Here is a 144,179-nt window from a genome sequence, read left to right as displayed (position 1 = left end):
AAAAACAAATTCCCTGTCTGAACCAGTCCATTGAGCAATGAACACAGGCTGTAAAAGACAAATTTATCTGGTGCCCCAATTCTGCCTTTCATTTGTCCCATTTCTGTAATGCTTTGTGCAGACTGATATCTAGCATACACAGTATTAGCAGATATTTCTTTGTTATATGGGTAGGGTGGGCACATAATGTCAAAACCTCTATTCACTGCTAAAAACCGAAGGATTTTGCCTTTAAAGAGGTTGTTCACACCTTTAAATTAACTCCTAGGATTATGTAGAGAGTGAGAGTGGTTTTAATTTTTTAATTATTTGTGGATTTTGTTATTTAATTTTTTATTCAGCAGCTCTCCAGTTTGCAATTTCAGCAATCTGGTTGCTAGGGACCAAATTCCCCGAGCAACCATGCACTGATTTGAATAAGAGACTGGAATATGAATAGGAGAGGCCTGAATGGAAAGATGAGTAATAAAAAGTAGCAATAACAATAAATGAGTAGCCTTACAGAGCATTTGTTTTTTAGATAGGGTCAGTGACCCCCATTTGAAAGCTGGATAGTCAGAAGAAAAAGACAAATAACTCAAAAACTATAAAAAATAAATAAATAATAATGAAAACCAATTGAAAAGTTGCTGAGAACTGGCCATTTTAGAACATACTAAAAGTTAACTTAAAGGAAAACTATACCCCCCAAACAATTTAGGTCTCTATAAAAAGATATCACATAAAACAGCTCATATGTAAAACCCTGCTTCATATAAATAAACCATTTTCATAATACTATACTTTTCTAGTAGTATGTGCCATTGGGTAATCATAAATAGAAAATTGCCATTTTAAAAAAGGTATTGTAAAGGTATTAACCTTTTATATCGGGCACCTTGTCCTTTAAGGTGGCCATAGACACACAGATAATATCGTACAAAATTAATTTTCATACAATATTTGGTACGTGTATGGTGGGAAAAGAACCGACCAATATCGGCAGAAGACTTGGATATCGGTCAGCTCGTTGATCTGGCTTGACGGAAAATTTTAATCTGGTATCATTGAAGGCACCTGGTGATCAGATACAGGTAGAATTTTATTGTTTCTCCCTGTATATCTGACCATTCAGCTCTACACGTGTGTATTGAAACGAACAATTGTTTTTGGAAGGATCTTGTCCAAGAAAAATTGTAATTGTTAGATCTATGGCCACCTTAACTAATGGTTTAGTGCAGGGATCCCCAACCTTTTTTACTCATGAGCAACATTAGGATGTAAAAAGAGTTGGGGAGCAACACAAGAGCAAATAAGTCTCTGGAGTACCAAATGAGGGCTGTGATTGGCTATTTGGTAGCCCCTATGTGCACTGGCAGCCTATAGGAGACTCTGTTTGGCCAGTACACCTGGTTTTTATGCAACTAAAACTTGCCTCCAAACCAGTAATTCAAAAATAAGCTACTGGTTGGGGACCACTGCTCTATATGTACTGGTAGCCTACAGAAGGCTCTGCTTGGATGTACACCTGGTTTTTATGCAACTAAAACTTGCCTACAAGCCTGGAATTCAAAAATAAGCCCCTGCTTTGAGGCCACTGGGAGCAACATCCAAGGGGTTGGGGAGCAACATGTTGCTCGCGAGCTACTGGTTGGAGATCACTGGTTTAGTGCGATAGGGAAAATGACAGCAACCCTGGTCAGAAGGAAAAGAAGGGGCAAGGAGCAGTTTTGGGGCAGAGAGCACTTCTACCCAAGAACTGGCTTCAATCATAGCCGAGCAAAGTCCACCACCATTCCCTAACTTGCACTTCTTAGTGCCACGCACAGGCAGCCTTTTATATATGGGGGCAGCTGCACATAGATTTGGATGAAATCTGTCATGATTTGCAAATGAATAGGATAAAGATATATAATATTGTAGAGGCCTCTAAATCTTAAAGCCTTTGCTGCTGCTCTAATCCTCTTTATTATGTTCATCTCCAGGGGATTTATACCAAGGCTTTTAGGGGACATTTTTTCACTATGGATCTGCAACATGGCAGCATATCTCATAAACAAGTATGCTCTGGAAAATGGGGTAAGAAATGTTCTAGTTCTAAAGCAAACCCCTCATCTGTGTAATGGAGTTCCTATAATATATCCTCTGTGGCTGTGTCGACTGCCAGTCTTCTGCTAAACCATAAAGTGAATCTCTTCTTTCTCTTTAGGCCGTCTGTGAGATGAAGAGTTATTCTCGGGCATTTACAGGGGTGAGTTCCTATACACTTATATGAGGCGATGTGTGACGAGACCTAGTCAAGCTATGATATGTATAGTAGTTGGGTTACAATTCTACCTGCCTATAAAACTGTAGGTGGAATATCCCTACAAGCCAGGTCTTTGGAGGAAAAGGATATACGTCTCATTTTAATTTCTGCCATGAATAGACCAAAGCAGGACAGTGCAAAGATAAAGCAGCCATGTTATTTTCACTTAAAATAGAAGAATGTTCTTCTAACGTGTGTTTAGGAAGATTCCCATAGGGGAAAGCAAGCAGCAAATCGGCTTCTATCATCACTCCTTAGTGAGTTGGGCCTTGAAGCTGGATCATCCCCAGGAAGCCATTTGATATTTTCACATATTTCTTATGTGTCTCCTGTCTTATTCATTAGTTCCTGGCCAGTATATTGACATACCCATTTGTCCTGGTTTCCAATATCATGGCTGTGAATAACTGTGGGTAAGTATCTTTGTTTGGGTCTGGGACACACATGAGCTTGTGCGTAGGAACCAGACTGTGCTTAAAAAATCTCTTTATGTTACAGGTTGGCCGGGGGGCTGCCTCCTTATGCTGCTGCATATACTTCTTGGACAGACTGCTGGACACAACTCAGCAAAGAGGTACCCCACCACACAGAGCATTGTTATTATATATCTCTCCCATTTATCTTGAGAGGTTTTGTATGTCTCTGAAGCACAAAGCCTGTTAAGGCCAACAGAGCCACTCTTTCCATTTGGATCGGTATCACACATCCCATAGAATGTTTTAAAGGAGTGGTTCACCTTTACTTTACCTTTGACTGTGATGTAGAGAGTGTTCTTCTGAGACCATGTGCAGTTGCTTTTAATTTTTTATTATTTGTGGTTTTTGAGTTATTTAGCTTTTTATTCAGCAGCTCTCCAGTTTGCAATTTCAGCAATGTGATCGCTATGGTCGAAATTACCTTCCAACCATGCACTCATTTGAATGAGAGACCGGAATATGAATAGTAAAAAAAAGGTGCAGCCTTGCAGAAAATGTGTTATATAGACAGGGTCGGTGACCGCCATGTAAAAGCTGGAAAGAGACAGAAGAAGACGGTGAATCGTTGGAAAACTATAAGAAATAAATAATGAAGACCAATTGAAAAATTTTCTTAGAATTGATTATTCTATAACATAAAAGTTAACTTAAAGGTGAACCACCTTTTTAATTGATGCTGCAATCCATTGTTTAGACTAGGAAAAGAAAAAAGGCCAGCGTTAGTCTAGAGATAACACAACATGAGTGAGTTGTTTGCGGGTAGTGTGTGCATGCTTGTAGGCAACACATTGCATGATCATGGCCACAAGCTGGCACTAAAAGGGTTAAATAAGCACCGTGGGTGGTCTCTAAAGACTTAGTGCCTACAAACATACTGCATTTAACCCTTCCTTTTCTTTTATTCTAATTTCAGGGGAACATCAATCGGGGGAACAGTCTGTTTTTCCGCAAGGTGCCTGCAGGGAAGAGTTATGTGGTAGCACACAAGAGATTTTACTGAAGGTAGAAGCTGCTCCAATCAGACCTGCTTGTTCCGCCTGGGAGGGGCTGATGGTGGAAGGTCGTTTAATATGTTCACAGATTGTTTACAATATATATATATATATATTTTTAATGATCATTCATTCTAGAGAACACCAAGGCCTTGTATAATCTGTATTGACATGTTCAAGAGTCACGCCATTCCTCCTTTGCACCTGTCTCTGCCAGAGAGGAGAGTACCTTTACCAAGGAATGTATTATGCAGCTAAAGGGTTAAGAATACAGTGTATATTATCTATTAATTGTAAATGCATCTTAATCTCCAGTTTATACCTTTATACCTAAAGTCTATTTGTTGAGTAAATGCCGCAGACTCCGCTAGATCCGACTTCCAAGCTTCATTCTCTGCACAGCGTCACAGGCCGCTTTTGGGGCATAATCGCACTCGTTTTTAAAAATGCATAGAAAATTGAAAATTACAGAGAATAAACTTTGGAGATGAAAAAAATAAAAGATGAATGTGGTTGTTGGGAGTTTGTGTCAGACTGGGCTCCTAGGGCTACCAGAGAACCTGACCTCTAGGGTCTACTTTTAAATTAAAGGTGATGTTCACCTTTAAATGAACTTTTAGTATGATATATAGAGTGGTATTCTGAGACAATTTGCTATTGGTTTTCATTTTTTATTATTTGTGGTTTTTGAGTTATTTAGCTTTTTATTCAGCAGCTCTCCAGTTTGCAGTTTCAGCCATCTGGATGCTGGGGTCCGAATTACCCTAGCAACCATGCACTGATATGAATAAGAGACTGGAATATGAATAGGAGAGGCCCCGATTAATAAAAAGTAGCAATAATAATACATTTTGTAGCCTTACAGAGCATTTGTTTTTGGATGCCGTCAGTGACCCCCGTTTGAAAACTGGAAAGAGTCAGAAAAACAAAAGCCAAAAAACTATGAAAAATAAATGATGACCAATTGAAAAGTTGTTTAGAATTGGCCATTCTATAACATGCTAATAGTTAACTTAAAGGTGAACCACCCCTTTAAGACAATAGCAGATAGTATAGAAGTTTTTGTTTTGAAAATAAAGGGCTGATGGGAATTGTCCCACACTAGGGCCTGGGAGATCCTCTGGTAGAGTCCTGCGCGGGTCCATTTTTTAGGAACCCGTATCCGGAACCTGCAATCCGCAACCTGGACCTGTAACACGTACCTTATCCACAACCCAGATCCACTGACCATCAAGATTCAGGAAGTGTTGTCATTGTAAACCTGAAGTGACATCATCGGAAGTAGGCGTGATCAGAAAAAAGGAGTAAAAATCGCTATTGAGAAGACCTGCGGCCCAACCCGCAAACCCGGAACTTCTACCCACAACCTGCAGGGTATCGCAGGTTTTTGCAGGTAACCCGCGGGTACCCGACCCGCTGCAGGACTCTATCCTCTGGCATGTAAATTATAACAGTAATTCTAATCTCACTTCTCTAGCAGTTAGTTGTGACTGTGCATAACATGTATTTAGTATACTGTAGGTACATTCAGTCCAACCCAAAATGACACAAAAGTTCTGGTGGCAATACTTTATCGATGTATGGCCTTCAGCCATCAACTGGCTTTAAAGGAGTTGTTCAACTTCCAACACTTTTTTCCGTTCAGTTGGTTTCGGAAAGTTCACCAGAAATCGACTTTTTCCAATTTTTCTATTTGTGACAGTTTTTTTGATTTTCAAGTGTAAAGTGTCATTTTTCACCTTCTAAAGCAGCTCTGGGAAGGGGGTCGCTGACCCTGTAAACTGTTCTAAATAGATACATTAGTTGATACATTTGTTATCTTTGTCCCTGCTGAGCAGAATCCCTGAGTTTAATTAAAGGGGAACTCCGGCTTCCAAACCAAAATTAGATAAAGAGCCCAACATAACACAGAAACCCCTAATATACCCATCACAGTTATCTGTTTCTTCAAAAAGTAGGAATACATGACATTTTCTATGCTCAAATCCTGGCAGGGAAGGAGGGGCTAAACACTGATGCTACAAATTGTAACAACTACTCAACAGTAGTGATGTGCCCGACCCTAACCCGCCCGAGCCAGACTTGCATTCTAAGGGGCAGGAGGTGCGCATCTATAAAAAATGAAGTATGAAGCCAGCAGTTCCAGTGTGGGGTCGGTCTGGACCTGCCTGACCCGCGGGACCTGCGCATCACTACTCTACAGCTTACAGACAGCATGCAGGAACTACATAACCCACAATGCATTGCACTGTGATGTTCATTTCCTTATTGAAATCACGTGTGCAGGGAATTGTAGAGTTTGGAGGATGCGGGCTGAGGACAGATGGCTGTTGATACAAAGTAACAGTAGTCAGACGGATCAGCAAAGTAGTCAGACAGATCAGCAGGAGGCTGGGCTTAGGAACTGTCAGAAACCATTAAAAATCATGAAAAGTCTGCATATTTTTTAAATGATTTATATTGAAAAGATGCTTGAAATTATGTTTACTTTTCAAAAAGCTTAAGTTATGTTTTTGTGGAGTTCCCCTTTAAAGGCAGTTGAATTGATACAATAGTAGCTAATACTCCAGAGATGCTGCTGAGAAATGTATCAACTAAATGTTGCAAAATTGTAACGGTTCAGAATCTGCTCCTGGATCACTGAGCTGCCAGACTCAAACACCAGAGACACGAACCTTAAACTTCAAAACTTAGATTTTGGAAAACCGGTAACAAATTAAAAATGGAAAGTAATTGGGGAAAAGACTTTATTTCTGGTAAACTATCTGAAACCAACTGGACTGGAAAAAAAGTGTTGGAAGGTGAACAACCCTTTAACAAGAAATACAAAGACGTATGAAGGCGCAAGGGCATTGTTTTTAACATTTCTGCTTGTGCGGAACGAAAGCTTCCAAACCAGGTGTAGTTTTTCAACAGCCAAAGTGGAGCAGTTTCCCAATCTCTGCCGCAAAAATGGGGTGTTTTTTTAGGAATGCACCGAATCCACTATTTTGGATTCGGCCGAACCCCCGAATGCTTCAAGGAAGATTTGACCGAATACGGAACAGAATCCTAATTTGCTTATGCAATTTAGGGGTGGGAAGGGGAAAACATTTTTTACTTCCTTGTTTTGTAACAAAAAGTCATGCAATTTCCCTCCCAGCCCCTAACTTGCATATGCAAATTACGATTCGGGTTTCGTTCGGCCTGCCAGAAGGATTCCCTAGGAGAGCGATAGGTTGAAGGACAAACTGTGCCCTTTTCCTAGGGAAAATACCTACAGTAGATCCCTAGAGTGTCCACTAGGTGGCGTGTATACTTTATTGCGGAAATCCAGGTTTCATTGCAGTTTGATCCAATGGCAAGATTCTCTTTTGCTGAATCTGAATCTGTGATTTGCATCAGCCGCCTGGGCCCAAATTGTTAATCAGAGGAACAGAGACATTACATACATTAACATTCATTTATGGACATTAAAGGAGAAGGAAAGTCTTCTTCCATTTGGGGGTGCCAAATGTTAGTCACCCCCAAATGGTTGTATTTGCTTACCTGAAACGCCGGGCTGGTGCTCCTATCAGCAGAAAACTGCACCGGCCCAGGGTTCTTCCAGCGAGCACCACGGAGCGATCCTCTTCCGGCTTCTTTCTTCAAATTTCCCAGGGCATGCGCTAGAGTCCTGCGCGGAACCAATTTGTTAAACCCGAACCGGACCCGTGACCTGCAACCCACTTGGACCCGCTACCTGACCCGCAAGTGCCTTATCTGCAACCCGATCCATGACCCACTGACCATGAAGAAACAGGAAGTGTTGTCGTAAACCGGAAGTGACATCGTTAGAAGTTGACGTGATCAGGAAAAAAGGTGTAAAACAGGAAGTGCTGTCATTGTAAACCGGAAGTGACATCATTAGAAGTTGGCGTGATCAGAAAAAAAGGAGTAAAACTCTCGATTGAGAAGACCCGCAAACCCGGAGAACCGCCGACCCGATTCTATACCCCTCAGGTTTTAGCAGGTACCTGACCCGCTGCAGGACTCTAGCATGCGCAGTAGAATGAAATAGCTGACCGCTCTACTACTCATGCACAGTCGCAAGACGAAAGAAGCCGCCGGAAGAGGATCGCTCCGTGGTACTCGCTGGAATAACCCCTGATAGGAGCACCGGCCCGGGGTTTCAGGTAAGTCAATACATTCACTTGGGGTTGCCTAACATTTGGCACCCCCAAGTGGAAGAAGACTTTCCTTCTCTTTTAATAGACCCAGCACAAATAAATAGAAATATTAGTTGAAAAAAGTAAGATCACACTTGGATAGCCTCGGGCAGCCTGTGTATTAATCGATCCCTGCCAGTATCCAGCCCATTGGATAGGAATGAGCAGAACCGAGCAGACATGTTGATATGTAGATATGCAACACCTGCAATAGCAGCCAGCGCCAAAGGCCCAGGAAACAAACAAAGAGACTATATAGTGTGGTATTGTTAAATGCACCGCGTGTGTAGACCCCGCCGACCTATAACGCCACCGTAGTGAATAAAGATTTTACTTCCCTTATATAAACTTTATCTTTCACAACTTGCACATAGGAATTTTATCCTGCAACACAGCTCACCTTCTGGTGTAGGCTGTAGGGTAATATGCAGCAGCACTACTGTAAAATACCTTTTATTATTTAAAGGGGAAGTAAAGTCTAAAATAGAATAAGGCTAGAAATGCTGTATTTTGTATACTAAACATAAACATGAACTTACTGCACCACAAGCCTAATCAAACAAATGATTTATGCTTTCAAAGTTGACCACAGGGGGTCACCATCTTGTAACTTTGTTAAACATCTTTGCAAGACCAAGACTGTGCACATGCTCAGTGTGGTCTGGGCAGCTTAGGGATCGTCCTATATTATCAAAACATATAATAATATATGCCAGAAGCCGATACAGCAAGACTGATTAATAATCAGAATATACAGACTGCACTGGGTCCTGTGTTGTCATGTAATCTAATGTGGATTTTATAGTTTTTGTATTGTTTGATACAAACTTTCTCCAACTCTGCAGAACCAGTGGCTGCAGCAAAATAATCCTGCAAATAGAATCCCAATGTATCTGTTTAGACACCTTTGACAGTCAAGAGCTGGAGGTCATTGTTTGGGCAGTTCTCTCCTCTGAAGGTCATTGGGATTGTGGAACTGTTGGGCCAAGTCCTGTGGCCAAATGGGCAGAACCAGGACTGGCCTCGGGGTTGGTTGCTTTAGACTAGGGATGTGCGGGCCAATAAAAAGTCAACACGCTCCCTTCATGATCCTCACACTACCCTAAGCCAAGCCCATCTTGCTCTGATGTCATGGAAGGGGCGGGGCATGCAGGTGCAAGCTGATGTAAAGCTCTTAATGTAGGCAGAAGTGGGGCATTTTAAGGTCGTCGGTGGGGCGGCATAGGCCCGGACTGGCAATCTGTGGATTCTGGCAAATGCCAGAAAGGCTGCTGTAAGGTCCCATAGACAGTCAATATATAGTGGGCTGGTGGGGGACTAACAGGCACAAGGTAAAGTTCAGCCCAAGCCTGAGTGCAGTCCTCAAAGATGAGCCCAACCCACCAGCGGGTCCCACGGGTTTTGGGCTCACACATCACTACTACACCCAGCCTTGGACACCTGTGTCTCTTGGCCCAGCTCAGGACAGGACAACTCTCTATAAGAGGAGGCTTTCATCCCCAGCATGTGGCCTCAGCTGAATTATTGAGGTACTGACACATTTGAGATCAATAATCACCTATCAGGTGATGGGATACGTCCAGGACAGATATGGGGCAGAACTATAAACACCAGGGGCATTTTTGTTTCCTGCTACTTGTCGGCAGGGCCCAAGTGAGAGGGGGAAATATTTGGAGAGCTCTGCTAAACCTTTTAGTACCGGATCCCATGATTAGAGATAGTGGCCCTGACCAAATAAATGCACTGTGTATCTCTCCATCAAGGATTCAGCCAAACGACCCCTGAACCCTAATTTGCTAAATGCTGGGAATAAGATATTTCTGCTAAACAGGTGTTTGTCCTGCTTGTCAGGCCCCTCAGCAGTCACATGATCTGCTTTCTCTCTAGTTACACCCCTGCCTAGCAATGGACTTGTCTCCTTTTCTGGCTTTTTTCTCCCTCTACCTGTACATTATGTTGCCTGAGCTGTTGGTGACTGTTTCCAGAGCTGCTGTAATGAATGAGCTGGGGCTTTGGGATTCAGGGAAGTGCCCTTTGTTCTCTCTATTACTGTGAGTGAGTGTCGGGTCACAGACCCCCCTGTAAGTGTCTGGCCCCTGGGGGAGGGAACATTTACAGAATATTAGTTACACACAGCCGCCATATGCTCAGCATGATAGACAGCTACTTTATGTCTATATACTGTGTATATATATATATATATATATATATATATATATATATATATATATATATATATATATATATATATATATATATATATATATATATATATGTGCTGTGCACTGAACATGATTCTCTTGAGCATGAAAAAGTATTGGCTGAACTGTTTCTCTCACAATGTGATTTGTATTGAGGGAATTGGTTCTGCTGGGTGTTAGTTCCCTGTCCTGCTGCTTATCTGCCCTGAGTACTTACACTCTATCATCTATGTTTCTATTATCTACATGCAGCCCACCTGCTACTTTATTCATTCTTCCAGCTGCTGGGGACTAGGGTTGTCTGCTCATCCAGGGCTCAGTGACACGCCGCCCAAAATTTGATGCCACCCTAATCCCAGGTCTTTGTGGGCGTCCCATAAATCTATGGGAAGCCCATACCTGTATCTGATTCCACTGCTAATTCTGCACAAGGACTGCGCTGTTTAATTTGCTTACCAGCGTGGCAGTGAAAGGGTTAAACCCCCTCCTTCAGCTGCAGAACAGATAAACGTCTCCTGTTATCACTATGTGCCTGTGGCTCGGAATGCTTACTCACTGGTCCATGGGGCCTCCTGCTCCATAGCAACTGGTTGCCATGTGTGTTGCACGTTTCTATTTTACCCAGTAACGTAACTAAGAAGGGACAGGCCCGGGTGCAGCTGGCCCCCACCCACTTCAGACGCAGTTTTCTGTGTGCCTTCTCATCGGCTTCCTGAGGGCCCCAAGGGGGTGCAGGCTGATTTTACCCCTTAGGCTCCAAGTCATTGGTGTGTCCCTTTTATGGACTGGGGATCAAATTAGATCCCGGGATTTTAAGTAGACAGAGGCCCATACAGCCCCCTGGAGCCCACTAAATAGTGACTGTGGCATTTTACAGCAGCCCCTCTAGCATTTGCCAGAACCCACATTTGCCAGTCCGGCCCTCCTCCTCCCTTCACCATCGAGCAGCTGTAGGTGCAGTCAGATATTGTGACGTCATACAGTAGGTGTTTGGGTGCCCGCGCAGCATGTGAGTGGGCGACAGGAAGACACTGACAGCGCAGCTTGAAAACTGTTAAAATCAAGTCATTAGCAGTAATTCCTGAAATTGAAACATGAGCCGCTAACGAGGCAACCTCGTTATATCCCACCGTGTGGCGCAGCGGGTGAGGACGCTCGTTCCAGGGGAGGCGAGTCTCTCGCTTTTTTTGTGCGGATCTCTCAGGCAGACGGCACATAGAGGGGTTTCTCAACTTCGCTGGCACTGAGGCTCCCGGGGTCGCCACTCAGACGTAATTGGCCAACCGGCAAGTGCCCCAGCAGCTGGGTTGAACAATACCATGGGAGTCTATGAAGAGGCAAATTTGAGTGTTTTAAAATTTGAGTATTAGAAATCACACAGGTGCCAATTTGCCCCATGTGCCGTAGCCATAAGGGCTCTTACTGATGAGCGTTTTTACCTGCGCATTTTTTCCAATGGGGCTGTACTCACACAGGCACGTGTAGGCGCTGGAAAAATGCAGCATGTTGCGTCTCAACCTGCGTTCGGCGCCTACACGCGCCTGTGTGAGTACAGCCCCATTGGAAAAAATGTAATGCGTCTATTCCTGCGCTCCCCTGCGGCTGAACGCAGAAAAACGGAACGCAGGGGAGCGCAGGTAAAAACACTCGTCAGTAAGAGCCCTAAGACAGCGACAGGAGATTGTTGGCCTGAAAGAGGCACCTGTGGTGCAAATCAAGGAGACAGCACCCAAGCCTGAATATTCACTTTTGAATTAACTTTTAGTATGATGTAGAGAGTGATATTCTGAGACAATTTGCAATTGGTTTTTATTTGTGGTTTTTGAGTTATTTGGATTTTTATTCAGCAGCTCTTCAGTTTGCAATTTCAGCCACCTGGTTGCTAGGGTCCATATTACCCTAGCAACCATAAGATTTTTTTTTTTGGAAAAGTCTTAAAACCTTTGAGTTAACTTTCAGTATTATATAGAGAGTGATATTCCGAGACAAATTGCAATGGGTTTTCATTTTTTATTATTAGTGGGGTTTGAGTTATTTAGCTTTTTATTCAGCAGCTCTCCAGTTTGCTATTTCAGCCATCTGGTTGCTAGGATCCAAATGACCCTAGCAACCATGCCTTGATTTGAATTGGGGACTAGAATATGAATAGGAGAGGCCTGAATAGAAAGAGGAGTAATAAAAAGTAGCAATAACAATACATTTGTAAACTAAGGGCCCTTACACATGGGCAGTTTTTCCTGCGCTCCCCTGTGTTGCGCTTTCTTCCGTTCAGCTGCAGGAGAACGCAGGAGTTGGCGCAGTCAATTACTGTGACGGTGGCTGTACTCACACAGTCGCATGTATGCGCGAACGCAGGGGAAATGCAACATACTGTGTCCCACCTGCGTTTGCCGCTTACATGCATCTGTGTGAGTACAGCCCCCTTCACAGTGATTGACTGCGTCTACTCCTGCGCTCCCCTGCGGCTGAACGCAAGAAAGCGAAACGCAGGGGAGCGCAGGTAAAACCGCCCGTGTGTAAGGGCCCTTACAGAGCATTTGTTTTAGTTGGGGTCAGTGACCCCTCATTTGAAAGCTGGAAAGAGTCATAAGAAGAATCAAATCATTTAGAAATTATATTAAAAAAAAATAAGACCAATTGAAAAGTTGCTTAGGAGTGGTCATTCTATAACATAATAAAAGTTAACTTAAAGCTCTTTAACCCTGAAACCCAGAAATCGGTGCCACGGGGCAATGCCACAGTGCTCCACTGAAACAATCTTTACTGTTTGCCTGAGTTGCCTCTTTAATAATGAGCTAATTACCTTAACGAATCCAGCTCAATCCCTGCTGATGTCACTCTGCCCATGTGACCAAAGGAAATGTCAGTCGCTGGGTCTCCCACTGCACAAAATCAAAGGGATTCAGTGTTGAGCAGAGGGTATCGTGGGGCGAGCAGCTTGTGTTCTGATCTGTGCCCGGGTATCTGCTTCTGCTTAACATAGTGGGACATATACATATATATAGAGCCAATTATACTTATCCCTAAATAAAGGGGTGGTTCGCCTTTAAATAAACTTTTAACATGGGGCAGAGATGAATATTCTAAGACAGTTTGCAATTGGTTCTCATTTTTTATTATTTGTGTTTTTTGAGTTATTTAGCTTTTTATTCAACAGCTCTCCAGTTTGCAATTCCAGCCATCTGGTTGCTAAGATCCAAATTACCCTAGCAACCATGCACTGATTTAAATAAGAGACAGGAATATGATTAGGAGAGGGACTGAGTAGCAAGATAAGTAATAAAAAGTATCAATAAATTTGTAGCCTTACAGAACATTAGATGGGGTCAGTGACCCCCTCCATGTAATATATGGAAAGTCAGAAGAAAAAAAAAAACAAAATAGTTAAAAAACTATAAGTAAGAAAATGAAGGCTGTAATCGAAAAGTTCCTTAGAAATAGCCATTCCATAACATACTCACAGTATGTTGGCAGAAAATTAAGTTAGTGAACAGAGGAAAGTCTTAGAATTCAGCAGGAAAAAAGGCCAGTATCTCTTGGTTAAAGGGGTTGTAAACCATCCCAATGTACTAGCTCTCTAGAATATGTCAGGCATAATTATAGATGCAGAATAATTATCCAGTCAGTAACATCCCTAATTATTTTGCACCATAATTAAACCCCGGAAGGGTATAGGAGTCCTGTGCGGGAACAATTTGTATTATTATTATTATGCCTCCAGCTACTGGAACACAGAGCACGTTCAAGTTAACTTTCAGCATGTTATAGAATGGCCAATTCTAATAAACTTTTCAATTGGTCTTCATTTTTTTAATATAGTTTTTTTCTAATTTTCTTCTGACTCTTTCCAGCTTTCAAACGGGGGTCACTGACCCCAACTAAAAAAACAAAATGCTCTGTAAGGCTACACATTTACTATTATTCTTGCTACTTTCTAGTACTCCTCTTTCTATTCAGGCCTCGCTCCTATTCATATTCCAGTCTATTCAAATCGATGCATGGTTGCTAGGGGAATTTGGACCCTGGCAACCAGATGTCTGACATGGCAAACTGGAGAACTGCTGAATAAAAAGCTAAACAACTCATACATAGTACAACATGGAAACCAATTGCAAATTGTCACAGAATATAAATCTCGACGTCCTACTTTATTTAAAGGTGAACAACCCTTTTAAGTGAGCTGCTCATCCTGCGGGTGGTAATAGTTGTGTGTGGCTGTGTTGCCTTGATGGGGCTGGACTGTAGCTTAAAGCATAGTTTAACCTCTGATAATAGGCTGGAGTCCAGGCAGCAACATCTGGGCTAGGAAAGGGTTATTTCCCCTTTAAACATCTATATAACTGTAAATACTATGCAAATAATACTGTATGCATGGCCTGCTTGTTGCCATGGATACAACCCTCCCTCTGTGCTCTTTCTATTTCTCCCCCTCCCACCCCAGCCCTGGGATTTAAGTGACAAATGATGCCTTTGATCGCTTAATGTGGAGTAGATGCCTTGACGCTGTAAATGATTTAATTTTAGGAGAGAGCTCGTCTCATGCGGCTGCTGCTCTGCGGTGCTGCCTGTCAGTCACATTAAATACAGAGAAGGAGGAGAATAAAGAGGACGAGGCTGTCGGCGGAACAGGTATTGCAGAAGGTAAGGGAGAATGAAAATGTAGGGATAAATGTGGGAATGGGAAAGGTTGTGGTTTGATCCTGGTGCCATCATTGTGCTGCCTGTATTTACTCCCAAGATATATAGGTGGAGTATAATGCAAGTGCCACCTGGATGGCAGTTGGATGAGCCATGCCCTTGCATTATACTCCTTCCTTTCTATCCTATTTCTCTAGGAGAAGCTTACATTCCAGTTCATTACGTGTGACAACATGCACATTATAGACAATTCCACCCTACGACGAGGTGTAACACTAACATCCGACGGGTGTCCGCCCAATTCAATTCTGGACAAGTGAACACGTTTGTCATGGGGTTCATTAGCCATTCGGCTGCCCGATTGTTGCCGTGTCTTGCGGCCACTTAAAATGATTGATTTGGCTTATCAGCTACTGATGGAATCTTAAAAAAAATGTTGATTGGCCTAAACGGGATAAAATGACAGTTTCATTAGGTGGGTGCATCTGGTTACTGCAAATGCATAGCTGACTGATATAAATGCAATTTGGCCACCTGTGTGTATTTCTCAGCGTCAGACTGTGGTGTCTGGGGCCCAACAGGGAACTGCCACCTTAAAGGGATCCTGTCATCGGAAAACATGTTTTTTTCAAAACGCATCAGTTAATAGTGCTACTCCAACAGAATTCTGCACTGAAATCCATTTCTCAAAAGAGCAAACAGATTTATTTATATTCAATTTTGAAATCTGACATGGGGCTAAACATATTGTCAATTTCCCAGTTGCCCCCAGTCATGTGACTTGTGCCTGCACTTTAGGAGAGAAATGCTTTCTGGCAGGCTGCTGTTTTTCCTTCTCAATGTAACTGAATGTGTCTCAGTGGGACATGGGTTTTTACTATTGAGTGTTGTTCTTAGATCTACCAGGCAGCTGTTATCTTGTGTTAGGGAGCTGCTATCTGGTTATCTTCCCTTTGTTCTGTTGTTTGGCTGCTGGGGGGGGGGAGGGAGGGGGTGATATCACTCCAACTTGCAGTACAGCAGTAAAGAGTGATTGAAGTTCATCAGAGCACAAGTCACATGACTTGGGGCAGCTGGGAAATTGACAATATGTCTAGCCCCATGTCAGATTTCAAAATTGAATATAAAAAAATCTGTTTGCTCTTTTGAGAAATGGATTTCAGTGCAGAATTCTGCTGGAGCAGCACTATTAACGGATTTATTTTGAAAAAATTTTTTTTCCCATGACAGTATCCCTTTAAGGGTAGGACTACATGGATGTTTTCGGTGCGATCTGACACGCTGCGACAGAAATAAGGTAAGAGATAGAAATGTCGGATGAAGTGGCAGCGTTGATCCGATGCGACACGACTGTCGTATGCAGACCCTGCATCGCAGGCGTTTTTTCGCAGTGCGTCGGTTCACGCCGAAAACGTCCATCCTATCCTACCCTTAAGGGCACCTGTTGGGTAAAAATGTTATCCCCAACCAAAGGTGAGGGCTAATAGAGCCCCCATTCTGGTTGAGGATAACCGTAGTTTAAATTTATTTAATTTATGGAATTTAATTTATGTACCTCCAAATTCCTTCATTCCTTCCTTATTTTATATTGTAATGAAAAATTTAAATAAAAACATTCTTTAAAAAAAAAAAAGCCCCCTGCCAGCGCTAGGCTACCCGCACCAGGAGGGAGATCCCAGTGCGAGCAGCCATGTCTGGTCACTCTCATGCGCATAAAGAAAAGCCGCCCGAATTGCTCATTATGCGTCTGTGCATGACGTCACATACGCATTATGCGCATGCGAGTAACACAACATGGCTGCTTACACCGGGATCTCCCTCACGGTGCGGGTAGCGTAGCGTTGGCATTTTTAAAAAAAAAAAAATTACTGTTATGCTCAAATGGAATGAGGGCTCTATTGGCCCGCACCTTTGGTTGGGGGATAACATTTTTACCCAACAGATGCCCTTTAAGAACTCACCAGCCACCAGCAGACCCTGCGGCTGCAGGGGGCGCAGGAGATATAGGGGCCCCATGGGGCCCAAATAATAAGCAATTTCAACAAACTGGATCTGTTTGGGGCCCTAAAATTCATTTGCTGCGGGGCCCAATTACATCCGGTTACGCCACTACCCAAGTCACAGCGTGCTCCTCCTCCTCAACAAAGACCGGAGCCCACCAGGTTTTCTCGCAGTGCCCCACTGGCCCAGTCAAACACTGTTATTGCTTGTTGGACATGTCAGAGAACTGCTAATACTCAATCCAGCCCTCAGATCCCTCCACATGACGGTCACCTAACCATAAGAGAGCCTTTGCAAATCTGCCACTGACAGTTTCCTTTAACTGCCTGGTTAATCGGACCCTAGCAAGTGCAATAAAAATGGAAGACCAGTTGCAAATTGTCTCAAAATGTTATGGTCTACATCACACTAAAAATGAATTTAAGGGTAAAGTATCCCCTTTAAAAATGTCTTTCCCAGAATGCTTGCTGTTTTGCATTCAGAAGGAGGATCATGGACACTGTACTCTCCTAATTGTAGAAGTGATGGTGTTGTTGGGTTTTATCATTTAGTGTTGTGTCGTCATGGTGCTTTCTTGTCTCTTCTCTCTTATAGCCAGAATGTTTTCTCCAAACCTTGCGACTTTCCTCGGGTTATTGACCCAATTGGTCTTGAATTGCCCTACTGCTCTTGGAACAGACTTCCGATCTGCTTTCTCGGTTGCCCGCACCAGCAGCATGGAAGGGGGCCCAGAAATGGTCATCACTTTTGACAAGGTCTACGTGAACATCGGTGGAGATTTCGACCCCAAGACTGGTACGTTCAGGTGCAGGATTCCAGGGGCATATTACTTCTCCTTCACCGTTGGGAAGTTCCCCAAGAAGAACCTTTCGGTCATGCTGATGAAGAATAAGAACGAGGTCCAGGTTATTGTTTATGATGAGGATCATCACAAAGAGAGGAAAGTAGCAAGTCAGAGCGCCATGCTGCAACTGGACTATGGGGATACTGTTTGGCTTCGTCTTCATGGAGACCCCAAATATGCTATCTACAGCAACATTGGGCCCTACACAACTTTTAATGGATATTTGATTTATCCAGACGTGTCCTCCACCTACCAAAGTACCAACGACCTTTACACGATGCAGAACAATGGCGGAGTCCAGTTTTTGCGAGGGCCGGTTTTAGAGGCCAACAAAGGCAGTCACACGTCTGCTGACCACCCCTCTATAAACCCAGATCCTAGGTCTGCATTCTCCGTTGCCCGCACTGAAAGCATTGTAGGAACCGAAGACGGAAAAACCCAACATCAAGCCATCACCTTTGACACTGAATTTGTAAATATCGGGAAAGATTTCAAATTGTCCTCAGGGGAATTTCATTGCAGGGTGGCGGGAGCCTATTACTTTGCTTTCACCATAGGAAAAATGCCCTACAAGACTATGTCCGTCAAGCTGATGAAGAACCAGAATGAAGTGCAGGCCATGATTTACGATGACAGCGATTCCAAGAAGCGAGAGATGCAGAGCCAGAGCATGATGCTCTCGCTCCATTATGGAGACACCATCTGGCTCTACAGCCACAGTCATGAAGGGTATGGGGCCTACAGCAATCATGGGAAATATATCACTTTCACTGGGTTTCTTGTGTACCCGGAAATGACTCCCAAACAACATGCGCCCGCCACCAATCAGAAATTAGAAGAGATCTGAGCAGGACAAAAACTGGTTTCTAGTCTCCAGTGTAGGAGATGTAGGCTAGTCCTTGTCTGTTGAGCATGTTGTACATAATCTTTGTCTCTGTCTTGAACTCTGCATGCCGGTTGTACTGGGTGGGAGAGAACCAGTCGCCCAGTGATGAGACAATTAAGTGTGGAATGATTTTTTCAGAGTTACATTAATGTGGGTTAGACAGTTGGGGTGGGATTACTAACACCATGTAAAGGCTAAGCAATACTGGATGGTGGGTGGGTGGTTGATGGGAATATGGCAGATTTTATATGAAAAATGTGGCATCTCCTTTTAATCAGCAATAAACAGGAGGTCAATGCAAGAACTAAACAAAGATCTTACCCCTTCTCGTTTTTAGAACGATAGTTATTTAGATATTTGGTGCTTTGGCATAGAATGAAACCATTTATACCCCTCCTCTGTAGGGAACCAAAGTGGAAGTCAAGCGTCTAGCAATGGTAGTCTTCAACAGTGCTTTGCCTTTGTTTATGAGGAATGGAGGAATAGAACCCATGATGATACAGATGATGGAAGGTGACCTCTGACATACTCATATTTTTGCAATGTGGATAAAGTATAAAATAGAATAAGGCTAGAAATGCTGTATTTTGTATACTAAACATAAACATGAACGTACTGCACCGCAAGCCTAATAAAACAAATAATTTATGCTTTCAAAGTTGGCCACAGGGGGTCACCATCTTGTAACTTTGTTATACATCTTTGCAAGACCAAGACTGTGCACATGCTCAGTGTGGTCTGGGCTGCTTAGGGATCGTCATAAATGATCAAAACAGCACAAGTCAAATAATATCTGCCAGAAGCCGATACATTAAGACTAATAATAATCAGAATATACAGACTGCACTGGGCCCTGTCTTGTCACGTAATGTGGATTTTATAGTTTTTGTATCGTTTAATACAAACTTTCTCCAACTCTACAGAACCAGTGGCTGCAGCAAAACAATCCTCCAAATAGAATCCCAGTTTATCTGTTTAAATCTGGCTCCATGATCTTTGTCCCTGCAGCTGGAGTTGGAAACAGTAAAGGGGATGTAAAGGCAAAAATAAAATCAAATACAAATCTCTACACAGTCACCGACTGCTCTACAGGGAAACAAACAAAGCTGCTTGAGTTCTGCATGGCTGGGAAGTAAGGCGGGGGCTCCCCCTGCTGTTCATAAGTATGATTGTTTCCCTGCAGAGCAGTTAGGGACCGTCTGACAATTCCTATCCACAGCAGTAAATGAAGGGAGAATTTCACTGCATACAGTCAGGTTGCTAAAAAAATGGTACACATTTTTTAATGAAAGTATATTGGAGATTAAGGAAAGTAAAAATGGGATTTTATTTTTTGCCTTAAAGTGCCCTTTAAGCCAGTGATTCATGTGACATCACAAATCGCCCATTACAACTGATGACATCACTGAGCATCAAATGCATTAGCAAAAACTGCATCAACCCACCTGAAACGCTCACCCATTTTTTCTGTTGGAATGAATGATTGGGGTGTATGTGCCGTGTGTTCCAGATGCATCAATCCATTCTGTATACAGAACTGAAAGTGTTAGCTGCAGCTGTGCTCCAGGCTAATGGGCCCATCTTCAAAAATTAGAAGAAAGTGCAAAAAAAGCCGATCTTGGGAAATAGCAGGATATAATGAATGCAGTAGTAAAAGAATTAAAGGAGAACTAAAGTTTAACTAGGCTAGAAATGTTGTACATTATATTTTGTGCTTCTGTACCAGCCCAAGGCAACCACAGCCCTTTACCGTAGCATCTGTCTCCAAAGATGCCCCAGTAGCTCCCCATCTTCTTTTCTGCTGATTCACTGCACATGCTCTGTGCTGCTGTCACTTACTGAGCTTAGGGACCCACTCACAATATACAGTACACATAGAATAGAAATGTCACAATATAAGGCTGATTAGTAATTAATACAGATAATTACTACATGGCAGCACAGAAACCAGTGCAATTAGCATCAGAATTTAATAATCAGCAAACCTGTAGCATCAGCTTATATTACAGACCAACCTCATTTTCTGCTGGATAATTAGTGACGAGCCCTAAGCTCAGCTTCTCAACAGCCAATCAGAGCCCACTGAGCATGTGAGTGTCACAGACACTTTCCAAGATGGTGACCCCCTGTGACAAGTTTGAAGTCCTGGATCATTGCTGCTATTGACAAGCTGAAACTTTAGGCTGGTGCATATAAAATATGGCATTTCTAGCCATAATCATTTTTAGGGTTTAGTTCTCCTTTAAGAAAATACAGTTCTGGGCCTGTGGTGCATGTATACAAACCAATAGCAAAGGATGTATCTTCAAAAAGAATAAACCAAATTGAATTACAAGTTCATATACATTTATTAGGTAAGGCCTCACCTGTATTGTCCTAATAAATGTATTTGGACTTTTAACCATATGTCCCATATGCAAAGACGCAGGTTATTTAGCACTTTCCATAAACAGGCAGTAAGTGCAGAACTAGACAGGGCCTCCCCCAGTTCTCCTGGCTTGTCCAGTTTGAATGAATCCTGGTGCCGTCTCTGATCTGTATACACCAGGCCCGGACTGGCAATTGCCAGAGGGGCTGCTGTATGGTTCCATAGAAAGTTGCCATTTAGTGGGCTGGTAGGCAGCTCTTTGGGTCTCTGTGTACTTGGAATGGCAGGGCCTATTTTGACTCCCAGTCCAGGCCTGGTATACACCAGTGATTCCCAACCAGTGGCTCGCGAGCAACATGTTACTTACCAATCCCCTGGATGTTGCTCCCAGTGATCTCAAAGCAGGTGCTTATTTTTGAATTCCAGGCTTAGAGGCACGTTTTAGTTGCACAAAATCGAGAATCCAAAATCCAGAGTCTCCTGTAGGCTGCCAGTCCACATAGGGGCTACCAAATGGGCAATCACATTTTGCACCCCAGGAAAAAATTTTCATGCTGTTGTTGCTCCCCCACTCGTTTTACATTTGAATGTGGCTCATGGGTAAAAAAGGTTGGGGACCGCTGGTATACTCGCTGGCAGCTCTGCATGCAGAAAGAGATGCAAATCTTTATATCTATTCTCAGAGCACAAATTGAGCATTAGGGGCAAATTCTAGCACCTCGAATAAGCACGAGTGTCCAAAATCCACAGCTTCAGAGCATAATATCATCATTTAGGGTAACGGCAAGGCTCTATTGTACAGCAATAACTCAGGACAGAAACCCACAAAGCTGGAAATGATGGGTGTAAGTGAAATGTGCGTAAGAACAGACCTGGAGACACAGGCAAGGTTCCTTTAAGAGGGCATTTTTCAAGGTGGCCATAGACATTACAATTACGATCTTTCATGTAAAAGATATTTCCAAGAAAGATCATTTTTTTCAATACACACGTGTAGAGCTGAATGGTCAGATATACGGGTAGAAACAATAGAATTCTACCTGTCTCTGGTGATTCAGCACTAACAATGGCCGATGTTTGGGTGCGATCAAAATTTTCCAGCCCGATCGACGAGCCAACCGATATCCAAGTCTTCTGCCGATATCGGTCGGCTCGTTTCCCACCATACACACACCGAATAACGTCCGAAAATTTGTTTCTTCAATATTATCTGTTCGTCTATGGCCAGCTTCACCCCCGTCATCTACAGATCTTCCGCTGAGGAGTAAAGCCACGGCTTTGGCTAATGATTTTCTGTGAATGGCTTGGGAAATGATATGTAACTGTCACATATCTGACCTCACAGCTGTGTGCAGCAAGTGTCACATCTCTGGATGTATCCACGGGTCACACTGCAGCAGACAACACTAAGTGCTGTCTTGTTTCTTTTGTTTTCCTTTATGTATAAAGCAATGTGCTTACAAAGAGATTACTATTGCCCTAATCCAATGGCAAGGACAGGCTTTGGCCAGGGCAATAAAAGAAAGCTATTCGTATGATGTAATGTTACCTAGAAGAGTGGTCTAATGGAGCTGTGGTATATCTCGAACCACCTTATGGACAGCTAAGTATATATCCTAAGCACCTGGTTTCTTCTTCTTCCTGGATGATTCCTTTGAATTTTATTTAGACCAATGGCCCTGGAAAGCAATACTGCTTTAAAGGGATACGGTCATGGGAAAACATGTTTTTTTCTCCAAATGCATCAGTTAATAGTGCTACTCCAGCAGAATTCTGCACTGAAATCCATTTTTCAAAAAAGCAAACAGATTTTGTTGTATTCAATTTTGAAATGAGGCTAGACATATTGTCAGTTTCCCAGCTGCCCCAAGTCATGTGACTTGTGCTCTGATAAACTTCAGTCACTCTTTGCTGTACTGCAAGTTGGAGTGATATCACCCCCTCTCCCCCAGCAGCCAAACAACAGAACAATGGGAAGGTAACCAGATAGCAGCTCCCTAACACAAGATAACAGCTCCCTGGAGAACAACACTCAATAGTAAAAGCCAAGTCCCACTGAGACTGATTCAGTTACATTAAGTAGTTGAAATAACAGCCTGCCAGAGAGTAGTTCCATCCTAAAGTGCAGGCACGAGTCACATGACTGGGGCAGCTGGGAAACTGACAATATGTCTAGCCCCATGTCAGATTTCAAAATTGAATAATTTAAATAAAAAAAATGTGTTTGCTCTTTTGAGAAATGGATTTCAGTGCAGAATTCTGCTGGAGCAGCACTATTAACTGATGTGTTTTCCCATGACAGTATGCCTTTAAGCACACAACCCTACAGCTCCCAGCCTGTCTAAACCATAGAAAAACTGTCAGTTTAGGTTGTGATTTGCAGTCCAGCAAATTTTGGTTAAGCAAACAATGGTTCCATCCCACATAAAAAGCCTTTTTTTTAGGGAAATGGAGACACAGCCATGTTTGCCTACAAGAGTTCTTTTCAAGGGGTGCTTCACCTTTATGTCAACTTTTAGTATCTTATAGAATGGCCACATCTAAGCAATTGGTCTTCATCATTATTTTTTTTTTATTGTTTTTTTTATTTTTGCATTATTGTCCTTCTTCTGACTCTTTCCAGCTTTCAAATGGTGGGTCATTGACCCCATCTAAAAAGCAAATGCTCTGTAAGGCTACACATTCATTGTTATTGCTACTTTTTATTAATCACCTTTCTATTCATCCCCTGTCCTATTCATATTCCAGTCTCTTATTCAAATCAATGCATGGTTGCTAGGGTAATTTGGACCCTAGCAACCAGATGGCTGAAATTGCAAACTGGAGAGCTGCTGAATTAAAAGCTAAATAGCTCAAAAAACACAAGTAATAAAAAATGAAAACCAATTGCAATTTGTCTCAGAATATCACTCTTAATAAGAGGGGAATATGCCCTTATATATGCTGAGCTTTACCAAGCTGTGTGACGCACATCAGAACACATATACATGGCCCAAAGAAACCACAAAATTTAGGCTTTTATTATACATACATAAATAACTAGCGGGAGACTTATTTGGTTTCTCCGGACTCCAGTTTTGGGCTTTCAGGCTGCTGACGATGTGCTGGAAAGGCTTCCCATGGGCTGCTCAGGTCAAACTTACGGAATTCCTGGGACAACTGCACCGGCTCTGCCACCACTCGCTTCACCTCATCATCATATCGCACCTAGATCAGAGGATACCATATACAATCAGAAAACATTCACTTTCAGCTGGTATCTGCTAGCTTGGCATGCAGTGTAAAGCCTTCTTAAAAGACCCAAAGTCACAGAAACAGCAGAAATTGAAGTCCTAAATTGCAGAAAAGACCCAACGTTATGAAAACAGCTGAAATTGAAGTCCTGAAGCACAGAAACGACCCGAAGTCACGAAAACAGCAGAAATTGAAGTCTTGAAGCGGCGAGAATACCCAAAGTCACGAAAACAGCTGAAATTGAAGTCCTGAAGCACAGAAACGACCCGAAGTCACGAAAACAGCAGAAATTGAAGTCTTGAAGCGGCGAGAATACCCAAAGTCACGAAAACAGCTGAAATTGAAGTCCTGATGCGGCGAAAAGACCTGAAGTCCCAAAAATTGTCGAAATTGAAGTCCTGAAGCACCGTAAAGACCCAAAGTCATGAAAACAGCCGAAATTGAAGTCCTGAAGCGAAGAAACGACCCGAAGTCATAAAAACAGCAGAAATTGAAGTCCTGAAGCGGCGAAAAGACCCAAAGTCACAAAAACAGCAGAAATTTCAGTCCTGAAACTGTGAAAAGACGAGTAGTCGCGAAAACAGATGAAAGTGAAGTCCTGAAGCGGCGAAAAGACCCAAACTCACGAAAACAGCCAAAATTGAAGTCCAGGAGTGGCGAAAAGACCCAAAGTCACAAAAACAGCCGAAATTGAAGTCCTGAAGCGCAGAAACGACCTGAAGTCACAAAAACTGCTAAAATTGAAGTCCTGATGCGGCAAAAAGACCCGAAGTCCCGAAAACAGCCAAAATTGAAGTCCTGAAGCGCCGTAAAGACGCAAAGTCATGAATACAGCAGAAAGTGAAGTCCTGAAGCGGCAAAAAGACCCGAAGTCACAAAAACAGCCGAAATTGAAATCCTGAAGTGGCGAAAAGACCCAAACTCACGAAAACAGCCACAATTGAAGTCCCCTGGCTACCAATGTATTATTTACATAATACAGGTTCCCCCGAAAATTTTGTTTTGTTGCACAGGGCCCTGGGATTTCTAATAGCGGCCCTGTGTACATCCAAACTTGCAGACGGCCTGTTTCAAACTTTTTAGAATTCATCAGAGCATGGTTCCCGGTGCCGCCCCAACTACCAGGCAACGGTGTGAACAAATGAATTAATTTGTTTTCCAGTAATGTTCCAAAAAGCTTATTTGTTTTCGGTCATATCAAAGGCAAATGCTTTTATAGTGAAACAAGTGCCCTCTAGTGGCCACCATTTCATTAAAATCATTACAAACTTTTTAAGCCAGGAGAATGAGCTGAACCAGTTACACGTGTTGTGCCCACTAGTGCAGTATAAAGTATTCAAAAATACATACAGGTATAAGATCTGGAAACCTGTTATCCAGAAAGATCCGAATTACAAAATGGCCATCTTCCAAAGACTCCATTTTATCCAAATGATCCAAATTATTTAAAATGATTTCCTTTGTCTCTGTAATAATAAAACAGTATATTGTACCTGATCCCAACTGAGATATAATTAATCCTTATTGGAAGCAAAACCAGCCTATTGGGTTTATTTTAGATTTACATGATTTTATAGTACACTAAAGGTATGAAGATCCAAATTACAAAAAGATCCGTTATCCGGAAAGCCCCAGGTCCCGAGCATTCTGGATAACAGGTACCATTAAATAAAGCACACACAAAACTGGCAATGCTTCTGCCAAGATGAGAGACAGTTCATTTCTTTAAATGTATTTGTACCAACATCCAGGGAAACTCCGTCCTACCCAAGTCTTTCAAGCAGAGCTGGAAATTTTCGTGACTTTCGGCACATGCGCAGTGCTTCAGGACCGGAAATTTACTCCAACTGCGCATGCGCCGAAACTTCTGAAAAAAGAAGATGCCACCTGTGAACCCCGAGACCAGAATCTGCACGGAGGGTGCGTAAAAAATTAGGGCATTTGCCCAGGATGGGCAGGTAGGCTGGGGGGAGAAGGAAGGGTTTTTTTTTTTAATTATGGGTTGAATTCTCCTTTAATAAGGCAACTCACCTCCACGTATCCTGACAGTGGGAAATCTTTCCGGAAGGGATGACCTTCAAACCCATAGTCTGTTAGGATCCGTCTCAGATCAGGGTGGTTTGCAAAAAACACACCGTACATATCCCAAACCTACGAAACACCCATAGAGAGCAAATTTAAAAGGGCAAGTTAACCAAATAAAACTGCACTATATGTATTTACATGGCACATTCAACTGTGTAGAACCCTAGCCTGAATTACCTCTCTCTCGTACCAGTTTGCAGCCTGGAAGACCGGCACTGAGGACTCAACAGGAGTCAACTCATCAGTGTAGGTCTTTACTCGCATGCGGCTGTTGAACCGCAATGACAAAAGGTTGTATACGATCTGAAAAGGAAGGTGTGAAAATATTATAACGTATCAAAATACTGCATGAGGATTCTTAAGCACAAGAAAAAAAAAAACAACTACCTCTGTAACTAGGGTTGCCTTCCGGGCTTCCTATATTTTTGCCAATTTTTTTCCTATTGATAACATTGTCATCAAGCATCATTTTTACCGGCCAGGCAGGTAAAATACCAGGTGGCAACCCTATCTGTAACAGGTTTCATGGGTAAGAAAACCTTTAAAAGAAGTGAATGTAAAATTCAATTTACTTAATTTATTTTCATTATTTATTTTCTTTTATTTCCAAGATATGAAGGGATACATGTACTGTTAATATGAATGAATTTTGTTACAGTGCCCACCAGTCTGACCACCAAGTAGTCATGTAGTCAAGAAAGAGGCTGCTGATGTTCTTCTGCTTAGGAAAGATTTGAGAAAGGTTTCCACTTTTTTCCCCTAAGCAGAAGAACATCAGAGCAGCCTCTTTCTTGACTACTTGGTGGTCAGACTGGTGGGCACTGTAACAAAATTCATTCATATTAACAGCCTCTTTCTTTCTCCTGACAACTTCCTTGACTACTTGGTGGTCAGACTGGTTGGAAAATGACCAGCAGGTGGCGCTGTTGTAACAAAATTCATTCTTATTAACAGTACATGTATCCTTTAATATCTTGGAATAATAAAAAAATAAATAATGAATGTACATACTCAAAAGTGCTTAGAATAGCACCCTCATCAATTTCACATTCACTTATTTTAAAAATCTACTTACCGTATCCTTTCAGGAAAGAATAAGGGGAACAAGGGCAAGGGCATAGAAACGCTTACTTCGAAACGGTTTGTTCTCGCCGGGATGTCAACAGCGGTCAGATCAGCCAGTGATTTGAACTGGGCGTTTGTGTGGTCACGAAGAAATATAAGGACTGGTATAACTCCATCTGGGTGAACCATGACTTCCAGCTCTCCGTTACAGGTCACCTTGGAGGACAGCCAGGGATTCAACAGTTGAACAAAAGTATCACAGAAACAAATCAATAGAAAAGCTTCCAGCCTGCTTCATTTTTAACTGTGCATTGATTTCTTATGCGGAGCTGCCTGAACATCAGAGGAGCGTAAGCAGCTCGGCACAACAAATCAGTTTGCAGTTATAAAAGTAAGCTTGTGTACAGTGAAGATTTATATCATCACAGGAGCAATACTGCACTAACAAACTCATTTAATATGAAGAAACAGAAACAAGCTTGTGCACCCTCAAAATCTGGGGCTAAAAGCTGATTCTGCTTTTCCTTTTGACAAACTATATGGCATCAAAAGGAAGACTTCTTAAAACTGCTGTGTGACCTGAAGAAGCCTCAGGAATAAGTGAGACCTAGCTGCTGCAATTACAGATAGCTATGCTACTACCTAGGTAAGTACACCCCATTTCAAGCCTATTTAGTGTGGTTAAAATGTAAATATTTATATGTATGACTAGCTTAATGAAGAAATAAACCCTTAATATGAATATGGCTAAAAATGGCATATTTTATATGCTGAACTTATTGCACGAGGCTAAAGTTTCAGCTTGTCAATAGCAGCAATGATCCAGGACTTCAAACTTGTCACAGGGGGTCACCATCTTGGAAAGTGTCTGTGACACTCACATGCTCAGTGGGCTCTGATTGGCTGTTGAGAAGCTAAGCTTAGGGCTCGTCACTAATTATCCAGCAGAAAATGAGGTTGGTCTGTAATATAAGCTGATGCTACAGGGCTGATTATTACATTCTGATGCTAATTGTACTTGTTTCTAAGCGGTCATGTATTAATTATGTGTATTAATTACTAATCAGCCTTATATTGTGACATTTCTATTCTATGTGTACTGTATATTGTGAGTGGGTCCCTAAGCTCAGTAAGTGACACACACAGAGCATGTGCAGTGAATCAGCAGAAAAGAAGATGGGGAGCTACTGGGGCATCTTTGGAGACACAGATCTTTACTGCTAAAGGGCGGTGGTTACCTTGGGCTGATAGAGAAACACAAAACATAATGTACAACATTTCTAGTTACTTCTTTAGTTAGGCTTTAGTTCTTCTTTAAAAGGAATCTAAACCCCTTCTGACTGAGCCAGCAGCTTATCTTCCCATGTATGGTGCCCTCCCTCACAGCTTATCCGATCAGATATCTGACTGATACCATTTTTATTTTTTGTTTTAAGACTGCTAATAGCAAGCTTTTGGCTCAAAGGCGTGCAAGTGCACAAAGTTAGGGTTGCTGACATACAAAGAGAGTTGTTGAGCCAAAGCCTGCTATTATTAGCAGTCTAAAATGGTATAAAATCAAAACATACAATATACCATTAACTAAAAATAGAATCCATAAAATCGACAACTGCTTTTGAAATTGAATGCAGATTGCCAGGCAGTAGAGCCAAATTTATCTGGCCGAGATGGCTGCTTTAAGACCAAACACCCTAATCTGAAACCTACAAAAAGTTCAGGCTGGACTTTGGGCTAAACCCTGAGAAACAAACAGACCAGTTTGATCTGAAAGATCTCAAGATCCTGCTTATCTGATTGGCCCTCTCACTGCTTGTCCAAAGCAAAGAATTTAGGAGAACTTTGTACCCAAAGCGATTGCCTCATATTGGCTGAGAAGACAGGACTAAAGCCGCAAGAATATTATATGGAACTAGGGTTGCCATCTCACCGCTTTAAAACTGAACACATATGGAATCCACAACCTGCATTTTTCATTTAGATGCATGAGGTGGCAACCCTACTTGGAACTTGTGTTACTGTTTCTTCTTTTAGCACCCAGGACCGTTATGTGTGTGCAGGCAGCTATGGTTGTCTCACTTCCAGAGTGCGCCAGGCCCCCCTGCAAAAAAAAAAACCCTTAAGGAGGGGCCTGGCACACTCCAATCCCCCATCCTCCCGCCCACTTCCTGCCCCACGGACCGCCCTGACTCCACCCACATCCCGCCCTGCGTCAGGCTGGGGAGGAGGGGAGTTTTCTTATTAGCTATAGAAGAAGCAGACCCTATAGTCCGGGACCCCTGCAACTGCGGGGTCTGCTTCCTCTATAGTTACACAACTGCTCAGTTCCATTGCTTCAACACAAAGCAATATAGGCGAAAATTACAGCTTTGAAGCCTTTCCTGCATAGCACCAATATTATTTTTGGAATATAAATGTGTGTGCTAAAATATTCAAAATAAAAATGCTGAAATGCGCTCACCTGAACTTGCTGCACATACTTGGGCATGATCTCCGCCACATATTCGCCGAAGGCCGAGAGTTGGTTCAACAGCACTTTATTTTCTGGCCTCACAGTGGCTAAAGTAGGGAGAGAGGGTCTCAGCGACAGCATATTGCACGGATGCTCTAGTCTATATGGCTTTTTAGCATTACAGTAACGAGGCTTGTTAGCTTGAAACGTTGCAACTCTGTACTCTAAAACTGCTAATATAAACCTATTTTAATAATTTTGAGTAGGGTCATGTGAAATTCCTTTTTTAGCATTACATACAGGCTTTGACAGTGGTGCAAGTTTACCTGGTACTCCAGTCCCTAGCAAGCCTGATGGATTTAGATCTAATGGTGCGCAAGAGCTTACACCATTCAGCATCTGTCTGCACCCCTTTCCCTACAGTCTTTGTATCTGTTGCTGCACCCCTGGGTTCATTGCATGATGCATGTAGTGGATTAAAGGGATTCTGTCATGATTTTTATGATGTTGTTTTTATTTCTAAATTACACGGTTTACACTGCAAATAATCAAATCTACCATATAAAATGTAATTCCTGAACCAGCAAGTGTATTTTTTTAGTTGTAATATTGGTGTGTAGGTGCATCTCAGGTCATTTTGCCTGGTCATGTGTTCAGAAAGAGCCAGCACTTTAGGATGGAACTGCTTTCTGGCAGGCTGTTGTTTTTCCTTCTCAATGTAACTTAATGTGTCTCAGTGGGACCTGAATTTTACTATTTAGTGCTGTTCTTAGATCTACCAGGCAGCTGTTATCTTGTGTTAGGGAGTTGCTATCTGGTTACCTTCCCATTGTTCTGTTGTTAGGCTGCTGGGGGGGGGAGGGGTGATATCACTCCAACTTGCAGTACAGTAGTAAAGAGTGACTGAAGTTTATCAGAGCACATGTCACATGACTGGGGTCAGCTGGGAAACTGAAAATATGTCTAGCCCTATGTCAGATTTCAAAATTAAATATAAAAAAATATATGTTTGCTCTTTTGGGAAATGGATTTCAGTGCAGAATTCTGCTGATGCAGCACTATTAACGGGGGGAAAAAAAATTCCCATGACAGTATACCTTTAAGCATGATAATGTCTTTAGGATAATTTCACCTGACGCATGAAAGGCCTGGTTTTCATGTTTGCTGTGCCTCAGTTAGCCTCTCTTATCTCTTTCACACTCTACATCAGTGGTTCCAAAACTGTGGGGCTTGCGGGGGGGGGTTTGAGGGCTAGTTGGTGTAAGATTTTGGGAGAATTCTCTCCTAGAACCATGAAAACCTATGTATGGAAGTTATGCCTTATTATGTAATGGGCTGAGTATTTCTTATACATCATTTCAATGGTCAGATTATAATAAAATGAAATAGTCATACAATGAAGTCTGTATATTGGTCATAAAAATCTCTTTGAAGGGCCCACGAGCCTCCATTTAGACAGTATTACTGAATCTGAAGCGCTGATTCTAAGACAGCACATTGCGTTATATTCCTGCCCCATGGCAAGACAATAATGATGCTTTATGGTCTATAAGGAAATAAAAGTTGTTATTATAAAAAGGCTGGAACTCACGTCTTGACTCTGTCGTCGTACCCTCCAGTCGGACTTGCGGAAGCGAGCGGAAAGCAGATGCTGCAATAAAATAAAACAAATGATGCTGCGCCGGGAAGATACACAGATGATCTGTCATTGACTGGCACCAGATTCCTGATAAGGGAACCCAGTGTCCTCATAGTGATAATTATCAAAAACAAATCACAGGGGAGGCGAGAGTTAGGTAAGTACTGCTAGTGCTAGGGGTATTCTGGCTAACCTGAACATGACTGTCACATTATAGTGAGTGACACTCAGCCCTCACCTGTACAGCAAGTGACACTCAGCTCTCAGCCAGACACTACAGAGAGCGACACTCAGTCCTCAGACACTACAGTAAGTGACACTCAGTCAGACACTACACTAAGTGACACTCAGCTCTCAGTCAGACACTACAGAGAGCGACACTCAGTCCTCAGACACTACAGTAAGTGACACTCAGTCAGACACTACAGTAAGTGACACTCAGCCAGACACTACACTAAGTGACACTCAGTCAGACACTACACTAAGTGACACTCAGTCCTCAGTCAGACACAACAGCGACTGACACTCAGCCCTCAGCCAGACACTACATAGAGCGACAGTCAGTGACACTCAGTCATCAGACACTACAGCGAGTGACACTCAGTCCTCAGACACTACAGTAAGTGACACTTAGCCCCCAGTCAGACACTACAGTAAGTGACACTCAGTCAGACACTACAGTAAGTGACACTCAGTCAGACACTACACTAAGTGACACTCAGTCAGACACTACACTAAGTGACACTCAGTCAGACACTACACTAAGTGACACTCAGTCAGACACTACACTAAGTGACACTCAGTCAGACACTACACTAAGTGACACTCAGTCAGACACTACAGCGAGTGACACTCAGACACTACAGCGAGTGACACTCAGTCAGACACTACACTAAGTGACACTCAGTCAGACACTACACTAAGTGACACTCAGTCAGACACTACAGTAAGTGACACTCAGTCAGACACTACACTAAGTGACACTCAGTCAGACACTACACTAAGTGACACTCAGTCAGACACTACACTAAGTGACACTCAGTCAGACACTACAGTAAGTGACACTCAGTCAGACACTACAGTAAGTGACACTCAGTCAGACACTACACTAAGTGACACTCAGTCCTCAGTCAGACACAACAGCGACTGACACTCAGCCCTCAGCCAGACACTACATAGAGCGACAGTCAGTGACACTCAGTCATCAGACACTACAGCGAGTGACACTCAGTCCTCAGACACTACAGTAAGTGACACTTAGCCCCCAGTCAGACACTACAGTAAGTGACACTCAGTCAGACACTACAGTAAGTGACACTCAGTCAGACACTACACTAAGTGACACTCAGTCAGACACTACACTAAGTGACACTCAGTCAGACACTACACTAAGTGACACTCAGTCAGACACTACACTAAGTGACACTCAGTCAGACACTACAGTAAGTGACACTCAGTTCTCAGACGTTCCAATGACTCATCCCTGATACTCACCTCCCCTGAAGAGCCCGCGGGCCGCCCGCACCGCAGCCAACATCACGGATTAAGCGCCGGTCAGGCGGGAGGACAAGGACAAGAAGCAGAGCGGAAGTCACCTTTCCTGTCAGGTCCGTCGGAGAAGCCGGTTCGGGTACTTCCGGTGGGTGTGAGCACGTGCAGGAGAGTTCCGGCCACAGAAAGCAGGACTAGCGAATAGCCGCACGGAGGACGGTATTTATATGAACAAGGGATCGAACCCCGGTTTTTGGGCATCGAAATACAGCGGGAGGGAGGGGCTGATGGTGCTCACAGATGGAGGCAGAGAGGAGTGGAAGCCGGTGTCAGGCCACACTGTTATCCCCTCACAGCCTGCTGCCTGTCTTGTCTCTTATTCCTTGTAAACAGTGGGACTAGGCTTCCATGGGCTTCCTACAGAACTACAGCTTAGGGAGGCTGGGAGTTATAGTTTGAGCTGCTTGTTGTGCCAGGGGGCTGCTAACCTTGTGTGCAACATCCTTTCCTTTTGATCAGCACCATTATAATGCAGGGGTGGGGGGTATTCTCTCAAAGCCATGTTACTGTTGGTGCTGTCTCCTGAACTGAATGTGGGACATAATGTGTCATTGTCTGAGCTGCTTGGCCTCTAAAGGGGTTCAGCCATTTGGTTGCTAGGGTGCAAATTCCCCTAGCAACCATGCATTGATTTGAATACGAGACTGGAATATGAATAGGAGAGGCCTGAATAGAAAGATGAGGAATAAAAAGGAGCAATAACAATAAATGTGTAGCCTTACAGAGCATTCGTTTTATAGATGGGGTCAGTGACCCCCATTTGAAAGCTGGAAAGAGTCAGAAGAAAAAGGCAAATCATTAAAAAACTATAAAAGATACATAATGAAGACCAATTGAAAAGTTGTTTAGGAGGTTTCTGACCCAGACGCTCGCCTTCCCTTTGCTTGCCAACTGGGGTGAAGGGAAAATGTGTCGCTAGATAATATCTTTCTGCCTAATGTTTCCCAAATTGCTAAAGTATTTGGAAAATAACTTGCAGACACACACCACAAGCCTCCATTTATATGCTGTAAGGCAGGGGTCCCCAACTTTTTTTAGAAGATAAGGAAGCAGGGCTGACCGACACTCGAACGGATCCATAAGACCAGAGATATTCAGTTAAAAATAAATAAATTTATTGGTAGAAAATGTAGCTTCATTTCCATCCACCCTACGCGTTTCACACCCCTCAGTGAGCCATATTCAAATGTAAAAGAGTTGGGGAGTAACATAAGCATGAATGGTGTTGTTTTAATTTCTAAATTACACTGCAAATTATTCACTCTACCATGTAACATTTCACTCCAAGTCACTTCACACCATTTTTATTCTTAGTTGTAATATTGTTGTGTAGGCACTATCTCAGGTCATTTTGCCTGGTCCTTTGCTTTCAGAAAGAGTCAGCACTTTAGGATGGAACTGCTCGTGTCTCAGTGGGACATGGATTTTTACTATTTGGGAAACGGACAATATGCAGTGCAGCAGTAAAGAGTGACTGAAGTTTATCAGAGCACAAGTCACATGAATGGGGGCAGCTGGGAAACTGACAATATATCTAGCCCCATGTCAGATTTCAAAATTAAATATAAAAACATCATTTTGCTCTTTTGAAAAATGGATTTCAGTGCGCAAATCTGCAGGAGCAGCATTTTTAACTGCTACTACTAACTGATTAACCCCTCCTTCAGCTCCGCTGCCGGATTTAGTAGAAAGTTAAGGGGAATTGAAAGTACAATTTTTGTTTTATTAAAAATATAGGTGCCCACTGGCCACCCCTGAAGCTGACACATGGCACATGCCCCTGAGTACTTATATAGGGAAACATATGGTCCCTGTTGCAGTAGTAAAACTGAGCTATCATTTATGCTTTCAAGAGGAGTCACACTACACTACAACAAAAAATTAGGGAAGCATCTCATACATGCAGTTTGTTGGGCTCCCCTGATTGTAAACTGATTTGAACTAAGATGGTAGTTCACCTTTAAATTGCATTTTTGTATGTCATGAAATGTCCTAGTCTCAGCAGCATTTCCTTTGGTCTTCATTTTTTTAAATCATTTATATTTATTTGCCTTCCTCTTCTGGACCTGACCCGGCAGACATGCTATTTGAATGTTCTTTTTGATTACTTAGGTTTCGATTCAGGCCCTATGCTATTCAAATTCCAGTTTCTCATTCAGACCACAGCATGGTTGCTAGGATAATATGGACCATAGTAACCAGATGGCTGCTGAAATTCCAAAAGAGCTGCTGAACAAAAAGCTAAATTATTTAAAAACATAAATATATAAAATGTCTGGATGCCATTGAAAGCTGTTGGACACTAATCCTATGGGAACACTCTAAACTCTAAAAAAAAATCCCAAGGACTCCATCATCAAAATATAATGCTAATATAGTACAAATTAAATTTTACAATGTATATTTTGAAAAAGTTTGCGTATTTTCTTTGTTTCTCAAGAAACAACAGTATTGTCCTGCTTTATGGCAGAGGTTTTGTCCTTGTTTTGAATAGAGTTTTCTGTCACTGGTCACAGATCTTGTCTGTTTCCTGCATCTTAGTCTTATAAGTAAAAGGAAATAGTCCCCTTTGTCAGTAGTTTTGTTGTTGGGACCTCTTAGTTTAAGCAACAAAGCAAGCAGAATGTGTTGCAGTCAATTTGTTACCAGGGTCAGCGACCCCATCAAATAAGTAAGCATACTAAAAATGTAATACTGTAAACAAGACCAATTAACAGGTTACTTAGAATAGACCCATCTACACATGCTAAAGTGTATTTAAAAATTAATTTCCCGTATAAACTGTAGCCCTAAAAAAACATTCTGTGATCATTTCTTCTCCGTAATCCTTTTGGGCAAAATCACTCTAAATAAGCTGATCAAGTGGGTTTTAGGGATAAGTAAACGTACAAAGAACTTTAACATTTGAATTTAATTTCCAAATATTCTTTATTATTTTCCAAAGAGAAAAGTAAAGCAAATCAGGTATACAGCATATTCTCATGTAGCATACAATTTCCGTTATGAATTACCAAGTATACCGTTGGGGAAGGGAGAAGTGTTGTTAGTGAGGAGGAGAGCAAGGGAAGAGAGAACAAAGAGAAAAAAGAAAAAGAAAAGGAAAAAGAGGAAGAGAAAAGGCACATCCCAAGTTTAACCCAAGATCACGTTGCTCAAATCAAAAACCAACACAGTATTACACAGTGCAGTTAGATCAGGCCAATGGGACTGATGGTCCCGGAACGGATAAGGTTTGCCGACACAGGTCAAGCAATTGTGTGCGTCTCCAAACTCTCCAAATAGCGGTGTTGTGGGTTGCTCGCTTAATATCACAGTCCATTAATTCCTCCATTGACATGCTGTATTGAGCATCTTTAAGCACTTGATGCATAGTTGGTGCCGTATTCGCCTTCCATAACCTAGCTATGGAAGCCCTCACTGCAAACATCATGTGATGTAGTATAAATTCTTCCCCACGTTCTAGAGGTGATGGGAAAATATGTAACAGAGCCATAGCTGGGGTGAGCAGAACTGAGATATTCAGCTGGGTGGTAAGAAGTCTCTCAACATCCTGCCACAATGATTTAATCTTGGGGCAGTCCCAGAAAACATGCAGTAAAGTACCAACAGCTCCACATTGTCTCCAGCAAAGAGCAGAGGTGGTAGGATAGATATGTGCTAACTGATGCGGAGTCAAGTACCAGTTAAGTAGGAGCTTGGTATATTGTTCCAGATGATTGCCACATCTGGTGGCCCTTTTAACGCGTTGAATGACTCTTTCCCAATCAGCCATCTCCATCTGTAATTGAAGTTTAGTTTCCCATCTGACCATGTGATTACTTTTTGACTCTGAATATAACATTTGAATTTAATATATGTCCGAAAGTTGCTTAAAAGTGAATTTGCTTTCATTATTAAAAAATGTTACTCGGGTTCATATTCCCTTTAATTCTTGTAACTTCCTACTTCTGGCATGCTCTCTTTGATATGGTACAGGCATAGGATCCGTTATCCAGAAACCCGTTATCCAGAACGTTTCGAATTATGGAAAGGCCATCAAACCAAGACCAGCATATTGGGTTTAATTAATATTTACATGGTTTTCTAGTAGACTTAAGGTATGAAGATCCATTTTACAGAAAGATCCATTATCTGGAAAACCCCAGGTCCTGATCATTCTGGATAACAGGTCCCATACCTCTACTTGGCAAGTCGCAACGCTTATTGCCAGCGGCAGGGATAAAGCTGATCTGTAAAGCTTTTTAGTGGAGTAGCTCCCCCTAGTGGCTAAAGTTCCCACTTAAAGGGATCCTGTCATTGGAAAACATTTATTTTTCAAAACGCATCAGTTAATAGTGCTACTCCAGCAGAATTCTGCACTGAAATCCATTTCTCAAAAGAGCAAACAGATTTTTTTATATTCGATTTAGAAATCTGACATGGAGCTAGACATTTTGTCAATTTCCCAGCTGCCACCAGTCATGTGACTTGTGCCTGCACTTTAGGAGAGAAATGCTTTCTGGCAGGCTGCTGTTTTTCCTTCTCAATGTAACTGAATGTGTCTCAGTGGGACATGGGTTTTTACTATTGAGTGTTGTTCTTAGATCTACCAGGCAGCTGTTATCTTGTGTTAGGGAGCTGCTATCTGGTTACCTTCCCATTGTTCTTTTGTTTGGCTGCTGGGGGGAAAAAGGGAGGGGGGAGATATCACTCCAACTTACAGTACAGCAGTAAAGAGTGATTGAAGTTGATCAGAGCACAAGTCACATGACTGGGGGCAGCTGGGAAATTGACAATATGTCTAGCCCCATGTCAGATTTCAAAATTGAATAAAAAAAAATCTGTTTGCTCTTTTGAGAAATGGATTTCAGTGCAGAATTCTGCTGCACTATTAACTGATTCATCTTGGAAATTTTTTTTTTTCCCATGACAGTATCCCTTTAACACTTACCATAGAGAGAGTAGCCCTGAAATAAAAAGTACCATAAATGTATGATCTCTGTTCTTCGCCCATGTAGTGTTGCTCTATGGGTAACGGAACCAATGAAAACAGGACAAGCAAAGTGAAAGCAAATACACTGTAATAAAATCCAGTTTCTGACAGTGTTTTCTTGTTTTACAGGGTGCTGTTTTGAATCAAGCATGGAACCTTGTGGGGAAGCTCAGAGCCTCACTAACTCCTCCGATGAGAATTATTTTGTGACGTACACCTTCACTGACCGCACTCACAGCAGCCGGATGGCCCATAGCATCATACAGCTTTGCATGGAGGAGATGCTGTTTGCCGATGTCACTGTTCTTGTAGAAGGAAAGGAGTTCAAGCTCCACCGCCTGATTCTGTCCTCCCAGAGTTGCTTCTTCCGCTCTATGTTTGCCTCCAACCTAAAAGAGGGGAGGAATCAAGTCATCCAGCTTCACGACGTAAGTGAAAGTATTTTCCAGCTGCTGGTGGATTACATTTACTACGGTACGGTGAAACTGCGAATTGAGGAGCTGCAAGAGACGTACGAGGTGGCAGATATGTACCAGCTCACGGCTCTGTTTGAAGAATGCTCTCGCTTCCTGGTTCGGACGGTGCAGGTGAAGAACTGTCTGCAGATCATGTGGCTGGCAGATCAACACAGTGATTCGTTGCTATATACGGCAGCCAAACACTGCGCCAAAACTCACCTGTCCCAGATACATGATTCAGAAGAGTTCCTTAACTTGCCCCTGCGGCTGCTGAGAGATATCATTGAAGGTCAGTGACACCTGTCTTGGGTGCGTGTAGTTTATTTCTAGCGTAAAGTTACGTTGGAAATCTACTACAACAGGGAATACAAAGTTCACAGGTAGTGACCGAAAAGTTGGGCTTGAAAATAAAATTATATTTTCACTTTTTCAAGACCTGATGAGTGATATGCTCTGTTTTCTTCTACTTTGATTATTCACCAGCACCCAGGCACTTGGTTTTTAGTGGTGTGTGCTCCTCCCAGGACAGTTTAGTGTATGTGTGTGTGTATATATATATAATACACAAAAGCCATGAATATCTTGTAAATTATATTCTTATAAACGGTGAGTTCTGATGTCATTTCTGTCACATGACTCACTGAAACGTGTGTATTATAATAAATAAAGTACCCCCAGTTGCAAAATATGAGGATATTAGAAATTACCTTGGAGTTCCATGACCTGTATAAAAACACTCGGCCTTCGGCCTCGTGTTTTTATATGGTCATGAAACTCCTCGGTAACTTATAATATCGTTATATTTTACAAAAGGGGGTACTTTATTCACTGTATATATATATATATATATATATATATATATATATATATATATAGATATAGATATAGATATATATATACTAAATATCGACTATATATATTCATATATGCACTTTAAAGCAAAAGGAAAGCCTCAGAAACCGATTGTGGGTGGCGAATTGTTAAACATGCCTTCCCTGTGACTCCCGTAAGGTAGCTTTACCCAGATTTCCTGGTAACCCTGTTGGGGGTGGCTAACAATTTGGCAGTGTAGTTCATTAAATTCATAGTGACATTTTCCAGCCAAATCTTGAAAAGTGTCACTAGCCTTTTAACTCTACAGTGTGTAGAAAAAGAAATAAGGTCTGGATGATTGTGCAAGTGAATTTGCAGTGGGAAATGATCATTACCCTGCAATACATTCCTTCTTGCTCTCTTTTCCATAACAGACGGAGTTCCTTGTTCCCAAAATCCAACGACAGCTATCAAAAACTGGATCAACTTTAACAAGGAAGAACGGGAGGAATTATCAGATGTACTCCTTTCTAGCCTAAAGGTAAGGTTCCTAGCAGCTACATAAACAGGTAAAGAAGAAAAAAAATCTGACAATAAACATATATAAAAATTATTTTCCTATAATAAACAAAAGCCACGAATTTCTTGTAAATTATATCCTTATAAACGGTGAGTACTGATGTCATCAGTTATAAACGGTGAGTAGTGATGTCATTTTTGTCACTTGTCTCACTGAAGCTTGTGTATTATAATAAATAAAATACCTCCTGTTGCAAGATATGAGGATATTAAAAGTTACCTCGGAGTTCCATGACCTTCGGCCTCATGTTTTTATATGGTCATGAAACTCCTCGGTAACTTATAATATCCTTATAATTTACAAGAGGGGGTACTTTATTCACTATGTAACAGACACATGGACATAACACGAGTGTTAGTAAATATAGCCCTTAGGCTAGGACCACACAGCGAAAGCCACTTTCTCCTAGGTCTGCTTGGGGGACACAGGAACAATGGGGTATAGCTAACACCACTAGGAGGCAGGACACAACAAAAAAACAGAACTAATCCCTCCTCCTCCTGCTATACCCCAGCTCCCAGGCGGAGCCAGTTCAGTTTTAGTTGTGTCCTCAGGAGGTTAGGACATAGGCTCCTTCAGGAGTTAGTTTTTATTTTTTATTTTCCATTTTTATTTGTTTCTTTGTTTTCTATTAGTTTTATCACTATCTGAGGATGGAATGGGCTTCCACACTGCGTGTTTTGCCTTCATTACCTCCTCCAACTGGATGTCTCCGGGGTCTATTGTGCCCTGGCACTGACCACCCAGACCCAGGTTTTTATTCCCCCTTATACTAATGTGGGGATGAACCGTCTGGCCGGCAGACTACACAGAACTGGGCAGGTAAGCATCTGTTTGTTTTACCTTGCCCTGTTTCTTCCATGGTGGGATGCAACTATGCTGGGATAGGTGACTCTCTGTTGTGCCTGAGTACTACCTCCCATTATGCGCAGGCATTTGGGGTCTGCTGTGCTCATGCAGCTCTTCCCCTCTGCCTTGGCGCTTCTCACAGCCCCTCTGCCAGACACATTCGGATCGGTAAGGGACTTGTCTCAAGGCGCGCAGCGCGCCTTCAGTTAGTTTGCGCCGCATGGCGCTTCCTCCACTTCCGCCCAGCAGTTCCTCAAACCGGAAGTGCGCGCGCATAGCGCGTCACGCTGGGAAGGCGGTCTCTGTTGCTTCGCGCCCTTTCTAGTGTGGGACATACTGCGCACCTCTTCCCACACGGAGCAGTTCCCTGGCATCTCTCCTTCAGAGCACACGGGTCTCCCTGCCACACGGCCCCCCCCTCACTTCTCTGCTGGGCTATTACCTTTAACCTCTGCACTGCCTTACCTTCCACACGGCCTGGTTCAGGGGTAACCTGTATTCATTAGGGGGTTTAGTGTTTAGGGTCCTCCACCCTACTCCTGGGACATCTAGCTAGTGGGATTAACCCCTGCTCCCTTGCAGACTCAGTGTTTTTTCAGGAACAGTTTTTTCCTTGACTTAACTTCTGAATTCTTTATCCTAGCACCATGTCTGAGGGTTCCAGTGACAACCTTTTTCCACGGACGACTGTAACTGCTAAAGTGACCTTTTTAGCCTGTGCCAAATGCCGCAAACGATTACCACTTGGTAACAAGGAACCTCTCTGCTCCACGTGCATGCCACCTGAGCCTGCTCCGGAAAATCCGGTACCCAGACCTCAGGTAAGTCTAGAAAACCAAGGGGCTCCAGCTGTTCCTGCTTCGGACCCCCCACCTCAGGGCTCCCCTCCACCGCCTCGGTGGGCCTCCCAGTTAGCCTCTGGCATTCCCAAACTGGCTGATTCTCTCGACAGACTGCTTGCCCGCTTGGATAATCCCAAGCCACCTAAGCGTAGGGCTCCTTCCCCATCTGCAGTGGACAGCGATGAGGAGTCATTCTCTCATTCTCCCCTCCACATAGCCTCTGGAGACGATCAGTCTCTCTCCGACGGCGAACTTTCCCAGACTTCGGATCATGAAGACGAGGATTCCCCAAAGCTATCCTCTGAGGCTATTGATTCCCTTGTTTCCTCTGTTTTGGAAACCTTACACCTACAGGAACCTGGAACCAGTTCCGGTTCGTCCTCGGGCCTCTTCAAGCGGAAGAACCGCCCTTCTCCCTCCTTTCCTTCCCATGATCAGCTCGATCAGATCATTCAACAGGAGTGGGACAAGCCCGAGAAGCGGTTCCAACCCAACAGACGCTTCCTTAAACTTTATCCCTTTCCTTCGGATCTCACTGAGAAGTGGGCTTCTCCACCTTCGGTGGACGCTCCTGTGTCTCGTCTTTCCAAGAACACAGCCCTGCCGGTTCCTGACGCAGCGTCCTTCAAGGATCCCATGGACAAGAAGATTGAAGGTCTCCTGCGTTCTCTGTTCACCGCTACCGGCACCTCCTTACGTCCGGTCTTCGCTTCGGCATGGGTGGCTAGGGCCATGCAGTCCTGGTCGGATGCTCTGTGTCGAGCTATTGCCGCTGGGGTTCCGCGTGAGGAACTTTCAGAACTTGCTTCCCAGATCAAGGAGGCCAGCGACTACCTTTGCGAAGCATCCCTCGATGCAGCTCAGGTGATAGGCCGTTCTTCCGCTATTGCGGTAGCCGCCCGTCGATCTCTTTGGATGAAGCTTTGGTCTGCAGATTTTTCATCCAAGAAGTCCCTGACTTCCATTCCATTCAAGGGCAAGCTCCTCTTTGGTCCCGACCTTGACAAGCTCATCAGTCAGGCTACGGGGGGCAAAAGCACTCTTTTACCCCAGCCTAAGACTCGCCTCTCCTTTCGCAAGGGGAGGAATTTTCGTGGCCCCCAGAACAAGTCTTCTAGGTCCTCCCCCCCTAGACAATCCTCCAACTTCAGAGGGCGTTTTGGGAATAAGGCCAAATCTTCATGGCAGTTCCGTAAGCCCTCCTCTAAGCCTGCCAACAAGACCTCTTCCGCATGACTGCCAACCCTTCGGGCCTCTGCCCGTCGGGGGACGACTGCAGCATTTCGCCTCTGCATGGACCACCCTGACTTCGGACTCCTGGGTACACGAGGTGGTGACTCGGGGTTATCACTTAGAATTTTCTTCCCCTCCACCTCACCGCTTTTTCATGTCCAGGGTTCCCCTAGATCCACTCAAGGCTCTAGCGCTCAGGGCGGCCATCGACAACCTTCTTCGTTCGGACGTCATCATTCCGGTTCCACCAGGAGAAAAATTCAAGGGCTACTATTCCAACCTTTTTGTGGTCCCCAAAAAGGACGGTTCTTCACGCCCAATCCTGGATCTCAAGGAACTCAATGCGTTCATCCGGCCGCGGAAGTTCAAGATGGAGTCTCTCCGCTCTGTCATTGCTGCAATGTCTCCGGGCCAGTTCCTTGCTTCCCTCGACATCAAGGACGCGTACCTGCACGTTCCCATTTTCCCTCCCCATCAGAGGTTCTTGCGATTTGCTGTCCAAAACCAGCACTTCCAATTTTCCGCCCTCCCGTTTGGGCTCACTTCAGCCCCGCGGGTCTTCACCAAGATCATGTCGGTGGCCACGGCACTGATCCGGACTTCAGGGGTGTCCATCACTCCCTACCTCGACGATCTCCTCATCAGGGCTCCTACCTTCTTAGCAGCCCAACAGGCAGTCCAACTGACCTTGGACCGGCTGCAGGAGCTGGGCTGGTATATCAACCGCGACAAGTCTTCCCTATCGCCAAGTCAGTCGATGGTTTTTCTGGGGATGCTCTTCAATACACAGACACAGACGGTGTCTCTGCCGCTGGACAAGGCCCTTCATCTTCGCTCCTTGGTGCTGTTGCTTCTCTCGAAACTGAGGCACACGGCGAAGTTCTGCATGAAGGTCCTGGGGGTCATGGTGTCGACCATAGAAGCAGTCCCCTTCGCACAATTCCATCTCCGGGAACTTCAATGGAACATTCTCTCAGCATGGAAACGCAGATCCCTTCTTCAGGAGATTCGCATATCACACAGAACGAGAGTTTCTCTCCACTGGTGGACTCTCTCCAGCCACTTGACCAAGGGCAGGCCTCTCGGGGACCCGCGGTGGCGCCTCCTCACCACGGACGCCAGTCTCTCCGGCTGGGGAGCAGTCCTAGAGGGACGGTCAGCACAGGGTCTCTGGTCCTCCGCGGAGCGACGTCTCCACATCAATCTTCTGGAGATTCGGGCCATCCGCCTGGCCCTGTTCCACTGGCAACCTCTTCTAGCCGGCCAGGCGATCAGAATCCAGTCCGACAATGCCACAGCCGTGGCCTACGTGAATCATCAAGGCGGCACCAGAAGCAGGAGCGCTCTCAACGAGATCGGCCTCATCTTTCGCTGGGCGGAGACACACCGGGCGCATCTTTCCGCGATCTACATACCGGGGCTTCTCAATTGGGAGGCGGACTTTCTCAGCCGCCAATCCCTGGACCCGGGCGAGTGGTCCCTAAACGACGACGTTTTCCTGCAAATATCCCAGAGGTGGGGCACTCCAGAGGTCGACCTCATGGCCTCTCGCCACAACCACAAGGTGCCTCTCTTCTTCGCACGGTGCAAGGATCCACTGGCCCTAGCGGCGGATGCCCTGACGGCTCCTTGGGACTTTCGTCTCGCCTACGCCTTCCCCCCTCTGCCCCTTCTTCCCAGAACCATAAAGAAGTTACAGAGGGAGCACACAGCTCTCATCCTCATCGCCCCCAATTGGCCTCGGCGCACTTGGTTCTCGGACCTCGTAAACCTATCTGTCGACGAGCCGTGGCCTCTTCCCGCCATCCCAGACCTTCTTCATCAGGGACCAATTCTTCACCCAAGCCCCGTCAAACTCCAATTGACGGCGTGGCTCTTGAAACCGCTATCCTAAAGAGAAAGGGTTTTTCCGACGACGTTATCCTGACCATGAGAGCTGCTCGCAAGCCTGTCTCCGCCAGGACTTACCACCGGGTCTGGTCCACTTATCAACAGTGGTGCCTGGCTCAGGGAGCGGAATTCCTTCGCTTTTCCGTCGCCAACGTGTTGGCTTTTCTTCAGGAAGGGCTTTCCATGGGGCTCTCCTTGGGCTCTCTGAAATCCCAGGTTTCGGCCTTGTCTATCCTGTTTCAGAGGCGTCTTGCCTTCCACGCTGATGTCAAGACCTTCCTGCAGGGAGTTGCTCATGTTCGGCCTCCCGTTCGGTCCCCCGTTCCGCCCTGGGATCTCTCTCTGGTTCTCCGTTCTCTTCAACGGCCTCCGTTCGAGCCCCTGTCTTCCATCTCTCTTCAATGGCTCACGTGGAAGACAGCTTTTCTCGTGGCCATCGCATCGGCTCGACGAGTATCTGAGCTGTCTGCCCTTTCATGCAGATCTCCCTTCCTCATTTTTCACGAGGACAGGGTGGTTCTACGTACCATTCCTTCCTTTCTTCCTAAGGTGGTTTCTTCCTTTCATCTCAACCAGGAGATCACCATTCCCACCTTTTGCCCTTCCCCGGCTAACCCTAAGGAAGTGGCACTCCATTCGCTGGATCCAGTCCGGGCGCTCAAATACTATCTTCATCGAGTGGAGGATGTCCGCAAATCGGACTCCTTGTTTCTCATTCCCTCCGGGACGCGACAGGGTCTTCCTGCCTCTAAGGCGACCATTTCCCGCTGGATTACACAGGCCATACAGAGGGCCTACACGGCTCAGGGACTACGACCCCCAGCTAGGATCAGGGCTCATTCCACCAGAGGTGTGAGTACGTCCTGGGCTTTCCGGAATCAGGCTTCAGCTGAACAATTGTGCAAGGCTGCCACTTGGACTTCTATCCATACTTTTGCCAAATTCTACCACTTTGATACCTTTGCGGCATCTGACACCCGCTTCGGTAGGAAGGTACTGCAAGCCGCGGTGGCTGGTTCCACGTCGGCCTCTACCTCCCACCCGTGATTTTTGGGACAGCTTTGGTATGTCCCCATTGTTCCTGTGTCCCCCAAGCAGACCTAGGAGAAAAGGAGATTTTGTGTACTCACCGTTAAATCTCTTTCTCTCCAGTCGCTTGGGGGACACAGGACTTCCCTCCCTGGTGAGGCCTTCACGTGTTCTTTCAGACATGGTCTCTAGTGCAAATCTTTTATGTATATAGTTACTGGCTTCATGTTTTTTGGTAACCTCCTGTTCCGTACTTTGGTACACACTGAACTGGCTCCGCCTGGGAGCTGGGGTATAGCAGGAGGAGGAGGGATTAGTTCTGTTTTTTTGTTGTGTCCTGCCTCCTAGTGGTGTTAGCTATACCCCATTGTTCCTGTGTCCCCCAAGCGACTGGAGAGAAAGAGATTTAACGGTGAGTACACAAAATCTCCTTTTTGCTGCCTTATTTCTGCTTTACTGCTGCCAGTGGCATCCTCTCTTTTCCGCATTCAGAAATATTGAAACAGAAGGGGAGTGAACAGACTTTGCCAAAATCGACTGAGTATGTTCACGCCACTTACGATTTAATATTTCTGAATGCGGAAAAGGGAGGATGCTACTGCCAGCGGTAGGGCGGAAATAGGGCAGAGGATTTCGGGAGCAGCGTTTGGCCCCCATGTGCCCCTAACCTGAGGTTGCATGGTAAAGCCTGCTGGGTGTTATGGTTGAGATCAGTTGCAAGTTACTGAAATGTAAAATCTGCAGATTTACTAGTAGAAAGCATTTAAATATCTATATGGTTAATATGAGAGTAAGCAAATTGCTGTGAATGATAAGTGTTCAGGAAGATAGAAGCACTTTGCAAATATGGTTTACGAAGGAACAAATACAGTAGAACCTGATTTTACATTTCCCATGGGTTTGTGTCAAAACGGTGTAAATTACGGAAAAAAAGTTAAATCCAGGAAAGAAAAAAATGCAGCTTGCCTGAATGGGACCACAACAAAACAGCATCATTTTCGGGAAAACTTTAAAATCCAGGGATATAAAATCCGGGTTCTACTGTATAAAGCACTTTCTATAAAATAAAGGCAAGAAAGGGTAAAACTGCAAAGTAGGGTGCAAAGGTGGTCTACCTGTATTTATTGAGAGGCAACACAATGTTTGGGGGTAGAGACCTTCCTCGGGGCTCTATTGGGATATATATCTGCACTATAACTTTATATAAAATTGCTCATCTGAGCACTTTTGCAATTATGTTATTGAATGTTTTTAAGATATCATGACCATTTTCAAAACAGGAACACTCTTTAATGTTCTGTCCTGACAGGGCCAGACAGAATGGCAAATGCTTAAAGGGATAATGTTATGGGAAAACTTGTTTTTTTTTCAAAATAAATCAGTTAATAGTGCTGCTACAGCAGAATTCAAAAGAGCAAATGGATTTTTTTTATAATTCATTTTGAAATCTTTCATGGGGCTAGACATATTGTCCATTTCTCAGGTGCCCCAGTCATGTGACATGTGCTCAGATAAACTTCGGTCACTCTTTACTGCTGTACTTCAAGTTGGAGTGATATCACCCTCCTCCCTTCCCCCCCAGCAGCCCATCAGCAGAACAATGGGAAGGTAACCAGATAACAGCCCCTGCTCCTTCTCTGCTTAGGAGTGTCAGGAAATATCTATAGAAATAAGTCAAATCAACTGGACTTGCTGTGTTTTTTTTTTTTTTTTTTTTCCTTGAAGACGTTTCACCAGTCATCCAACTGGCTTTCTCAATTCAGAATAACTTGTAAATCTTCCTTCGAGAATATATTTCCTCTGGAATGTTGCTCCAATCAGCATAATCTGTTTATCATAATCCTAAAATTTTTGCGGTTCTGCCGAGCTCAGGTGGAACAGGCATAATATTATTAGTGTAGAAACTCCTAAGAAATTTGATATTGTTATATGTTGCCTTAAAGGATAAGTAAACCTTTAAAATAAGTGAAAATGAATGAGAGTGCTATTCTAAGCACTTTTGTAATTTACATTCCTTAATTATTTTGTTTTTATTCTACAATATCAAAGGATAAATGTTCTGCTGATATGAATGAAATTTGTTCCAAACACCAGTCTGACCACCTAGTAGTCAAGGAAGTTGTCCGGATAAAGAAAGTTGTTCTTCTGCTCAGGAAAGATTTGAGAAAGGTTTCTAATTTGTTTCCTAATTGAAGAAGATCAGAGCAGCCTCTTTCTTTCTCCTGACAACTTCCTTGACTACTTGGTGGTCATCATAGTGGCAAACTGACCAGCAGGTGGCGCTGTTGTAACAAAATTCATTCATATGATCAGCACATGTATCCTTTGATATCTTGGAATGAAAACAAAATTAATAATGAATGTAAATTACAAAAGTGCTTAAAATAGCACTCTCGTTAATTTTACATTCCCTTATTTTAAAGATTCACTTATCCTTTAAAGTGTCGAGTGAACTTTGCAGCTTCTGCGTACCTGTAGTTGTTTCTGCCTACATGTCAGCTTCCTGTTTTAATTCCTATACCGCAGGATGTCTGGGGGGTGGGGTATTCAGCTAAAAATATTCTTATGGTACAGTTCTCCTTTAACCCTACTCCTCCTTGACAAAAAGGAAATGAGGTTGGATATATCGGTAGAGGTCGAGAGAGTGAAAGCATTTGAGAATTGATGCTGAGAAGGAACACCGCAAAGGAACACCTTGAACAGTTGTGTGATGGGGCAGCAGAAGCCATTAAAGTCATGTTAGAGAAGGGAAAAAAAACTCTTTTGACATTCTGTCAGTTTTCTCTGAGTGGACAAACATGAGGAAGCGACAGAAAGTTTGTAAACAGATCCCACTTTACCATCTGTCCTTTTTCTCCTCCCATTTACAGACCCGGCAACCACAAAAGCTTTATAGGGGAGAACATTTTTACTGGCTGACATTCAGCAAATGTCTTTGTTATCCTAATTTGGGAACGGTTCATGATGTTCTTGTCCCCCCTTTCCCCAAGTACCGGGAAAGAATGCAGCTTTTTTTGTTAGCTTTCCACAAGTTAGCAGTTGTTTTTTATCGACGATAAGGTAGCTCTTTCCTTGGCTTGTGTCCCCAGCCTTTCCTGGCTTTGCTAATGGAAAAGACAGGTCAACTTTTGTCTTAATTAAACCCTGTTACAATAGGAATTTACCAGTGTATTCGTGTGAAATAAAACCCATATGTGCACAGTTGGGAAATCATTGCCTCTAGGGTGTCTGCTGACACTCGCTGCAGGGGAAGTGCACTATACATATACTGTACATAGTAACCAATCAGCAGCTAGCGTTTTCTGGACGCTGGCAAACTTCTGATCAATTACTGGTGCATTTACCCCAATAGATGCCAGTTGGAGAGCTTCCGTGACTACCTCCCATGGCTGCTTCTGATTAGAATGGGAAATGTGAGGTATGGGGGGAAAATAACTAAATGCAAAATTAACTAATATGCTAATTCATCAAAATGCGAAGTTACGAACGCTGGCAAAGTGTCGCCAGCGAAAATTACTTAGCACAAGCATTTCATAGCGAACTTTTGCTAGTGTTACTTTCTACTCCATTAAAGGAGAACTAAAGCCTAACTAAAGAAGTAGCAAGAAATGTTGTACATTATATGTTTGGCTTCTGTACCAGCCCAAGGCAACCACAGCCCTTTAGCAGTGAAGATGGGTGTCTCCAAAGATGCCCCAGTAGCTCCCCATCTTCTTTTCTGCTGATTCACTGCACATGCTCTGTGCTGCTGTCACTTACTGAGCTTAGGGACCCACTCACAATATACAGTACACATAGAATAGAAATGTCACAATATAAGGCTGATTAGTAATTAATACAGATAATTACTACATGGCTGCACAGAAACCAGTGCAATTAGCTTCAGAATTTAATAACCAGCAAACCTGTAGCATCAGCTTATATTACAGGGGAAGCTCATTTTCTGCTGGATAATTAGTGACGAGCCCTAAGCTTAGCTTCTCAACAGCCAATCAGAGCCCACTGAGCATGTGAGTGTCACAGACACTTTCCAAGATGGTGACCCCCTGTGACAAGTTTGAAGTCCTCGATCATTGATGCGATTGACAAGCTGAAACTTTAGGCTGGTGCAGTAAGTTCAGTATATAAAATATGCCATTTTAAGACATTCATTTTTTAAGGTTTAGTTCTCCTTTAAGGGGCAGATTTATTAAGGGTCAAATTAAAAATCACAATTAGATTTTTCCAGTTTTTTTATGGTCCTTTTAGTTCTCCTTTAAATGAATATTTAAGCAACTGATTTATAGCATATTAATGAATCTTACCAAACTGACTGGCTCATGTGACCTAACATGTACAGTTTGTTTGTTTGCACCGAGAATCCCAGGGGGCGGCCCTTATTTTTTTAAATGGCAATATTCTATTTATGATTGCCCAATGGCACATACTACAAAAAAAGTATATTATTATGAAAATGGTTTATTTACATGAAGCAGGGTTTTACTTATGAGCTGTTTTATGCAAAATCTTTTTATAAAGACCTACATTGTTTGGGGGGGGTCATAGTTTACCTTTAATCATGAAAATGATGTCTTGGTATGTTTTAATCTCTCCAAACAAATCATTTTCCCATGCAGGAGATTGGCGAGAATGTGCACATCTACCTGATTGGAAAGGAGGAATCGCGTACTCATTCCATTGCGGTTTCCCTGCACTGTGCTCAGGATGATTCCATCAGCGTAAGTGGACAAAATAGCCTGTGCCACCAGATCACTGCCGCGTGCAAGCATGGCTCTGACTTGTACGTGGTGGGCGGCTCAATCCCCCGACGAATGTGGAAATGTAATATGGAGACCATGGACTGGGAGCGTTGTGCCCCACTTCCCCGTGACCGCCTGCAGCACACACTTGTGTCTGTCCCAAGCAAGGATGCAATATATTCCCTGGGAGGCAAAACACTGCAGGACTCGCTGTCTAACGTGGTCATTTATTATCGAGTGCAGGATAATGTCTGGACAGAAACGAGCCAGTTAGAGGTTGCAATCTCCGGTGCCGCCGGTGTTAACCTCAATGGGCAAATCTACCTGATGGGGGGTGAGGAGAATGACCTGGACTTTTTCACCAAACCCTCGCGCCTTATTCAGTGCTTTAATACAAATACCGAAAAATGCCACGTCAAGCCTTACCTTCTACCCTTTGCCGGGAGAATGCACGCCGCAGTACACAATGACCTGGTGTTTATTGTGGCAGAGGGAGACTCACTGGTCTGTTACAACCCTCTCTTAGACAACTTCACACGTCTCTGCCTCCCTGAGGCTTGGAGCTCCCGGCCTTCCTTATGGAAAATCGCCAGCTGCAACGGCTGCATTTATGTCTTCAGAGACCACTATAAAAAAGGAGATGCCAACACCTTTAAGCTCAATCCAGCAACCTCCGTGGTAACTGTCACCAGTGGAATCCGATTCTTGCTCACCAACTTGCAGTTCCTATTGGCGTAACCTTTAGTAATGGAGCAGCTTCCGGTGCCTGCTATTCCATAGTCCTTTGAAAGGAGAGGAGATAATAAGACAACCGATGTCCAAAGAATTAAAGGGACCAACTGCATCGCTCCAGTGGATAGTATAAAATATAGTTAGCCAGCTGGCAGCCTAAATCTCCAGTGTATTTTTTCTTTAAACTAACACTATGCTGCAGAGGGTTGAGTATTATAAGCATAGAAACCAAAATTCTTTCCTGTATTTGCTTTTGTTGTTACCATTTTTCTATTCCAAGTGGAATATTATTAGTGCAGCTCAAACATGGGAGATAACTGTGCGTTTCTGTTGTATTTAAGTTTCTACAAGGTAAGCCGCCGGCCATGGGGTTGGTCTGTGACATGCTGATGGCTTCATTTACTCCAAAGAAGGGTGTATCTTCCATTTTAATCTCTTGTCATTCAGTTAACTGTCACCAATCACTGAAACAGCATCTGTTCTGATCCTTCAAAAAAAAAAACATACACTGGACCATTTCTAATGCCTCTGTTCAGACTGCTGTTTGTGTTCTTTTATCTCAGGCATGGGAGACTCCAACTACACCGATTAAGTGGGAGATACTCAGTAAGGGCTGCATTTGTTCCCCTGTCATTGTGTCTGCAGAATCTGTAACAATATTTCTGACTGGCTGCTGATTGGTTGAGCTCTTCCCAGTCAGGAGCTCCTGGATAGTTAGAAATTCTAAATAAATTCTGATAACAAAATAACAGCTGCCAATTCCTATATTTAAAAATAAAGGAGGGGGAGGGTTGGCTTCAGAATAACATGAAATTATGTCAGAGAAAAATAAATAAATACACACACACACACACACACACACACACACACACACACACACACACACACACACACACACACACACACACACACACACACACACACACACACACACACACACACACACACACACACACACACACACACACACACACACACACACACACACACACACACACACACACACACACACACGCGCGAAAAACTGGAGCACTCATGGGACTTATCAGTGAGTGATTTTTTTGTATTTTTGTCAATGTTTCAGTCCTGCTAAGACCTTTAGAAAGTCCCTCTTAGCAGGACTGAGACATTAACAAAAGTATTTTTTTTTCACTCATTCATAATTCCTGTTCACTTTTTATGTAGATATTCATTTCTTTTGGATGCACCTGGGCTATTTTCCCCAATATTAGAAGTGCGTTACAAACATTTTATATATATATATATATATATATATATATATATATATATACACACACAGGAATAGCGACACCCACGGGACTCCTCTGTGATGTGATACTTTCACATTTGTTAAGCTTCAGAAGGGTCCCGTGAGTGTCGCTATTCCTGCAGATATATCATTACATGTTTGCTGGCACCCGGGCATTTACACGGGAAACAAAGTGCACCTTTGGGACATATATATATATATGTGTCTCCAAAGATGCCCCAGTAGCTCCCCATCTTCTTTTCTGCTGATTCACTGCACATGCTCTGTGCTGCTGTCACTTACTGAGCTTAGGGACCCACTCACAATATACAGTACACATAGAATAGAAATGTCACAATATAAGGCTAATTATGATACTGAAATCCTACTAAAAAGATGTAGTGAAAAGTGCTGGAGGCAGCGACCATGGTAGTGATACGGGACCAGTCTGCTTTACAGTGGAAATCTATACGTACGCTGCTTCCATCTTGTTTGTGCTTGTCAATGAACTCCACTCCTTGCTGCAAGTGCTCTATCTTCAGGACCCCCCAGTGTTTAGGCAAAGCTGTTCTACTCCCATCGCTTTCCACTGCTTAAAGGGGATCTAAAGGCAAGAAAATAAAATCCCATTTTTACTTTCTTTAATAAAAAAAGAAACCTATCTCCAATATACTTTAATTAAAAAATGTGTACTGTTTTTATAAGAAACCTGACTGTATGCAGTGAAATTGCCGCTTCGTTTTACAGCTGCAGATAGGAAACTTTAGACGGTCCCCCAGGGAAACGATTATACTTTCAAACGGCGGGGGGGGAACGCAACCCACCTTACTTCCCAGAACTCCAGCAGCTTTGTTTGTTTCCCTGTAAAGCAGCCGGCGACTGTGTAGAGATTTGTATCCACAGACCCAGTGCAGTCTGTATATTCTGATTATTAATCTGTTTTACTGTATCAGCTTCTGGCAGATATTATTTGACTTGTGATGTTTTGATAATTTACGACGATCCTTAAGCAGCCCAGACCACACTGAGCATGTGCACAGTCTTGGTCTTGCAAAGATGTTTAACAAAGTTACAAGATGACAGCCCCCTGTGGCCAACTTTAAAAGCATAAATCATTTGTTTGATTAGGCTTGTGGTGCAGTAAGTTCATGTTTATGTTTAGTATATAAAATATAGCATTTATAGCCTTATTCTATTTTAGACTTTAGTTCCCCTTTAAGCCAAGGATGAAAGAAATGAGCTAAAATAAATTAAGTTAATGTTTCATTTAATGTCAGACCGTACAGACAAGGTGATCCACTAGCTTTAGGAAGCAGAATAGACCAAGTCTGTGTTTCATCATACAATTCATGAGAACATTTAAAGGCAAGCTTCCACTTATTATAAAGTGCATGGGGGTTACATATGAAAAAGCAAAGGCAGGCTGTTTTTTTACTACTCAAAGTAACCATACTTCTGTACACCCAGTGCTCACCAAACAGACACCTTTGGCCAAAGGCAGCCAAAAGAAATTGCCAGGACCCAAGAAAAGATGGCGATGGCTTTTTGGCACAATACGCTGGCTAGCAATTAGCATTTTAAAAGTGAATTCTTCTTCCAAAAACCAGACAGAACCTTTGCCATGCAGATCTGAAAGGAATAGGAGTCGAGCACTAATCTCTAGTGATGAGCGAAATTATTCGCTGAGTTTTGCCATGAAAATGATACCCATAGATTGTAGTGGGTGAAAAAATTTGTAGAGATAGAAATCTCTACACAATCGCCGACTGCTCTACAGGGAAACAAACAAAGCTGCTTAAATTCTGCACTGCTGAGAAGTAAGGAGGGGGCTCCCCCTGCTGTTCATAAGTATGATTGTTTCCCTGCAGAGCAGTTAGGGACCATCTGACAATTCCTATCCACAGCAGTAAAAGAAGGGAGAATTTCACTGCATACAGTCAGGTTTCTTATAAAAACGGTACACATTTTTTAATTAAAGTATATTGGATATAGGTTTCTTTTTCATTAAAGAAAGTTAAGATTTTATTTATTTATTTATTTTTTTGCCTTTACATGCCTGAAACTGTAGTTAGTGTTTCCTGCCTAGAGAATGTTGAAGAGTTGTAAGAAGTTAGGGTTTGATATGAGGGATACCCTGGTGAGGGGAGACATGTGGGGGGTCCTGCATACCTCCCAACATTTTGGAAATAGAAAGACGGACAAAAAGATTTGCCGCGTGGAGCGCAGTGAACATTTTTTGACCACTCTAATTTTTGTGGCCACGCCCCCTAATCACCATGTCCGTTTTACAAAATTTGGCTGGTTATGAAAGTTTGAACACATTCCTGTGTTTTTTATGTGTTATTACAGTTTTGCTAATGAAGGTGAATTGCCCTTTAAGCTGTGAGTCACAGTTTCCCCAAGAGACCTGTTTATCTTAAATTGTTACAATTGCTTCTTTGCTTATCTTAAATTGTTACAAAAGTATCTAAGTGCACCTGCCACTATTCTGGGCTCTCTGCCAAATGCCAATTAAGTTGTAGAAACTTTGTATGTTTTTCTGTCTGCTCAGTGCAGGAGATCAAAGAGAAAGTCGGGACATTTCAGTAACAATCCGGGACTGCTAGTTGAGCTGTCAAAATCAGGACTGTCCCGGCGAAAAAACAGACTGTGCACTGGGCCTGACACTGAGAGCAATTTTTATGGGACTCAGTGTAATAGATATCATAGTTTTCTGTGGTGGAAATAAGGGCCAGGCCAAGGTCCATTGGGAGATCCTGTTGTGCAGGGCAATCCGACTTTTTGTGAGGAGTTTAGTACTGGGATGTTGAGGAAATGCAGTTTCTTAAAGTAACAAGAAACTGGAGGACTTCTGTATCCATCCAGGGCCACCATTAGAAATCACAGGGGCCCCATACAACAAAATTTTTTGGGCCCCCTAGGCCCACCCCAGATCCCACCCACACCACAGTTAAAAGACCACACAGAATTGGCGCCAGGTCCCCCTTACAAGTTAAAAAAAACATTGGGGCCCCAGAGAATATTTAAAAAAATCTATTGCTGGCATGGGCCCGTAGAGTATTAAAATAATACATTGGGGGCTAGGGCTTAAAAAAATCAACAAAAGACACATTGGGGTTCAGTAGAATTGAACTTGTGGCTTCAGGATTTCAAGTTCGGCTCTTTCCATGACTTTAGGTATTTCCGCGGCTTCAGGACTTCAAGTTCGGCTCTTTCCGTGACTTTAGGTATTTCCGCGGCTTCAGGACTTCAAGTTCGGCTCTTTTTGTGACTTTGGCTCTTTTCGCAGCTTCGGGACTTCGGCAGCTTGGCTCTTTTCGTGACTTTGCCAGTTCGGGATTTCGATTTTTTAGCGTTTCAGGGCTTTCGAAGAGGCGGCACGGCTTTGACGCTGCCAAGGGGGCCCGGATATTACAAAAACGGCAGCACATTTGGGCCCCCCTTTAGCCCCTGAGCTCGGTACACTCATACCCCCTGTGCTCCCCTGATGGCGGCCCTGTATCCATCCATAGCTGCTGAGTTTGCTAGGTGTGATACACAGGGCTCTATTTACCATATTGGCACTCAAGGGCTGATTGTAAAAATAACCACATGGAAAGCCGATGCCACGTACTTCCTGGCAAATTTTTGGGGGAGGGGAGAGGCTAAAGCCTTTCCAATTGGCACATAAACAATACAGTGTTTTTTTTATGCTCCTGGAACCAATGGGGTGGGCAGAGGTCTGGTGCCAGCTGAAATACTGGGACCACCAGGGCATTGCACTTTGATATGTATAGGATTACCAGGGGATAGTGCTTTAATGTATTCCAGATTGCCAACAGAATGCACCATAATATCAATGGGGGAGCTCAGTGTTTTCTCATCAGAGCTGTTCCATATAGAGTTGGACTGGGCCGGCAGGTCACCAGGAAAATACTCAGGTGGGCCCCTCCAATGCAGACCTACTTGCCTTGGTACTGTGGACACAGGCGTCTTCTCCACGATGGAGAATGTTGAGGTCATGGGCCCAGCACACCCCAGTCCGACATTAGTTCCATTACATTAACGAGCAACTGGAGGAGCACACTGAGAGTTTCCCTACTGTGTTTTTAGAGTGGAAATGTATAGATCGTAAACTGTAATGTAGCTATGTACCTGTTTGTGTTCTGTTAAGGAAAACATCCAGAAAACTCTGGCAAAGTACATTCTGTCTCTGGTTTTAGAGTATTGGGGGCAGAAATGTTTTCTATTTTAAGTGTCTCCTCTCAGTGCTCCATTCTTAGGTTACCATGGAAACAAATGGATTTGTGCAAAAAGAGGATCGTTTGAGGGGCCTCCTATGAAGGATTCGGTAGCAAAATTCCTTCTTTTCCTTACAAATGTATGCTTGGATGGGAGCCTTTATTTCAAAGTGACAGTTGAAAGGGAATTGGGTAATTATTTGAGACATCTGTCTGTCTGAACAGTAAGACGCCATTGTATAGCACTGACATATTCTACGGTGCTTATAATGACAGCTCTGCTAAGCACTGTGCCGCCATGCTAATAATTATATATATATATAGATGTGTATAATGAAATAGTAGAACTTTGAATTAATCAAGTTAAAGTGAGTGTAGGACAGGGATGACTTTGACATAGTTGGCCAGCTTGAATATGATACAATATATGAACAAGCAATTCCTGTTTAAATTAAAGGGGAGGGAAGTATCTTAAAGGGGACCTGTCACTCGAAGAAATAATTCCAAATTCTTTTTTATCACGTTGGTTGAGCTAAATTAAACGTACTTGCACTACATTTATTATTTAAATTTTGTTTCCTTCAGTTTTGGAATTACACAATCACAGTACGCAGTCAGGAGCCATTTTGTGGACACTTATTAAGACAAGTTGTGTAATAACCCAAAATCTTGTGTATGCCCCCGCATGGGGGACCTAATGTCCATTCAAGTTAAAGTTGAATGGACGTATATGTTGCAGCAAATACATTACATTACACAAGTCCAGGGAACCTTAATACAATAAAATAAAGTTATTATATTGCCCTACACATGAGCCCAGTGTATAGTTTATGTGCCAAATATTAGGAAATGTAGGGGGGAAGCCAGTTACCCCCCAAAAAAATTACGCTCTTTTGCCTATCACCCTGAAAAAATGAAAAGACGCCAGCGTTTTTTGGGGCTTAGAAAAGTTTTCAACTAAGTTTTGAGGAACTCCTATCTACTCTATATCACTTCGCCTGGTCTGAGGTGGCGAAGGCAAGTCGGGCACAAGAGGTAACGTTCAGTAAAATCCACATATTCGTGAATTTGCTCAGTTCCGTCCATTCGCCAGAGCGCAACTTCGCCTGGAGATTGAGTGCGAATGAGCGCCGTCATTCTCTTTCGCTAACAAATTTAGACCTGCGCCCATTAGTAAATCGGCGATGTACCTAAATGACATCATAATGGCGAATTTTCCCCTTTAGTAAATTTGCCCCTTAATCTAACTGAGGATATACTCACGGAAGTCTAGTTTTTGTTTTTTTGACCAAGGTGGCAGGTTCCAGTCTCATTAACCAGCAAAAGAAAGTATAGGGTGGCACTTGGTCACTCAAGGCTGCAGTCCCTTTATCTTCCTCTTCAAGTAAGCCCCCAAGCTATCCAGATTGCTCGGGACCTGGGGTTTTCCGGATTACGGATCTTTCTGTAATTTGGATCTTCATACCTTAGGTCTACTAGAAAATCATGTAAAAATTAAATAAACCCAATAGGCTGGTTTTGCTTCCAATAAGGATTAATTATATCTTAGTTGGGATCAAGTACAAGCTACTGTTTTATTATTACAGAGAAAAAGGAAATCAGAAAAATTTGGATTATTTGATTATAATGGAGTCTATGGGATACAGCCTTTCTGTAATTCAGAGCTTTCTGGATAATGGGTTTCCGCATAATGAATCCCATACCTGTATCATATTTAGTTGGCCGGGACTAACTGATTAATGTCCAAGTCTTTTTTTTCAGACATTTTGATGCATAGAAAAGGGTGAACACAGAGGTCACCACTGTTCTCCAAAAGATAAGTTCAGAGCACTCTATTCTCTTCTGCAGGTAACCTGTGGTACCAGACCAGATACAGGACTCTGCTGCATACACGAGAAATAATTACGGCTTAAACGAGTTGCTCTAAATGTACTGCAATGACAAAACAATAGAATTGTCCTACTGATGACTGAACAGCCGTCCTCTGGGAATCATCTTGACTATAAAATATGGTAAAGGAATACTTTGCACACAAAAAGCCGTATTCTCACGTTGTACTGTCAAAGACAAATAAATGGAATGTGATCACTGCGTTTATATAAGACACATTTTGGCTTTAAAAAAAGGTTTATGCTTTAGTATAAAATGAAATCAGAACACAAAGAGGTTATTGGGCGACCCTTTATTGTTTGCCGGAGCATTATATCATACAGGCAGCCTTTTAATTGTGTAATCACCATGACAACTTGCTTTACATCGCTACATGTGACTATTTTTGTGCAGAGCTTGCACAGCGGTAAAGTAAGATTGTATACCAGACTACTGGCATGAGGAACATGCTGTACTCTGTCTTAATAACTTGAACCATAAGGCATCCTGTGTTGTTAACTTTGGATATTTCCAAATTATTATAAACCTAATCTTACTCACGGCATTACAGTTAGACTCTAAATTTAGACATACATAAATTATCATTATTACATAAAAATCATGCACACCAGAATACCATGTTTAGTTAATTAAAAAGAATAAGAAAATGAAGAGAAGATTCTTGGGTAAATGAAACAATGATGCGTATGAAAAGAACCCTGAAAGAATGACAATAGGTGCAGGAACCCAGATTTTGCATGAAAATGAAGAAAGAGTTTCCTGGGAAATGAAGGGAGAGATTTGTGGGTGAAATAAAAAGAATAAGAACACGAGAGAGAGAATCATAGGTGAAGGATCCCAATAAGAGAGTTTTGTGGGCGAAGGTCCCAGAAAGAGTATGAAAAAGATGAGAGAAATTTGTGGGTGAAGGATCCCAGAAAGAGTAAGAAAATGAAGAGAGAGATTTGTGGGTAAAAGAACCCAAATACAGTAAGAGAATATGGAGAGACATTTTTGGGTGAGAAGGAACCAAGAAAAAGTAAGAACATGGGGAGAAATTTGTGAGTTAAGGATCCTAGAATTAGTAAGAAAATGAAGAGAGAGATTTGTGGGTGACAGATCCCAGAAAGAGTAAGCACCTTAAGAGAAATTTGTGAGTGAAGGATCTAAAAAAAGAGTATGAAAATGAGGAGAGAGAATTGTGGGAGAAGGATGCCAGAAAGAGTATGAAAATGAGGAGAGATTTTTGTGGGAGAAAGATGCCAGAAAGAGTATGAAAATGAAGAGAGATTCCTATCTGAAAAAATCCCAGAATAAGAAAATTAGCCTGTGAACGAACCAAGAAAGAGTAAGAAAATGAAAGGAGAGATTTCTGGGTGAAGGAACCCAGCAGAAGTGAGAAAATAAAGATATAGGTTTGTGGTTGAAGGATCCCAGAAAGAGTATGAAAATGAGTAGAGAGATTTGTGGGAGAAGAATCCCAGAAAGACTAATAAAATGAGGAGAGAGATTTGTGGGTGAAGGATCCCAGGACAAGAAAATTAGTTTGTGAAGGAACCAAGAAATAATAAGAAAATGAAAGGGGAGATTCCTAGGTGAAAAAACCCATAAAGATTAAAAGCACATGGAGAGATTCATGAATGAGGAGAGAGATTTGTGGGTAAAAGGAGCCCAAAAAGAGTAAGAAAAGATTAAAGAAGAGCAAGTGCCAAGTGTGCCAAGACATCTTGACACAAGGAGGAGAATTGGTAATTTTCCCCATTTTGCTGTTCACCAAACTACTTTTTTGATTTTGTTTATAATAGAGTATTTTCTCAGGTATTTATGCAATCTGGCACCCATATTACTAAATTAGTCCTGTGTACTTGGCAAGCAAAGACCTGAATAAATGAGTGTTTTTTTATTTATCAGACAGGACTGCTGTATCACTTCTCATGGCCAGAAGCCCTATGTCACTTACGTTTAAGGTCCCTCCATTACTTTGACTAGCTCTCTAGTTCCTTTGGCTCAACCCTCTTTTTTGACACTTTGGCTGGAGCTCCAGAAGAATAGGAGGGGAAAGAACATGATGTCTCCAACTTATCACAGGGGAACAAGCAAGGTACTGACAAGATTGTTTTGCTCAAGTATGTTTCCAGCATCATGTTACTTTCTGTGCCTTGAACAACAAGATCACGCCCTGAGCTAAAATAACGGTGTGTTGGACAGACGATCTTTTGTTTGTGGCATAAATAAACAGACATGTGATACTTGGTGATGTTGAGGAGCATTCTATACTGACCCTGTTGCTGTTAATTGCTGGCAGGACCAAGCTTGGCCAAGAAAGGGAGGTTTGGTGTGCAGCAGGTGAAAGTGATGTGAGAGGTGACCCAAAACCCACAGGACCATGGGTTTACCTTCAGGTCGTACAGGTTTGGGTTGAAATATGGTAGACCATTTGAAGTCTGGGATGAATGCATGTCCACTCATTATTTTCTCCAAAGAATCCGCTGTCTTGGTACCATAGATTTGAGCAGAAGTAGCATACAGAGCAGGAAGACATAGGTATTGGCAATAGCAACAATAAACTTCTCTAATCTGACTTATTCTTCCTTGCAGTGAAGGTTGAACTAGTTATTACGCCAGAGAAAAATAGATAAGTAGGAGATTGAATGACTTCGTATTTATAGACTTTTATATTTTTCTACTATCAAAAGTGCATTTTTTTCGGGTTATGAAAACCATTGTAGCTAAAATGAATTGAGTCTGCATTCTGGGACTGCTCTACCACGTTGCGTAGCAATAGTTTTACAATCACACATTCCTGTATAGCAGTAAAATTCTCTTGTTATAGTGTGGTGCTGGCTCTACTACTGACTTGTGCTGTAACCTTCAGTATCTGCAGGGAAATACTATAGAGGATTAGTAACTTAACAAACTCTAACCCCAGTCTACGTAGTCGCCATACACCCTGGAAAATTGCAGCAGTCTTTTTGGTTACTTAGTTACTTATGGGTCGAATATCGAGTGTTAATTAACCCTCGATATTCGACCATCAAAGTAAAATCCTTCAACTTCGAATATCGAAGTCGAAGGATTTACCGCATTTCGTTCGAACAATTGAAGGAAAAATCGTTTGATCGAACGTTTAAATCCTTCGAATCGAACAATTAGAAGGATTTTAATCCATCGATTGAACGATTTTCCTTCGATCAGAAATTGCTAGGAAAGCTTATGGGGAAGGTCCCCATAGGCTAACATTGGTGCTCGGTAGGTTTTAGGTGGCGAAGTAGGTAGCCGAAGTTTATTTAAAAGAGACTGTACTTGGACTATCGAATAGTCGAATGATTTTTAGTTTGAATTGTTTGATTCGTAGTCGAAGGTCGAAGTATTTTTCATTCTAATCCTTCACTCGAGCTAAGTAAATGTGCCCCTAAATGTTATCTTATGCCCAGGGGAGGGGTAATTACGTCTATGAAGAGGCTGCCAAATCAACAGGGCATCTCACTAGAGGTGAGGGCCAATATTAAGAATATTAGTATTAAAAATAATAATATTTGGGCTAAAAGAAATACTTCTAGTGATTGCTGTGCCATCTGCGCTAGGAAGGAGCTCAGAGTCTGGGAAACTAGGAGCATTTTAGTACTATTTCCCCCAATTCAAATGAAGGATCTATAGGCCCACAATCTTCTTCTGGCTTCTTCTTTCTTTTCATGGCTGTGTATGTGAAAAGCCGAACTTCAATGACAAAGATGGCTATTTCATTCTACTGCGCATGCATCTGCCCCAGGAAATTTAAAGAAAGAAGAAGCAGGAAGGCAGTAACTTTGTGGTGCTAGAAGAACCCCAGGCCAGTGTAGTTTTTTTCTCCTGAGAAGAGCACTGGCCGGGGGTGTCAGGTAAGTAGATACAGGCACTTGGAGGTGCCTAAGTAAAAACACCTTTCCTTCTCCTTTAATACAGCAAAGTGCCACAATATCTTAATATTGTGCAAACCACTCATGCTCTTCTAACAATCTTCTCCTCAACATAAGCTCCCTTCTTCATTATAAAAATAACACCTGGGTAAATAGATAGGCTGTGCGAAATAAAAAAATGTTTGAAATATATATGTAATCTATTTAGTTAGGAAAAAATGTAATCTATAAAGACTGGAGTGATTGGATATCTAACAGAACAGAACCTGACTTTGCAGCTCTCTTGGTTACCAGGCAGTAACCAATCAGTGACTTGAGGGGGGCCACATGGGTCATAATTATTTGCTTTCGAATCTGAGCTGAATACTGAGGATCAATTGCAAACTTACTGAACATTTATGTCCCATGTGGGTCCCCTTATAGTCACTGACTAACTCAGAGTTAGAGAACTGAAGAGCAGGCAGTTGGGTTCTGTTCTGTTATGTTAGACATCTGCTCACTCCCACCTTTATGGATTACATTTTTGGCTAACTAACTATATTAGAAACATGTTTTATTTTGCACATCTATTTACTCCGTTATTATTTTTTACACTGCTGTTCCTTTAAGAGTTGCACCCCTTCTCCAGATCTTCTCCCCTAAATTCCGATCTTGTTCTCATCCACATTTTTCCCATACGTTCCTGGCTGTCTCCTCCACTCCTCTCAAAGCCATCCACTCTTCCTAAACCTTTCTGTCTTGCTGCATCTGACTCGTGGAGGGTTTCTGGGTGTAATAGTCAATATTTAATTCATACCTTCCAACTGTCCTGTTTTCTGTCACGTCAGTCACGATTGTGACAGCTCAGCCTGCAGTCCCAGGTTTTTTACTGAAATGTCCTGACTTAAGGTGGCCATACACGGGCCGATAAAAGCTGCCGACAGACCGAGTCGGCAGCTTATTGGCCCGTGTGTGGGGGCCCCCGACGGGCTTCCCCGATCGAGATCTGGCCGAAAGTCGGCCAGATCTCGATCGGATGGGGTTAAAAATCCCGTCGGATCACGGCCGCATCTGTTCGTTGATGCGGTCTCGCGATCCGACCGCCCGTTTGCGAACGTGAAGGATCCGATCGTTGGGCCCTAGGGCCCACGATCGGATCAGCCCGATATTGCCCACCTCAAGGTGGGCATATCGGAGGGAGATCCGCTCGTTTGGCGACATCGCCAAACGAGCGGATCTATCCGTGTATGGCCACCTTTACTCTTTGATCTCCTGCTGCACTGACACCAGAAAAAGATAACATTTTCTAAAACTCAATTGGCTTTTGGCAGAGCCCAGAACACTCAACAGCTGCACTTAGATACGTTTATAACAATTAAAGATAAGCAAAGATAAAATTGTAACAATTTAAGATAAGCAGGTCTCTTGGGGAAACTGTGACTTACAGCTTTAGGGTAAGTCCACACAAGGTTTTTTGGGGAGATTTGGTCGCCTGGCGACTAATCGCCTCCTTTTTTCGGCGACCAAGCTCCCCAAACGCCTTCCCTGGTCCTGTGCCGGCTAAAATGAAAAAACACGGCGGTTCATTTTCTGAAGTCACCCAAAGTTGCCTCACGAGGAAACTTCGGGCAACTTCGGGAAACGAATCGCCGCATGTGATTAGCGCCGGCGTTTTTTCTTTTTAGCCGGTGCATATTTAGGGAAGGCATTTGGGGAGATTGGTCGCCGCAAAAACAAGGCGATTAGTCGTCAGGCGACCAAATCTCCCCAAAACGCCCTGTGTGGCCTGACCCTTAGGGCAGAGACACCCGCTCAGATTCAGGGAGATTAATTTGCCAGGTCGAAAAATCACCTCTTCTTTGGGGCGGCTAATCGCCCGAACTACCTCCCACCGGCTAGAATTTAAATCACCGGCGGGATGGCACTTGGATCACTTTGTTTTCCGAAGTTGCCCCAAGTTTCCTTGTGAGGCAACTTCAGAAAATTAAGTGCTCTGATGTGAACTAACCCTAAGAAGAGGAGATTTGTCGCCGGCAACTAATCTTCCTGAATCTGACCGTGTGTCTCTGCCCTAATGCGCCACAAGTTTTTGTCCCTCTTTAAGGGCTAGGCCACACGGGAAGATTCAGGGAGATTGGTCGCCTGGCGACTAATCACAGCGTCTAATCTCCGTGAAAGGCTTGCTGGTATCTTGCACCCGCTAGCACTAAAGTTGCCTGCGCCTATTCACACGCGGCGACACGTTTTTCAAAGTCGCTCGAAATTGCCTTGTGAAAAACGTATCGCCGCGTGTGAATAGGCGCAGGCGACTTTAGCGCTAGCGGGTGCGAGATACCAGCAAGCCATTTAGGGAGATTAGTCGCCTCAAAGACGCGGTGATTAGTCGCCAGGCGACCAATCTCCCTGAAATCTTCCCGTGTGGCCTAGCCCTTAGGGTCAGGCCACACAGGGCGTTTTGGGGAGATCGGCTCGTTTTTGTGGCGACCAACCTCCCCAAACGCCTTCCCTGAATCTGCGCCGGCTAAAATGAAAAAAACGCTGGCGCTAATCACACGCTGGCCGCGGCGATTCGTTTTCCGAAGGTGCCCGAAGTTTCCTCGTGAGGAATGGGGAGGGATGTTAACTGGCGTTTCTAATTTTCACAACAGAAAAAATGAGATAAGTCGACGAGGTTGTGTAACGAGCTTTTTAATGATAAATAGCATATTTTTCAAAAAAAATAAAAGTGAATTCCCTCATATATATTTTATATTTATTTTATTTTACGAGTCTGATGGTATTTAAGATATTTTTCCACACGGCTCCATGTTAGCAGTTTGTTATTGCACTTTAGTTGCCTCAGGCACCAGCTCTGACAGATGACAAGAAACTCGCTGCCAGTGGATCCAGTCCTGCTATCACTAAACCATGTAAACGCCGGACTGGATCGCCTTTTGACCAATGAAGCCGGAGGCGGCCGATTTTCCCTGACAAGCAGTTTCTCTCCCGCCTGCCCGTAGCACAAGCCCAATTATTGGTCGCTTCCCCCCACTCCCCCCTCCCATGTAGGCCGACTTGGTGGATCCGCCCGGAAGTGCCGCCATTTTGGAACCTCTGCGCACAGGGAGAGTGAGAGCGGAGCGTGACCCGGGGGACGGCAAGCGGGAAACCGGAGCTGAGGGCGGCTCTTCCCCCCACTTGGTAAGTGGTTATGGGAAGGCGGGGTCTTTCAAGTTAGGGTTCACGGAAGGGTTCTCTCGCCTCAATCTCAAAGGAGTTGTTGCTGGGTAACGGGATCTCCGCCCCACCCGAGTAACGGGACGTAAGGACCGGGCGGGGAAACCAGGTGTATTCTGCTGCTCGTGGGTCCTGGTCAAATGTGGTTACCCTGTCCTTTCTGCCTCAGTCATAAATATATATATTTAGCGCTTCAGCTGCTATTGCCGAACTACAAGCCCCAGCATTCCCAGCGGCGCCGCATGTGGAATATTCCTGCTTTGCTTTTTCTGCATTCCTCCAATAACTAATGACATATTTCACCCCTGGCCCTGGTGTGATTGCCCCCTGCAAGCCTGGCCGCCCTCCAGCTGTTAATATACTTCTAGAACAGGGATCCTCAGCCTTTTGAACCCATGAGCAACATTCAGAAGTAAAAGGAGTTAGGGAGCAACACATGCATTCTTGGGCTGCCAAATAAAGGCTGTGATTGGCCATTTAGTAGCCCTGTGAGGATTGACAACCTTCATTGAGGCTCTGTTTGGCAGTACACGTTTTTATTCAACTAAAACTTGCCTGGAGTTCAAAAATAAGCCCCTGCTTTGAGATCACTGGGAGCAACATCCAAGGGGTTGGAGGACAACATGTTGCTCACAAGCTACTGGTTGGGGATCACTGCTCTAGAGTCGGCCCCGTTCCCCTTATGTGTAACTGCACGATTGGTCTCGGTCTGTTCCCTATAGCCTTGCTTGTTCTCCAGGTCTCTCCTTGCTACATTGTTTCAGGAGTCAGAACCAGCAGGGCAAAAAATGTAAACAGGGGGTGGGGTATTGGAAAGTTGTTTAGATCTACAAATTGCCGGCATTAAGCAACAGCTGTGCCGGTGGTGAGAGTCAGACCCACAGGTGGCTTGTGCTTTACACACTCACTAACACCCTGCCATGTGTAAGAGAACTTGCCTCAGCATGTGGCTCTGTCTAGATGTGCAGCAAACACCTCAACCAAGGGGGGCCGCTCCAAGCTCACAATCTGCTCACATTTATGGGTGGTGCTCTATCTTGGAACCTTGCTGCAATCCTTGGTATCCGTAATCCATAGATTTATAGAAAATCAGATGGCGAACACACAGCAGCATTCGTGCTAAATGGTTGAAGTTTTATTGAGATCCCCACAACGTTTTGGAGGCACAGCCTCCTTTCTCAAGTGCCTCTGAAACGTTATGGGGATCTCAATAAAACTTCAACCATTTAGCACGAATGCTGCTGCGTGTGCCATCTGATTTTCTATAAGTGTATGGATTACACAATCCCAGATAGCTGCTACTAAACGTCCTCCCGGGTCCTCAATCTGCGGCGTCCCCGCTGCATATCACATTCAAGACCAAAGGAAATTCGTACGCGTTTCGGGAAACAATCCCTTAAGCTGGCCATTGATGTAAGGATTTTTAAAAGATCCGATCGTCATCGCGAGACCACGATTATCTCGAAACGATCGTTCGAATTGTCCATCAACTAAAAAGAACATTTGCCGGGAAAACAAAGGGGGAGCTGCCTGCTTGTCCCTGCAAACATAGATAGATTGCACTGGGACCGATAAAGATTTTTTTTAACTTGGCCGATCAGTTTTCGGACAGATGTCGGACGAAAGATCGTAAGACGTACGATCGTTCGAATCCCACTAACCGCACGATAATTTGACGGATTGGTCGGACGTTCGGCAAGAGAACTCTTTGCGTCTATGGCGAGCTTTAATCATAAGCATGCTTATGATAAAAGGAGAATTCAACCCTTAGGGTAGGGACACACTGGGCGATTTGGGGAGATTTAGTCGCCTGGCGACTAATCGCAGCGACTTTTCTCCCCGAATGCCTCCCCTCACTCTGCGCCTGGATAAAATGAAAAGTCGCCGGTGCTAATCACACACGGCGATTCGTTTTCTGAAATCGCCCGAAGTTGCCTCACGAGGAAACTTCGGGCGACTTCGGAAAACAAATCGCCGCGTGTGATTAGCGCAGGCGATTTTTCATTTTATCCAGGCGCAGAGTGAGGGGAGGCATTCGGGGAAGATTGGTCGTGGAAAGTCGCGGCGATTAGTCGCCAGTCGACTAAATCTCCCCAAATCGCCCAGTGTGTCCCTACCCTTAAAGAAAAAAACCTGTACCCCACCCCAAGGTTTGAAATCTTCTTTAATCATAAGCAAGCCTATGATTAAGGGATTGATGCCCGAAACGCGTAAAGTGTACGAAGTTTGCTGTTTACTGCAATAAACCTTTGGGCAGGGATCACTGACTATTTGGGAGTTCTCTTTCTAAGACTCCATGTACATGTTCATCCCATTAGCGTGGGCAGTAACAGGCGGCATTCTCCATAATGGATTCAATGCAACAAGAAATTAGAGTGCTCTTACTCGTACAGGTATGGGAAACAGCTGTTGTGATGGTGCTCACTGATAGGTCTCTAGCCTGCAACTGGAGACGTGTTTGTAGTCAGACTGAAGAACTTAGCGGCACAACTTGAAGTTGTAATCAAAAAAAGAACAAATTTATTTAGCCCTCCAAAATGCAAGGCAGACGAGGCGTGAAAAAGGGCCCAGTGGGATCCGAAACGTCGCCTGCCCTGCATTTTGGAGGGCTAAATAATTTCTTTCATTTTTTGATTACAACTACTAGTGTGCCGCTAGTTCTCCATAATTAGGGAATCTAGGGAGGGAAAGCGCATGACTTTTTTTGTCACAAAACAAGGAAGTAAAAAAAAATGTTTTCCCCTTCCCACCCTTAATTTGCATATGCAAATTAGGATTTGGTTAGATATTCGGACAAATCTTTTTTGCGAAGGATTCGAGGGTTTTTCCAAATCTAAAATAGTGGATTCGGTTCATCCCTATCCATAATAGATGACTTGAGGCCGTACAGAGTGTAAACCGCCACAACCAGACTGTTAGAAGTGGGATAAACACTACATATTTATTTAGTACAGGCGATGTAACATTTGGGGGCAAGCCCATCATCAGACATGGTTTAGGGCAATCTTAAAAGGTTGTGAGCCCGCGACATTGCAGCATGTTGGTTATAGTTCCATTCAGTAGAGGCTGATGGATCTGGGCAATGGCCCACTGAGTAATATACACAGAGGTGGTGGAAAATGCCCAAACTCCGTGGCTTCCCTGCGGCGACCCAATGCCAAGGCTCAGGGTGACTTTTACTACCACATAGGCCACAGCCTCAGGCTGATTTTTATTCCTTAGCAACCATCCCCTCATGCTGATTTTTATTCCTTAGCAACCGTCCTCGTGTCATTGTGGTATCTGTCAGCTCCCTTGCCACTCTTTTCCAGTTCATGCCCCTCTTGGAGGGTCCAAGTTTTGGTCAGGGTCCCCTTAGGTTGTGACTTGGTTACAGATATATTATTATTAACATGTATTTATATAGCGCCAACATATTGCGTAGCACTGTGTATTAGGAAACGTTGCTGTACGTATCAGTATATCGGAAAGAAATTCGCTGTTCATCCCAAATCTCCCCTTAATTGACCTTCACACTGATGTTTCAGGTGTATCAAGGAAAGCAGAGAGGTGTACTTTCAAATGTAGACTCTCCCTTGAATGATTAGCTCAGCATTGTAACTCGGCAGCGCTACTCCCTGCACCATTGGGATGGGATGTTGTTGGTGACCTACTTTTCCTATTGAGTCTGAGCAAGCAGTGTTGCACTCGTAAGGGCTCATAGATATACCGTGTCTATTGGCTTCTGGCTGTGTGTATATTCTATGTGATGACTCCTTGATGCGTGTGACGGGCGCATGATGCAAGTACATGCCTTTTTCATTCTGCATCGTTGCTTACAGTTCTGGGTTTTCCGTTAATGGTAAAATTGGCATCACGCGGCAGTGAATGGGGATGCATTCTGCATGGGTAATTGGCAGTGCACAGCATGGTAGCGCCATGAGCCGATGTACCGGGCCTGTTGATGAGACAGGAATCCAAGTTGTGCGTGACCGCTGTAAACAGTGCAGCTTATTCTCCAGCTCCAGTGTTCCACATCCCATTGCTTACAACTCCCTGCTGTTGGCTGGCAGAGAATTCTGGGAGTCATGTGACATTCCTTCCTTTGTGCTTTTGCCTTAAGGTCTTATTGTATGTCTCTTATCTATTATACCCGGCTTTACTCCTCTTTAATCTCCCCCCAGCAGCAAGCTCTACTCTCTTATGTAATGTTGCTACTACCGCCCATGATCCTGGTGTTGTTGCTTCCTATACCCCCTTTCTCCAGTCTAATTAGGCCTTTCTGCCCCCACATTACTACAACACAATGTACTGCTTGTGGGTTTAGGAATGCTTCTCTTTCAATGCTGCCTGTGTTATTCTATTGGTTGGTTAGAAAGAAAGGAACAGGCCGTATGTGCATGGTGGGCCGACGGTCCCAACAACTGCCATGTATTATGGTTATTAGTTGAGTTGCCAGTTGGGGGCTACACAAACCAGTGTATGACCCACGACCCAATTGGTTGGATAGTTTGTGTTTTGCTGCCTTTACACAAGGCTGTTTGGTGTTGTATCTCGTGGCTATTTTGACTTTGCGTGAGTACTTCACTATGGATGGCCCCTGCAGGCAACCATACTGAGCAGTGGGTCACAGGACTTGTTTTGCAGTTTGGCTGTTGGTTGTGGCTACCAGCTGTGTTTATGGGTTAGTGTCATGGCTATCACTCGTGTGTGTTCTACTCCATTGGGACAGGTTGTTACAATCAGTTTCCCTGTGGTTCAGTTTGGCTAACCAGGGCCAGCTCATGCACGCTAGATCAGAATTGGACATTTTACTGTACAGGTATATGATCTGTTATCCTGAAACCCATTATCCAGAAAGCTCTGAAATAGTGGAAGGTTGTCTCCCCTAGACTATATTTTAATCATATAATTCAAGTACCTTGTACTTGATCCAAGCTAAAATATAATGAATCCTTAATGGCGGGAAAACAATTCTACTCTTTTTATATTTTTTTTGATACAGTAGAACCCCCCATTTTACATTTTTGAGGGGACCAGGAAAAAATGGTGTAAAATCAGGGAAATGTATTCTGCATAATATATATGTGGGACGACAAAACAACAATGTAAAATGAGGGGAAACGTAAAATCAGGGAATGTAGAATTGAGGTTCCACTGTATATATGTTTAAAAGATTTTTTTGTAGCAGACTTGACTATTGAGATTCAAATTAAGGGAAGCCCTCTTATCTGGAAAAGCCCAGGTCCCAAGCATTTTCGGTATCAGGACCCATACCTGTACTGAGGTATATGGGAACAAGATACAATAGAACCCCAATATCACGTTGCCCCTCAAAACGGTGTAAATTCCTGGAAAACCTTGGAAAAGAGAGCACAGCTGGCCTGAATGGTATTGGCACAATCCGGGGACGTAATACAGGTACGGGACATGTTATCCAGAATGCTCAGGACCTGGGGGTTCCCAGGTAGCAGATCTTTACGTAATTTGGATCTTCATATCTTAAAGGAATTGTTCAGGGTAAAAATAAAAACTTAATAGATAGATAGTATGTGCAAAATAAAAAAATTTTTCTAATATAGTTAGTTAGCCAAAAACGTAATATATAAAGACTAGAGTGACTGAATGTCTTACATAATAGCCAGAACACTACTTCCTGCTTTGCAGCTCACTTGGTTTCCACTGAATCTGAGCTGCATGCTGAGGGTTAATTGGAAACTCATTGAACAGTTATGTCCCATGTGGCCCCCCTTACAGTCACAGACTAACTCATAGTTAGAGAGCTAAAAAGCAGGAGATTCTGTTCTGTTATGTTATGTTAGACATTCAGTCACTCCAGTCTTTATAGATTACATTTTTGGCTAACTAAAAGAAACATTTATTATTTTGCACAGGTGTTCACACAAGTAAATGCCCCTAAGATGGTAATTACCCCTCATTGCAGAGTCAGCGCAGCAGAGATCACAGGGGCCATCTTCAGTGCTTTGGAAAACTTCAGAAAGTAAGCGGCGCATGCGCCGAAAGCCACGGAAATTAACGGAGACCCAAATATTCCGAAGCACCGCAAGATGGCGCCCATGAGCTCCGCTGCGCTGACTATGCAATGTGGGGGAATTACCTCCTTAGGGGCATTTACTTGTGTGAACACCTGTGCAGGGGGTAGCAAGGAGGGGGGGACTATGGAGGGAAGGGGGTAGGGGTTTTTATTAGAAAAGGGGTTTAGTTCTCCTTCAAGTCTGCTAGAAAATAATTTAAATATTAAATAAACCCAATAGGCCAGTTTTGCTTCCAATAAGGATTAATTATATCTTGGGATCAAGTACAAGCTACTGTTTTATTATTACAGAGAAAAAGGAAATCAATTGGAAAAATCTGAATTATTTGATTATAATGTGGTCTATGGGAGACTTTCTGGATAACGCATCCCATACATGTATCCGTCCTACATATGGGCAGCCTAAGGAACTCCTGGCAAATTGCATGAAGTTGGTGGAGTTCATGTAGAAGATGCTCAGGCCAGTGTGATTTTCAGAGGAGTGCCAGCTCAGGGTCCAAGGTTATGGATTATATTCCCTGGGGGGTACCTAACAAATTGCCACCCCCTAGTGAACAACTTTCCTTGTTTGAAATGGCATCTTCTGTTTTTTCTGGGCTGTGGAGCTGGCGGGGGCCACATTATCTACTCAATAGAATGGAGCTTCTAGAGTCCCATAATCATTTTTTTGTAGAAAAAAACTAATATATATATATATATATCAGTCCATGAAAGCACTCACAGCAGTTGCCATCAAGCGTGTATCAAAAAGTCATTTATTAGCGCATGGTATATAAATTATTTTTTTTCTTTTAAATTCAGTTTGTTTTCTTTTCTAGCAAGCGTCTGTATGTAACTTGTGTGCACAAATCCCTTCGTTGCATAAGGCCCTGTGCACTTTGGCATCCGGCCTGTTAGTGCATCTCCAAGACACACAATCACGTGCAGTTCCATTTGTTTTTTAATCGAGCAATACGATTTTTTTTTTTTTTTTTGTGAGGGAAACACTTTCCAGCGTCAAATTGAATCCAGCTGTGACGTGAAAATAAAAGGACTGAAGCATAACAAAAAAATTAGGCCTTTATGTTCTGGTTTTCATTACAAACCTGATGATCTTTAAGGAAGATCTGTTCCTCTGCAGATGCCCCAGTAGCCCCTCGTCTTCTTTTTACTGATTCCCAGCACCCGCCTGGGCTGCTGTCAGTTACCTGAGCTTAGGCACCCACTTATAATATATTGTATATACTATAACATATACAAGGGCAATTAATAATTAAAATTTTCATTACATGGCAACTCAAAATCCAGTGCATTTGGCATAATTTAGGAATCACGGGGTTCCCAGTCAGCACCCTTCACCACCAAATCACTTTAGTCTGATGCACGTTCAACGGTTTCCACCTTCAATCCGTTCAGTCAAACCACATTAGTTATTGACGGCACCAGTCAATGGTTTCTTTGGTTAAAATGCCTTTATTAGGACATGGGCTCTGACCCCAAACAATTGGCAACGTTTCAGACCACACGGTCTTTTCTCACACGGTGGCTTGAGCAAAGACCGTGTGGTCTGAAACGTTGCCAATTGTTTGGGGTCAGAGCCCATGTCCTAATAAAGGCATTTTAACCAAAGAAACCATTGACTGGTGCCGTCAATAACTAATGTGGTATAATTTAGGAATCAGCCCTGTGTCATCAGCTTCTGTGACCGATAAACCTCATGCTTGGTGATTTCCCACATTCCCTAAGTTTAGCTTCCTAACAGCAGCCCAGAGTACACTGAGCATGTGCAGTGCCACTGACACACAAAAGATGAGCAAGATGGGGGCGGGGCATATTTGAAGACTTGCATCTTACTGTTACAGCACTGCTGAGCCTCTTGGCTGGTACAGTTCAGTACAGTTTTTTTTTTTTAACCTGTGAGCCACATTCACATGTAAAAGGAATTGGAGAGCAACACAAACATGAAAAAAGTCCTTGGGTGCCAAATAACAGCTGTGATTAATAGTTTAATATATTAAATACAGCATTTTAAGCCATCCATTTGTAGGCTTTAGTTCTGTAAATCTCTACTGAATGTTCCAAAAATGTTCGGCCTCACCAAAAACAACTCTGTACAGGTATGGAACCTATTATCCAGAATGCTTGGGACCTGGGTTATTCCAGATAATGGATCTTTCTGTAATTTGGGTCTTCATACCTTGTCTACTAGAAAATCATATAAACATGAAATCAACCCAATAAGCTGGTTTTGCCTTCAATAAGGAGTAATTATATCTTAGTTGGGATCAAGCACAAGCTACTTTTTTATTATTACACAGAAACAGGACATTGTTTTTAAAAATTGGGATAAAATTGAGTCTATGGGAGACAGCCATCCCATAATTCGGAGCTTTCTGGTTAACGGGTTTCTGGATAACGGTTCATATACATGTGTGCCCAAACATATCTGTCCTTTGCTAGCATTAGTGTGCCATAGTCCTGCATGTGATATGTCCTAAATATGTGTAAATACAGCCGTCTCCTCTTTCTCCATAGGTGCAAGTAACTTTCAGGGTCATCTGATCTTCAGGACTCTGATCAAGAAAACGCTAATGTAAGTCTTTTTCGATATGTTTATATGAATGAACACTGATCTCTATGCACCTTGTACCTGTGGTCTTGTCGAAATGCATTCATTCTGATCAGAACCGCAAATATCCAGCTCCATGATGAACCGTTCCCGCACTTGTTTATCCATTGTGCACTGAAAGGTCCAGTAACATCACAAGTGAATTTACATCGCACGTATCTGTTTCTAGCTCAAATAGGGGGTGTTTATCCAAGATCTATGAAATATTTAGTTATATCTAAATAAAAACCAGGACTTTTTCCTCTGAAAGAAGATATTTTAAGTTCTAATGGCCATAATTACAAGGTGATCACATTTAGGTGGTGGCGAATCTGTGTTTTAAGAATCCACAGAATTTGTAAACGGAGATAAACTTTGAGTAGCAATAACTGACTTTGGCTCATTTCTCTCTCTCCGTGCATCACCATGTGCAGTGGGAAGCAATAGAGGGTTCACTGGATATGACTGCAACTGTCAGCACCCATTCCTTAAAGGGATACTGTCATGGGAAAAAAATGTTTGTTTTTTTCAAAATGAATCAGTTAATAGTGCTGCTCCAGCAGAATTCTGCACTGAAATCCATTTCTCAATTATTCAATTTTGAAATCTTACATGGGGCTAGACATTTTGTCAATTTCCCAGCTGCCCCTGGTCATGTGACTTGTGCCTGCACTTTAGGAGAGAAATGCTTTCTGGCAGGCTGCTGTTTTTCCTTCTCAATGTAACTGAATGTGTCTCATGGGACATGGGTTTGTACTATTGAGTGTTGTTCTTAGATCTACCAGGCAGCTGTTATCTTGTGTTAGGGAGCTGCTATCTGGTTACCTTCCCATTGTTCTTTTGTTTGGCTGCTGGGGGGGGAAAGGGAGAGGGGTGATATCACTCCAACTTGCAGTACAGCAGTAAAGAGTGATTGAGGTTTATCAGAGCACAAGTCACATGACTTGGGGCAGCTGGGAAATTGACAATATGTCTAGCCCCATGTCAGATTTCAAAATTAAATTTAAAAAAATCTGTTTGCTATTTTGAGAAATGGATTTCAGTGCAGAATTCTGCTGGAGCAGCTCTATTAACTGATTCATTTTGAAAAAAATTTTTTTTCCCATGACAGTATCCCTTTAAGAAGCAATCAGGTGCAGCCCATTTGGGGGTGTGGTGGAGTGTCCTTGCTGACTGGCGGCTATGGGTTGTCTGAGGAGCAATTATTTGCCAAGTAACACTGGTGTCTAAGAGAATTTCATCACAAGGGTTAATCAGGGCTGGAGTAAAAGTGGCCGTACACGGGCAGATTAAAGCTGCTGCTATTAGTCCTTTAGACTGATACGGCAGCTTATCTGCCAGTGTATGGGGCATTCCGACGGGTCTCCTCGGTCGATATCAGGCCAAGATATTGATGGTGAATGAGGGCCGCCTTGGCTAGTTGATGTGGTCTTACAACTCGTCAGTGCCCATTCTCTTAGTTGTAATCCAATTGTTTTGCCATTGGGTTCGGATTAACCCTATATCACCCTGCCGTTGGTGGGCATATCGGGGACCTCGTCAAACAAGTGGATCTTCTCATGGCCACCCTTATTAGCTATGGGCAGTTGTGTAGGGGAGCACTCTGGTTCTTAATGTATTTTAAAATAGTTGTTCACCTTCCAAATACTTTTTTCCAGTTAAGTTGTTTTCAGATTCTTCACCATAAACAGACTTTTTTCAATGGCTTTCCATCTTTAATTTTTTAATGTCTGGCAGCTCAATGATACAGGAGCGTCTGAATTGTTACAATTTGCTCCATTTAGTTGAAACATTTTAGTTGATACAATTTAGTTGATACGTTTCTCGGCAGTATCTGTAGGAATATTAGCAACTATTGGATCAATTCGAACAGCTGCCTTTCATGAAAGTGGACAAAGATCAACTAAATGTATCAATTTATAGAAAGAGGTCAGCGCCCCCCCCCGTGCTGCTTTAAAAGGTGAAAAAATGAAAAGTTACACTTAAATATTAGAAAACAATCACAAATAGAAAATAATTGGGAAAAAGTCTCTAATTTAAAAATGATGAAGAAAAAATGACCAATTGAAAAGTTGCTTAGAATTAGCCATTCTATAACATTTTAAAAGTTAACTTAAATTTGAACCATCCCTTTAAGGTATCCAATTTATGGAAAGCCATTATCTGCAACACCCATGTCCCAAGCATTCTGGATAACAGATCCCATACCTGTATTATTATTATTTATTCATGTTTTTAGCTTTTTATTCAGCAGTTTCAGCAATCATATTGCTATGGTCCATATTACCCTAGTCCCCCGTGCATTGATTTGAATAAAAGACTGGAATATGGAGAGGTCTAAATAGAAAGATGAGTAATAAAAAGTAGCAATAACAATACACAGTAGGAGTTTGGGTCAGTGACCCCTATTTGAAAGCTGGAAAGAGTCAAAAGACGGCAAATAATTAAAAAAAATATCTCTATCTATCTATCTATCTATCTATATATATATACACACACAAATAAAAATAAATGAAGTTGCTTAGCATTAGCCATTTTATCATAAATAAACGATAACTTAAAGGGGAACCAACCTTTTAAAATATATATATTTGTGTATTTTTTTTTTTTCTTTGCTCCGGAGGCCAGTGAGGCACAATCCCATACATATATACAGTTCTGTATAAATACATAGGGAAGTTTGGGGGTCAATCAGTATCATGAATTGGTAACAGCAGGGGCCTAACACAAGGCCATTTGTAATTTGCTGGTGACAGTGGGGAACTGGAGCCGGTCGCATTCCTTCTCTATTGGGAGCAGATGAAAGGTAAAGTGACAGACAAAACTGTCTTGCAAATGAATATAAATGAATCCCACATTGTAGCTCTTCTTTCTTGTCTCGCTCATATTTCCTTTGATTCCAAACTCTTTCTCCTGACCAATGAGCACATGGCCTAGTTATCTTCATGTGTTTTGGGGTAGGAAATCTATTAAGACAGTCCTCATTCCCATATGATATCCAGAGATTTGGCCTGTGGTCGGTAATATTCCAGAACTAACCCCCCCCCCACCCTTTTTATTTTCTTTTAACCAAATCTAATCATGATGTGTGTGTGTGTGTGTGTGTGTATATAGTTGATAAAGTACCCCCTCTTGTAAAATATAAGGATATTATAAGTTACCGAGGAGTTTCATGACCATATAAAAACACGAGGCCGAATTTATACAGGTCATGGAACTTCGAATATCCTCATATTTTGCAACTGGGGTACTTTATTTATTATAATACACAAGTTTCAGTGAGTCATGTGACAAATGACATCAGAACTCACCGTTTATAACTGATGACATCAGAACTCACCGTTTATAAGGATATAATTTACAGGATATTCATGGCTTTTGTGTATTATTTATATATGTATGTATGTACTGTATGTATGTGTGTGTGTGTGTGTGTGTGTGTGTAAAATTTAGGTTTGCTTATAGTAAAATGTACTATTGGTATTGGTGAGGCTACAAAATTTGTATGGACAGTATTTGCAGCGGGTTTGCACTTAAAGGGGTAGTTTAAGTTAACATTAAGTTTTAGTATTTTATAAATTGCCCAATGCTTAGCAACTTTGCAAATGGTCTTCCTTTTTCAATTTTAAATGTCTTTGAATTATTTGCTTTCTACTTCGGACTCTTTCCTTCATTCAAATGGGGGCCATTGACCATGGTAGCCAAAAACATATTTGCCAGGCTACAATGTTATTGTTGCTTTTTATTAATGTTCTATGCTTGCCCTCTACTTTTCTTATTCCCCATCTTTGGTTCAAACCACTCTCTGGTTGCTAGGGTAAGACCCTAGTATGGCCAATTCTAAGCAACTTTTCAGTTGGCCTTCATTTATTTTTTAGCGTTTATGCATTATTTGACTTTTTTTCCCACTGACCCCATCTAAGAAACAAATGCTTTGTGGGGCTACATATTTCTTGTTTTTGCTACTTTTTATTACTAGTCTTTCTATTCAGGGTTCTCCTATTCATATTCCAGTCTCTTTTTGAAATCAGTGCATGGTTGCTAGGGTAATTCTGACCCTAGTAACCAGATTGCTGAAATTGCAGACTGGAGAGTTGCTGAATAAAAAGCTAAATAACTCAAAAACCACAAATAATAAAAAAAGAGAAACCAATAGCAAATTGTCTTAGAATATCATTCTCTACATCATACTAAAAATTCAAGTTCAACAACCCCTTTAAACAGGTGTGGTTGTTCAGGTAGGTATAAGCAAGACATCCCTTACCCTAACTGGTCTTCATTCATTTTTTACTTATGTCTTCTTATGACTCATTCCAGCTTTCAAATTAGGGGTCACTGACCCCATCTAAAAACAAATGCTCTCTAAGGCTAAAATGTATTGTTATTGTTACTTTTTTTAGCGTTCTTTCTATTTATATTCCAGTCTCTTATTCAAATCAGGGCATGGTTGCTAGGGTAATCTGGACCCTACCAACCTGATTGTTGAAATTGCAAACTGTACATCATACTAAGAGGCAGATTTATTATTGTTTGAACGGTAAATCCGAATTTTCAAATGTATTTTTGTGTCAAAACTCACAAATTCGAATTTAGAAGTCAATGTCAGAGGTCCGTTGACCCATCTTGTTAATAGAAAAATTTGATTCAAGTTAAGTTCAAATCCGAATAAAATTTTCGGGTCTTTCCTATTCAATTATATTTTTGACGGTCAACATTTTTCATAAATAACCTCCCATTCGATTCTGATTTATTGGAGTAAAACAAAAATCCACATAAATTCGAAATTCGTCCTTTGTTAAATAACCCCCTAAAAGTTATTGTAAGGTGATCAACCCCTTTAAGTGATCCTGAAATATTGGAATAGCAGTTAGCTTTGCCTTTGGATTTTTCACTTTGCTTTTGGAACATCCATTCATTTTAATTTCCAGGTGCTGCCCAAGCTACAGTGTGCTCTTCACATTAGGAACGCCTTATTTTTATATTCTGCATCTGAATCGGCCCATGAACAAAAGGCCTTTCGGGTCACTTGTGCTTTCAAGATGTATGAATAAAGAATGTGAAACACTTCCGTACATGCATCCGTGTCTGCATTCTTTTTGCACATGAAGCTTTTCCCCCACCCTGCAAGAGGTTTTTATTAGGCTATTGTTTTTAAAGGAGAACTAAACCTTAAAAATGGCATATTTTACATGCTGAACTTATTGCACGAGGCTTAAAGGAGAAGGAAACCCCCAGGGCGCTAAACCCCTCCCCCTCCCCTGTGCTGCCGAATGTCACGAAGTGAAATCGGAAAACTTCGTGACATTCGGCGCATGCGCAGTAGAGCCGTACCGGTACCTGTTCCTACTGCGCATGCGCCAGAAGACGCCGGTCAGAGCAGGAAGAAGACGCGCGTGGGAAAAGATGGCGACTGCGAACTCCGTGGACAGGACCTGCGCAGAGGGGTGAGTAAAAAGTTAGGGGCATTTGCCCAGGGGGACAGGTAGGCCAGGGGGGAGGAGGGAGGGGGGGCAGCACAGGGGAGGGGGGGAGGGGTTTAGCGCCCTGGGAGTTTCCTTCTCCTTTAAGTTTCAGCTTGTCAATAGCAGCAATGATCCAGGAATTCAAACTTGTCACAGGGGGTCACCATCTTGGAAAGTGTCTGTGACACTCACATGCTCAGTGGGCTCTGATTGGCTGTTGAGAAGCTAAGCTTAGGGCTCGTCACTAATTATCCAGCAGAAAATGAGCTTCCCTGGCTGTAATATAAGCTGATGCTACAGGTTTGCTGATGATTAAATTCTGATGCTAATTGCACTGGTTTCTGTTCTTTCCTTCTATTGTGTACACTTGGGCTTCTGTATCAGATTTCCTGTTTTCATCTCAAACCTTCAGGGCTAGGGCTTGAGCATGCTCAGTTTGCTCCTCTCCTCCCTCCCCTTTACGAGTTATAAGTGAGCAGGAAGTGATGTCACACCAACCTAATATGGCAGCTGCTATCCTAAACAAACAGAGAGAGCACTTAGAGCTGTTTACTCGGGTATAGTAAAGCATTCTGCAGAATAAATATAGTGGCTAATCAATTGGCAATAAACTGCTTCAGTAGCTTTCCTTCTCCTTTAATCATTATCAGTGTGTATCCATTTTACACAGTGTATCCATAGCTGGCTGTCCAATACAAACTATAGATTAGGGTGTTCTTATACACTAGAAGCTTTTCTGTGCACCCGAAAATGTTACCCATGAGCAACTGCCAGCCTTCTCTGCCATATAGGAAATGGCAGCCTCAAAGGCATTTATTCTTTTTCCACGCAGAGGATTATTGTTGAGTGCAGCCATGCGCGAGATGCCTTATTCTATGCATGTAATTAGCGATGGCTTGAATCTTGACCTCTTTAAAACAGCACCCTTGGGCATGACCGTTTTCTTTACTGAACACATGATCATGTAAGTCTATTGGTGGGTCTTTATAGATGCGAAGTTCCTGCCATTCTGATTGGGCAGTTGGCCTGGATCAACAGAACTGTAAAGCGGCCGGACATGTGTATGGTTCGGACTTGTTCTCTAAAATGTTTTGTGACGAGCTGAACCATTCGTCAGCAAGGCGGGTGTGTTCTGCAGGCCTTTTTTTTCCTTATCAGCAAGGCAGTGCCACGTTGGATAAGGCCATGATAAAAGTCAGGAACATTAAATACAAGTTCCTTGTGTAGTGCTGCCAGCTATGAGTGTGTGCCGCCCTCTGAGCATTGTGGGAATCTAGATGACATTTGCCCATAGTGCATGTTACAGCGTGTGCCCCAAAGGCTCATGGGCAGTGTACAAGAGGTCAGTATTACAATGTGCTGTATTGTACCCCCCATCACAGCCATCCACAAAAGGCTCTGTGTGATTTCTGTAGATGTGCATGGTCATGAAGGGGTTAAAGGGCAACTGAAAGAATGAAACGAAAGCGAATGTCTTTCTAAAGCTGGCCATAGACACACAAATCCTATTGTAAGAATCGAGGATTTGTACGATTTTCGGATCGTGTGTGGCGTGTGCCGACATTTTTTGTCCGACGGAGATCGGTCGTATGGTTGATCGGTCAGGGTTGATTTTGACCCGACCGACCCCGCCGGAGCCCATTGTGCATCTTAATCGGCCATACGCCCGAACAATCAGATTACCCCCGACATAGACATGCTCGTTAATTGCATATCGGGGAAAGATCCGTTCGTTTGGTGATGTTGCCAAATGAGCGGATCTTTGCGTCTATGGCCACCTTAAGCAACCTTCCAATATACCTTCATTTACACATTTAACTGCTTCCAATGTTATCTGTAATTAAAAGGCAGTGTTGATGCCCTTCTGTTCTTTGATTTCTCAACAAAATCATATTTTGAAATTATATAATATTTTGAAACAAATACCAGGAGTCTGTTCCATTAATCAACTGGTTTCAGGAGCCAGAACGTGCAGTGCAGAGACTACACAGCCAGACAAATACTGCTTTTATTGCAATTACATATACAGGTATAGGATCCAGAAAGCTCCTAATTATCTCCCATAGACTCCATTTTATCCAAATAATCCAAATGTTTTAAAATGATTTCTTGTTTCTCTGTAATACTCAAACAGCCCCTTGTACTTGATCCCAGCTAAAATATAATTAATCCTTATTGTAGGCAAAACCGGCCTATTGGGATTAATTATTCGATTATTTTTTTAGCAGACTTAAGATATGAATATCCAAATTACAGCAAGATCCCTTATCTGAAAAAAAGGTCCCAAGCATTCTGGATAACTGGTCCCATACTTTTATATAGTGTGTGTATGTATATATGTTAAAACCCCAAAATATTTTTTTGCCTAATTAAAGAAACCATAATCCTACAGAACTTTGCAAATATAGATCAATTACAGATTTTCTATGGTTTAAGTTGTTTGTACGGGATCCATTATCCAGAAGGCACCATAAAACGGAAAGTCCATCTCCTATAGACTCCCGTTCCGTTATAATCAAATAATCCAATTTTGTTAAAAAATGATTTCCTTTTTCTCTGTAATAATAAAACAGTAGCTTGTACTTGATCCCAACTAAGATATAATTAATCCTTATTGGAAGCAAAACCAGCCAATTGGGTTTATTTAATGTTTACATGATTTTCTAGTAGATTTAAAGGGATACAGTCATGGGGGGGGAAAAAACATTTTCAAAATTCCAACAGAATTCTGCACTGAAATCCATTTCTCAAAAGAGCGAACCGATTTTTTTTTATTTTCAATTTTGAAATCTGACATGGGGCTAGACATATTGTCAATTTCCCAGCTGCACCAAGTCATGTGACGTGTGCTCTGATAAACTTCAATCACTCTTTACTGCTGTACTGCAAGTTGGATTGATATCAATCCGGGATTTCAGTTTTGAAAAAAACATGTTTTCTGATGACAGGATCCCTTTAAGATATGAAGATCCGAATTACCGAAAGATCCGTTACCTGGAAAACCCCATGTTCCGAGCATTCTGGATACTAATAGCTGGTTTTTCTTCCAATAAGGATTAATTATAACTCGGTTGGGATCAAGTACAAGCTACTGTTTTATTATAACAGAGAAAAAGGAAATCATTTTTAAAAATTTGGATTTTTTGGATAAAATGGAGTCTGTGGGAGACAGCCTTTCCGTAATTTGGAGCTTTCTGGATAATGGGTTTCCGGATAACAGATCCCATGCCTGTATTAGGTTTTCTTTTATAAGGTATTTTATTTTGGGCTTGACTTGCCTTTTAAAACCACTGTTGATAAATGTGTATTGGGAAATGGCTTTGTTATTGCATAAAGAAACTACAGTCAAAGGGGAACTGGAGGCCAAAGCTGACTGTGTTTCTGGTGGTTTCTTTGCAACGCAAGATTACGTGTGACTTGCCGATATTTAAATGTCGCTGTTTCAGCTGCCACAATGGAGTTTCGTGCCCTGCCATTAGCACGGAGCAGTGAAAGCTTCCTGATTGCTGGAGGGAAGTGTGAAAATGACTAGTCCTGTAATGATGTGGGGGGGGGGGGCCACATGCCGACAGCTGCCTTTTGCCTTCAGGCCATGACTGGGCCGCGCACACAATGCAGCACAACTGCTTGTTTCCCAAGTAACGCTAGTTATTCTCGCCAGAAATAGAGATTCATGGGGATTTTCGCTCATTTAGCACCAGTTTATACTAGAATATATTTTGTCGGATGTTAAATGTATTTTTAAGGAATGCATCAAATACATGATTTGGTTCAGGATTTTGCTTTTTTCAGCCCAATCCAAGTGCCTGCCTATAACAAATCCTTAAAATCATGTGACTGTCACGCAAACAAAGAAGTTGCCATTTCCCTTTGCCTGCAGTTCTTTTTTTTGTATATTCAAATTAGTGGTTGGAATCTGCTTGGGGCACAGGCACCACTACACGTTTGGGTAAGAATGCACAGGGGCACAGGCCCTCCTAACTGTTTGACCCAACCTGTTTGAGTAAGAATGCACAGGGGTACGAGAGACCCTACGTGTTTGGGTGGTGTTTGGGTGAGAATGTACGGGGCTACGAGAGATACTAACTGTTTGGGTGAGAACGTACAGGGCTACGAGAGATACTAACTGTTTGGGTGAGAACGTACAGGGCTACGAGAGATACTAACGGTTTGGGTGAGAACGTACAGGGGTACGAGAGACTTTAACTGTTTGGGTGAGAACGTACAGGGTTACAAGACACCTTAACTGTTTGAGTGGGAACGTACAGGGCTACAAGAGACCCTACGTGTTTGGGTGAGAACTTACAGGGCTACGAGAAACCATAACTGTTTGGGTGAGAATGTACAGTGGTACAAGAGACCCTAACTGTTTGGGTGAGAACGTACAGTGGTACGAGACACCTTAACTGGGTGAGAACGTACAGGGCTATGAGAGACCTTAACTGTTTGAGTAAGAACACATAGACAACAAAACGTCACCTTTACGGTGCAGCAAATGTGAAATGCTGCTTGAATTTGTAATAAATCCCTGTTTTGTTTAAAGGGTAAGGCATTTTTTAGTAGCAGTATGCACCAAATGTTGCTGTCTTAAATATATTGATAAATGGGTTGAGTGCAGAGGACTCTTGTATTTGACTATTTGTAAGCAATCAAGCAATAGTGGACAATGCCTGCTACTCTCTCACCCACTTTTAGGGCAACTTGAAGAAGATGGCCAGAGGGAAGCGAGTGCTAGGACATGGCAACATATATGTTAATAATTGACATGTATCATAGTGATGAGGTTTCCTCCATTGGAAGCCGTTGAATATATTCACAAATAAAGCTACTAGGTGTTTCTGTGGGCAGATAATAGGAGCAATGTTCTAGTATAACTTTACACCCACACTGTGAGCAGCCTCATAAATACAGCAGATCAAGTTGCTTTCACTATCCGAGCTTATCTATATTCTGTGTACTATCTTCTCTTTCCCCCCTTATTAACCTTCTAAATGGCCCTTAACCTCCCTGGCACCTGAGCTGAGCCTGAACCACAAAAGAGAGAGAAGAACACGGATCCCAAACCCACAATTTAAAAAGGGGTTGTTCATCTTTCAGTTAACTTTTAGTATGAAGTAGAGAGTTATATTCTGAGACAATTTCATTTTTATTATTTGTGTTTTTTTCAGTTATGTAGCGCTTTATTCAGCAGCTCTCTAGATCGTAATTTCAGCAATCTGGTTGCCAGGGTCCAATTTACCCTAGCAACCATGGACTGATTTGAATAAGAGACTGGAATATAAATAGGAGAGGCCTGAATAGAAAGAGGAGTAATAAAAAGTAGCAATAACAATAAATGTGTAGCCTTACAGAGCATTTGTTTTAAGATGATGTCACTAACCCCCAATTAAAATCTGGTAAGAGTCGGAAGAAGTAGGCAAATAAGTAAACTATAAAAAATAAATAATTATGAATGAAGACCAATCGAAATGTTGCTTAGAATTGGCCATTCTATTACCTACTTAACCTAAAGCTGAGCCATACCTTTAACATGTTTGGCTGTACAGCTGTGGGTTCTGTTATCCAGAATGCTTGAAACCTGAGGTTTTCTGGATAACTGATCTTTCTGTAATTCAGATCTTCATACCTTAAGTCTACTAGAAAATCATGTACACATTGAAGGGATGGTTCACCTTTAAACTAACTTTTATTATGTTATAAAATGGCCAATTCTAAGCAACTTTTCAATTGGTTTTCATTATTTATTTTTTAGTTATTTGCCTTTTTCTTCTGACTTTTTGCAGCTTTCAAATGGGTGTCGCGGACTCCCTTCTAAAAATCGCATGCTCCGTAAGGCTACACATGTATTGTTATTGTTACTTTTTATTCCTAATCTATTCAGGCCTCTCCTATTCATATTCCAGTCTTTTATTCAAATCAATGCATGGTTGCTAGGGGAATTTGGACCCTAGTTACCAAATTGGTTAGAATGCAAATTGAAGAGCTGCTGAATAAAAAGCTAAATAACTCAAAAACCTTCAATAATTAAAAATGAAAAAAAAATGCAAATTGTTTCAGAATATCACTCTCTACATCATACTAAAAGGTGAATAACCCCTTTAAAATAAACCCAATAAGCTGGTTTTGCTTCCAATAAGGATTAATTATATCTTAGTTGGGATCAAGTGCAAGCTACTGTTTTATTACACAGAAAAAGGAAATAATTTTTAACATTTTGGATTAATTTGGATATAATGGAGCTTATGGGAAACGGGCATTCTGGAATTCTGAGCTTTCTGGATAACGGATCCCATAGGAAGGGAAGCATAAAAAACTCTGGATAACCAAATATTACTTGGTCCCTTTCCTATGCTGATGATAATTATTACATTGCATATGCTTATTTTTCTTCGGAGCATAAACATTCCTGGATAGAGAAAAGTTAGTTTACTGTGACTTGTACCACCCCCCCCCCCAAGCATTCAGTTGGAAAATCCTGCTTCCTGTATTAGAATAAAGTAGACACAAGTAGCGCAGGGAAAGGGATAATGGGGCAGGTTTTTAAGAGTTTATGGGTCACTTGCCATTGCAGTCCATTGGAATGATTGACGTGTATTGTGCTCGCCAGTATTTCCCTTTGGTAAAAACACAAAATCTTGTGTATAATCAGAAGCCGCTCACAAAAAAATGGTGGCAGAGTAATAAACAGTTTTACCTTTTTTTAAACCAGGCCCGGCCCATCTAAAATCTGTCCCTCAAAGGTAAAATCAATGCCATGGTATTTAAAGGAAGAGTTCAGTGTTAAAATAAAAACGGGATAAATAGACTGTGCAAAATAAAAAAATGTTTCTAAAATAGTTAGCCACAAATGCAAACTATAAAGGCTGGAGTGGCTGGATGTCTAACATAATAATCAGAACACTACTTCCTGCTTTTCAGCTCTCTAACTCGGAGTTAGTCAGTGACTCTAAGGGGGGGGGCACATGGGACATAACTGTTCAGTGGGTTTGCAATCGATCCTCCGGATTGAGCTCAGATTCAAAAGCAACAGTTATGACCCATGTGCCCCCCTCAAGTCACTGATTGGTTACTGCCTGGTAACCAATCAGTGGAAACTAAGAGAGCTGCAAAGCAGGAAGTAGTGTTCTGGCTATTATGTTACACATCCACTCACTCCAGCCTTTATACAATACATTGTTGGCTAACTATATTTTATTTTGCACAGCCTATATGCCTAGTTTTTATTTTTATACTGTGTTTAAACCTGGTCCACATTACACCAAGCCTTAACTCTCTGCTCCTCGTGTGCTGCTGTTGCCTTTGTACTATATTCCCAAGCTTTTAATACGTCTGCGATAAATTTTTGGGTATGATTGTCCAACAATACAGACCATACTTCTTTTTTTATTTCCCGATCCTGAAAGTGTATTGTCTGTACATCCAGTGGAAATGGACCCAAAGTGTGATTTAACTAGTGAAATATTTTCTCATTCTGTATCTGCGATTTGGGTCCCATAGGCTCCTGAAGGCTTGCCACAGACATGCATCTAGTGAATCTCATTGGCACCCCTTGCTGGTCCTAACCCTAATTCCCCTTGCTGGCCCTAACCCTAATTCCCCTTGCTTGCCCTAACCCTAATTCCCCTTGCTGGCCCCAACCCTAAATCCCCTTGCTGGCCCCAACCCTAATTCCCCTTGCTGGCCCCAACCCTAAATCCCCTTGCTGGCCCCAACCCTATATCCCCTTTGCTAGCCCCAACCCTAAATCCCCTTTGCTGGCCCCAACCCTAAATCCCCTTTGCTGGCCCCAACCCTAAATCCCCTTTGCTGGCCCCAACCCTAAATCCCCTTGCTGGCCCCAACCCTAAATCCCCTTGCTGGCCCCAACCCTAAATCCCCTTGCTGGCCCCAACCCTAAATCCCCTTTGCTGGCCCCAACCCTAAATCCCCTTTGCTGGCCCCAACCCTAAATCCCCTTTGCTGGCCCCAACCCTAAATCCCCTTGCTAGAATTTGAAGTATTTGCTGTGCCTGTGTAGGCCACGTTAGTATGCTCAGTGGTACAACCACATCACATCTGTGAATATTCTGATATAATCCAGAGGTAGCTAAAGGCATATTTATATAATATATATTACTGCACCAGGAATCCTTCAAACAGCAAAGACCCCTATACTATAACCTAAGCGATGCCATTGCTGTGCCAGTAATTATCATACATCCCTCTCTCTGTGTCTGCTTCTCTGCCTATTCACTGTATATCACTGTACAAATACAATTTCCCCACATTTTGTAATTTGGAAAGTAAGGGACCCCCAGGGGGAAGTGGCTAAAGCCGTGTGGGCTCATGGGCATGTGAGCAGTAGCATGGGCTGTGTGATTTCTTTACGCTCTGTTGCTTCTCTCTATCTGTATTGATCTGACATTCTGTTTATCTGATGCCGCTCTCAGTATTGCTTCGCCAGGGAAAAACACACAAAACAAGCCCTGCGCATCAGCATTTTCTTTGTGCACCAAACTGAGCTTCACATAATATCCTCCTCCCTTTTCAACTCCCAACACAAACTTTATTGCAGCTCTTTGCCTCCCTCAGTCCACTTGTCTGTCTTGTCCAGTGCTGCTTTGTGGAGGACTATGGTGGTTGTGTATCCGGCTGAGTGTGTGTGTTCTGGAAAAGGTTTGCTGTGTGTCTCCCGTCCCGCTGTGTGTCCTGTCTGCTTGTGTACTCATCGCTCTACCGGGTGGAGTTGAGCTCTGTCTGCTTGTGTTTATTCCAGGGGGGATAATTAGAAAGACCATGGCATCATTTAAACTTGATTTCCTGCCTGAGATGATGGTGGATCATTGCTCTCTGAATTCCAGTCCTGTGTAAGTCTTTCATGGTTTTGGCACATTCAAATCCCCCTCCCCTGGTCACTTAGATGTCTCTGCTGTGTAGGTGAACCCTGTTACTTATTTGTTGTGTTATAAAAGCTATTCAATGCCACTTGTGTAATGATTGGTCCAGTCAGACATCAAAATATGCAGTACCTTAAGGCAACTATTGCGAAAATGAAAATTTAATATAAGCTTCCTCATACTGAAGTAAGAAACTTTCTATATATACAATTTATTAAATATTCTGCATTGTTTCTGAAATAATCAAGTTTATCTTCACTATTCCTCTCTTGCCATTTGTTTCTCTTCATTCTCTCTTCATGCAGCAGTTGGGTGTCAGATGAATGATCCAATATATTTTATAGGGGGGGGGCTCCCTTTCCTAGTAGATGTATTAGAGCTCACTCATCCAGTATGAATAAAATCTAACAAAATAACTACCTTTTGCACAAATTCTGCATGTAGAGAGACATGATGTCTGGGGATTTTAATATTGTGAGCTCTAAGGGTCAGGGCACACAGGCAGATTCAGGGAGATTAGTCGCCCGGCAACAAATCTCCTCTTCTTCGGGGAGACTAATCTCCCCAAACTGCCTTCCCGCCGGCTAAAATGTAAACCACCGGTGGGATGGCTCTTAGGAAACTTCGTGCGACTTTGGAAAACGAAATGCGCCGAGTGCCTTTGCGCCGGTGATTTACATTTTAGCCGACGTGAAGGCAGGGGAGGCAGTGGGAGATTAGTCGCCCAGCGACAAATCTCTTCTTCGGGGCGACTAATCTCCCGGAATCTGCCTGTGTGCCCTGACCCTAATACATGTTCTAGGCAAAAGGATATATTGGATCTAACTGTCATTGAAAATCTGACACTCAATGAAGAGAAACAGATGCTGAGAGAGGAATAGTGAATATAAACTTGATTATTTCAGAAACGGTACAGAATTTTTAATTGATTGTATTTAGAAAGTTTCTTACCTTAGTATGCTGAAGCTTATATTAAATTTACATTTTTGTGATAGTTCCCCTTTAATGTAGTAGTGTTAGTGACTATTTTGTGTTGTACACACAACCTGCTGCTTTGCTTGCAGAGCTCCCTGTAAGCAGCTCTTCTTCTCTGCCAATGCTAAAAATGGACTCTCCTGCCTCATCCTCTGCTTAAACTGCCTTTCTTTCCCGTTGTCCTCTCGTATAGTTCCAAGAAAATGAATGGCACAATGGACCACCCAGACCATCCGGATTCAGACTCTATCAAGATGTTTGTGGGTCAGGTTCCTCGAAGCTGGTCAGAGAAAGAGCTAAGAGAACTCTTTGAGCAGTATGGAGCTGTTTATGAAATCAATGTTCTCCGAGACAGAAGCCAGAATCCTCCCCAAAGCAAAGGTGAGTGATTTCTCTAAGGCAGTGGTCCCCAACCTTTTCCACCTGTGAGCCAAATTCAAATGTAAAAAAAGAGTTGGGGAGTAACACAAACATGAAAATGTCCCTCTGGGTGCCAAGTAAGTGCTCTGATTGGCTATTTGCTAAACTCTATGGGGGGGAATTCACAAAAGTGCCAATAATGAGACTAAATACAAGTGGAGATAAAAATGTTGGATTTCCCAACAAATTCACAAACCTCTAGCTCCACTTTTGTTACTTTGTCTTTTCAATAAACAGTTTTCAGATTTTGTCTTTCGCACAACATTTTAACGACATTTTTCTTGAATTTGTCTTTAGCTTTTACTAAACCTGTTAGCCATCAAATTGGAATTTCCAGGGGAGCCTGGTTATTTTACCTGTGAAAATTATACATTATACATTATTTTTTTAACCTGGGCTTTCTAAATCTACCTTTTACATGTTTGTGTAATTCCACTTCTGCAACAAGATATAAGGGTAAATACAAATAAATGTAAATGCCATGAGGAAGGTCCCTGCATGGACCGAAACGTCACGTCAGCTATTCATGCAATAAATAAATACACTTTGATTTGATACACAAAAATCCTGGTGTTGCTGGTCTTCTTGAAGTATTTGAATTATTATCTAAGGTCAAGTGTCTTGAGTGCAGCTAAAACTAAAAAAATTGCCTGGGAGGCTTTACTTTTCCTTTAGATAATACGTTCACTCAAATTGCCTCATTCATTAAGCTAAAACTAGTAAAACAACAAGTTTTGTAAAAAAAATGTTTGCATATAAAATTATATAAAGTAAACTTTTTTTTGTATAATCAGTGTTTTACTTGTTTTGTTAATGAGGCTTTTTTAAGAGGCTAATCCCTATTAATATGATAATCCCTATTAATATGCTAAAACTTCCCCAATGGGGCACCTAGAAGAGGTGTGAAATGAAGATTGGCTGAACCAAAGCAGAGCAGAAAATGTATCTTGGCCTGACACATGGGGAAGAGTTATACTGAGCGTTACTCCATTTTTTAAAATGTTGGGAGAAAATGTTGTTTAAAATAAAGTTTTTGCACTATTTTTATGTTGTTTGAAAGACAAATTCATAAAAGTAAACTGTCTTGCACTAAAAAATGAAAAATGGTGGTTGAGTCTGAATTCAAGCGGATTTCTTTATGTGAATATGGAGAAAGTATCTGACACCAGTTTACCACCACTTTTACTCCACAAATGGGCTATCTCCACTTTTGACAATGTCCCCCATGTGGATTAGCCGATTACTGGAGACTCTGTTTGGCAGTGCACCTGGCTTTTTAATGCAACTAAAGGTGGCCATACACGGGCCGATAAAAGCTGCCGACAGACCTTGTATGGGCCCCCTCGACGGGCTTCACTGATCGAGATCTAGCCACATCTATTCGTTGATGCGGTCCCGCCCATTACCCTAGGGCCCACGATCGGATCAGCCCGATATTGCCCACCTCAAGGTGGGCATATCGGGGAGAGTGGCCTGCCCTCAAGCCCAGAATCAAAAAATAAGCACCTGCTTTGAGGCCACTGGGAGCAACATGTTGCTTGCGCGCCACTGGTTGGGGATCACTGCTCTAAACCAATAAAGGTTTGAGGGGATATAAGCCACTATGAAATTTACAGTTGGACCATGTCATGGGCATAAACTTTGCCTCGGCATATGGATCCCAAAAAGCAAACTTGAGCACTTTATCAGGTGTAAAACCACATCTCCAATCATTCTCTGCCAGTTGGTGCTGATCGTTACAGTTCAACAACTTGACTGCCTAGCCCTATTATAATGTTCAATATTGTGACGTTAAATGCATATTTGTTTTAACACATATATATTCCTGTCTTTCAAGGATGCTGTTTTATTACTTTCTACACAAGAAAAGCTGCATTAGAAGCACAGAATGCTTTGCACAACATGAAAGTTCTACCTGGGGTATGTGATCCATATTTCTGTTTGAAGAGGCCCTGCTATTCGATGCCGTGCACTTTCCCTTGTACCCCTTACACAGTGACTTATCAGCGAAAGGGCTTGTTTTGTGACATAACCAGCAAATCCTTCTTTTCCCTTGTGTTTAGATGCATCATCCAATACAGATGAAGCCAGCTGACAGTGAAAAGAATAATGGTGGGTTAAACACAGTGCTGTTTCCAGAGCATCCTGCGTGTGAGTGCTTTTGAGCAATTGAAATTATGGTAACAACAAATGTCCATTATTTGGGGAAGGCATAAATGCCCTGCAGCAGTGTGTTCCAAAATGTAGGACTGCCCTTCCCCCCTAGGGTGGCCCAGAGCAGTGTGTAAAGACCAGTTAGGGGTCAGCTTTGAGTAGGGTGCCCAGATAACTCTCCAGTTTAAAGGAGAACTAAACCGCCCATTATGATAAGTCCCCATTGTCCTGCCTCCCCCTGCACAGTCTTACCCCTGAATTCTTTCCTCTCTATAGATAGACCACAAATGCAGAGTGAGCGCAGCGGAGCTCACGGGCGCCATCTTCTTCTCTTCGGTAATCTTTGTCTCTTCTTTATCCCCAATTTCCGGCTCTTTCAGCGCATGCGTAGTTGTTGCGAACCGGAAGATTGCTCCAACTGCACATGCGCCAATACGCTGCTCACTTCACAAAGATTGCCAAAGAGAAGAAGATGCTTCCCGTGAGCTCCGCTGCGCTCACTCTGCATTTGCCCTCGCTATTTCTAGAGGGGAAAGAATTTAGGGGTAAGACTGTGCAGGCGGGGGGCAATGGGGACTTATTTCTCCTTAACGGGTTTACTTCTCCTTTAAAGGTACATTAGGGTGATTTTGGGATGAATAATTGCTGTTCTAGGGACTATGACTGATGTATGTAGTAGGGATGCACTGAATCCAGGATTCAGTTCTATATTCAGCCAGGATTCGACCGAATCCTCATGTCTGGCCGAACCGAATCCTTAAAGGGATACTGTCATGGGAAAAAAATTTTTTTCAAAATGCATCAGTTAATAGTGCTGCTCCAGCAGAATTCTGCACTGAAATCCATTTCTCAAAAGAGCAAACAGATTTTTTTTTTTTTAAAACATGTTTTCCGATGACAGGATACCTTTAAAGAGAATCTATCGCAATTACAAATTCTGTACCATTTATGAAAATATCAAGTTACTCTTCACTCTCCCCCTCTAAGCAACCTGTCTCCATTCTGGGGTATATTTATCAAAGAGTGAAGTTAGAGAACGGCGCAGTCCTCTAGAGTAAAATTCTGCCACTCTCCATTTCTATGGGATTTTGAAAAGCGAATTTATCAAAGCATGAACTTTTACCCATTGATAAATTTCTTGTAAAATCCCATAAAAATGGAGAATGGTGGAATTTCACTCTAGAAGACTAACTTCACTCTTAAATAAATAAACCCCTCTGTCTTCATGCAGTAGGTGGAGTCAATTTTTGATTGACAGGTCTAATATATCCTTTGGGGGTTGCACCCTTAACCTAGGTGCTCACTCTTTAAAAAATAACCAACGCTGATGGAAATCCTGTTTCTCTGCAAGCAGAGTGATTGTCAGTCTGTTATTTTGTTACCTTTTGTTTGTGCAAGAGTTGGTTCTTGAGTTATTCTGCTAAAAAAGGGAGCCCTCCTAAAAGGCGTATTAGACCTATCAATCAAAATCTGACCCAGACCTCAGCAGGAAGAGTGACGGGTTGTGGATTATTTCTTACAGTACTGAATATTTAACTGATTCTATTTAGTGAAAGAAAGAGTTTACAGACACTTTTTTGAATGTGTCTTTCAAACGACATAAAAATGGTGCAAAAACGACATTTTAAACAACATTTTCTCCTGACATTTTAAAAATGGAGTAAAGTCCAGTTAATAAGGATTAGCCTAACCCTATAGGTGCAAAAGCCTCATTAACAAAACAAGTAAAACGCTTATTAAATAAAAAAGTGTTTTCTACAATTTGATATAGTTACATAGTTACAATAATTTGCAATTAGTTTTTAATTATTGAAGGTTTTTGGTTCTTTAGCTTTTTATTCAGCAGCTCTTCAATTTGCATTGTGAGCAATCTGGTAACTAGGGATCAAATTATCCTAGCAACCATGCATTGATTTGAATAGTATAGTAAAGGTCTGAATAGAAGGATCAGTAATAAAAAGTACCTAACAATACATTTGTAGCCTTACTGAGCATTTGTTTTTTTTAGAAGGGGACAGCGGCGCCCATTTGGAAGCTGCAAAGAATCCGAAGAAAAAGACAAATAATAAAATAAAAATAATGAAGGCCTATTGAAAAGATGCTTAGAATTGGTCCTTCTATAACATAATAAAAGTTTCTTTAAAGGTGAAGCACCCCTTTAATAGGGATTAGCACTTTATAGTCAGGGCATAAGCTTCTCTAGACCGGCCCTCACTGTCAGTACAGACGCTATGGGGTAAAGTTTCCACCTCCGGAGGCCGGACAGAAGAAGAAGAAACTTTGGCTCCACATATAACCACATGCTCCTCCTGTTCCCCTTTTTCTTATGATTTGGTTATTATTACCAGGTAGCACAGGATGCAAGTGATCCTGCACACTACATAAAACAAAAATATGGCTGTCCTAACCTCCAGCACGACAGAAGAAACAAACTGAGGGGAACAGGAGGAGCAAGAGGTTATATGTGGATGGTGGAGCCGAAGTTTCTTCTGTCCGGCCTCCGGAGGTGGATACTTAACCCCCATAGCGTCTGCACTGACAGTTCGGCCAGTCTAGAAAAAGATTTTCCTATAATTTCTGTCTAACCCTATAGCCTCATTAACAAAACAAGCAAAACACTTATTAAACAAAAAAAAAAGTGTTTTCTACAATTTGATATGTTAAAAGTTTTTAACTCCCACTTGATGAATGAGGCAATATTAGCAATTTGAGTGAATATATTGTCTAAGGGTCAGGCCACAATCTCTGTCACATGACTGGGGCAGTTGGGAAACTGACAATATGTCTAGCCCCATGTCAGATTTCCAAATTGAATATAAAAAAAAATCTGTTTGCTCTTTTGAGAAATGGATTTCAGTGCAGAATTCTGCTGAAGCAGCACTATTAACTTATGTTTTTTGGAAATAACATTTTTTCCCATGACAGTATTCCTTTAAAGACAAATGCAGGAAAAAAAATGTCATGCAAAAGACAATCTGAACAGAGTCTGTTTAAAAGACAAATTCACAAAAATGGAGATAGAGGTTTGTGAATTTGGTGGGAAATCCGACATTCTTATCTCCACTTTTATTTTGTCTCAATATCAGCACTTTTGTCAGTGCCCCACATGGAGTCGCTAAAACAGGTAGACTAATATGAGGTTAGGAGGAGATTGGGTTGCCACCTTTTCCTGGAAAAAGATACCGGCCTTCCTATATATTTATATTTTTTCCCTATTAACATTGGGATCATCATTTTTATCGGGCAGCCCTGTAAAATACTGGCCAGGTGGCAACCCTAGGAGGAGAACATAGGGCCACACTTCTTGTTGCTTTCTCTGTCGTCTCAAGGGGGACACAGGGACAGATGGGGTTAAGCTCCACCCTCTAGGAGGCAGGACACTTAGAATAAAAAAGAAAGGGGCGTGCCAAGACCATGGCTTAACCCAACCTAGTAATAAACCATCCAGTTTTTAAGTGTCCTGCTTCCAAGGAGGATGGACAAATTCATCTCAAGAATTATTTTGCCAGGATACTGGCAAATGAGGTGTTCATCAGGAACAGGGTTACCTGTATCCTTTGTGGTGTGCCTCCTACGTGGGATGCCCACCGGAGTCACTATCTAGCTTAAGCTATACCGACTTGTCTTCCAGGCATTCCTGCATTCCGTGATGGGAGAGCAGAGGGCCTAACCGGTGCGGCTAAAAATGTGAGTATGACCCTTCTGTCTAATGGGTTTCTCTATGCTGGCTCTCCTCCCCCTTATCAGGAACTCTGTCTTGCTTGACAGACGCCTTCTCTATACCTCCCCTCTGTTTGCACTGCTCCCTGCGGTTTCCACCGCTATTTTCATTCTAAGGCGCACCATGCCTGCCTCGTGGTGCGGTGAAAAAGAGAGACGCGCCGTGCGTTCCAGCGCCATGCGTTCCAGCCCCATGCGTTCCGGCGCCATTTTGTTTTTTTGCGCTCTGGGTGGAACGCATGGCTAGGCGCGCTTTTTAGGAGGCGTTAACTTCCTCCGACTTCCTCCGACTCCTCTCACGCTGCCTACTCCTCGCATCAGAGCACTTCAGGGAGGATTCTTCAGGGGGACCACAGCGCAGCGGACTAGCTCTCCCTACAGGACGCGCATAGGTTAACCCTTCGGTTACCAGATTATAGCGCATTGCAGCCCTTGTTTTTTCTGACTCAAAGCAGAATTTCTACAACCATTCAGCAGGTACCACAGACACTGCTTCAATGGCAGAGGGTAAGTCAGGGGGACTTTTCCCAAGGGCTGGGGGGAGAGCACCAGCAAAAGCAGCAGCACAGATTACCTATTTAGCCTGCAAAAAATGCCAGACCAAAATCCAAGGAGGTCAAGGGGAGCCCCTCTGCAAATCTTGCAAAAAGGGGTTGTCTTCCGCTTCTGCCACGGTTGCCAATCCTGATCTTAGTGGCAACACTTCCCCGGCGGCCCCTTCTGGGTCCCCCAATCCAGAGGTTTCTCTTCCAGATCCCTCTCCTGGACCCTCTACGGAACCTCCAGCCCCTCTTTGGGCGCTTCAGCTTTCCCAGTCCTTAGCTTCTTTGCAGAATCTCCCTTCCATTGCAGATACTCTGGGTAAAGCTCTTGCCAAACTGGACCACAAATCCAGCGGCAAGCGCAAGAGATCAGAGAAGTCTAAGGGGCACTCTAGTGTCCAGACCCCGTCTGAGGACTCTGCTTCAGGAGGGGAATCCTCTCACTCCGAAGGTGAACTTCTCCCTTCCGAAGTTTCTTCGGAAGCAGGGGAGGACAGTGAGGAGACCGCGGGCCGCGATGTTCAGCATGACATTGACCGTATTATTCAAGGGGTCATTGAGGTCCTTAAGGTCTCTCCTTCCTCGGAACAACAGTCTCAGACGTCCAGCCTGTTCAAGAGACAACACAAGTCTTCTCTCTGTTTTCCTTCCCATGAACAACTTATCAACATTGTTCAAGACGAGTGGAATTTCCCTGAACGGAAATTTCAGGCTTCTCGGAAATTTTCGAAGTCCTATCCCTTTACTAGGGATCTGGTGGACAGGTGGTCAATGCCTCCGACTGTGGACGCCCCGGTTTCCAGACTGTCTAAATCCACGACGTTACCCGTTACCGACGCGGCAGCCTTTAAGGATCCATCTGACAGACGTCTTGAGGGTTTCCTTAAAGCGGTCTACTCTTCCGCAGGGTCGACCCTTCGCCCTGTTCTAGCGTCAGCCTGGGTGGCCAGAGCCATCCAGGCATGGGCTGAATCTCTCTTCTCCGATATTCAGGACGGCGTTCCCAGGGCCGACCTTATCGAATCCGTGCGTTCTATAGCAGAGGCATCCGCCTATCTGTCAGACGCCACCCTCGATACCGCACAGATCACAGCGCGTACCTCAGCTCTAGCTGTAGCGGCCCGTCGAACCCTGTGGCTTAAGAATTGGGCAGCCGACTCTAGCTCTAAGAAATCCCTTACTTCGCTCCCCTTCAAGGGACAACGACTGTTTGGTGAGGAACTTGAAAAAATCATTTCTCAGGCCACAGGGGGCAAGAGCACCTTTCTTCCTCAGTCTAAGAACAAGCCTTCCACACAGCCCCGCCGGTCCAGATTTTTTCGGGGTCAATCTACCCGATTTTCTAGAAGATACAGTCCTCCCAGACGCTCCAATTTTCGCTCCAAACAAGCAGACAAGGGACGTCCTTCATGGAAGACTAACAAATTCCACAACAAGACTTCTGCCGACAAGTCTGCCTCAGGCTGACGGGGCACCCCCTCCGGAATCGCGGCAGTCCTTAGGGGGCAGACTACTGCAATTCCGGGAGGTCTGGCTCCAGCATTCCTCCGATGCCTGGGTAAACGAGATCATATCAGAGGGTTATCATCTGGATTTCTCTTCTCTCCCTCCTCGGAAGTTCCTCATGTCCAGACTTCCTACCAATTCGGCCAAGGCTCTAGCCTTCCTGGACTGTGTCCACAAGATGGAGCAAAGTGGAGTAATCATCCCAGTGCCTCCTCCAGAGAAATTCTCAGGGTTCTACTCCAATTTGTTTCTGGTTCCCAAACGGGACGGCTCCTTCCGACCGGTGTTGGATCTCAAGTTTCTCAACAAATTCATCAGATCGGTCAAATTCAAAATGGAAACCCTTCGCTCTGTGATACGGGGGATGGAACAAGATCAGTGGATGATGTCCTTGGACATCAAGGATGCCTACCTCCACGTCCCAATTTGGCCACCTCATCACCGGTTCCTGCGGTTCGCCTTCAAGAATCGACATTACCAATTTGTGGCGCTCCCCTTCGGTCTTTCATCAGCCCCCAGGGTCTTCACCAAGCTCATGGCGGTGTCCGCAGCAGCCCTACGTCTCCAGGGCATATCGGTGACGCCTTACTTGGACGATCTGCTCCTGAAGGCCAGGACGAAGGACAAGAGCGAACAGGATCTTCAGAAGGCCGTTTCTCTACTACAGGACTTCGGATGGACCATCAATTGGAAGAAGTCCAATCTCATTCCCAGTCACAGGATGACCTTTCTGGGTCTCGAGTTCAACACTCGTACGCAGAGAGTGAGTCTCCCCTCGGAGAAACAGGAGAAGATCCGAACTCAAGTGCAACTCTTACTTCGGACCGCCAGGCCCACCATTCATCTACTTATGAAGGTTCTAGGACTCATGGTTTCTTCGATCGAAGCGGTCCCCTTCGCACAATTGCATCTTCGTCCGCTTCAATCCAACATTCTGACCACATGGAAAGGGGGACCCTTATCGCAGAGAATCTCACTTCTCAGCTCGACACGGGAGTCTCTCCTTTGGTGGCTCAGACCATCCAGCCTGTCAGAGGGACAGTCCTGGGCGACTCCGGATTGGCTAGTGATAACCACGGATGCCAGCCTTCAGGGCTGGGGAGCAACGTGGGACAGTCGGTCCGCACAAGGTCTATGGTCTCCCGAGGAGTCCAAACTCTCCATCAACATACTGGAGCTAAGGGCGGTAAAACTCTCTCTCCGACACTGGTCACACATCCTCCAGGCCAAGGCTGTTCGGGTGCAGAGCGACAATTCCACAACCGTCGCATACATCAACAGACAGGGTGGAACCCGCAGCAAGGCCGCCTTGGCAGAAGTGCAACAGATTCTACTCTGGGCGGAGGCCAGTTCCGTAAGGCTTTCCGCCATTCACATCCCGGGAGTGGACAACACCAGGGCCGATTTTCTCAGTCGGCACCTCCTAGATTCAGGAGAGTGGGAGCTTCACCCGGAAACATTTGCGGAGATCGTCCGTCATTGGGGGGTTCCCGAGATCGATTTAATGGCGTCCAGAGTCAATCGCAAGGTGCCCAACTTCTTCGCTCGCTCACGCGATCCTCTGGCAGTGGGCATAGATGCCATGACACAGACCTGGCACTTCGACCTCGCCTACGTCTTCCCTCCTCTTCCCATGCTTCCTCGGGTGCTAAAAAAGATCAGGCAGTCTCACGTCACCGCGATCGTGATAGCCCCTTTTTGGCCCCGGAGAACTTGGTTCTCGGATCTTCAGGAGATGTCCGTCGCACAACCTCTGCGGCTGGCTCCGCGGACCGACCTGCTTCTTCAAGGCCCCATTGCTCATCACAATCCGGGCCTCTTCGCTTTGACGGGATGGCTGTTGAGGCCGCCATCTGGAGACGAAAGGGGATAGCGGAAGATGTTATCATCACCATGTTGAAGTCCCGCAAGGCTACTTCTTCCAAGGCCTATCACAGAGTTTGGCGTAACTACTGGACCTGGTGCAGGGAAACCGCCGTCCCCTCGGCTGATTCTTCCTTCATGGACTGTGTCATCCCTCGAGTTTTGTCCTTCCTTCAAAGGGGTTTGCAGTTGGGCCTGAAACTCAGCTCCTTGAAGGTACAGGTGTCAGCTCTCTCGGTGTTGCTTCAATCCCGTTTGGCCTTGGATGACTCAGTCCGTACTTTTCTCCAAGGAGTGGCTCATGTCGCCCCTCCTTTCCGCCCTCCGACTCCGAGTTGGGATCTCAATATTGTTCTGGATGCTCTCTTAGATCCTCCCTTTGAGCCTCTAGCATCAGTTTCCGATGACTGGCTCACTCGGAAGGTGGTTTTTCTTGTGGCGATCTCTTCTGCGAGACGAGTTTCGGAGCTCTGCGCACTATCCTGTGATCCGCCCTTCCTTGTTTTCCACAGAGACAAGGCCGTACTCCGCACGGTTCCGTCATTCCTACCCAAGGTGGTGACGTCCTTTCACATCAACCAGGAGATTGTGGTACGTCCCTGTGTCCGGATCCCAAGAATGACAAGGAACGAAGACTTCATGGTTTGGATGTAGTCAGAGCGCTCCGGTGGTATCTGGACAGATCCAAGTCCTTCCGCCGTTCACAGTCCCTGTTCGTTCTGCCCACAGGGACTCGGAGGGGCTTGGCTGCGTCCAAGTCTTCTATTGCCCGATGGCTCCGGGAAACCATCGCGAAGGCCTATTTAGCCAAAGGTAAGTCGCCCCCAGAAGGTGTTCGAGCCCACTCTACAAGATCAGTGGGAGCTTCCTGGGCATGGCGCAACTCGGCCTCTTTGGACCAGATCTGCAGAGCGGCTACCTGGTCTTCTGTCCACACATTTACAAAATTCTATTGTCTCGACACGTTTTCTTCGGCCGAAGCCTCCTTTGGTCGTAAGGTGTTGCACTCTGTGGTGCAATAATGTGTCATTGTCTCGCTCCCTCCCTGCTTCTTTTGTTGGGGCTGCTTTGTTAAGTCCCCATCTGTCCCTGTGTCCCCCTTGAGACGACAGAGAAAACAGGATTTTTTGATACTCACCGTTAAATCTGTTTCTCTGTAGTCGATAAGGGGGACACAGGGCTTCCCGCCCTTCAGCGAGTTGGATCTATTGGTCCACAAGTGAAATGTTTTCCTGTTTACCAGTTCTGCAGTTTCTTGTTTATCTTTAGCAGTCGCTTTGGTACTAACTGAATGGTTTATTACTAGGTTGGGTTAAGCCATGGTCTTGGCACGCCCCTTTCTTTTTTATTCTAAGTGTCCTGCCTCCTAGAGGGTGGAGCTTAACCCCATCTGTCCCTGTGTCCCCCTTATCGACTACAGAGAAACAGATTTAACGGTGAGTATCAAAAAATCCTGTTTTAGCCTGCTGAACCCAGCAAATGATATCCGTTTAATACTTCCAGGTATCATTCCTGCTGCTTTAGTTGCTCATTTAGTAATACTCGCTAGAGGGCTCTTTGCGACACTTGGGGGGGTTATTTATTAAAGCCAAAAACTCGAAAAATCCAGTTTTTTATTTTTTGAAAAATAACTTGTAATCTTTAGTAAAAAAAAACAAAAAAACCTATTTTATGTGAGTTATTATACTTAGGCTGCTAAGTCAGAATCCGACAATACTTCCATCTCCAAGCTGTCCAGGTCTTGTAGAAGTAAAAATAACAGGGTTTTGAGCGATTTCACCAAAAATGTGAGCGTTTTCTGCATAAAACACGAAAAATGCTTCTTTTTTTTTTTTTATTGGCAGAATTGGTGTTTTTTTTCTAACCGATATCCAGTTTTATTAATGACAAAGTCAAATCGTGGATTCTAAATCAGATTTTGATTTAACCCCCTTGATGTTGTTCTTATACTGATCGACTTCATCTGTTGTTCCCCCTAAACTAGCTGTGGAAGACAGAAAGCTCTTTATTGGAATGGTTTCCAAGAAGTGTAACGAGAATGATATCCGGACCTTGTTCTCTCAGTTTGGACAGATAGAGGAAAGTCGTATTCTGCGAGGCCCTGATGGAATGAGCAGAGGTCTGTTATTAATGTGTGCTTATCTTTGATAAAGGAACTGAATGTTAGGGCCCGGGCCCCCAGTAGAATCTTACTCTTTCCTCTCTTATAGGTTGTGCATTTATTACATTTACAACCAGATCAATGGCACAGATGGCGATCAAAGCCATGCACCAAGCACAAACTATGGAGGTAAGCCCTGAAAATGTAGTTTTACATCTCACATTTCTCTCATATGTGAATTCAGTTCCGTTTCAAAGCCTCTGGCTAATAATGTGGCAGTAATAATGTATTTTGAGATTCTACAGGCCATAAAATACTACCTGCTTTTTAATGGACAGGCTTAAAGGGGTTGTTAACTTTTAGTATGATGTAGAGAGGGATATTCTGAGGCCGTTTGCAATTGTTTTTTTTATTTTTTATCATTTGTGGTTTTTGAGAGATTTAGCTTTTTATTCAACAGCTCTCCAGTTTGCAATTTCAGCAGTCTGGTTGCTAGTCTCTGAATTCCCTTAGCAAGGAGAGATGAGTAAGTTTGCAGCCTTCCTGACATTCTAGTTTTTTTTCCGATGGTGTTTTTAAAATTCGATTCGAGTTTTCGGGTCGATCCTGTTTACCCCAGTTAAAAAAAAATAGATTTTTATAATAAAAAAATTCGAAATTCAACCCTTGATAAATGTGCCCCTATGACTATGGGTTTGTTGCTGATGGTTTCCGTTTTTAATTTCCAGGGTTGTTCCTCACCAATCGTGGTCAAGTTCGCAGACACTCAGAAAGACAAAGAACAGAAGCGAATGACGCAGCAACTTCAGCAGCAAATGCAGCAACTCAATGCAGCCTCAATGTGGGGTAACCTAGCTGGACTCGGCAGCTTAGCACCCCAGTATTTAGCAGTAAGTGGTCATATCTTGTTCTTGGCCAAATTGCCCCTTCTGTGCGTTTTAGATATAGTGAATAACCACATAATCTCAGTAAACCCTTATAAAGTGAGAATGCACCTTCACTTAATATTAGTCGCCTGGTGACAAATCTGCTTTTCTTCGGGGCGACTAATCTCCTCAAACTGCCTTCCCGCCGGCTAGAATGTAAATCGATGGTGGGGGTGGGATGGCACTCGGAGCACTTAGTTTTCCAAAGTTGCCCAAAGTTTCCTTGTGGGGCGATTTCGGAAAACGAATCGATCCCGCTGGCGATTTACATTCTAGCCGGTGGGAAGGCAGTTTGGGGAGATTAGTCGCCCCGAAGAAGAGCAGATTTGTCGCCAGGCAACTAATCTCCCCCAATCTGATCGAGTGTCTCTGCCCTTAATATTACAGGAGTTTGAGGTAATAATCTCATGTTCAGTGATAGATTGATAAAATGAGACGCATTACGTTCCACTTAGCAGTGCTGTAAATTATACTTTTATTTATATTATAAGTGATGTGCGGGTCAGGATTTCCTCGACCCAAGCCCGCCCGAGCCGACTTCCGGTTCCTTTTGTAGACCTGCCCCCGATGAACTCACAAAAGGGGAGGGGCTAGCAGGCACATTGTCTATTAAAGAAGAACTCGGAAGCCGGCATTTGACGGTGGCAGGCGCGGAGAGCAGAAGAGCTCGACTCACACCCGCCCTCCAACCACAGAGAAGAGTGCGAGGTCGGCCGAACCCACCTGACCCCCGGGTATCAGGCCAGCCCACACATCACTACCTGCCATGATATTGTAGAATAAATGTCCCTATAGCTTTATAACTGTGGTCACCTTTATGGAGGTCAGTGCTGCATAATCATAAGAAAAGGTGCATTCTTCACTAGCCTGAGCTATTGCTTGCTGGGTTAATACCATCTTAATCCCTAGTGGGTTTTTGTTTTGTGATAACTCTGTGCTAATATACCCTCTCCCCACTTAACTCACTCTTCTCCTCCCGTTCTTGTACACCCTGTGGATTTGTGGTGTGTAACATTACTCCCCAAATCAGAGCGAGCCCTCACTCTCCTTCTTGTTTTGTTTTGGTGTAATGTCTAGCTTTATTTGCAGCTCCTCCAGCAGACCACATCCTCTGGGAACCTCAACTCCCTTAGTGGCCTCCACCCTATGGGAGGTGAGTACGCCACTGGAATGACATCAGGTGTGTATTTTTCGCTTGTTTCTATTCTTTCATCTTGTTTTTGTTAGGGATTTCTTTGGCTGTAACATTGTGTTCCCTCTTCTTTGAAACTAGAAATGTGCGTGAGTTCTCTACTTGTGTATTGCTCATTTTTGTGTTGCATTACAGGACTTAATGCCATGCAGTTACAGAACTTGGCAACTTTGGCAGCTGCTGCAAGCGCTGCCCAGAATACCCAGAGTGCAGGCTCAGCACTCACTTCTTCCAGCAGTCCCCTCAGCATCCTAACCAGTTCTGGTGAGCAGCATGTATTGTCTGTTTTAGGACAGCCCTGGGCATTATTTATGTCAGACACAAGTGTTAATTGATCTACAGGATAAAGGTACAAGTTGATCTTGTTACAACCAACTTTAAAGGGGAACTCCACACAAGTAAACATAATTTCAAGCAACTTTGCAATATACATCTTTTTTAAAAATATGCAGACTTTTCTTGATTTTTAACAGTTTGGAACCGCTCCCTAAGCCTAGCCCCCTGCTCTCCTGCTGATCTGTCTGACTACTTTGCTCAGCTGGCTACTGTTACTTTGTATCAAAAGCCATCTGTCCTTATCCTGCATCCTCCAAACCCCACAATTCTCTGCACACGTGATTTCAATAAGGAAAGGAACATCACAGTGCAATGCATTGTGGGTTATGTAGTTCCTGTATGCGATCTGTAAGCTGTGGAGAAGTTGTTAAACTTTGTAACATCAGTGTTTAGTCCCTCCTTTCCTGCCAGGATTTCAAATGATGCAGAAAGAAAGCACAGACGCAGGTCCGGACTGAGAATTAAAATAGGCCCAGGCATTTCAGGTACACAGAGGCCCAATCAGCTGAAATAGAGGCTCAACCAGCCCACTAAATACTGACTTTCTATGGGACCTTATAGCAGCCCCTCTGGCATTTGCCAGAACCCACAGATTGCCAGTCTGGGCCTGCACAGACGTAAGTGCTTTGTAGCCCAAAAGTGGATATTGGTGCAAGATCTGATGGACAGGGGAAGTATATATTCTTTTTTAGAGTAAATAGGGCTTGTATTGAACATACTTCCAGTTTTTCCGAAATACTAGTGTTCTCCTGTTTGTTTGGGGGGTACAAGGAATGCGATTTAGAAAGACATTTTTTGATTCCATCAAAGATTCCTATATGATTCTCTGAATATTTGGTACCTTTCGTGGGTTTAGCTCTCTACAGATATGGTACCCCACTCTCCAAGCTCTTGGCCCTGATATGTGGTAGCTATTTACCTTTTTCCTCCCTGCAGGTTCCTCCCCCAACTCAAATAACTCCTCCATCAACCACATGGCATCCCTAGGAGCTCTGCAGACATTGGCTGGGGCCACAGCTGGTCTCAATGTCGGTTCGCTTGCAGGTAACATAACAAGCATTTTGTTCCCGTATTCTATTTCTGTGAACCTGTTGTCACGTTGCTAGGCCACCTTTATAACCCATTAATTGTGAAACCCTCAGCACAACCCTGGCTGATCAGCTGACAGAATTTTCTAGTAGTTCCATGATTCTCAAAATCTTTACTATTATCAGTTTACACTGAAACCATTTTCCTTAAAGGAACAGTTCAGTGTGAAAATAAAAACAGGGTAAATAGGCTGTGCAAAATAAAAAAATGTATCTGATATAGTTAGTTAGCCAAAACTGTAATGTATAAAGGCTGGAGTGACTGGATGTGTAACATAATAGCCAGGACACTACTTCCTGCTTTTCAGCTCTATAACTCTGAGTTAGTCAGTGACTATAAGGGGGGCCACATGGGTCATATCTGTTCAGTAAGTTTGCAATTGATCCTCCGCGTTCAGCTCAGATTCAGAACAACTCAGAAGCAACAGATATGACCCATGTGCCCCCCCCCCTCAAGTCTCTGATTGGTTACTGCCTGGTAACTAGAGTAACCAGTCAATCCGAGACTTGAGTGGGGGGGGGGGCTTCCTTTCCTAGCAGATGTATTAGAACTAATAATTGATTCCAGTACAAACAAAATCGAACAAAATAACTGCCTTTTGCACAAACTCTGCATGTAGAGAGACATGATGTCTGGTGATTTTAATATTGTGAGCTCTAATACATCTTCTGACACCGACTCCTGAATGAAGACAGAATGATTTTTATGATGATGTTTTTATTTCTAAATACACTGCAAATAATTCACTCTACCATATAAAGTTTCATTCCTGAACAAACAAGCGTAATTTTTTTTAGTTGTAATATTGGTGTGTAGGCAGCCATCTCAGGTCATATAGCCTGTTCATGTGCTTTCAATGAAAGAGCCAGCACTTAAGGATGGAACTGCTTTCTGGCAGGCTGTTGTTTCTCCTTCTCAATGTAACTGAATGTGTCTCAGTGGGACATGGATTTTACTATTAACTGCTGTTCTTAGATCTACCAGGGAGCTGTTATGTGGTTACATTCCCATTGTTCTGTTGTTAGGCTGCTGGGGGGGAAAGGGAGGGGGATGATATCACTCCAACTTGCAGTAAAGAGTGACTATAGTCTGAGTACACACAGTCACATGACTGGGGGCAGCTGGGAAACTGACAATCTCTCTAGCCCCATGTCAGATTTCAAAATTAAATCTAAAAAAAACATTGCTCTTTTGAGAAATGGATTTCATTGCAGAAGTTTGATGGAGCTGCACTATTAACTGATGCATTTTGAATTTTTTTTCCCATGACCGTATCTCTTTAAAGCTTAATTTAACCTTTTTTAATGCAGGTATGGCTGCATTAAATGGAGGCCTAGGCAGCAGTCTCTCCAACGGCACCGGCAGTACGATGGAAGCCCTTAGTCAAGCTTACTCTGGGATTCAGCAGTATGCCGCCGCTGCACTACCTTCACTCTACAACCAGAGCCTTTTGTCACAACAGGGTTTGGGGGCTGCAGGGAGTCAGAAAGAAGGTAAGTGCACCCTAAGTCAACTCAGATTTATGTAGGCGTTTTTGTATTCACAAAAGGTTCATTAGTGATATTGGGTATTCTGACCTGCAACGATTACACAGTTCTCCATGGGTAATATAAATGTTCTTATTCACCAGGCATAGATTATTAATGCCATACTGACTCCTACATGTTGACTGCAGCAATTATGATAGATGAAAGCACCATACTGAGGTTATTGGGTCCTAGGGTTGGCACTGCTGTTTTATTTTAATAGTTGATATCGTGGTGTCCGTATCACTTTAAAGGAACAGTTCAGTGTAAAAATAGAAACTGGGTAAGTAGGCTGTGCAAAACAAAAAATATTTCTAATATAGTTAGCCAAAAATGTAATGTATAAAGGCTGGAGTGACTGGATGTCTGACATAACAGAACACTACTTCCTGTTTTCAGCTCTGATTTAGTCAGTGACTATAAGGGGGTCCATAACTGTTCAGAGAGATTGCAGTTCATCCTCGGCATTCAGCTCAGATTCAAAAGCAACAGTTATGACCCACGCCCCCCCCCCTCAAGTGACTGATTGGTTACTGCCTGGTAACCAATCAGTAGAAAACAAGAGAGCTGCAAAGCAGGAAGTAGTGTTCTGGCTATTATGTTACACATCCAGTCACTCCAGCCGTATTATATTTTATTATACATTAGAAACATTTCCTATTTTGCACTGCCTATCTATTTACTTACACTGAACAATTCCTTTAAGTTGTCTTGGCCCATGTGAGAACGGCTTCAGCCTTTTCATATATTTCTTTCAGGTCCAGAAGGAGCCAACCTTTTTATATACCACCTACCCCAGGAGTTTGGGGACCAGGACCTCCTGCAGATGTTCATGCCATTTGGAAATATCGTGTCCGCCAAAGTTTTCATCGACAAACAAACGAACCTCAGCAAATGTTTTGGTAAGCGGAGGTTTGATCTAGCCGGATGGGATACAGCAGGAAAATAGCTCCGCTGAAACATGTTGCCTAAAGTCGATGCCTGTTTTCTGTTTTCCAGGTTTCATAAGTTATGACAATCCCGTTTCTGCTCAGGCTGCTATCCAGTCCATGAACGGCTTTCAGATTGGAATGAAACGCCTGAAAGTCCAACTCAAGCGCTCCAAGAATGACAGCAAACCGTACTGAAACCTACTGCCCTGGGAAGTGAGCGAGAAGTAGTTCTGGTAAGTGTGGGAAGGAAAGTCCAAAACCAGGATGTGTAGCTGGAGGAGCCCACTTAGTAAGAACACACAGACTATGCTGACTCTCAGCAGCCCTGAAGCATCTCCATGTGCTTTAAAGCCAGAAGCCTCATTTCCCTCCTAAAGACTCTTGAGTACAACTATTTTTTTGTTGTGGATTTTGCTTCTTATTGAAGAACAGCTTGTACTTTTTTTTTTTTTTTTTGTTCCAAGTGTTTTATTTTGGAGTTTAGGTGCCATATCAGTGAATTTTATTATTAATATTCTTATTATTTGGACTTTTGCTGTGTTTGTACAACATGTGACATGTCCCAACGCCAGCACCCTTGGAAAGGGAAAGGATTAGGAGCCGGTTATTTGACACTGACCAGCCTTAGAGAGTCCTGACTCATCCTCGTCACTTTATTCTGCTTTGACTGCTATTCTGCACACCTTCCTGTTTGGGGAACACACCAGGAACTATAAGCACATACTACTAGCAGTCGTAGGCTTTGGGACAGGGTTTATAAAGGCTAACTAAACCACATACAGCCTATCACAATTGGATAATAATATAAGCTAAGTAGAGAACCCATTTACAAGGTCAGGAGTCAGGCTTCCCTAACGTTTACATACTGGCATCCGGTGTCGCGTATTAGGGTAGCTATGTATTTCATGCGCCCGTATGTACTGCGTCGTACATACCTGTACCCATGATATACATCATAATGGTGAACTGCTAAAACTTGAATACTGTACACTCAGAGAAATGTTATGATTTGGTATAATGTGAAAAGTATTGAGGCTTCCAGGCTCCTATAGTGAACATTTTCTTTTTTTTTTATTATTATTATAAGTGTGTGGGTAAAAAAAAATAGAGAAAAAAGGACAAACAGCCTGTTAGAATGTCATTTCTATTTTTATAGAGGTTTTATACAGCTCGGAATAGTGAGCAATATTTATTGCCTAAATTATTTCACTGGGAAGAGATTTTGTAGAATTCGGATCATGGTCCTTTTTTGTGTTTTATACAGATTAATACCAGCGACTTGCAATGATGTTATAAGGAGGGGCTTCAGTCATGCCAGGTGGGGAAAGGCAGTCTGATTTGGTGGGGGGGGGGGCTATGGCTCCCCCAGATTTCTTAATCCAAAACCCTTTGAAGGCCCATCAGCATCTACTCATTGCCATTATGTGCTTAGTGGCCACAATGACTCGCTTGTGTTTATTCAGCTACTGTGCAACATGTGCTTTTTGTTTTTTAAAGGGCCTCTTAAACATGTTTACACTACAGGCATGGGACCTGTTATCCAGAATGCTGGGGACCTGGGGTTTTCCAGATGGCAGAACTGTCCGTAATTTGGATCTTCATACCTTAAGCCTACTATAAAATCATGTAAACATTAAATAAACCCTATAGGCTGGTTTTGCTTCCAATAAGGATTAATTATATCTTAGTTGGGATCAAGTACAAGCTACTGTTTTATTATTAGAGAGTAAAGGGAAATCATTTTTAAAAATGTGGATTATTTGGATAAAATGGAGTCTATTGGAGATGGGCATTCCGTAAATCGTAGCTTTCTGTGTGTAAATGTGTGTGTGTGTATATAAATAAATATATACACACGCACACACACACACCCCCCTCTAAAGGAACATGCCAGTGCTCCTACAGCAACATTTCAAGTAGTCCATTTTGCTCTGGGCATTCTGTGGACTGGACACAATCCTGTAGGAACACTCGCACTCCATTAAAAAGCAACTGTTGTCACTGCAGCTGAGTATATGCATTTGCTTCCTCGTGGGCTGAACCATTTTTCATTCCCCTGGATGGTTTGTCATTCCTTTTAAAGGGGAAGTTTTACTTTCTGCTAAACCTGCTCCTCTGCCTGCGGACTGTCGTGCTGATCCTTTGCCTGGGATATGAATAAAACCTGTTGTGTCCGTTCATGGCCAGGGGACAATGTCCCACAATGGAGAACACATAATACATAACCAGCTTGAATGGTACATGCCTCCTTCCTCGAATAAATCATAACAATATTTCCATATTTCTGAAGGCTCCAGTTTTTTTAATGACAATCAATTTAGTCTCGGCTGAAGCTTAGTGCGATAAGTGCACCCAGAGTTCCTCCAATACTTACTTGACTGGAAGCCTCCATATTGCTTTTCTTTTGCTGAGGCATGTGCCATAGAGTGCTGTACTATGTATATAAAGTGCAAAAAAAGCAACTTGGAAAGATAATGCATTAAAGTTTTTTTTAAAAGAGCCACCTTGGCTTTTACTCCTATTCAAAAAGCAACATTTATGTAGTGTAGTCATGAGTAGCCAAGTGGAGTTGAACCTGCACCCTTTCCTAGCAGTTATGTGTTGCTAAAGCGCAGGAGCACTTATACTCAGAAGGTTTAAGAACCTCATGGTGGGCTTAGCTCAGTGGGTTGCCTGTAAATCTAGTCTTGTAAATATTAAGTCTCTGCTGTGCAATAGAACTGTATCTGGGTCTTATTAAAGGGAGATGCTTCATTTGAAGCAGCAAGTTGCATGAGGATGTATTTGGATGCCCTAGGGGTCAATGGTTTCTTTCTTTTCTATGCACAGACTAGGCAGCAAGTTGCTCAGTCTTTGGATGGATGGAGGTCACTTGCTCCATGTTCTAAAGCAGGGGAGCCCCAAAGGTAGATCGGGATCTACCAGTAGACCTTTAGCTGCTGATCAGTAGATCACAAGACACTGTCAACAAACAGCTTGTCTAAATCATCCTCCTGTTTCATGCTTTCTTCAGATATTTATGTTAAGGTTACACAAGAAATTGTTGATTTTATATATAGCAATATACATTTTCAGTATTTAAGTAATATTTACATGGAACGGATGCTAACAGTTCTTTTATGGATGTAGATCATAATGGGACAATATCGCTAAAAGTAGACCTCACATTAATTAGTAAAGATGGGCGCTCCTGTTTATAAAGCTTGCAATGGGGTTGTTGAGTCCCTGATAGCGGCTGTTTGGGGCATTCGTTGAGGGGTGTAAAGGTGGTCATACACAGGCCGATGTAAGACCAAGTCAGCAACTTATTGGCCAGTATATATTGGACCCTCCTATGGGCTTCCCCGATCGATAACAGCCAGGTTTAAAAATCACATCTGATCAAGGACTGCGTCGGTTTGTTGGTCCTCGATCTGATTGTTGGGCCCAATGATCTGATCAGCCCTATATCTCCCACCTCAAGGTGGACATATCTGGACAAGATTTGCTCTCCAAAACGAGCGGATCTCTGCATGTATGGCCACCTTTAGACTATCTCCCAGTGCAATCTCCTTCATCTCTTTGATGCAGAGCGTTGATTTCTGTTTATAGGACGACCATATCCCATGCAATTCAGCCATCACAATAAGTGTAGCGTAGGCATAAGATTTAACATGGGGATAACTTTACGAGATGTATTTGGGACTTTCCACCACCATTCATTTTTATATGTATTGTTGGCAAGCTTTATATTACTGAGTCATATAAGCTGCATTTTATTACATTTATTTACTACTGTCAGGTTCTGTCCTCACAGGAGGGAATCCAAGGCAACTTTCCTTATCCCCCCCCCAGCGTTATTTGTAGTCACTACCATGTGATCCACCCTGCATGTAACAGAAATTAAGCCGTACACAGGCCAATTTTTTTTTGTAGATACAATTTTTTTTTAACCTGACAATATTCCATGTGCAACACCAAAACCATTTGGGCACAGTGCTTAAAAGGACAGGGGTCCCCAACCTTTCCTTGAGCCACAAATGTCCCAGAGGTGCCAAATAACGGCTATTTCGTAGCCCTACGTGGACTGAAGGTGTACAGGAGGCTCTACTTGACAGTACACCTGGTTCTTAATGCAATTATAATTTGCCTTCAACTCTGGAATTGAAAAATAAACACCTGCTTTGAGGCCACTGGGAGCAGCATCCAAGGGGTTGTGAGCAACATGTTCCCCGCGAGTCGCTGGTGTAGATTAACCAGACCCAATCATTTTGAGAACCAAACTGTCATCTGTCAAGTTTGTTGACGCTTTGGCTCCCCAAATTTACAGCAGGTGCAGTTGTTCAGTGATCAGATTGAAGGATCACTGGAGAAGCCGTTGCAACCTACTTTAGCCACCAACATTGCTGCCCTTAGAAGGTAAAATATGTAGAAAAGCCCCAATTAGTGAAACCCCTGTGAAGTAGAGGGGTGGTAGAATGAGTTAATTTGAACTTCATTTGTTAGACCTTTCTTCTTACATTGAAACCCTGGCCACCTTTTCACAGTGAACCTTCATTTACCTTCTCCTGACACCTTCTCCGATTTGCTCACTAGAAAACAGGTTGGCTCAATCATGCCTTATTGATTGAGAGGGTACAACAGAGATAGGCAGCTCTTCGTGAGGTTGCCATGTTTCAAAACTCCTCGCTAGAGTTTCTGATGAGGAACTTAGTTGGCCCTGGTAGGAGCAGCCCAACACCCCTACTAGTAAACCATTAATGGCTAATCCAAGGTTGCCAAGATATAGATCCATGGAGATGACAAGTTCCTCTGCCCTAGATTCTATCTTGCCAGTTCTAAAGCCTAACTAAAGAAGTAGCTAGAAATGTTTTACATGATGTTTTGGGCTTCTGTACCATCCCAAGGCAACCACAGCCCTTTAGCAGTAAAGATCTGTGTCTCCAAAGATGCCCCAGTAGCTCCCCATCTTCTTTTCTGCTGATTCACTGCACATGCTCTGTGCTGCTGTCACTTACTGAGTTTAGGGACCCACTCACAATATATAGTACACATAGAATAGAAATGTCACAATATAAGGCTGATTAGTAATTAATACAGATAATTACTACATGGCAGCACAGAAACCAGTGCAATTAGCATCAGAATTTAATAATCAGTCCTGTAGCATCAGCTTATATTACAGGGGAAGCTCATTTTCTGCTGGATAATTAGTGACGAGCCCTAAGCTTAGCTTCTCAACAGCCAATCAGAGCCCACTGAGCATGTGAGTGTCACAGACACTTTCCAAGATGGTGACCCCCTGTGACAAGTTTGAAGTCCTGGATCATTGCTGCTATTGACAAGCTCAAACTTTAGCCTCGTGCAATAAGTTCAGTGTATATAAAACATGGCATTTTTAGCCATATTTATTTTTAGGATTTAGTTCTCCTTTAAGGAATAAGCTGTTACTCGACATCCATATTCCATTCTAGTGAGACTGCAACTCTGCGTAGAAAATAGTCGGTAGGAGAGTTTAGACTTTCAATTGGGTCTTTAAATGGCACTTGTTAATTCCAAATGGTTCTTTTAGAGATGCTAAAAAGTTCTCCTCCCATGGAGAGTTGGCAGGTTCAGTAGGTGCTGAGTCTGTTCAGCTGTCTCCATGTTGGGTGCTGAGCCTGCATCCTTCCCTCTATTGGGTTCCTCCTTGCATGATGATTCCAGTCTCTTTAATTTTTATGTTTTGTGGGTGTTTTCCCTTCCAGAACCTCAAAGTTGTGTGTATATATGTGTGTGTGTGTGACATTATTGTTGTCTCATTTCAAGACACTGAGGGCTTCCAAGTCCATCCCCTTGGGTCTTCAGTGTCCGCATGTCTGTTCTAAACTGGGCCTTGTGCCCGGCATTGTCTCTCTCTGTGATTTGATGTATTTTCGTTGTGTAACTCAGTGCTTTTCCTGGTTCTCTGGTTTGTTTTTGTTTTCTAGATCCCTTCCTGCCATTTGTCCATCATTGTGCCTCTAAAGCATGTCGGTGTGGCGTTCAAGTACATCGTCCAAATCCTTGTTTCTTCAGCTTCTCTGATGCTTGAACTCTCACCTCTGAATTTTGTGCTGACCTTTGATGCTAACATGTATTTTTTTTGTTTTTTTAATGGTGTTTTTGTTTTTTTCTTTCTGTATGTTCCTTTTGTGTATGTGTGTTGCCAAATTGGTTTTGCTACAAAGACTGCGATGAGGGACACAATATTGAAACCTGAATTTGATTATTAAAAAAAAGATATAAATCTATTTTTCTAGAAAACCACTTAATTTTGAGAGGCTACTTTTTGAGCAGGCCTAGATGGCACACCGTGTTTAATATCTGTGTCTGTGAAATAAAGTCTACTCTCTCTTTCTGGAATAATTCTCTTTCTGAAAGAGAGAGTCGCATTTTGCTGCCCTGATTTCAAGAAAGATTTTTTTTTTTTGGGTCTCTCTCTAGTAGAGATGCCACTCCTAATAGCTCAAAAAATTGGCCTGGCGTTAAAGCTCAGGGTAAAGTCAAACTTTGCCGAAGTGCTCCAACAGCAAAATGTGACTCGTCTATCCTCTCCTATATGACTTTAATTGTGCCAAAACGAAAGAAAATCGATCTCTGCCTCGTCCTGTGCATGTCTTGTTTGTTCATCAACGTCAGGCAGTTGCTGAGATCATCGATTTACGTGTTTTAGAGGTAAATGTGCAAAGCAGGGGGTGTCAACATCTTTTTTTTTCCTTTTAAAGCTTGTTTAGCCGTGTCCTTTTAATTTGTAATGTTTTTGTGACTAGATATGCTGTATAAGGCATCCGGGCTGTGTGTTTGGACTGTGCTTTGCAATTCAAGTCCTCCGCCAAGTTCTTTCCATGATCTAAGCTGAGACCAGTCAGTAAGGCCGGTGTTGGGAACTGTTCGTTGATTGAATCGTTTAACGTGCAGAACAGGTAGATTTAATCCTGCTCTTCCTCCCAGTTAAACCCCCTGTATAATAGTCTCCTCTTCATTATATAAGGGCAATATCCGTTTGTTTCACAAAAACTCTCTACAAGAAAATATGGAGAGCTCCATTGGTTGCTTCCCACTATAATCGGTGGCAATAGCATGAAAATTCGGCACACTTGGTGACAAGGGGGTAAAGACGAAACCGTGATGATCTTGCCGTTTGATTAAACAGAGCACATTTTCAATACAAGCCTTAGTAACTAGAGATCATACACGATATTGCCCTTTAACCCCCTTGAAGATGATGGTGGACAGCCAGGGTAGACTTTTTCAGAGGCGTTTGAGCTCTCAGGACCTTCAGTTTAAGGAGCAGAGTAGGGACATTTCAAGAGCATTTCCACTGTAAGAAGGTCTGACATTTGAAATGAGTGTAGTATGCCGATAAACGTATCAAGAGGTGCACCTAAAAAAATAGAAGAACCACTAAAACCTTTCATGGCACTTAAACTGAGCCACCACATTCTTTCATTACTCTTCCAAAAACATTCTGGGAGGTGTAGGCTTAAACCTTTTTGACTTTGGGCAAGTCTTTCATACAGATGGTTCAGTCCTGGTCATCAGTAGGTGGTAGATGATTCAACGATGAACTTCAGGCCTTCTGTAGAGTATTTTCCAGTTAACAGGGTACCGCACAATGTGTGGCCATTTTCTTTTTTTTGTACCGATGGTCTGAATGCAAGAGCACAGTCTTAACACAGTCTGACAACAGTATATGAGCCTTCACAGGGGGGGACAATTCCCTTCTCTTCCTCACAAACCCACATCTCACTAGAGAAGCTTGTGCAGAAACCTCTCTGGATAAAAAAAATGCCAAATGGCTTTCTTCTGACTACTTTTTAAGCAACAAAAAAAAAAAAGACATTTTTGTTTTTTGTGGTGATTTTAATGCATTGCCATGTTGTTACCTCCGCCTTCCCGTTTCTCTGCTTGCTTTTTTTTTTGTGAATAATTCTATAAAAGAAAAGAGAAAAAAAAAAAACTTTTGAAGACAAACCTGTGGGCTTTTATATTGGTACAAACTGATTGTAGTTAACACTAGGGTTTTGTACAGTTTTTTGCCTTTTTCTACTAGAAAACATGTAAAGTGATTTATTTCACAATGTGAAAAAACAAAACAAAAACAAAAAAAGATTGAAAAAAATGCCACTATATGACCAAGTTGTCCTTCTGTGCTGCCGTAACAGGACTTCTAATATCTCCACCCTCCCTCACCGACGCTTTCCTTCTTCCCCTCGTGAATTTTTTTTTCCTCTTTGTTATGATTTGCAAAGCAAAATTAAGTTTGTTTTTTTTTCTTTTTCCTGTGTGAAATTGTGTTGTAATTTGTAGAAAATTTGAATTTTCTTTCATGGTTTATGAGGAAAAAAAAAAGGTAACCACTACGGCATAGCTTAGCGCTGAGTTTGTGGATTAAAAAATGAATTGTGTTTAAGTTTGAAACCAGCGTGTCTGTGTTAAATGATTAATTTTTTTGTAATTTTTTTTTTTCTCTGTCCCTCCGGTACTTACCGATGTTTTAATTGTGCGCGCGCACACACACGTATTGACTAGAAGTCATTTTGTAAACAGTGTGGTACCTTCCTTTGTTTGTTTGCTATTAAACTGTTTGAGAAGAGCTGACTTGTGTTATTTTACCTTCATACGTTTGTGTGAGTAAATTTGGAGTAAATTTAACTTCCGACCTGGTGACCCTCAAGATCGGAGGCGATGCTACTCCAGAGGTGGATCAACCAGCTTAGAAGAAAAATAGCATCATCGGAGTGATTGGGAGGGACCACCTCCCCGCTTTACCTGGGTACCCACAAACTACCTGCACAGTTAGAGAACCTGGGACTTTCCACCCAAAACCCAACTGCTTTCTAGGTGTTGCTCGAGTACCGGACCTCATGGAAGAGGGGCTGCCATCGGCAAAAACCATATGTGAAAAGGATCAGTGGTTATGGACATAGTCAGTGGCAAATCCAACCAGTTCTGACTTGGTCAAACCCATAAAACAGTGTCCATGACAGAGGAGGCATGGCCGTAAAGGGGGCAGAGCCAAGTTGCTATCTTTAAAGGGATACTGTCATTGGAATTTTTTTTTTCAAAATGAATGAGTTAATAGTGCTGCTCCAGCAGAATTCTGCACTGAAATCCATTTCTCAAAAGAGCAAACAGATTTTTTTTTATATTCATTTTTGAAATCTGACATGGGGCTTGACATTGTCAATTTCCCAGCTGCCCCAAGTCACGTGACTTGTGCTCTGATAAACTTCAATCACTCTTTACTTCTGTACTGCAAGTTGGAGTGATATCACCCCCCTCCCTTTCCCTCCGCCCCCCAGCAGCCAAACAAAAGAACAATAGGAAGGTAACCAGATAGCAGCTCCCTAACACAAGATAACAGCTGCCTGGTAGATCTAAGAACAACACTCAATAGTAAAAACCCATGTCTCACTGAGACACATTCAGTTACATTGAGAAGGAAAAACAGCAGCCTGCCAGAAAGCATTTCTCTCCTAAAGTGCAGGCACAAGTCACATGACTTGGGGCAGCTGGGAAACTGACAATATGTCTAGCCCCATGTCAGATTTCAAAATTGAATATAAAAAAAAATCTGTTTGCTCATTTGAGAAATGGATTTCAGTGCAGAAGTCTGCTGGAGTAGCACTATTAACTGATGCGTTTTGAAAAAAAACATGTTTTCCGATGACCGTATCCGTTTAAAAAGGTTTTTGACAGGGTCTCAAGTTTTTTCGACAGAAATGTTCGTAGGAAAAATGTTAAAAAAACATTTTGCACATGTTTTCTATTGACTTTAATGGTCAATCATTTAAAACTATGGTAAGTTAAGAAACCACGAGTGATGACTAAAAAATAATAAACAAATAATAAAAAAAGGTTAATACAAAAAGGTGACCATAGAGGAGCTGATTCTATATGGTATCCACCGATAGGCCTGCAGACCAGAAGGATGGACTCCAATAGAAACACTTTTGTAGTCTTTCAATTGTTGAAGCCCACAGCCGGAACAATTAGAATGTCAAGGTCTGTAGTTCTTTGATATCTGTTGGTATGGTCATAAAAAAAAAATCATACATATTAGACTGTTTCATATCATTATATTGGTATGGTGAGCTTAGGGTGTACCCAAGCAACCAGGCAGTGGTGTGAATGAGAGACAGGATCATGAATAGATAAGAGGTAAATCATAAATAATAACGCCCCCCAAAAGATGTGCCAGGATAAATACAGTGCCAGTTCCATGCAAAATGCCCCCAGAGCACATGGTAGGATAAATTCTGCACCAGTTCCATGCATAATGCCCCCAGAACACATGGCAGGATAAATGCAGTGCCAGTTCCATGCACAATGCCCTCAGAACACATAGTATAAATAGTGCCAATTCCATGCATAATGCCCCCAGAACACATGGCAGGATAAATACAGCTCCAGTTCCATGCACAGTGCCCCCAGAACACACAGTAGGATAAATACAGTGCCAGTTCCATGCACAATGCCCCCAGAACAAATGGTAGGATAAATACAGTGCCAGTTCCATGCACAATGCCCCCAGAACACATGACATGATAAATACAGTGCCAATTCCATAAATAATGCCCCCAGAACACAAGGTAAGATAAATACAGCGCCAGTTCCATATATAATGCTCCAGAGCATGTTGCAAGATAAATACAGTTCCATGTATAATACCCTCACCCTGTGTGATGTTGCTTAGCCTCCCAAAGCCTTTTGTTTGTGAGATTATTGGCAGACCTGAATCTGCATGGGGCCCACACCTAAGTGATCGAGTCAATTTTCCCATCAGTATGAGCTGGTTGTTACACCTTCTGGTCAGATAGTTCAAAAAGTCAAAATATATTTTATGTGCTAAATCCAAACATGGAAGCAGGTGGTCTGTAAGTAATGATGCAGACATGGAATAATTGTTTTGCTCTACAATGGATAATATAGACTAAAGGGCAACTAATGGTATTATCAGCTGTGCAGTTGAATTCTCTTTGATAATAGTGCAGAAGGACCAGTCATGGCCATTCCCATGAGGTAAGTCTATGGCGCAGAATGGGGAGAGATGCATGCGCTGTGCTCCAGTGCTACCATTAACCAGACAATCCAGTTGGCCTGTGAATCTGCATCTACCGACGGAACAAAACAATTGAACGGAGGTGATAGAGCCCAAGCACTATGAAGTCCGCTCACTTGGTATTGCTAGTTGAAAGGTAATATCTGCCAATGGATGCGCAGCTGAGGTTGGCAGCATTGGTCATACTGTCCAATCCCCTGTGCCTATATGTGTCATGGCTCCTGCAATAGCTGACCTTTGTCCCCACTAGAACTTCAGCAATATCCAGAACTCTATCTGTGTGCACATGCTACACTGCCCTCCTGCCTTAAAGGGCATGTAAAGGCAAAAAAAAAATCCCATTTTTACTTTATTTAATAAAAAAGAAACCTATCTCCAATATACCTTAATTAAAAAATGTGTACCGTTTTTATAAGAAACCAGACTGTATGCAGTGAAATTCTCCCTTAATTTACTGGTGTGGATAGGAATTGTCAGACAGTCCCTAACTGCTCTGCAGGGAAACAATCATAGTTATGAACAGCAGGGGGAGCCCCTGTCTTAACTTCCCAGCCATGCAGAACTCAAGCAGCTTTGTTTGTTTCCCTGTAGAGCAGTTGGTGAATGTGTAGCGATTTGTATTGGGTTTTATTTTTGCCTTTACATCCCCTTTATCTGGAGCCAGATTTAAACAGATAAACTGGGATCCTATTTGGAGGATTATTTTGCTGCAGCCACTGGTTCTGCAGAGTTGGTGAAAGTTTGTATCAAACAATACAAAAACTATAAAATCCACATTAGATTACATGACAACACAGGACCCAGTGCAGTCTGTATATTCTGATTATTAATCAGTCTTGTTGTATCGGCTTCTGCCAGATATTTGACTTGTGCCCTTTTGATAATTTATGTCGATTCCTTAGCAGCCCAGACCACACTGAGCATGTGCACAGTCTTGGTCTTGCAAAGATGTTTAACAAAGTTACAAGATGGTGACCCCCTGTGGCCAACTTTGAAAGCAGAAATCATTTGTTTGATTAGGCTTGTGGTGCAGTAAGTTCATATTTATGTTAAGTATACAAAATACAGCATTTCTAGCCTTATTCTATTTTAGACTTTACTTCCCCTTTAAAGGCGCCCTGTCCTCCTGCTAATGTTATATCTGATGAGCTTCTCAACAGCCACACCAAGCACACTGAGCATGTGCAGTGCCACCAGGTGCCCAAAAGACCTAACAAGATCCAAGATGGCGACCCTCTGTAAACTGAATTGAAAGCCTGGATCATTACTGTTATAGGGCTGCTGAACCTCTGATCAAACGTTTATATTTCTTAACTGCAAATTTATTTAAAAAAAAAAGATTTGCAAGCGGAGATTTGGTAAGTTACGTATATCAAAATAAAGACTTTGCAGTTTTAAAGTTTAATGTGTTGGTGATTTTTTTTTTTTTGTAGTATACAAACAAATTTTTTTTTAAATCGATGTTACTGATCCTTTAAGGGTAAATTATGGCCCAGTTTAGCTTGTCCCGTCTTGGGTTAAACTGAGCCTGTGTCGGACTGGGACACCAGGGGGCCACCAATTAATCTTAGACCCACTCTTTTTTCTTTTTTTTTCTTCCTCTCCTCACTCAACCTCTATCCTGCTAGTCTCTTTTCTTTACATACTATAATCTATTTTTCCATCTATTTAGCATCTTTGTTCTCATTGAAATAGGGAATGACCATGAAATAGGCCAAATGTTTAGCAGCATGAGGGGCCACTGACACCAGAGCCCACCAGGACTTTTCCGGGTATCCCGAGGGGCCAGTCCGAAACTGAACTGAGCAGTTTCTAGGGGGCCCCACCTAAAGGCCAGTTAAGGTGAGCTTTGGAGAGAATGCCCAGCTAGAAGGCAAATTAGAGTCAAAGTTGGGGATAAACGTTTGTTTGTTTTTCTGGCTACTCTTGGTACAAAGGGTGATCCACCAAAGTTCTCCTGTAACTGTCACCTGCTTGTGGGCTATGGAGGCCCTGAATGATTAGTGAGCTGAAGAATACTGGAAAGTGATGGACTAATGTGGTCGTGATACCATTAGAAGAGCCGCTTGCATGTGTGTTAGTGGTAGCAATGTCTTGGCCATGCACTTGTGTAGGAAGGTTGCCTACACTGCTATCTGAGACCATCAACCTCCTAACCACCCTTTATAATCAACGACAACAAATGGGCAGATTCAATTACTGGCTATGGGCCACCACGTAATGAGCATGTGCAACACCACTGTCACTCAAAAGATGGACCAACAAGATCCAAGTTGGGGAGCTGCCTGGGACAACTGGTATAAATCATCACTGTTATAGGGCTGCTAAACCTCTGGACCGGTGCATATATTCATATTTAACTATTCTATTATTCTCCTCTTGGTTTCTTTACTTGTTGGTTTAAGCAAGCTTGCCCCCCACGAAAAATAAATTCCAGTAGTGATCATTAGGTCCTTGGTATTCGGAAAAAAAAAGAAAGGCAGTTGGTGCTGCTAGAGGGGGGCAACTAAGCCCCGGAGATTCTTCCATCCTTTCCAGTTGATGGTTTGTCTGCCTTGGGTATTTACAGTATATGCGTCTCCTCTTTCCTTGGGAGGGGTCCGTGTGTGTCTCCGAGAGGGGAACAACATTACGTGCGGGATCGGGGGCTTTTTAAATTTGGATCTTGCGGCATGTTTCTGTTAATGGGAAGAGAGGGGTGGGCTCTCTCTGACCTTGAGTCACTAGGACTGGCATTCCTTTGAAGAGATGAGCCTGAGATTGGCAGGGGCAGCTGTAGCCCATGGGTGGGGGCAGGGCCCGTAGCTGGACACCTCTCCCAAACCAGTAGTGTGCATTTCTGACTTCCAAGCTGGCTTCCCCAATGTTTTCTCTTCCCTGTTCAATTACTGCCCTGGCTCCTGAGCTGCCCATTTCCCAAACAGGACCACCTGTCATCCTGTCTCTCATGCCAAGCCTTGAGTGAAACCCTCCATTCTTTGGACGCTGAGCTTCCTAATGTTTTGTAAGCCAGACGGGCTCTGCAGTGGCTCTGCATACCCAGGATTATATGAGACTTTCTGGTGCCGCGATGGGTCAGGACCAAACCAAACAGCAGATCCAAAAGGGCCTTCAGATGTATCAGTCCAACCAGACAGAGAAGGCTTTGCAGATCTGGACTAAAGTCTTGGAGAAGACCACTGATGCGGCCGGGAGGTTCCGGGTTCTTGGCTGCCTGATCACGGCCCACTCGGAGATGGGAAGATACAAGGATATGTTAAAGGTAAATACCTTGTTTCCTTTGCAAGCATTAGGTCCAAGCCGTACCTTGTTGTGTTTTCTAACAGAGGGCGGCTTCCTGCTCTGCAGAACAGGAAGTGGAGGCTGCAAAGCAAATGCTTTTCCCTAGTGCAGTCGATTTTATTTATAGGATCAACGCCAGCATTCAGAGTTGATTAGGATGATTAGAACTACTAACCTTCCGACAGCTCGGGATGGTCTTCTTTCACTTACCTACCATAGTCAACACCTAATCCTTTAGATTCAAAGCAAGTGAGGGAGTACAGAGAAGGGCTCCCCATTCAGTCCCAGATTTATTGTTGTTAATGGAGGGTAGATAGGACATTGCCCTGCCATATACATTGAAGGCATCATAGTGACACCAGGTTCAATGGTATCGTTATGGAAAGTGACTATTAAATAAGCCAATGGACCCAATGGGCTGCTCGGTGCTTTCGTTAGGGTACCAGCTGGCATTTTCAAGCCAGGAAAGACTGACAGTTGCAATTGGGCCACATTAGAAAGGCCAGAATGCACTGAATGCTGGATCACTGCAGAATTGCACCCCAAAATTGTGCCTCGAGGTTCTCCATGAGGTTCTCTGTTGATAGACCTTGACCAGCTAGACTTTGCATTTTGCCAGATCTGAGTAGGCCACACATGGACCAAGATGCAATATGGTGGATGGCCAAATTCTACTGATCCAACAGACAAGCCCACCTGCCAAGAATACATGTCACACTGAACAGAATGGAACCATCAATGACCCAATACATACACAGATAGGGCAATAGGTTGCCTGCACCTCCTCCGGGTCATTCTATTAGGATTCCCTCTTTTCAATAAACATATTCTGGTCGCACCTTCTTAATAACTTTACCATTGGGTAGCGTTGTAACTGTCCAGCCTGGGAAAATGTCCTTTACGGTGGCCATCATAGATCCTACTCAGCAGCGTGAGGTTCAGTCCATAAAATCAGTGCATTTTGGCCATCCATGTTTGAGGCTACATTGTGTTAATATTGTATTAGATTGTGTTAATATCTATGGGATTTTCATGGTCCAGCCTATACATGTACATTATAGCCCTAGAGGGACATTATATTGGCCAATAGGTCTAAAGAGGCATTAGGCTGACCAATCTCCATGTGTGCCATAGGCTTAAATGGACATTATATTGTCCCATCTCCTTGTTGGTCGTTGACCAATAGGGCCTTTACACAGACATACATCACCATAAGGGGCATTAATCTGGCTTCTTTATGTATTTAGTGAATGAAATAAGATGTATGGATACTTGTGCCTGATTAAACCATTCTTTTTCTATGTTCCAAATAAATGTTGCCTCACGGGGAGCAATCGGTATGGGAGCTCCAACTCAACTCCCAAGTTGTCCCTGCAGTCATAAATTACATAATGACATCCCTGGGGGCTTGTTGGCCCTTTCACCCTATCTGCTGTAGGGCCACATAAGGTCACACAGGTGTCAATAGGAGCCAGACCTAAATTAACCCAAAGCACGGTGTGTGCTGAAAATATAACAATATAGTAAAATTGTATCAGGACCCCTGCACCTTCCAGGAGAATGAGAATTTAGAGGGGGTTTAACCTCTTCTCAAATGAGGTTCATACATATACATTGTCCAGCCAAAAAATATAGCCCCTCTTCTGCAGGGTCTGCTGCTTACTCTACTGCTATACCCATTGTGACCTCATCACGAGGCTCAAAGCAACTGGCTGGTCTGATGTATGGACAGCTCTGACCAAAGCCTTCATTGTACATCGAGTGATAGGGCAATGGCTTACTGGGTCCAACAGCAAAATCCCATTTAATTATATATTATCCAGAACCTGTCATTATGGGTTTTCAGATATGGAAGAGGAACATGTCGGGGGATGGGGACCATGTTTATGTAGCCCCAGTAAGTGACACTTTACAGGACAAACTGGAGTCTTATAATATAATGTAAATAAGATTTCCAAAATAAAACATTAGGATGGGCAGGCCCTGGTCCCAAGAGCTTGCAGTCTTATAAAGAGTGCTGCACAATGGGGGGGGCAGGAGCATAGAAAACCATTTAGCCTGCGACTGACAACGAGGAGGGCGCTGTTAAATCATTTCCCCTGCTCCCAAATAGCAATGCGCGTCATTCCAAGTATCCCAGAAATCTGTTGTGGTATGGAAATGCGATCCGTCTGTTCATGTCGCAATTCGCTTTCATATAGGAGCTCGCTATAGGTTACGGCTTCCTATTTTAAAGGGAAACTATACCCAGGGGTACACGCTGCTCCTGTGCCCTGTATGGGGGGGGGGTTTAGCTCACATCCCTTTATCATTACAGACCAGGAGACCCTCGGCTTGGTACTTTGGACAAACTTCTTACCCGAGGGTCTGAACTCAGAGAACGAAAAGAAATGAATAACACAGCTGGTATATTATGGGCATTACCAGTATATCAGGCTCCAAAGGTACTGGAATATTTATTATTTTCCCTTGTTGAATTATAAGGGACAATATAAGTATAAAGGGCTTAACCCCCAAGCCTCTTTATAAAAGAAATATCCAACCAATCAAACATCCTACTGAGTGTTGCTCACGGGTTCATGAGTTTGGGAGACCCTATCCTACACCCAGGGACCATTCTCGAATTTCCAATTTAAAAAAATAGAATTTCATCCCTTGTTTTACCAGTGGCAATTCTTTGCAGTCTTTGGTTACTTGTTGTATCTGGTCAGGTACCCACAAACATGTAGTAGGGTTAGAAACAGACCCCATACCATAACGATTTAGTTTAGGGTCCAGGTTGGGCAGGTGAATACTGTGTATTTTAAATTTTTAAAAAAAGACACCCCCCAGGTGTACCAGAGTATGGCACACACAGGGAGCATAGGGGAGGCAGAGAATGACCCATGCAAGGAGCATAGGACAAACAGTGTATGTACAGAGTGATATTCTGAGACATTTTGCAATTGTTTTTCATTTTTTATTATTTGTGGTGTTTGAGTTATTTAGCTTTTTACTCAGCAGCTTTCCAGTTTGCAGTTTTAGCCATCTGGTAACTAGGGCCCAAACTACCCTAGCAACCATGAATTGATATGAGTAAGAGACTGGAATATGAATAGGAGAGGGTCTGAATAGAACGATGAGTAATAAATAGTAGCAATTACAATACATTTGTAGCCTTACAGAGCATTTGTTTTTTAGATGGGGACAGTGACCCCCATTTGAAAGCTGGAAAGAGTCAGAAGAAAAAGGCAAATAATTAAAAATCTATAAAAAATGAAAAAGAAAGGCCAATCTAAAATTAGCTTACATTGTGTAACATATTTAAAGTTAACTTAAAGGTGAATCACCCCTTTAAGGGTCCCCTCCTCCTACCCATGTGGCAAACTCCCATCTACCCACTGCACCACCCACCAGCCCCTCTGTACTTTGTCCTTCCTTCTTCTCCTCCTAAAAACTTAAACCCCGTGGTCCTGACAGGGGGCAGGTCTGGGTTGGTGGGGCCCACCTGCATCCTCCCATTGGCCAAATTACCATGAAAATTGTAGAGCAATGCAGAATTGTAAATACATTTGGAATAGTTCATCTTGGTCAGGGGGGGTAACCTTAGGGTCTGACCTCCACCTCAAACCCTCTGGCAGATCCACCTCCTCCTTTAGGTGGCCATACATGAAACAATTACAATCTTTCCCGTGACCATTGGCTGAACAATAGATGTTTCGTCCACTCTACTAACGTTAAGAGCTGAAAAGAGAGAAATGCTGGTAAAAGCAAAAAGAACTCCTTAGCTCTATCTGACGATTCAGCATTAACGTTACGCTGTTTGGGCACCAAATTTTTAGTCCTGTCCAATTGACGAGACGACCGATATCCAAGGCTTTTTACCGATATCGGTGACCTTGTCTCCCCTCACACATGCAACGATTATCATTCGAAAGATCTTTCCTACAATACTGGTGCATCTATGGCCACCTTGTGGTAGATCCACCTCCTCCTATAACCTGAGCACTAGGGAACCAGGATCTGCTAAACTGCTATTGGGCCCATGGGCAATACATACCCCCCACAGGGCATAGATTACTGAGCAGTTGGGGAAAGTTAACCCAGTGGGTCCCCTAAACCATCATTCTGTTTGTATGAATCACATGATATATCTGGATTAGCAAGAAAGGCAAAAGGCACCACCATATCAGAATGAAACACATTGTAGCACATCCACCAATCAGCAATTAGCTTTGATCCATTGACTGCAGGAATTATGGTATAAGGGAATCTCTGATTGGTGCACTGGATGAACCTTCTTGTTCTACAAGTATGACATATAGTATTATCGAGTATGTCCAGGGTGCATGTTCATCCACATGTCTGTGTTCCAAGTTTGCAGTGATCCAAATCGACACGGCTCGGGAGCTGGAGGAGCCAGACTTTTTGACCGAGAGTTACCTCAACCTGGCCCGTAGCAACGAGAAGCTCTGCGAGTTCCAGAAAACCATTTCCTACTGCAAGACCTGCCTCAATATGCAGGGAACCTCGGTCAGCCTCCAGCTAAACGGACAGGTGTGCCTGAGTCTGGGCAATGCCTACCTGGGCCTTAGCGTCTTCCAGAAAGCCCTGGAATGCTTCGAGAAGGCCCTGCGCTACGCCCACAACAACGATGACAAGATGCTGGAGTGCAGGGTCTGCTGCAGCCTGGGAGGTCTCTACACTCAACTTAAGGTCAGTGAGGGTGGGCCGGGGAAAGGGAGTACAATGCAGCTGCCAGTGACTCGGGGCAGATTTATTTCTGGGGCAAAGCTCTTCTGGGAAAGGAATGCCATTAAAGAAAAGGTTGAATGGAGGGGAGACAAAAAATAAACCCTTTGTTATCTACTAGAAAAGTGCTCAAGTACACCTTGCACAAAACTCGCTTGACTACAACTCCCAGCATCCCCCAAGAGTTAAAGCATGCTGGGAGATGTCATTTAGCAACATCCAGCCCAGCTGATCCAATGAGAATCTTACCTACTCTAGAACATATGGAAAACCTTTCATCAAGCAATGTTGCTTTAAGAACCCCCTCCCTGAAGTTGCAGGGCTACATTTCCCACAATGCTTAAACTTAGCTGGAACTTCTACTCCCAAGATACACCTAAAGGTTTTTTTTTCGGAGGCATAGCCCACAACACCAGGGTTGTACACTACTCGATAAAAATCTCTTAAACTTTCAGTAGCCAGTGTTGCAAGATACTCTGAGGACAAGCCTGGACCCACACAGTAGTAAGATTGGAGTCAGATTGTAAAAGGTTAAAAAGCTTACATTTTATTCTCCATAATTAAGAACCAAGGCCTGACGCGTTTCATGTCATATGACTGTGTCCCTGGTAGACATGAAACGCGTCAGGCCTTGGTTCTTAATTATTAAGAATAAAATGTAAGCTTTTTAACCTTTTACAATCTGACTCCGATCTTACTACTGTGTGGGTCCAGGCTTGTGCCAAACTCCTTTGATGTTTTCTGGTGTTTGCTCCCTTTGCCGAAGGTCTGGGGCGTGTGCACCCGGGCCCACCGTGCATAGCGGTAAACTCATTTAACAGATTTAAAATATTGCATATACTGGTTACACATGTGCATTGCAAGATACTCTCCCTATGTTAGATAAAGTGCTGGATGGCAGGATTCTCATTGGTGAATCCATTTGCATGTATAATGACCTCTTTTCCTTATCTCCAAAATGAACAGCATTCATGTGTTAGTGTTAAAAAAAACAGCTAATACCTTAAAACCTGGAAGAGAAAAGTAGTTTAAGTAAATTGCAAATGTGCTCAGAAGAGCACTCTTCTCCTGAAATGAACAGCAGGTGGCGCTCTAGTATCAAATTCCTAGTATTTAGCAGTGTAAACAACTTTAATGAAAATAATTCAGTAATGTCTATATTGGAAAAACAAGTCCCATGTCGCCATTCTCTGGGCAGGATCTGGAGAAAGCGCTCTTCTTCCCATGCAAGGCGGCAGAGCTGGTGAATGATTACGGGAAAGGCTGGAGCCTCAAATACAGAGCGATGAGTCAGTACCACATGGCGGTCGCTTACCGCAAGTTGGGCCGTTTAGCCGACGCAATGGAGTGTTGTGAGGTATGGACCACATTGTATAATACTATCATTCAGATTATATGGATTTATTTGTTGGTTTTGTATATAAATATATATTGTCTCGTTTTTGGTCTATGTCGAAATCATCTCTGGTTCAGGAGTCAATGAAGATCGCCCTTCAGCATGGAGACCGACCGCTTCAAGCCCTTTGTCTGCTCAACTTTGCCGATATCCACAGAAGTCACGGTGACATTGAGGTGAGCCCATGAATCTGTAGGTGACTCCAGGAGGAGGTGGGAGAGGATACGTCATATGCCTTTGATGATGGATCTCATGTTGGAGATCCAGGTTCTTTTCCCTTTGGTGGGTGAGAGATTCAAACAATGGTCAAGGTTAGTCAGCCAGCAGGTTTGTGCCACCTCTATCATTTTGCTGCCCTAGGCCCAGGTAGGGTTAGCACCTTTTCTGGAAAAAAATACCGGCCTTCCTGTATATTTAATTTTTCCCCTATTAATTACATTGGGATCCGCCATCATTTTTACCGGTCAGGCCAGTAAATTACCGGCCAGATGGCAACCCTAGGCCCAGGTCATAGTGGCCTTTCCACAAACTGAGGCCAAGTCATTTAAAGAAGAAAAAAACCCATGTAGCTAAGCTAGAACCCCTGGAGTGGCCTCCTTCCCCCATTCCTGAACAACCCAACCATTACATCGCTGTGTGTCCTACCTATTGTCCAAAATCAGAGTAACAGAGTGTGGATTGCAGGCACATGGGTGTCCGCTGAGGCTCATTTCTGTATGCATGGAACTGATAATCTCCCTGGAGTTTTAAGGCTCCCCCCTCCCAAAAAAAATCCTCTTTGTAGGACTCTGCAACCTTCATGTAAAGATAAAAAGGCATATTTAGGGAGACTGGAGCTTGGAGTTCATTGTGACTTTTCTTTGCAGAAAGCTTTTCCCCGCTACGACTCCTCCATGAGTATCATGACTGAGATCGGTAACCGCCTGGGTCAGACCCATGTAATGATAGGAGTGGCGAAATGTTGGCTCCATCAGAAGGAGATGGACAAGGTGAGTCATGAAGAAGACATTCCAACATGGCTGCCTTCAGTTTGTAACCCCCATGCCCATAATTTCATTTCCATTGCATTTTCTGCTTAGGTTTTAATATATATAGGCCCCAACTTCCTGTCAACAAACTGGTTCCCTGCTGAGAGGGCTGTGTACCTACCTCCTCCCATAGGTCAGGCTGCAATGACACTGTGTACCTACCTCCTCCCATCATACAGGAAAATTTAGTGTAATACTATGCCAATAGATGGGCAAGGGTGCAAGTAGGGAGCTTATGTCCTGTTTAAGTGATCACATGACCTGCATGTGTGTTCTCTGTTGTATTATGTTTCCAGGCTCTGGATTGTCTCCAAAAGACCCAAGAGCTGGCGGAAGATATTGGATATAAGGTAAAGCCAACACAGCACAATAGGGCCCCATGACACTGGCTCCCTTGCACCTCTGGGCCTGCAGGAGTTCTGTGACCATATAAAGGCACAAGGCTGCAGGCTGAGTTATACAGGGAACTCTGAGTATCACTTGTGTATTATAAGGGATAATGTACCCCCTACTGTAAATGATAAGGATATTAGAAGTCACTGAGGAGTTCTGTGACCATATAAAGGCACAAGGCTGCAGGCTGAGTTATACAGGAAACTCTGAGTATCACTTGTGTATTATAAGGGATAATGTACCCCCTACTGTAAATGATAAGGATATTAGAAGTCACTGAGGAGTTCTGTGACCATATAAAGGCACAAGGCTGCAGGCTGAGTTATACAGGAAACTCTGAGTATCACTTGTGTATTATAAGGGATAATGTACCCCCTACTGTAAATGATAAGGACATTAGACGTCACTGAGGGGTTCTGTGACCATATAAAGGCACAAGGCTGCAGGGAACTCTGAGTATCACTCGTGTATTATAAGGGATAATGTACCCCCTACTGTAAATGATAAGGATATTAGAAGTCACTGAGGGGTTCTGTAACCATATAAAGGCACAAGGCTGAGTTATACAGGGAACTCTGAGTATCACTCGTGTATTATAAGGGATAATGTACCCCCTACTGTAAATTATAAGGATATGAGAAGTTACTGAGGAGTTCTGTGACCATATAAAGGCACAAGGCTACAGGGAGCTCATGTACTGTATTACAATGGATAATGTACCCCCTATTGTAAATTATAATAGGGGATAGCATAGGATATTAGAATTATATACTATATGTTACATATGCTATGAACTGTATTTTGTGGTCACAAATACACATTGTAAATACAAAATACAAGCCAAGCCCCCATACTTTTATCCCCTGCTCACAAAAATGTCCTGCTTCCCATCACCTAATTACTGTGTGTTGCTCCTCAGCACTGCCTGCTGAAAGTTCACTGCCTGAGTGAGATTATATACCGGACAAAGCAGCAGCAACGCGAGCTCCGCGCCCATGTGGTGCGATTTCATGAATGTGTAGAGGAGATGGAGTTATACTGTGGAATGTGTGGGGAGTCCATTGGGGAGAAGAACTGCCAACTTCAGGCACTTCCGTGCTCCCATGTCTTTCATCTGCGGTGAGTAGGCCCTGTGCCATGATAGCTCAACCAACAGCCGCATCATTAGATGTGAAGCCTTGTTTACATTCTACCTGGCCCCTGGTGTGAGTGATGGGGTCCTTGGTTCGATTCCAGTGAGGGCAGTTTGAACTTGGAATGCTGGTTTCCTCCCACACTCCTAAAAAACATACTGTATAGTAGCCCCCTGCCAGGCCTTGCTGTGGAAAATAGAAGGAAAGAACATGAAGCACAAGTGGTTGTTAAAGAGAGATTAAATCATGAGAAGGTTAAAGCTTCCCATCATCCAATGGTTATGTGTAGTTTTGGTTGGAGTCAAAATGACCCACCGGTTCACTGGGAGAAATCCCAGTGGGCCAAGTCCTGCATGAGGTAGGGAATATCAGCAAATTGGTTGGGTTTTGGGCAGAAAAGACCACAATTTCCTGAGGGTGGTCTGTGGGTACCCTGCATGGGTACCCTGGCCGATTGTAGGCTTGCATTGCCTCCACCTCCCGAAGTTAAAAGTATCTTTTCCCCAGTGTCCGAGTCAATCTGCTTTTGGGGTAATGTCACTTCCACCCACCAGCGACATTGCTTCAGGTTTACATGGGTCCTGGGTCTGTAGGTTCAGGTAGTGGGGACTGGGCCCTTTATAGAGGGCCAACCACGGTTCTTTCCAACTGGACCCATGCAGGACTCCATGTCAAATCGCAGCATCAAGGGGAGGGGAGGAGAAATGTTGCCAATGTGAAGGGTTGGTCTTTGGTGGAGGTGCCCTGGAGTCAGGTTATCTGATGAGCCTTTGGATCTCTAGTCTGACACTGGCCCGAGGCATAACAAACATCACAAGACCCCCATCCCAGATCCAATCCAGTAAAACTGGACAATAATGCAATGCCACTTTACTCATAAATCCTTCATCTCTATGTCCTTGCTGTCTCTCATATCATAAGTGGGAAATTCACTTGACCAGACTTCTCCTTCCAATAGTTGAGTTCCTTTACAATCCCCTCATCAAATGTGTTCTTTAGTTACTTAGGAGTCATCTATCATCCTTACAGGTGTCTTCAGACCAATGGAACCCGAGGCTGCCCAAATTGCCGCCGATCCTCTGTGAAACCAGGCTTTGTGTGAGGACAACAAGTGCTGGAGATGTTTTTATATTGATGCAAATTCCAGGGCCAGGCGATGACCTGCATTATCTGGCCAGTGATTCCAGTTCCAGCTTCATTTTACAGGCATCAGACTGGTCCAATGTCTAGGACTCTTGGTGGGACAGTCAGAAGTTCTACTCATGGCCATACACATGCTTCTGAATTTGGGATGACCACACCGAGAGCTCAGCAAGCTCGTGTTGGCAGGACTGGGGTTTCAGAAGTTATTTTTCTAATATTTTATACCATGGTGCAGCCAACAAAAGAGGCAATCGGAGAGGAGAAGGACCTTGCTGTCTCGCTGATATATCTAGCAGATATCATTTGTTTAGTGTTTCACTATGCCATATATGCATTCAGTTGGAGATTTCAATCCAGCTGAGAACCTTCTCTGTGCTTGGACTTTCCCAAGAACCTACCTCCCTTGTCTATAAGGCATAACTCATCCTGTTGGGTTACTGCTGTACAAATGCCGCTCTGCTTTCCTGGACCTTATTTATAGCACCCATGTATCTTGAGTGTCTGCGTGTTCTAACTCTAATAATCTTCATTTTTATTGTGTCTGTTAAAGGAACATAATTTGTTTTTTCAAGTTTTGTATTATTTTTAGGTTTTTCCAACTCCAATCTATTCTTTGAAAGACTGTATGTGTAGAGTTTTCTGGTGGTCTCTGTTTTTGAGGGGTGGGGGCTGGTGCAAGGTTGTGGAGAGGTCTTAAAGTGAACTTCACCAAACCCATCACAAGAGAGGTTGTAGTATTTTCCTTTTTTCTCCCAAGCTTCAGAATGCAGTTTTTAACCTTGCCTAGGCAGCCATTGTCCTTATTACCTGTGTTACAAGATGAAGCCAGAAGGTGGTGTGGTCTGTGTGTGATCTGGGCTGAAATGGAACTCTCCCTAACAAGGGCAGAGTAATTAAGTGCAGTTGTGTAACTGCAGGGGTGCAGGGGGCTAGTACTCCCTTGTGGCCTACTAGTGCCAATATAGAGGAATATTGTGGGCCGATGCTAGTTACACTACTGAATAAGTAGGCCAGTTAGAGTCAGTAATTAAAGGGCCCCAAAGGGGCTCAATTATTACCCCTCTAGTTACCTGAGCCCCAGTTAGGGGTGCCATTTTTTCTTGAAAAAAATACCGGCCTTCCTATATTTTATTGCATTTTCCCTATTAATAACATTGAGATTAAGCTTGTACAACAGGGGGACCCAGACCATTCAAAGAAATCTACTTTCCCCTGCCTACGGTGGGCGCAAATGGTGGGAGTGATGGGTTGGGCTGCAATGCACCTCCAAAGTTTTTTTTGTGGAGGGGCCCGATGCACTGTTACGATGCTGCTAGATCCTTCCAACAAGTAAAATGGGACCCAATTAAAAAAAATGGCCATAGCATGCACAGCTACACCCAGCGCCGGATTTTACTTCTGGGCGCCCCTAGGCCGCGCGGTCCAACCAGGTGGCTGCGCGGTCCTAGTGCCCGCCTTCCCAGCACGCCGGTGAAAAAACGCAGTTGAGCGGCGGCTGGGCGGCATGCCGTCCCTATTTCTTTGCTGCCCTAGGCCCGGGCCTATGCGGCCTTGCTGCAAATCCGGGCCTGGCTACACCCCTAATCTGCCCAGCCACTCCCCAATTATGCCAAACTCCTCCCCCCCATTCAGCCTGGCCACTCCCCATTATCCTGCGATCCTATCAAACCCTGACCACTCATCACAAGCCCTGCTGTTTCACAACTCAAGACTCAAGCTTTTCCATCATTGCTACAGGGCCCCTGACTATGGTACCCCCTGAAACTTGGGTTGCCACCTTTTCTGGAAAAAAATACATATTTATCTTTTTTCCCAATTAATAACATTGGGATCAACCATCATTTTTACCGGCCAGGAGGCATCCCTACCTGAAACCCTCTGATGGCAGCCCTGGGTCCATTTGTAGTGTTGTTATTGCTGCAGCTGTGAAATCTAGGTTGTTGCTTTTGGTTTGGCTCAAGCAGGACCGGACTGGCAATCTGTGGGTTGTGGCGAATGCCAAAGGGGCTGCTGTAAGTTGCCATAGATAATGACTATTTATTGGGCTGGTGGGGGCTGTTTGGGCCCCTGTTTGGGCTGTATGGGCCTTTGTCTACCCAAAATGCCAGGGCCTATTTTGAATCTCAGTCCAGACCTGGGCTCAAGGGGACCCAAATGGTTATTTTTGAATTGCAGGGGCAGATTTTAATTCAATTAAAGCAATTAAATTCAGAGATATAACAGTCGAATGTCTGTAGAGTCTAGAGACAATCACTTCATCATGAGTAAGTTTGCCAGAATGTCTTGCATCGTGCTTTGCATTTACCTCTGTTATCGTCTGCTCAACTGCACCTCCTGGTGAAACTGCAAGCGCCAAGTGCTGTAATGTTACATCCAAACAAACACAATCCACCTCATTTTGTTTGTATGTTTACCCGTAGCAGCATTTTCTTTTTCTTTCTTTACCTGTTTGCTTGGAGTATCTTTTTTTAAAACTTTTGTTTTATTACTTGTGTCTGAATGGTTCTGATTAAACCAAGACTAAACAGAAATGTCTTCTTGTCGTATCTTGCCCACCAACCCCCCCCCCCATTGGTGCAGCCTGAGAAAGTGACTTGTCATTTCATAGTGGCTTAGCGCCATCTTCAGGCTGGTTTTGTAAGTGACTGCTCTGACCCTTTCTTAAACCATGATGGCATCACTCATGTCTTGCTCCCCATCCACTTCTACCTTACCCCCCTATGCCCTTTGCCTTTGATGCGAAGCTCTGTGCCAAAGGCCAATTGGGCAGTGCCATTTCTTCCTTAGCAATGACAAGTGGGTCACATGGAAGCAGTGGTGGATTAATGATATTTGAGACCCGTAGTCTACACTTTCCACGGGCTCCTCCTCTAGGCTACTCCCACTCCCTAAAGTTTAGAAACATGTAACAATTATTCAGGGTAACGGTTGCACCTGAAGACACAAGGGCCCATTCAATTATTATTTGTATTTTCTATTCTTTTTGATTTATTTCTATCTGCTGGACCTTGGTCTGGTTGGGACATGTACATGTAAGTACCTGCTGGGAGAAGATTAGGCAGCCAGACAATCTTATATACAAGGTATAGTGGGTCCCTATACCTCCTGGGCCCCCCTGCAGCTGCAGGGTCTGCTTCCTCTGTATTTACTCCCCTGGGGCTTTGCCTGGCTGCCTATTCTTCTACCAGAGAGTACCAACTATGTACTTGTCCCAACTAGGGTTGCCATCTTTTATGGAAAAAAATACCGGCCTTACTATATTTTTGTGTTTTTTCCCTATAAATAACATTGGCATCAAGCAACATTTTTACCGGCCAGGCAGGTGGCAACCCTAGTCCCAACCAGAATCTGCCGCAATCTTAAAATAATGGGTGCACACCACTTATATGCCTTGCCTGGTTGCCTAGTCTTCTCCCAGCTGGTACAGTGCACCCATCCTGACCAGCAGCACAGATAACATTATATTTTTAAAGAAAAGAAAAATAATGATTAAAAATGCTAGATGGGCTTCTAATCACCCTCGGCCCCTAGGCAATAGCCTATTTATTAATCTGCCCCGACAAGGTCAACGTTGACCCAGGAAACAAAGACAGCGGCCATGATGCTCAAAGCTTGGGGGAAGAACAGAAGCACTATAGAGTAAAATCAAATAGCACTAAGTTTTTGGAGTGGGTAGTATGTTTGGTTTGTTTGTGTGCACCGTGAATCACAAGATCCCAGGGAGTCGGCCCTTATTTTTATAAAATGGCAATTTTCAATTTATGATTACCCAATAGCAAATGCTACTGAAAAAGTATATTATTATGAAAATGGTTTATTTGCAGGGTTTTACTTATGAGCTGTTTTATGCAATATATTTTTTATAGGGACCTACATTGTTTGAGGGGTATAGTTTTCCTTTACCCCCACACTGCCACTTTGGGACTGATTCCCTTGCAATCCCTTTTGGCTACAATGTCATACAAGCAAATAATAAGGCGGCAAAACGGTCTGCACCCAGAACGATGGTTTAGCAAGAGCCTGATAATACAGGTCAAGGTCTTGCAAAGGAAATAATTATGAAAATCAAACCTGTATGCTGCTGGATATTGGATCTGACTGAAAAGATGAGTAACAATTGCACCCAGGTTCTGCCATTTATGTTTTCATACTGTATGCAATACAATCAAAGGAGAAAGGCTTCCTCCAGGTCTAGTAACCCATAGCAACTAGATATTTGATTTCAACAACAGACCTTCTGATTTGTTGCTATGGGTATTTAGACTTAGAACGCCATTTACAGTATAATCCCCAACATAACCCCAAACTTTTTAGCTGTTCAGTGGCTGTTTAACAGGAAGCCTATGATTAAGTACCTGAAGGCACAAAACGTGTAAGGCTGTGTGTATCTCTACTACTATTTGCCTAAAATAAAGTCTACAGTTCATTTATGCCTGTTCTTGAGATTTGTGAGTGTCTGCTTTCTCTTAAGTTAAGTCCAGGGTGCAAAAATGCAAAAAACCATGCTGAATTGTGCCCATTTTATGCACTTTGTGATGCACTTGATAAAAGTATGTAGCCAGTGTTGGACTGGGCAAGCATGGCAGGAGAAAATCTAGTGGTCCCCAGTATTCATGGGCCTTGCAAACCCAGGACTGCTTTGCTTGCCCAGCGATCTATGGGTTCCCCTTGATGGTTTTGAAAAGGTCTCAAGGTTTCGGGAGGAGGGATGTGGTGGGGCGGGAGAGGGGGTTTATGAGTGGCAAAAAACTGAAGTTCAGAGTCGACTAATGATATTTAAATAAAGTCTCCCAACCATGAGGAAAGGACAGATTGGTGATAGCTCAATAGAGCTCGTAACTAATACATAGATATGTTCCAGGTTCTTATATATTTTTTGGACAACCTTAATGCATTTTGGTTATGGAGTGGGTGTCTTGTTATTTTCCTCCCCATCCCTTGTAAAAACCTGTAACAAGCAGCTGGGCCCACCAACCATGCTTTCATATGATAATTAAAATAATCTCACAGACAATGATTGCATCCAATTTTCTATTATGAAATGAAATGTCTGTTTAATAAACTGAATGAAAGAGGAGAGCTCTGACCCTTCATGTCCAACCTACGTAAGGGAGGGAAAGGCAGAGTGAGTGGGAGTCTTTGTTGTATAATGGGGATGAAATGACACCCACGTTTATATAATGACATTGACATCATGTCCTTTAGAAAGGAAGCAGTGAAGCAGATGCCCCCATGCCTGCCCCAGATGTTTGCCAGGTTTCCCTCCCCAGATCATTCTTAATCATAATGAAACCTAAAGATATCTGAAAGTAATAATAAGCAGAGGCAGAGTATGTGAAGTTGAGGCCCCCTGGCAATGCAGGAAAGCTAGAGACCACACGTGACGTGTAAAGAAACCAATATAGCTTTCCACCAATAAAATAAGCAAGAAACAGCAGATACATTTATGGCACTGAATGTGTAATAAGAAGATATACTTGGTGAGAGACTTACAGTAGCTACAGTATACCCCAAAATAATCACCTTACTCTCCCATCATAGGGTCGGCTCCTCAGGTAGTTTTATTCATTGCCACGGGCCAAAAATTGTATGTAGGTGAGTATAGAAAGGGTTTAGAGACAAAGGTCCTAACCTCAAGCTGGGGAACCCAACATAGAATGGATAGCAGGTTAGTACACGGCCAATGCTCTGTATGTTCTGTGCCTGACTCAGTGGCATAACTAGATGTTACTGGGCCCCACAGCAAATTAATTTTAGGGCCCCAAACATATCCAGAGGTTGTCCTGTTTTACCAAAATGTATTGAAATTGTGTATGAATTTGAGCCTCATGGGGCCCCCTATACCTCCTGGGCCCCCTGCAGCCGCAGGGTCTGCTTCCTCTATAGTTACGCCCCTGGCCTGACTGTGGAGGCAGATGCCCTTCATGAAACCACGTAGCATAATGTAATAAAAGGCACAAAGTCTGCCCAGGTCTGAGCCCAGGTATATATCAAGCATTTTTAGTTTTCTTTATATTGATATGGCAGGAGGACTAATCAAGCATTATCTCTCTCTATTATTTGTGATGCTGAAAGCTATTGTTTGACCTGTACCCAAGAAAGTACATGTTATTACCTTGGTTAGAAGTTAAAATTTCAGAGAACACACCAGTACTGACCTCCTAGGTTGAAAGAGGAGGCTGAATATCCAGTGACACTAAAAATCAATGACATATGTCAAGACAGCACTTACCTGAGCCAGGTGCTCTCTCAGGTGAGACCTGAAATACAGAATAAATTATATTAATCATTGGTTCCCATTAGGGTTTGACATGTGCCTAACTTGCCCTCAGTATAATAACCTGTCCTTATCTGGCGAGGGTCCCCTGCAGGATACAAGCAATGTAGGACCTTGCACACCCTAACCAAACTGGCGGTACAGAGATGCCTGGTGCACACTGGTGGAGGCTCGGCCACCTCCTAATAGAAAAATCCAAAGATACACAGGTAGGGTTGCCACCTGGCCAGTATTTTACTGGCCTGGCTGGTAAAAATTATGGTTGATCCCAATGTTATTGATAGGGAAAAATGATAAATACAAGGAATGCCGGTATTTTTTTTCTGGAAAAGGTGGCAACCTTACACACAGGTCTGTTATAAAACTTCAAGTATTTATTAAGGAGTGCAATGCAACGTTTCGGCGCGTGCCCCGTGTTACTAGTTATCAGGATCCACCATTCAGGGGGCCCAGCTGACCAGTTTAGGAACATAATGCTATGCATTTCTGTGCAGAACCTATTTTGCAAAATATCAATCATGGATTTACCCTTATGTAACGAATATCGATATTGCTCTTCTTTTCAGCTGATCAGACACAGTTGGCAAAAAAATTCAATAAGTGAGAAAAGGAAAGTCTTGTGATGTTGCTCTGCTCAGAAAAAAATTACAGTTCAAAGCAGACCAACACCACAAGACTTTCCTCTTCTCACTAACTCCATATTCTGCTGACTGTGTCTGCTTGGCTGAAATGAACAGCAGGTGGTGCAAAGTCATTATATTATTAGTGTTATATCTTGAAAACTAGAAAAAAAAGAGAAATGAGAGCTGCTTTCTCATAGGCCTCCATTATAATAAAGGTTTGCACTGGTAAAAGGGTTTGACAACATTTTCACCACCATAGAGCTCTTATAGACAAAAACACTAGGAGGGGTATTTGAAAGATTTGAAGGATGCTTCAGTAAACTGAATGAAAAATATGTATTTAATGCTGACACATCTTTCAAATTTGGATAATGTAGGGGACTAGTTTAGTTACCCTTTATTCAGGAAATTGTCTACAGTTTAGACAACTAATTGGGTCGTTACAAAGGTTTCCTTGTCGGTGGTTAAAGTACTCTCCAGGCAGTTTGATGACTATTGTAGAAAAGGGAAAGCATGCATGCGGTTGTTCTCTTTTCTTCCCCCTGGGAGGCAGGTGGGAGAAGATTGGAGCCTAGGCCAAGAAGAGAAAGATAAGAAGTAATGGAGAAAAGCCATTGTTTCATGATGGCCCCTGATGGGTAAGGCATAGTGCAAGAATGTCACTGTGTCCGTGAGTAACTATTTATTAACTGTATTGAATTGGTATTGATGACTATTCTCCTGGAGATTGTGGAGCCCATTTATTAAATTATACAGAAGAAGTACAGTTCAGCAACACCCTGCCTCCAATGTACAAGAGAGCCCATAGCTGCAGATTAAATATCAGCATGCACAATTTCACCATGGTAACACTGCCAATTACATGCAATTTCAAATGGCAAAAAAAAAAAAAAAACAGATCTGCGGATCTAGCTTCTTTGAATTGAAGGAGGAAACTCACTGAAACACCAATTTCTCCCTCTCTGGCCCCCAGCGCAGCAGAAAGAAAGATTATTCATCCCATTCAAAGTAAGTAGGCACATTGGCACTGGTGACAAGCTCATAAGAGTATCAGTGCCGGACTGGGGGGCCCGGGGTCCATCGAGGCTGCTACCTTGGGGCCCTCCACCCCAGACGTGAATACGTAATACAGAGCTTTTTGAATAACGGATTACCGGATACCTGTATGGGAAACCAACATTTATTTGCTTCCAGTGCTACTTATAATGGATAGGACCCTCACCAAGCCACAACCTGGCCCCCCTCTGTCCCCCGCACCTACCTTCTTTTTCTTTCTGTTGCGCTGGGGGCCAGGGAGGGAGAAATCGCTTCCACAAAAAAGACAGATCTGGCCAGTGGGGCCCACCGGGTTTTTTCCCAGTGTCCCGTCAGGCCAGTCCAACACTGAGGAGTATGTACTAAGGTTGGTAACTGCCACCACCACAACATCACTGTCTGGACCAGGCCGATATGATTAGCCCTGCTAGTCTACATTGGTGACGGTTTTGGACAGTGAGGCAGGGGTGTGCCAAAGCCACCTCGCTCCCCTCTGTGCACGTGTATGAACAAGTGCACTCATGCGCAGTGATGTCATGCATGGTGCGGCGTGAACAAAAAAGAAGAGAGCAGTGAACCCGGGAGCATGCCAACCCAGACTAGGGGTAGGCAGAAGGCCCTTCGACAGGCACCTACCCACAGCCCCCTCATTGTTGCACCCTAGGCAGGTCCCTTTTCTGCCTATCCCTAGTTCAGACACTGCAGGGAGGAGGAGGTTTCAGCTTTTAGTTGTTAGACCTGCCATCCCGTAAGTGTGAGGTCAGTAATCCTCAGGACTGTGCAGTGGCATAGCTAGATGTTACTGGGCCCACAGCAAATTCATTTTAGGGCCCCCAACATACCCAGAGGTTGTTCTGTTTTATTTATAGATGTTAAAATTATTTGGGCCTCCTGGTCCCCCTTATACCTTCAGGGCCCCCCTGCAGCCGCTGGGTCTCCTTCCTCTGTAGTTACACCCCTGGGACCGTACAAACATTTTAACCAAACGTGGGAACAGAGAAGCGAAGTGGAGTCATACATGCGATGAACACAAGATGTCACTGTCAGCTACACCCTGCTGGAAACCTTCCAGACTGGTTTCTTGCTATTCACATTATTGTTTTATCATGTAGCACATTCCAAGGTAAACTATGGAGAGAACTTAAGGGTTGCTTGCTCAATAAAAAGTATGCTTGATGCCAACATTATAAAATAGAAAAGACATTAAAAAAAATATATAGGGGAAGATAATTTTTTTTAGAAAAGTTGGCTAATCCTGTCAAGGGGAGGAGGCACTCAACTGAGCATGCAAGGCCCAAACCGGCGCCCCAAAGAAAGATCCACCCCCCCCACCAGACTGTATATACTATAGAGTAGATCTGACAATAGAATACAAATGTATGTTTGCTCAGGCAACACAAATACCAGCATTGCAGCCTTAGGAAATGACACTCAGACTCAGATTAGACTTTACACAGCTTAACCAACAGGTTATTCATGTCCAGGTGATTTATTGTTTTTTTAAGGAAAAGAATTGCCTTATTGGTACATTGCTGCTATGTTCAGCCCAAGACCTTGGCATGGCCGTATTTACATAGCAGGTGCCTCTAGGGCTGCTGACGTTCGTCGCCCTGTCCCCTCTCTTTTATTCGCACAAATTTTCATAATTGAGACCAGAGAAATGGAGATTGGCGCACAGGAAATGTAAAATGATTGTATCACCAGCGCATCCCCAGTGATTTCGAACCAATGTGTGGGAGCATGCCGCCCCCCTAAAGTCCTGCCGCCCTAGGCCTTGGTGGCAGTAGCGATCCTAGAGGGGGGCGGGCCCTGGTGCGTGATGCGCAGCCGGGCCCCGCCCCTCCATACGGCCACATTTGCCCGCATTTTCAGCGGCGAACGGACCGCCGGGGGGCCCTGAGGGGGTGCGGGCCCTGGCCCGCTCGCACCCACTGCTCCGCCGGTAGTTCTGCCACTGCTTGGTGGCCTTTCCACAAAACCGGGCCTGGACCTTGGCACTGTACAGCTGAAGACTTCCTTGTGCCGGCAGTGACCACCCTTGCATCTCAATACATGGCCCTCCAACCCCGCATATTCATTTACCAACACAGAACCTGGTGCAAAGTTAACTTTTCAGAGCGCGGATAGTGTCACTATTGGTGCGCCAATGAGCATGGCATAAATAATTAGCGATGGGCAAATTTATTCGCCAGGCATGAATTTGCGTCAAATTTCCAAGTTTCGCTGCCCACGATAAATTTCCAGCGACAAAATTATTCAGGCGCCCATTGAGTTTAATGCATTTGGACAAAATAGTGGCACGTATAAAAATTGTGACTCGTGTAAAAATTGTCGCGAGTCCAAAGAATTTTGACGCCCATTGATTTCAATGCGTTTCGCATATTATTCACTGTTTTGTAATTTTCTCGCCAATTTTTAAGCAAAGCGAAACAGGACAGATTCGCTCATCAGTATTAATAATGGCTTTAATGTGCATTTTGCTTGGCACTATTCAGTTGCAACTTCGATGCCAGGGTGATCCCAGAGATTACACCACGTCATACTTCTGCACAGTTTCTCAGCAGGCTCCCTCAAATGCATAGAAGTGCAAAGGATATTTTGGTGCTAGCGCCTCTGGTCTCTTACCTAGGACAAGGAAACCCTGATTCAATGGGAGGTGCCAATACATTAGGAATCCAACTGCTAAGTTTTTTTTCTCTTAGGCTCCCCTAGTGAAAAAATAATTCTAAATCTCACCTTTAAAGGTCTTCACCCTGGGCCAAGGTTCTCATCCCCACAGTTTTGGGTACCAGTGCCCTAAAGAGACGTAACTCTTGTCAGGGGCACTGGGGTTGAAGGGCTACCGATGTTTGAGCTCCATTATTTACAGTGACCTGAAAAGCAAGGTATTGGTCAGTAAGTTACAGGTACAGCAGATATTCTGCAACACTCTATATATCTATATATCAGTGGTAGCCCTGTTTTATTCAACATATTCAGCTCCTAGGACACTGCTGTCCAACTTTTTTTGGCCCAAATATCCAATACACCTAAAGTTTATAGGATGAATTCAATATAGATGTACAGTATATATAGAGTTATTAGGTGGGCTTGAATAAAAACATCAACATATCATCAAATTAGCATCCCTAAAAGTTCTTAACTTCACTAACAATACCTGTAGGCCTGCTGATCTTCTTATAATTAGCTTAACACTTACAGCAACACATGAGTTTACTTACCCCCCCATCTGATATTGCTTTAAACGTAGACGTTTTATTTCAGTATTTCTTTTTAGTATAGGTTGCTGGCCCTTTAAATCTAATTCAGCCTAAGGTTTACAGCACTTTTCTTGGCAAATCCCCTTAGCGGAATAAACATGTTTTGGATTAAATACAGACAGAGCTGGCATGGATCCTGTTTATTGAATGCCTCCTAGATCAAGGACAGGTTGCATGGTTGATATAAGCACAAATATACCCAAGAGGATTATTGCTGGGGAAACAAGGGTAACACATTGCCGGTGAAGGTGTCCTGAGACCATGCCACGTTCCATAGAGCAAGAATAGCTGAAGGTTGTGCTGTTTTATCTGTGCTATTTTATCTGTGCTGCCCATGAAGTTGGCACTCATATCACAAGACAAGCTTATAAATGTATTCAATACATAAAAAAGTCATATTAGTCAAGAAATCAGGAAGGTAAAGGTGGCCCTCTAATATTCATTGCCATGTACAGCTTTACCCACTGCCCACAGGCAGGTTAAAGAGGTTGATCACCTTTAAATTAACTTTTAGTAATATACAGAGAGTGCTATTCTGAGACAAATTGTAATTGATCTCCATTTTATATTATTTATGGTTTTTGTTCAGCAGCACTCCAGTTTGGAAATGTAGCAGCTCTCTAGTTGCTAGGGTTTAAATCACTCCAGCAACCAGGCAGTAATTTAAATGAGATACTAGAATATGAAGTGGAGAAGGTCTAAATAGAAAGATAAGTAATACAAATTAACAACAATACAAAAGTTGCATATAAAATCACCTGTACAAACCTGTTATTGCTGGTATAGGATAAAATGCAATGGCTGCAAGTAAAAAATCATGCTTTTTTTTCTTCTTCAAAGCACCTCACTTTGCCCTATAATCATATTATACTGCAGCACTGTACGGGATTTATTTAATGGCAAAACGAGTTAAGCGTTTATTGATTAACTATTGGGCTCCAGGCATAAGAAAGCGACAGCTTAGATTTGCACTGATAGCACCGAATTACAAGGCAACTACAGACCTTCCCATTCAGAATCAGCCTCACAAGGCTTGAAAAAGGAATACCATGTATGTATGTCTATCTATATATATCTATATATATATATATATATATATATAT

At 43.1% G+C, this 144,179-nt stretch overlaps 6 protein-coding genes across 16 annotated transcripts in view; 5 read left to right on the top strand and 1 right to left on the bottom strand.

Annotated features, from left to right (window-relative positions):
* The window catches only part of mtch2.S (mitochondrial carrier 2 S homeolog), a 61,215-nt gene extending 56,336 nt beyond the window's left edge, over positions 1–4,879 (top strand). For 3 of the 4 annotated variants that reach the window (XM_018260164.2, XM_018260165.2, XM_041562000.1), the window contains 5 exons: positions 1,965–2,058; positions 2,189–2,230; positions 2,633–2,700; positions 2,786–2,861; positions 3,677–4,243. In XM_018260164.2, coding sequence (XP_018115653.1) covers positions 1,965–2,058; positions 2,189–2,230; positions 2,633–2,700; positions 2,786–2,861; positions 3,677–3,763 — 367 coding nt within the window. In that variant the 3' untranslated portion in view covers positions 3,764–4,243. Of the gene's footprint in view, positions 1–1,964; positions 2,059–2,188; positions 2,231–2,632; positions 2,701–2,785; positions 2,862–3,676; positions 4,244–4,860 lie in introns of those variants that run through there. The other variant, XM_041562001.1, reaches the window with a different exon arrangement.
* A 252-nt stretch (positions 4,880–5,131) lies between these two features.
* c1qtnf4.S (C1q and TNF related 4 S homeolog) lies at positions 5,132–18,821 on the top strand. Of its 3 annotated transcripts, none has more exons than XM_041591362.1 (3): positions 5,132–5,148; positions 14,668–14,784; positions 17,377–18,821. In XM_041591362.1, the coding sequence occupies exon 3, from the start codon at positions 17,382–17,384 to the stop codon at positions 18,471–18,473; it is 1,092 nt and encodes a 363-aa protein (XP_041447296.1). In that variant the 5' UTR covers positions 5,132–5,148; positions 14,668–14,784; positions 17,377–17,381; the 3' UTR covers positions 18,474–18,821.
* A 5,058-nt stretch (positions 18,822–23,879) lies between these two features.
* ndufs3.S (NADH:ubiquinone oxidoreductase core subunit S3 S homeolog) lies at positions 23,880–32,948 on the bottom strand. The gene is given in 7 exon segments (NM_001095419.1): positions 23,880–24,087; positions 26,146–26,265; positions 26,377–26,502; positions 27,331–27,480; positions 29,723–29,820; positions 31,305–31,364; positions 32,847–32,948. Coding segments are annotated over 7 exon segments (753 nt in total). The 5' UTR covers positions 32,890–32,948; the 3' UTR covers positions 23,880–23,931.
* kbtbd4.S (kelch repeat and BTB (POZ) domain containing 4 S homeolog) lies at positions 32,929–51,786 on the top strand. Its single transcript, XM_018260162.2, has 4 exons — positions 32,929–33,062; positions 38,005–38,622; positions 39,581–39,687; positions 50,186–51,786. Exons 2-4 carry the CDS (start codon positions 38,025–38,027, stop codon positions 51,044–51,046), a joined length of 1,566 nt encoding a protein of 521 aa, XP_018115651.1. The 5' UTR covers positions 32,929–33,062; positions 38,005–38,024; the 3' UTR covers positions 51,047–51,786.
* A 13,463-nt stretch (positions 51,787–65,249) lies between these two features.
* Positions 65,250–116,306, top strand: celf1.S (CUGBP Elav-like family member 1 S homeolog). 6 transcript variants are annotated; one of them, XM_018259357.2, is made up of 16 exons: positions 65,250–65,433; positions 74,018–74,075; positions 88,308–88,398; positions 89,597–89,784; positions 91,661–91,743; positions 91,887–91,974; positions 101,593–101,727; positions 101,819–101,898; positions 102,438–102,599; positions 103,713–103,815; positions 103,963–104,091; positions 105,100–105,207; positions 106,563–106,745; positions 107,537–107,680; positions 107,778–107,943; positions 113,659–116,306. In XM_018259357.2, the coding sequence occupies exons 3-15, from the start codon at positions 88,328–88,330 to the stop codon at positions 107,903–107,905; spliced, it is 1,602 nt and encodes a 533-aa protein (XP_018114846.1). In that variant the 5' UTR covers positions 65,250–65,433; positions 74,018–74,075; positions 88,308–88,327; the 3' UTR covers positions 107,906–107,943; positions 113,659–116,306.
* A 4,207-nt stretch (positions 116,307–120,513) lies between these two features.
* On the top strand, positions 120,514–134,412 carry rapsn.S (receptor associated protein of the synapse S homeolog). Its single transcript, XM_018259517.2, has 8 exons — positions 120,514–122,037; positions 126,414–126,752; positions 127,987–128,145; positions 128,262–128,360; positions 129,051–129,173; positions 129,509–129,562; positions 130,525–130,724; positions 131,768–134,412. The coding sequence occupies exons 1-8, from the start codon at positions 121,825–121,827 to the stop codon at positions 131,838–131,840; spliced, it is 1,260 nt and encodes a 419-aa protein (XP_018115006.1). The 5' UTR covers positions 120,514–121,824; the 3' UTR covers positions 131,841–134,412.
* The last annotated feature ends 9,767 nt before the right edge of the window (positions 134,413–144,179 follow it).

Source organism: Xenopus laevis, chromosome 4S (assembly GCF_017654675.1).
Source record: "Xenopus laevis strain J_2021 chromosome 4S, Xenopus_laevis_v10.1, whole genome shotgun sequence".
Classification (NCBI taxonomy): Eukaryota; Metazoa; Chordata; class Amphibia; order Anura; family Pipidae; genus Xenopus; species Xenopus laevis.
The sequence above is the reverse complement of the archived record's forward strand: the minus strand, read 5'-3'. Positions and strand labels throughout refer to the sequence as shown.

What these genes read in the sequence shown, in the direction of transcription:
- kbtbd4.S (XM_018260162.2), top strand. Translation starts at nt 38,025, where the DNA reads ATGGAACCTTGTGGGGAAGCTCAGAGCCTCACTAACTCCTCCGATGAG. An exon ending in GCTGAGAGATATCATTGAAG is followed by an intron (nt 38,623 to 39,580) that starts GTCAGTGACACC and finishes TTTCCATAACAG; the next exon opens with ACGGAGTTCCTTGTTCCCAA. An exon ending in TACTCCTTTCTAGCCTAAAG is followed by an intron (nt 39,688 to 50,185) that starts GTAAGGTTCCTA and finishes TTTCCCATGCAG; the next exon opens with GAGATTGGCGAGAATGTGCA.
- celf1.S (XM_018259357.2), top strand. Translation starts at nt 88,328, where the DNA reads ATGGCATCATTTAAACTTGATTTCCTGCCTGAGATGATGGTGGATCAT. An exon ending in CAGCATCCTAACCAGTTCTG is followed by an intron (nt 104,092 to 105,099) that starts GTGAGCAGCATG and finishes TCCTCCCTGCAG; the next exon opens with GTTCCTCCCCCAACTCAAAT. An exon ending in CAATGTCGGTTCGCTTGCAG is followed by an intron (nt 105,208 to 106,562) that starts GTAACATAACAA and finishes TTTTTAATGCAG; the next exon opens with GTATGGCTGCATTAAATGGA.
- c1qtnf4.S (XM_041591362.1), top strand. Translation starts at nt 17,382, where the DNA reads ATGTTTTCTCCAAACCTTGCGACTTTCCTCGGGTTATTGACCCAATTG.
- rapsn.S (XM_018259517.2), top strand. Translation starts at nt 121,825, where the DNA reads ATGAGACTTTCTGGTGCCGCGATGGGTCAGGACCAAACCAAACAGCAG. An exon ending in GATACAAGGATATGTTAAAG is followed by an intron (nt 122,038 to 126,413) that starts GTAAATACCTTG and finishes CTGTGTTCCAAG; the next exon opens with TTTGCAGTGATCCAAATCGA. An exon ending in ACGCAATGGAGTGTTGTGAG is followed by an intron (nt 128,146 to 128,261) that starts GTATGGACCACA and finishes TCTCTGGTTCAG; the next exon opens with GAGTCAATGAAGATCGCCCT.